The following is a 137,976-nucleotide window of genomic DNA, read 5'->3' as shown; positions in this document are numbered from 1 at the left end:
ACTCAGACGGGGTCGGGGCATATTTCAAAACCCACACCAAAATATTAGCTAGCTATAAGCTGATTCCTATGTAGACAAGGCAGTAGAATACTGAATTTATAAAGATGTTGAACAGCATTTGATTAACATTAACGTTAGACAGAGGTTTGCTAGAGATAGAGGTTTGGAACATAGTACACTACAAGAAGCACTGCTAAGGGTGGCATGTTCTTTCTTTCTTTCTTTCTTTCTTTTTTACACACTATTCAGTGCAGCAGTATTTAGTTTGGGACACAGCCAGAGACTAACGTTAACTTGCTGCATGTTTAGAGCGCCTTCTCACAACCTGAACACAGCTAATATTAACGTTCACCAACTCTCAGGTCCTTTGTGTTTCCCTAACAAGACGTTATATACAAGTTGCTTTTATAACTGGAATTAGCCGTTATTGTTATCTGTTGTACTCTCGTTACAGCTGGTAAACCCCAACTTTATAAACCAGACTCTGACGGTTAATCGGAGGCCAGTTAAAATGATAATTAGAGCAGCTCTATATTTGACCAGGCGCCTTAACGATGGTCAAAACACATTAATCTCGGTGGCACACTTTCAAAATAAAAGTTTGCGAAAATAAAGCATTTTGTTTGTCTGAAATGCAGCTGTATCCAATTTTGCGAGGGACACGTCCTACCCCCACCCTCGGTTCTTACGCCAATGCTCCCACCCCCCACCCTGCTGGAACTGACAGCAGCATCGCTTTCATAAAAGCCGAGACACTGCCTCAACAGCAGCTCCTTCGCGTCTCGCCGTTAAGTTAGGGACATTTGCGTTGTTTGATAGCCTTTTGTGCCTTGCTGTGGACCTCCACCATGGACATGCTGGCAAAGAAGGAGCGCAGAAGCAGGGATGTGAAAGGCTTCTTGAAGAAGAACTGGGTTCTCATAGCAACCATCGCCTCTGTTATACTGGGTGAGCCTCATACAACACTGCAGTGCTTTTATATCTCAAGCCAAAACAATACTGCTCCGTAGCCGAATATCGGCGGTATGTTTTATACGTCAATTTTGTATTGCAGACGTTTTGTCTGATTTTTTTTAAATTGTCTGCATGCATAGAGGGGATACATGCACCTGCACAGCTCTGAGTCTAGCTCTCTCTTTCAGTCTTTCTCTGCCTCTTTTTCCACCTACCCTCCCTCACTCTCTGTTTGTCTGTGATGTGGACATCACTAAACGGGTCACGTAGTAATGAGAAATGTTGGCAAGATGTAAGATTTATGCTGCTTTCCTCTCTGTTGTCTGCTATTAACCTTGCCCTGTGTCTGCTACTATCTATGCCTGTAACTGCCACATATTCTATTCAGCCCTTTCTTCTAACCAGTTTGTGTGTGCTGTAAAGTATTATCTAAATACTGGATGATTTGCCATTGTGCATATAGTATGTGGTCATGGATCAGCTCTCCCCATCCCTCTCATTCAGTGTGTGTTTGTTTGCAGCCACCTGACTGTTCAAACATATTTTGCAGTCACCACAGAGAAGCATGACAATGTGTGAGAGTGATACACATGATAAGTTGGAGCAGAGCAGAACCATTGAAATGCTGATCTTGCTTCTGAAACCACTGTCCATTTTATCAGGTCCACATGTAGGCGTATTCTGTAGTTCTACAATTGCATACTGTTATCCATCTGTTGCTCTGCAAACTGTGTTCCTCCGAACCAACCTTGAGGGTCCATGTTTTACATACAAAGTGAGAGACAGTTACTGCACGGTTTTGCTAGCCATTCCAAGGGTCTTCATTAGTGGTCACAGGACACTGCCCACAGGGTGCTGTTGGCTGTATAGTTGTGGCTGGTGGACTATTCTCAGTCCAGCAGTGATACTGACAGCACCTGTGTGTCTGACCCACTCATAACCGATAACACACACTAACACACCACCACTGCATCAGTGTCACTGCAGCTCTGATAATGATCCACCACCATCTCCTGTGAGGGTCCTAACCATTAAAGAACAGGGTGAAAGCGAGTAACAAAGTATGCAGAGCAATCAATGGACTATTGTCTGTAAATGTAGGACTACCAAATGTACCTCTACGAAGCAGAACTTAATAAATATTTTTAATTTGAAGAAATAAATCTTATGAGTTTTTCATTCCTAATAATTTCTGGAGCTGTATTTCAGAATTTATGAGCTCATTAAAAAACTATTTTCCACTAACTGAGCTGTGCGCAATGTGATGTGATGTTTTTTACACCATTACAACAAACATTTTCACATTGCTCACACTTTTATTTGGCCCAGCACTGAACTATTATGTTAATGGTGATTGACCGTTGAAATATTTCACAGCACAGCACTGTAAGCTTGTGTTTAAATAATAATAATAATAATCCTACTGTGTATCAATGCTTAGTATCTATATAAAACATTGGTGACCTCTCTAATACTCCGTACTGAATTTATGTGATACATAATTGCCATAATCAGGGTTGCTAGTGAGTTTTCAAGGTGAATATATTGCACTGTAATTTTGCATTTTATTGTGAAATTTTGTTTCCCATTTCTACTAAGCTAAATAGTAAAACATCTATGGAAATGTACCTTGTAGAACTGGAGGAAACCCATTATGTTCAGTGTAAATCCTTTATCTCTGTGAAATGTTTTTCAACAATGCTTTAGATCAGTTTCAGAGAACTACTTCATATTCCCAGGTGAACCTTCTGCTTCTGAATCCCTCTGTAATGAGTTAAGAGTTTGAAGAATATGTTTTAAGTTGATAATACTCTAAACCATATCATTTTCATGAAAATGGCAAGTTAAACCAACAACCATTTAGGTAAGAGTGTGGTTTAGACAGCCCTGGTGATATATGAATATGACAAAAGCAAATGGAGCCTCAATTATTATCAAAATGTGGGATATTCATGACAAACAATGGCCCTAAGCACAATTCAGATAAAACTAAGATAAGCATGACCTTTGCTCATCGATGATCCAAAATCATCTTGACTCATCCTCTGGCATTCATAAGACCTGATAAGATAAGATCAGAGTGATTTTACATTATTTATATAATCAGAGAGATTTTATATAATATATGAAGCGATATCTTTAAATGAGGGGCTATCAAACTGCTGCCCTGCCCTCTGACGCACGAGTCGCATCACACGGTTGTTATTCAAAGTGATTTGTTAGATCCTCTCAATTGTTGATTGCCCCGTAAAAGATTGCTATTGCACTATTCTGCATTTCTTAGATTACCCAGCAGCCATTAAGCTGTTCTTTTATGGAAGCTATTCAATTATAGGCCATTTTACATGGTGCAACAGTACAGTTGTAGGATAACTGTTGCATGCTGTTTCACTTTATGAAAAGTCAGTTTTTTTTGTTCTTTTGCTCAAAATACAAATACAACACAAAATTGTTTTGTCAATATTCATTAAATAATCTTAGGTGTATGTCAGTCATTATTACATATGCATGTGTAAGGGCTCCATGTTAGGGCAGATCAAGTGTAGTTTTGTGTGGTATAATTAGCTGTAGCAATGTAGTCCAGCTTAGATGCATAAAGTGAATTAAAAAACAGCCTATTTTTAAATACATCCATTTATGACATTATAAAAAGTTATGCCTTTTCATATTTGCCAATTCACAATGAAGTTAAAAGAAGATTTTGAATGAGGCAGCCAAACAGAATAGAGGCAATTTCCATATCATCTCTGCCCAGTGAAAAAATGTATCCCCAAAATAGTTTACTTTACAGGAGAGCTTAACTTTCAATAGAAGTCTAAGTAAAAAGATTTTATTCCAAGTAATTTTGCAGTATTTATTCATCCATTCATCCTGAAATGTTCACACTATGTGAAGGACAGCTGCGGTGTTCAGTTAAAATCTTTTTTACTGGACAGCGATGATACGTCAGTCTTAAAGAGACTAACAACAAAAGGCTGTTTAATCCGAAGGAATAAAATAAGGTTGATAAATTGTCATATAAAAATAAATATGCTAGGTAAAATAATAATTACTGTATCCTAGAAAGTTCTTGGTGTGTTGTTAATTTTCCCCAATACTTTAGCAGAACTGTTAGGATACAGCTAAAGCATATCAACTGAAACATTGTATGGTTTAAGTATTAACAACCCAATGGAAGTTAAAAGGACATTAATAGCAGAAAATGTTTTACCAGAGAGTTCTTCCCTGATAAGACTTTTTATCCTAAATTTTGCTAAGTCCAATTTTGCAAAAGGTACATGATCTTTTTAAGGATTGATAACAAATCTCTGCTTTATCATTTACCCTAGTCATCAAGGTTTAGCAACACGGTCACACTGCCATTTACACTTGAGTGAATTTACAGTAATGGGAGGTTCTTTCACTGCCCGAATGACCTTAATTCATTGTAGGATTGTCAATCACATGAATGTCTGTAAGCGAAGTCTTCTGAATTAGTCAGTGATTATCCAGTGCACGCAACATTTCCTGGTTTTGACTGTGGCAATGTCTGTGTGTGGATCCGTGCATATTTCAAATGGTTTTGCTATAAATAGGTCTAGGTCTTTGTTGCCCAATCACTCTTTTTTTTTTTTGCCTGCTTTATTTATAAATCTCACAAGAAAAGAGGAAACATTGCTGTTCTTTTGGTATCTTCAAACATGGTTACCCTGATACAACGCAAACTATTGTTTAACCGAATTCCTCAAGATCTGTAGCTAATGCCAATGTTGTTTCAGAGTATTAAAAGAAAGGAAAAACATTGTTCTAGGCAATATCTCCTGTTGCTTAGAGTCTAACTAGAGTCTTTGCTGAGATAGTAACACCTATGTTTATCAGTAACTGAACAAGACAGGAATTCAACAAATTTGTCATCCAGTACTAAGAACCTTGTTATTTTTTTATGCAGTTAATATCTACTATGGGCCAGTAGTTTCATTCTAGGTTGCAGTGGTTGGTTAGTGTAGTGGGTAACAGTGCTGCTTTCCCTATAACAGATTGGCTTTCAATGGAGTCATCCACACATTACTTTTGAGCAATAAAATTTTCCTCAGGGATCTCAATCTCAGGTGCTTTAACCATAATCCATGTCTCTCCTTCTGTTGACAGGAATTGGCCTGGGAGTGCTAGTGCGAGAGTATGCAACTCTCTCTCAGCTTGATAAGCAATATTTTGGTTTCCCTGGGGAAATCCTGATGAGGATGCTGAAGCTGGTTATCTTGCCTCTCATCATCTCCAGCATGATAACAGGTATCTGTGAACGCCTTCTCGAACAATAATGGTAGTAACAGGGATGGATGGAAGACAAAGTCTCAAATAGGTTCAAGCTAATGTTCTGTGCGAATAAATTAGTCACCACAGTCAACTGGGCTTATGTTTGACCATTTTACTAACAGTGATAAGGACCAATGAACAAACACAAAGAAACAGCACTGAATCTATTTTGCATTCACTTATAAACATCTGTAAAGCAACACTCAAAAATGAATAGCTGCACAGTGTGGTTAACAGAGTTAAGTGTCTAATGTTAAGGGTAGATTTATTTTTAGGGATCTTTACATGTAAAGCCTTCATTTTGTTTTTAGTGAAACCAATGGTGAAAGGTGATTTGGTCTTATTGGAAAACATAAATGTGTAGGAGAGAAGCATGTTCTCATAGTCACTATACAGGTGTTAATTATAATTATGTTATTTGGTTTCATGTCCTGTTCCGATGCTTTAGTAATACGTGGTCATGTTTTTGATAAGTTGTACACATTACTTAATTATCTTCTCCTTATGTATTAATCATAGCCACCATTTAATTGTCTCTTTCCCAGACCTCTGGTAAATTGTGACTATAATTGAATTATTTTGTTCCCATGCATTAGTTAGTTTTGACCATAACTTCAATGTGTTCCCAAGTTTTTGCAATACATTGCTGTGACCTCACATTTAGGAACTTGTTCCATGCCTTAGTAAATCATTTATTCTTATCCAGTTCAGGGTTGCTGTGGGTCCGGAGCCCACCCGGAATCACTGGGAAGAAGGCAGGAACACACCCTGGAGGGGGCGCCAGTCCCTCAGAGGGCGACACACACTCACACATTCACTAACACCTATGGACACTTTTGAGTCACCAATCCACCTACCAACATGTGTTTTTGGACCGCGGGAGGAAAATGGAGCACCCGGAGGACACACCAAACTCAGACAGTCACCCGGAGCAGGACTTGAACCCACAACCTCCAGGTCCCTGGAGCTATGTGACTGCGACACTACCTGCTGCACCACCGTAAATCATGGCCATGCATTTTTATTTCTATAAACACATTTGCAACTATTAGTAAACAACAATGTATGACAGTAATAGTTACTAATATGATTAGAGAACAAACATGTTGCACAGAAGTGTCAGTGGTAGCCTGTAGTATTATGTAATAATTCACAGGTACCGTTTCATTATGTATGCAAGTTCACACAGCTACATTCTTCTACCAAAGCAGAGTATGTCATACCTAGAGTAGTGTTTTTGTCCACAAAGTGAATATATAATAAATATATTATTCCTTACCTTAAATGTTCAGCAGTACACATTCTAAACATACTTATAAAACATTTAACACTTTAAATTATTCATCTTTAAAAATTAATTTCATACATTTGACACTGTTTTTATTTAACAGCTATAAGAGGCCTTTGTGTTTATTTTCTAATATGAATGTAGAAGGTCTTTGATGGACTGGTAGGATGACCAGGGTATGTTACTGCCTTGCACCAAGTGACTCCACCTAGACTCAAGACCAAACACAACCTTGATAAATGAATGTTGAATGTATCAGGCAGATCTTGTATGTTGTTTCATCAGGTTTTGATGACTAAGCTAAAGATTTTATTTCATTTAGTGTATCAACAGCCCTTTTCACATGTAAGTCCCAGAAAATTGCTGGGCAACTTTTACCACTAATAAACCACTTATGAATGATCCCTATCTCTTTAAAATCAATACAGATTTATGTATGAATATTAAGTACTAGAAAATAAATTATTTTTAGGAAAACATCTGAAAAGAAAGAGTAGTTCTACTGTTTAATGTTTACTCATTTTATGATGGTAGGTTATTTTATAGCGGTTGTTGCATCATGTGACATGATTGTCAAAAACAGCACAAATTCTTTGGAAAATATAACAAGCAATAGAATTTTTTTTTTTCACTTTATTATTTAAAACCATATTTGTTGCTGAAATGTACAACATACAAGCACTATATTATGGTTGTGTCTGAATCATGATTTTTTTTTCCTACAACTATCAGCATTCAAATTAGTTTTTTTTTTTCATTCATTCATTCATTATCTCTAACCGCTTATCCAATTCAGGGTCGCGGTGGGTCCAGAGCCTACCTGGAATCATTGGGCGCAAGGCGGGAATACACCTTGGAGGGGGCGCCAGTCCTTCACAGGGCAACACAGACACACACACACACACATTCACTCACACACTCAATCCATTTTTGAGACAATTTTGAGTCGCCAATCCACCTACAAACATGTGTTTTTGGACGGTGGGAGGAAACCGGAGCACCCGGAGGAAACCCACGCAGACACGGGGAGAACACACCAACTCCTCACAGACACCCGGAGCGGGAATCGAATCCACAACCTCCAGGTCCCTGGAGCTGTGTGACTGCAACACTACCTGCTGCGCCACTGTGCCGCCCATTAGTTTTTTTATTATTGTAAATTAATGAACATATCAAGGTCAAATTAAAATATGAAATGAATGGGATAAACAATGCTTTGTATTTTCAAAAAAGTCTAGAGCTGCAAAAGGCATCAAATATTAGGGATGACCCTATAAACAGAGTGTAAACCCCAGTCAGAAATACATCAGAACAAATGGGCAAAATGTAAACGCAATAATTGGTAATGTTCATTTTCCAGCATGAACAGAAACATCATGCTAAGTAGACTCTTAAACTCACACTTTGGATAAAAGCATCTGCAGACTCCAATAAATATACATGTAATGTAAATAGGCAGTTCTGTTTTATTTTCTGATTTTAAAGTATAGGTACATTATTGTAGTTTAGGTTGTTGAATTGATAATAGGTATTAGATGTTATATTAACTAATTAAATATGAATTATTTTTAATTTTGTTTTTGCAGGAGTGGCAGCCCTGGATTCTGAAGTGTCAGGAAAGATTGGTCTTTATGCTGTAATCTATTACTTCTCCACCACCATCATAGCTGTCATTCTGGGTAAGCTAATCAAACACATGCATTCAAAAGCTGTGATGTTTTTTTTTTTTTTTTCTTTCTATCTATCTATGGTGCTCACCAAATTCAAATACCATTTCCAATAAAATTGAAACAAAACAAGAATCTGTGACTTTATATTTCTTTTGAAGCTTTGTGTAACTGAAAATAGCACAAAGAATAGATTCCAAAGGATATCCGATGAATTCAGTGAATATCTTGGTGATTTACCATATAAGACATTTCTGGATGCAGGCTGGTCAGTCAAGCACACACACTCTATGTCAAAGCCATGCGGTTGCCGTGTGGGGTCATGTACCGAATGAGGCTTGGCATTGTTTTGCTGAAATAACCATAGACTTCCCAGCATACACTGTAATTCTGACACCAACAGCTCTCTCTCCAAATATCCAGTGTTTGCTTATACATCAATGGAAACTTCTCACATATGAAAGTTATCTGTCTTGGTTACTAATAAACCCTCTCAAACCATAAGAGATGTTGACATTTGCACCTATTGCTGCTGATTTTCTAGATGGCTCCTTTTGACATTAGCATGGAAAACACAACACCTATTTTTTATGAAAACAAACTGAAACATGGACTCCTTTAACCATAACAAATGTTTCTACAGTCTTTTGGACTATCTGAGATGTGCTTGGGCAAAGAGCCCAGAAAGAACTTTGTTAGCATTTTCACATAGAATTGATGTTTGTCTTTCTCCTTGTGTAACCGTTTTAGATTACATTTTTTGATGTAGCAGTGAACTGTGTTAGGTGACAAGGGCAATATATATTATAGTAATATGAACAATGAGCTATATAGTATGAGAGCTCATGTCATGCATTTATCATGGCTGCCCTACACACATACACACAAATTTCTCCAGATAACCTCAATCTTTTTAGAATAGTATGTGCAATGGACAGTTGAAGAGTTCAAATTAACTGTTTGACAATTCTCTCACAAAGTTTGGCACGAAGTGATAAGCCTTTGTTGGGAACTCCTTTTGTACCCAATCATGATACCCTCACCTGCTTATTATTAAATGTATATTGAATATTTTGTGAAAGTTTCACACGTATTTGTGTGAAAAAAATTGGTCCCACTTTGTTGTGTCTCTAATAACTGTGTAGTTACACATGAACAGCATATGCAACAACAGTATAACTACTGATGAATTAGTACATGTTACAGATGGATTACAGTAGTAAAGCTTATGTAATTACAAATGTGAATCAACTTCAGTTTTGCCTTTTGAAATAAAAAGGGGATCTTAATAGTTGTAACAGCATATTCTCTCATGTAATTAATTACACACATCATATGTGTAATTACATTAGTAATCAGACTGGAACAAGGTATTTTTGTTGCTGAAGCCTTTTCTGGCAGGTATGTACAATAATTTCAATGATGGACATCCGCTGTAGTATCACATTACTGAATGGTTTAAAGCTGAAACTAGTTACAATTTCTCAACACTAACAAATATTAGCTAAATGTTAGAAACAAATCCAGTTTACTGTCTTAATGTAAGTTTATAAATGCCATACACAAGATAAGATATAAGATGTTTCAGCTTTTTCAGATTACTCCTTCATAGCTGCCCTTAATTTCTGGCACTTGATGCTGAACTGCATGAACAGGGATGTGGCAGACTTGGTTACAAATCCCCTAACACAGATATCCACCAGTCTTAAGTGTGCCTGCCACCCGCGTTCCACCTCTGACGCCAAGTCCGTCTTCCTTTTGAATGCTTCAGCTACAGCATCCTCAAATGGAATGGTTAATTCTATGAAATAAACTATCCATTTACTTTCAGAGTAGAGCGCCATATCTGGCCTCAGTATAGTTAACACAATGCACTCTGGGACCCGTAGTTTTTTAATTAGCAATTTCCCATTTCATGCTTCACCCCATCTATGAATATTTGTAGCCTGCACACGTTCTTGAAAACATTCCCCCTCACGCACAAATCTAACCATTTTATTACAACAGCCACTTGTCAATGCATTAACCTCTAGGTATTTGCTGTCCAACAAACATATTAAATGTCCAACCCTTAGCACCTGATTATGTCTCAATGTATACTGACCCTGTGAAAAACTAACCTTACAAGCTGCTAGAATATGCTTTAGCGTCCCAACCCCTGTACATAATCCACAACTTCACGTATCTACTCTCTAAGATTTAGCCGTGTTGGAAGAACGTTGTAAGTTGCTCCCATTCAAAAGCTTTCCACTTAGGTTTATGTAGTATTGAGCCAAACACATTATCTAAATATAGGAAAACGAAATGTAAATCCCTACCCTCTTTCTTTGCTTTCTGAATTTGATGCTAGATCGTGCTGCTGTGTTCCATATATCCTGCAAAACCAGACACCCCTGACTTTTGTACTGATGTATCAATTAATTTGTTAATTTATTTTCTTAAATAAACACACAATAAAAAAAAATACATATTGTGTCTAAAATTGGATCATCAATTTTTTATGTGTTTCTTTTCTGTCTACTTAATTTTGTGACACCCTGTACAATTAAAAGCACTTTACTGTCAAACCTCTAATTTCCAATAGGTATAATCTTGGTGACAACTATTAAACCTGGAGTTTCTCAGACAGCAGATAACATTGATAGAGCAGGAACGACTCCAAACGTCACAACGGTCGACACACTCCTGGATCTTGTCAGGTGATCCGTTTTCACCTATTATGAGTTTTATACTCATTTTTATACTCATTTCATATATATATATTTCATACATTCTCACACCTGTGTACAGTACAGTAAAATTGCTACAAGTCAGGGAATATTTGTTGTTCTGCAGGAATATGTTTCCAGAGAATCTTGTGCAGGCATGTTTCCAGCAAGTAAGTGAAATAATTCACTCTTTTGTAAAACATGCTTATCATCACTGTCCATGGAGATAGAAAGTACATTATTTCAGTTCTTTACATTGTGGGAAATTTTTTTACAATGAATGAACCGATTAAAAATGCTCAAATATTATTAAATATGTTTGCATTTTTTTGACATTTTACAATAAATGTATCAATATATATGCTCATAAATTGTTTGCATTAATTGACATTAATAATTAAAGGAATTTTAAGTCAGTGAACCATATTTATGAAAACAATTATCTTCACATTGTATTATAAATTTAAACATGCTTGAGATGAAGAATCAAATTGCTTTGTACTCCTTAAATGAACCATTTTATGCTCAACAGAGCAGGTCCCCACATACGTACAGCCATGTTTAAAACAGATTTAGCACAATCTTTGATGAATCCAGTTCACTATTGCCACTAGTGTCAGTATAATGGCTGTTTCACAATGTGAATAAGAATGATCAGAGAAATGGCTGACTGCATATTCACAAATGATATTATCTTCTTCTGCACAATTACTGATTTGAGACTTATTTTTTATTTTTTGGCAACAATGATGCAATTGATCCCATCTTATTGTAGAAAGAAATACTAAAGTTTGTTATGAATAATCCTGTATTGTCCTTTAGTACAAGACTCAGCGCAAAGAGATTGAGCCATCAGCAACTAACACAAGTTCAAACGCCACGACTATCCCACCTTTAAGCAGCATAATAGCAAAAGTCGCACAGGTAAGAATGATTAGGCTAGAGGGGAATGTCTTAAAATCTGAAAAGATGTTTACAAACCATATGTAGCTGCAAGAAATTCAAAAATCTGAAAAAATATTTTTAAATTATCTATGGTTTACCAATCTCGAGTCCAAATTAAACTTTATTTGGACAGCAACAGGTGAGGCTGTCTTAATATTTTTATGAATGCTTTTTTTTTCTCCATTGCTGTTGTGTTTGTAATAGAACCTGACGAAGGACTACACCATAGTAGGATCATATTCAGATGGGATCAATGTTCTTGGCCTCATTGTGTTCTGTGTGGCCTTCGGCCTGGTCATTGGAAAGATGGGAGAAAGGGGACGTATCCTGCTTGAGTTTTTTGATGCTCTGAATGAAGCCACTATGAAATTGGTCCAAATCATCATGTGGTCAGTACTGTCACTTCAGTTCAGATTTTATTACTGATATTTACCTTAATTTCAGAGAGCTGTGTTTGTACTTGTATGAAAGATTAATGTTGTAGATCCTGTATTCCAGGTGCTAACCAGCAAAGGGATTAAAGAGCAATATGTGATGTTTACCACACCAAACTATATATGAGGAAGTGATTATTCATTGATTTTGTGTTGTTTTTATAAAGTGAACCTCACATGAGCTAAAGAACCAAATTGCTTTGTATTCCCTAAATAAAACATTTTATACTATATAAAGCAGGTTCCCCACACATGCCAGGTTTAATATATATATATATATATATATATATATATATATATATATATTATTGCAGCTCTAATATACCCAAAAAAGAAGAATCAAAAGTAAATTAATAATTTCTCTTTTAAAGGGACACTTCACCAGGGAGATTTTTAAGATGAGTGACCCTAGTCAAATGAACAAGGAGAATTGTATTGGTTTAGGATGGAATTTTGGGGTTGGGCAGTTTGAATTCTCTCTTTATCTCTGCCTGGCAAATGTAGAAGATAGGCAGGAAGATATCTTTGTTTATCTTTACAAGTATGTTTAGCAGTGAGATAAGTATTAAAGCTAGCATGATTGTACAGCTTAGCTCAGTGGCTAGGCTAGCAGTTAAAATTTGGTTGGCACCACAGGGATTGATTTATTAAGTAAACGTGAACTTGCAGGAATGATAATTTTATGAATTCTTTGAAACAGTCTTCTAAATTCTGCTGTCTGAACCACTTTAAAACATTATCTTTCTCTTATAATTTCTTAAGAGCTACTTTTGTTGAGGGTATTGTTTTTGAAAGTATATATATCATTTTTCAGCTACATGCCATTGGGCATCCTATTCCTAATTGCAGCTAAGATCATAGAAGTGGAAGACTGGGATATCTTCAGAAAGATGGGCATGTACATGGTGACAGTGCTTAGTGGGTAAGTCTTTACTAACATTCCAGCATTGTCCTGTTGATTTTCAGTGAAGCGGATTTACTACAGCTGTCATGGTGGCCTTTTCCCACCCGATAGTGTTTAATATCAGCTCTGTCCCTGAACTGATAAGAGGCAGGGACTTTTAAAACTGCTTAAGCTGCAGTTGTTGTAATAAAACCTTTTGTGGATGTACAATCTCTTAAATTTCCACTGGTATGAATGATGCTGCTGACTGAACGTCCATGAGGGGATTCTTAGCTGCAGCTGAGTGGGAGCTGTCTGCACTGATGTGGAAAGGAAAGGTGCTAAAAACCTATTGCTGAGTCATACTGAGAATGTTTGGATCTCACATGGCTGAACTGGACATAAATCTACACTTAACATGCCCTTGGTAAAACTGCAGGCTATGCTTTACAGTGAGGCCTACTGCCCTCTCCAGCATATTACAACTTCCTTTAAGCTCACCTCAAACAGATCTGACTCTTTTTGAGCACTGGAATGAAGTGCCCAGCTGCGTAACAGAACAGAAAATTAACCCCCAACCCTAGAACCCTGGAGCTGTGTGACTGCAACTTCAGTAAGACAAGGCCAATTCATATTCTACATGGATTGGTGCATTATGAAACTATAATTGAGACCATATATACACACACATATACATATATATATATTAGTTTCAATCATTGCATACACAACTGTAAAAATTCACATTTACCCAACATTACAATTATTCTAGTTATTTGTCAGAAATTTGATTGTGCAATATAATTAAATATCCAATTTCTTGCTCTACAGACTTGCTATCCATGCCACTGTGTTTCTGCCACTGATCTACTTCATCTTAGTGAGAAAGAACCCATACACCTTCGCACTGGGAATGGCTCAGGCCCTGGTGACAGCTCTCATGATCTCCTCAAGGTGAGCCTCAGTGTTTAATTTGTCTTAAAATTGGGAGCTGTGTTAAAGAGTAGATGAAGAAATGACCAATAAGTGATGTAATGCAACTGAAAGTTAAAATTTAATTTCAGCTTGAGAGAGTTTGAAAAAAGTTAAGTATCAATATTAAGTATAGAAGAGATACATATGGCACAATTGGCAGGAGTAAAATTTCCCCCTACTCCTGATTGGAAATCAATTTGTCCACATAATATAACACTATTATATCAGGCATATTTTTGCTTTTTCTCTTTCTCAGCTGGCTGCTGATTTTTAGTCAAAAAAGAATACTGTCTTTTAAACTAAGCTTTATTATATAAGCCTTTAATACATACTATTCTTTATTTTTACTGCATCAAGAATCTATATGGTAACGAATGCTCCAACATTAGAGCTCTCACATGGCACAGCAGGCTTTGAGAGTTTTATCCAGTTGCATGGACCAGAAATCATTGGCCAAGAGTTCAAAAGCACACAAGCCCAGTACAAGTCATTAAGTGAGAAGGAATGATGAATTTAGTGCAAAGCTGGTCAATCATTGTCTCCTGTTAAATCAGACCTACGTTTGTGAAAAGCTCAAAATGATGTGGAGACAGGCTTCAATGTTAAAGCTGTTATCTATTATACAATATAGAAGACTTTAGAAGCACATGGCAACAACTACCACTAGGGACAAATTCCAGCAAGAATTTAGGGAAAAAAATGTTTACAACATACTTGGCCTGTCATTGGTATAACAAAACCAAATTTTAGACAAGTTGATTGCAAATATTTTGGAAATAAAAGAATGTGTACTGGTATGTTTCATCAGTTTCCTTGAGGTAAATTATACAAATAAAAGAAAGCAAAAACCACATTTATAGAGACATGTCATGTGTCTCCAACTTTTGACTTGAGCTATAAAATCTGTAGCAGGCAACAGTGAGCCGGAGCTGTCTGTGTCCTGTTGGGTCTGTCCTATTTACAAAAGTCTATGTCATGAAACAATAAATCTATTTAATGAAATATGAAACATTATGCTCAGAAACGTAATAATGACATAAAATAAAACATGAATAATTTTGAAAAGCAGCATAATTATTGGAAAATGTAGTGACCACTTAATTTATATTCCTTTTAGTTCTGCAACCTTACCAGTCACCTTCCGATGTGCAGAGGAAAACAACAGGGTGGACAAAAGGATCACACGCTTTGTTCTTCCAGTGGGCGCCACTATCAACATGGATGGTACTGCACTTTATGAAGCAGTGGCAGCCATATTTATTGCCCAGCTCAATGGCCTCGACCTTGACGTGGGGAAAATAGTGACTATTAGGTAAGAATGGAAACTGCGGCGACTCAGTTTGAACGTCTGTGTGAAACATCTCTGTTAAAAGACTTTAAAATAATATTTTTAAAAGGTAACTTTTTATTGTAAGGTTAATGGTAATTTAAAACAATGGTAAATGTGTCCTTTATACCTCTGCAGTATCACAGCAACAGTAGCCAGCATCGGAGCTGCAGGAGTCCCAAATGCCGGACTGGTAACCATGGTGATAGTGCTGACTGCAGTTGGCCTTCCTGCCAGTGATGTCACCCTCATTGTGGCTGTGGATTGGCTGATGTAAGTGCTTACAATAATCAGTGAAAATATTAAAATGTCCTCCTTGTTTTTACACCCATTGTCCATTTTATCAGCTCAAATGTATCATCCAAACAATACCTGCTCTTTGGCGGTCCTGAGCATAAAAGGGTGAATCTGTAATTTGTAAAACAACAAAGCACACTCGTGGTAAACGGAGCAGAAAAAATGAACAATGATTGTTGAAACAAGGAGGTCATTTTAATGTTAAATGTCACTTTCTTTCTGTATTTCAGTGACCGTTTCCGCACTATGATCAATGTACTGGGGGATGCCTATGGGGCGGGCATTGTCCAGAAACTCTCAAAGAGAGAATTGGAGAGGATGGACCTCACTTCTGACGTGGACGTAGCCAATCCCTTTGCCTTGGAGACCACTTTGGATGACGATGAGTGTGAGAAGAAGTCCTACGTCAACGGTGGCTTTACTGTGGATAAGACAGACGCTATTTCCTTTACTGAGACCTCACAGTTTTAGTGCCAAGCCTTTGCGGCCCCAAAGCCAGTTTGGGTGGAACGAACGACCAGTAGATAGGTTTAAAGGCGTGAAAACCGTTCATGAAATCAGTGCCATTATGAGGGAGAACACTTCTTTTTTTTCCAGAGAGGGTGCATTTGAATGCAGACATTATATAGCTGCCATAACAGTTCTCCCTCTACATTTCCTCTAAAGCTGTGCCCTTGAGCTGAGCCTATCTCTATTTATTTGTGCCAAACAAAGTCGTTCACAAGGAGTGAGAAAATAATGTAGAGAAAAGATGTTCTTCCAAAATACATTGACCTGTTTCCACGAATTATGCAAAGGCACTTTGTACATGTTTTTCTTACTGGCATTGTTGTTTTTAAACAGTTTCATATTAAAAGTTGCTCGTGTAGATACTCCTGCTTCAGAGGTGTGTGTGTGTGTGTGTGATTTCGAATGTCTGTTGTTTTGAAAGGAGATGATGCAATCTCAGCAAAGCGGATCAGTGTATCCTCTGTGTACTGCAACAAAGCGCATGTCCTTAACCAAGCTATTATATTATCACCTGCAGTGTTCAAATACAAGCAGACATAAAAGCAATATGCTGCTGCTCAGCTTTGTAACTGATTTCTAGCAGGTTACTTTCAAGTCTCTCTCTCTCTCTCTCTCTCTGTTAATCCTGAATCTTGTCAGTTCTGTCTGTGCACTTGCTTCCGAGAGCCAAACTGTTTGTGAGCTTAGATTTGCAACTTGTGCCAAATTGAGCATTTTTTTGCTATGAGAGAAATAATGTCTAAGAGTTTTAAGGTTTAAAGAAGTATTGCATGAAGCAATATGATGAACAGCACAGATGTGGCCTTTAAAGTACGAATGAATCCAGGAAACACTTTTATTTATTATTTGTTTTCTCACACTAGCCAGTGCCGAAGGTTCCTTCACTGCTGTATAACATTATTGATTTTGGGGGCAAGGACACTGAATGTTTCTCCCATGAATAAAAAGCATTTTTTATGGAGCACTGCTGAGTTTCTTAGAATCTCAAACACAAGAACTGTGTCGGTTTCTTTCCCTCCTGTTTGGGTTGTAAAAACACATCATTAGGGCTACTGGAACACTGTGCACAGGTGCATAGCAACTACAATGTGAAACGTCATTAAGTGGCGCTCGATGTGACTACACTTGATGTAGCTGTGTATTAGTGCCATTCAATGCACTGTTTATTTTTGTTGTTTTATTAGTTTTTTTTTTTTTTTACATGTAGGGTTTTTGTTTGGGCTGAACCGGAAATGGAAGAGGCACTTATTATTGTGATACGGTTGACATCAAATATTGTGAACCACACACTGTATATGCTGTTTAAAGCACATTTTTGTCCAAATCTCTATTACATTTACAGATTTGCTTATCATACAATGTAACATTATGTAACTAAAAATCAATAAAATATGAGAAATCTGAATATATGTCATTTTATTTCAGAATCTTTTTGTCACAGTTGGATAAATGTTCATTTTATTTATGTGAACCCAGGAAATGGTCTAAAATAAATTAGATTCTTCTATATTAAGCCTTTGTTCTCTGAGAAAAGTATTGTTCTAAAAGTAATATTTATGAAAAAGTACGGTTAGGGAAACTAGGATTTGTCAGGTTTAACTATTATATAAGACTTTGCTGCATTTTCCGAAAGCAAAAACAGACCACAGCATGTCCAGAGCAATCAAAATAATATATAATATCTGTGAAACTATTTCTAGCTGACATCGCAGCATTACACAGAGTGGGTCAGCTGTGACCGACACAATTATCCCTCAGTGGTCTTGCAGCAACAGACCTGAGGACTGCTCAAAGTCACACAGTACACACACACACTGCTGTAGGACTGGAATTTGTATTAGGCTCATCAGTTAAACATATTATTATTATTATTATTTATTTTTTAAGTACTAACAACAATAGCTGGTCATAAAATGAGTCCATGACACCATAAACAAATTGAAAGTTTAAATGACTATATTAAGTAAGATGACTGAACAAAAATCAGTTATCAATAATAAACATTAAAGGCTTAAAAAAGTCATTTTCCCTAGGATTCTTCTTCACATCATAGCACAGACTTTATACTAGTGGCCTGAGTGTACTAGAGATCCGCAAAAAATGTTAATATGGCTGCCCCAGATGGGATACTTTGTGGAGCATAAACTGATTCACTCAGGGACTACAAAGTAATTTCATCTCAGATCATTAGACAGATTTGTTTAAGTGTATCATTTTTTAAACACCAACAGGAAATGCAGGACATATCATTCATTCATTATCTGTAACCGCTTATCCAGTTCAGGGTCGCGGTGGGTCCAGAGCCTACCTGGAATCATTGGGCGCAAGGCGGGAATACACCCTGGAGGGGGCGCCAGTCCTTCACAGGGCAACACAGATACACACACATACATTCACTCCTATGGACACTTTTGAGTCGCCAATCCACCTACCAACATGTGTTTTTGGACTGTGGGAGGAAACTGGAGCACCCGGAGGAAACCCACGCAGACACGGGGAGAACAGTCACCCGGAGCGGGAATCGAACCCACAACCTCCAGGTCCCGGGAGCTGTGTGACTGCGACACTACCTGCTGCGCCAAAGTGCTGCTGACATATCAGGTTAGGCATAAAAAAAAAGTTCATCCTCTTTGCAATTATTCTTTTAAATGGTATTATTTTTGATATTTTTAACATATACAACCCCAGGCAAAATTATGGAATCATAACTCTTGGAGAATGTTGTTTCAAATGTTTAATTTTGTAGGAAAAAAAAAAAAAAAAATATATATATATATATATATAATTATTGTAGAAAAATAATTATCACAGAGACGTGCCACAAAATATATATATTTTTAAATTCCAACATTCTGGCATTTAGAAACAATATAAAAAGAAAGAAATATAATTGTAGTCAGTCACAAGTGGTTTTTTCTTAGATTAAACAGAGGACAAAATATGGAATCTCTCAATTCTGAAGAAAATATGGAATCGCTCTGTAATTTGCAGTTCCAAACAAACACCTGCATCAGATTAAATCTGCTAATTAGAATTAACCACTTAACGCCAAATGTATTAAATATGATACATGATCTTTGGAGAAACAAACTTCCATCCTTTTGAGGCAAGTGTTCTGAGTTTTCTACTGAACTGTGAAAGAGAGTCTTCTCATTTACGAAACCATTACAAAATTGTTGCTATCTTCATAAAAACACAGGAGAAAATCTCAAGAGTACTTTTTTACCAAACTGGAGCAATTCCAGGTATGATTTGTGTGATGTTACTTGCAGTAAAACAAAAGTATTTTTGTTCCATTTCATAGATGCAGTGTATTCTCAAATTCTGTCAAATTCTCATTAGTTATGATAAATGTTGAGAAAATTCAATCTGTCCTTTACAGGAGCAAAACACATTTCTATCTATTGTTACACTTATATAGCGCCTTTCTAGACACCCAAGGACGCTTTACAATTCTCACCGCTCAATCCACACACACTAGCGAGAAGCAGCAGCCAAACGCACACAGTGTACTCTCAACCAGGAACGACTGTCCACCTGGAGGACTGCATCGGGCACTAGGGTTTCACCCGGGACAGAGTGCCAATCCATATCTGGGCATACACACATTCACTCACAAACAGACATTCATTCACATGCACACTCATTCACCAGGACAGTTATTAGAGAAGCCAATTCACCCACCCTCCATGTTTTTGGAATGTGGGAGGAAACTGGAGCCCCTGGAAGAAACCCATGCAGACACGGGGAGAACATGGAAACTCCACCCAGATGGGACTTGAACCCAAGATCCCAGCACTGAGAGGCGAACGTGCTAACGTGCTAAATTTTATGAAACAAAAATGTATTTTTAGTTTTACAAAAGCCAAAATGAGTGCAGGAGGTCTGTTGAATGACCTCATACCTCAAGCCAAGGTTCAGACAGTAACAGAAACAACCGTTGTTCCTCTAAATATGGAAACATGGTTGTGCAGATCATCAAAAAAGAGCCTTTGTCATTGTGGTGTTTTTATTACCACCATGAAATGCAAAAAAGGTCAGAATGAAGAACAGAATGTACTAATAGGTCAAGGACCTCTGGAGCAGTGGTTCTCATCGGCTCGATGTTATGTTTTTTCCAGAGAAGTTCTGAAGAACAGAGACAATCATTTGTTATTGATTGTTTAATTTAAATCAAATCAAAATTAAGATAAAATTCTAAATAACAGTTTTAACTGATGCAACAAACTTAAATGAAAGACCAATTAAAGAAAAAAATATATTGGTAAATGCCTAAAAATGATGCATTCAAAATGTATATGACCCAAACTTTAAAAATTAACTACATTAGGGTTTTAAGTCAAAGGGCCACATAATGTGTGATTTTTAAAAAATCAGTTTTATTGTATTATTTCATGTTACGGGCTTTAAAGGGTTAAAAATAGACTGTTGGAAGGCGGTTGCACAAAGCATATTGACACAAATCGAGGCTTCAACTTGAGAGTTGAAACAATGGAGAGGTCTATAAAACTTCTTCAAGAAGATAAATCATCATGGAATGTTGCAAAAGATATTGGTTGTTCCCAGTCAGCTGGACCAGGTAGAAACAAAATAGGAAGGTTGTAAAAGGGAAGCATACTAAAGACGACATCAATGCGTCAAGACAGAAAACATAAGGCAATATGTCTTGAAAACAGAAAAGTCATTACATCTTCAATAAATGCCAAAGTCTACATTGAAATTTTGGACACTTTTCTTATTCCTTCAGTTGAATGGATGTTTGGTGATTATTATGGTTATTATGATTATTATTATGGTAATGCATCTTGCCATCACACTAAGGACATGAAACTTATCCTTCAAGAAAATATCAATGGCATGTCCTGTAAATGTCCTGTAAATAGTTCAAATCTCAATCCAGCTGAAAATCTTTGGTGGATGGTCAGAATGGAAGGATGGTCAAGAAAATGGTCAATGACAAGGCTCCAACCTGCAAAGCTGATCTGGCAACAGCAATAAGAGACAGATGAAGCCGTATTGATAAATATTAATAATAATAATAATAATAATAGGTTTGATTCCCGCTCCGGGTGACTGTCTGTGAGGAGTGTGGTGTCTTCTCCCTGTGTCCGCGTGGGTTTCCTCTGTGTGCTCCGGTTTCCTCCCACAGCCCGGGTTCCACCCACAGTCCAAAAACACACGTTGGTAGGTGGATTGGCGACTCAAAAGTGTCCGTAGGTGTGAGTGAATGTGTGACTGTGTGTGTTGCCCTGTGAAGGACTGGCGCCCCCTCCAGGGTGTATTCCTGCCTTGCACCCAATGATTCCAGGTAGGCTCTGGACCCACCACGACCCTGAACTGGATAAGTGGTTACAGATAATGAATGAATGAATGAATGAATGATAATAATAATAAGTTAATCTTATGTAGCTCCTTTCACATACCCAAGGTCGCTTTGCAATTAGAAGATATTTAGAGAGGGAAAAAAAGATACTGTTTGTCATTAATTAAGTCCATGCCTCAGAGAATTAAAGTTGAACAATACAAGCCAGAGGTGGTGCAACAAAGTACTAATGGTGTAGTGTTTTTCTCATGATCCCATGTTTCCCTCAAAATTTAGTTGATTCCAATTTTTTATCTTTCAAATAATATAATTAAAAAAATGACAACAATTATATTTCTTTTTTTTGTATTGTTTTTTTTAATGCAGAAGGTTAGAATTTTGAAAAAAAAAGACAATTTTGTGGTAAGTCTCTGTGATTTATTTTTAATCAACAAATTTAAACAATTGAAAGAACACCCACCCCGTATGGTGATCCCATCATTTTTGCCTTGGGTTGTATAAAGGATGAGGTAAGACTTTAAGCAGGTGCAGATTAAACCCACAAACCACTTCCTTTTTGTTGCATATTTCTAAATTTCCATGTGAAACTGTTGGATTGAGGTGGCAAGTTAATCTACAATCACAGATAAGAACTGGAACACAATATGTTAATGTTTTATTCTCACTATTATCTAAGGAAACATCACTGAATCAGAAGGCCTTTCAAACCACTTCATTTCAATTCAACAAGATGTACGTCACTCATATTTACTATATGACTATAATATTTATATTCTACACATAAATATACACACACAGACACATTCAAATGGGTTGCTTTATGTGACGTTTGGCTGCAAGTGAAATGAACAATGAGATTCAAGTATACATGAATCTTTTACAATACTTAATAATATAGTGCAATGTTTATTTTTTCAACACTAATTACAGGATAAAAATCTTCAGGGAGTCTGAACTAAATTTCATTTGGGATCAATAAAGTATCTATCTATCCATCCATCAATTATTTTCCAAAATTTTAACAGATTTTTCACTCAATTCAGTAATGGGTTAATTCTACCCATTAGCCAATCATACCATGCTTTCAGGTTTGGAGGGGGAGAGAAGACCATGCTTCCTCTCAGACATGTGAAGCCAGCCAATGCATCTTTTTCAACTGCTGCTAACAATCAAAGTTAAACAAGTCAAGATGCCAGGAACAGTGACTGATGGGGGAGAAGTGGGGCCCATTCTGTCCATCCAGAGAGAGCAAAGCCAACTGGGTGCTCTTCCTAGGGTTTCCTAGGGTTTCCCTTTCACACATGGATGTTACAGCCTCAGAATTTCAGTGTCAGGTGCATTCTCACCACAGGAAATGTTTTTCCGCTTGGTTTAGGCATGGGACGGTGCTTGTGTAGCATGTGCAGGAGGCAGAACATTATCAGCTCTTACTGGGATACAACCCGGACTTTGTACTAGGGGCTGGCAAGTCTGGATAATGATCGATATGACTGTTATGGACACAAAAGCAGTGTTTACATATGAACTCCTAAGGAACTCTGCAGAATCAGGTGCAAAGATTTTCTAGTGTTGTCTTAATATACATGTAGTTCTCATTCATTCTCGCAGCTGGAAATGATACACATGCTGCACCTAATGATACACCTATAAACTATCATAAATGTAATGTCATAAAGATAATTTATATATACTCCTTTCATTTGGTTTAATTTTAAATGTCTTTAAATGTTTTAAATGTTTGGGTAACATTACTAGACAGAACAATTCTTTAATTTGATTTTCACTGTTTTCTACTGCATAGAATTCTGTGACAGAATCAGACTGGATTTGTTTGTTTTTTGACGCACCAACAACTGATTCATATCTTCTGCTGTAACTGGATACAGATACTGTGTATTAAATAACCTCTAGTTTTAACACAATTAAAAGAAAAAAGGTGTTCATTAATGTGGTGAAATAGACGTCCGTGCTAGCACCTCATCTATTTCCGACTCCGTGGCACCCTACCATTAGAGACAAAGGGATATGTAAGTTTTGGCACAATCCTTATGACACATCTAAGCAGCGAAATATGGGGCTTCTGTGTGTGAATGGCTGTGTTACTCACAAAAGTCAGTCTGTGCATGGCTCTGGGTGATGTGAGAAGACTGCGAACTCGCTCCTGAACTTCCTCCCACGTGTTTGAAGAACGTAAAAGAGAACTGAAAACAGAATCTTGATTAAACGTTTTTTATATGAGCTGTTGTTGCATTGTGTTGTTGTGTTACAAGGCAAGCTCTTCATCTTTTCAAACTGCCAAAAATGCAGTAATGAAACAACCCTTAAGATGACGCCAGGTAGTCCCCAAAAGGGAAAAGACTAGAGGAAGTTGGCAAGGGCACATAAAAAACAAAATTAAAAAGGCACGGAGGGTGAGAATGGTGCTGTATTGCTTGAGCCTTGTGGTGTTTTGACCAATGTATAGGATTTTGCAGTAAAACTATGAGTCTGAAGCATTGCTACACCTGATACTTGTTTCAGGGCTTTTTATACAGGTGTTATGGTTATGAGGATGAGGAGAAAGAGGCTAGAAGCCCAGAGCAACAGTGACTGTGGTAGTACAAAACAAACCAAAGTACCAAAAAGCAAGTAGAGTCTAGTAATGTAGGTAAAATGAAGTGGAAAAGCACAACTATACCATTCATCTTTACCCTAAAGGTAGTCAATGATGTCATAAGTTTGTTTAGCTTTGGACCTATAAGTGTAATGTAGCTACAAATGCAAATTTATTCTTAGTAATTAATTAATTAAATAATTAACACCTTGCAAATTAAATCCTGTAATTATTATGCACTGGCATCAAAATGCTTGGAGTTCTTTAGGGATCTATAATAGACTAGCTCACGTGGTTTCTGGCATTTTTTAGCTTTGAAATATACACCAATACATTGTGTCAACAACTAAATCATATGGAGTAGCAGTAGCATCCCGAATGCCTTAATGTTGTCCATATTTTTTATCCAGTCAATCACAAAATGTGTTCTGATTTTATTACTTTACATTTAAGGAAATATTTGAGTAACACACACACACACACACACACAAACCTGTTGTTTTGTTGATTTGTCATGCTGAGATGACTCAGTGTTGGGCTGGGGGATCCCTCATATCCCGTCAGGGGAAGACTCTGGCCCAGTTCCTCTGCGTCGTCAAGGAGATCATCCGTGTCTGAGGAGGAGCTATCATTAGGGAGCTGAAATAATAAACAGAGTGGTGGATTATTAATATGCCAAGGATTTCCAAATCTGCTAGACACTGTGAATATCGGCCAAATATAAATGAGAGCATGCCATATTAGCTGAATATCTAAACTATAAATATCAAGAAGGCAAAACATTGTAAATACTTACGTAATATTCAGATATTCTTTTCATATATTCAGCTCCTTAAATGCCAATATTCTGAATGATAATTGTGTTATATTTTGTCTGTTTAATCTTGATATTTGTGTTGATACTTGATATTTAAGTTTATTTATTTATATATATTTTGCTGTGACTTTAAGACTGAGGAAGCGTTCTTGACTTTTTAGTTGGCTGTGCTTTTTAAGTAACTAACGTCTATGAATTCGTACTAACCTCTATGAAACTACATGTTACTATTTTCATTTTACACTCAGAATATAAACAATAGGCCCCTACCCAGTGGCTGGAATTGCTTCGTCTAATGTTTCCTATGAGAAGATTAAAAATATCATAAATGTTTTAATGTTTTACTCTGAACATTAGGTACAGTGTATCCAAGTTGAGAATACAAGTGACTGAAGTGAAACGATATCTCTTTATACCTGAGGCTGTTGGAGATTTTGAATAAAAAGGTGATGTACTTCTTAACCTGATGCTTCTGTCAGACTCATGCCCACCCTCTGACCATGAGCTGTTTATCTGGGGGGGGGGAGAATTATACACTTATAAATTTGTGTAATATAATGTCATGTATTATCATGTATAGTGTATAGTTTGAGTTTTATTATGTACTGTACATTATTTCTAGTACAACCACTATGACCAACAGAGCTTTGTGCCCTCTGCTGGTGGATTCAGTTTACAAAATTCTAGAATTAGATTCAATCAAACGCTATTACACGGCAAAGACCAGAATATTTTTTAGGTCATGATTAAGATTATGGTTTAATTCTATCTGCTCAAATATCTCAAATAGAAAAAGATGTAGATCATGACTCCTTTTGATAGGGTACTTTGGGTATTCCAATTGTAAAACTGCTTTCAGCTGGTTTTGCATAAGGATTTTTATTGATATCTTTTATATGTCCACATCAAAAAAAATCCATGTCAAAAGCTCAGTTAGTCTGTTAGCAAGCTCTGTTCATGGTTAAGTTTAGAGCATGACGCTGCAAAGCACAGATTATAGATAAGTTTAGCCAAGCCTCTGTTCTTTATCTTTTTGCTGCTTTTTATAGTTTGCTACTTGTTCAATTACCCCTTGTTCTCACTGTATGGTGCTGAAGCCATTTAAAAGATGCATTTGAAACAGAGGGCTGTAATCTTAAACCCTCTCATAACACTATTTTCTTCATACATTCACTCTTCATTTTGGTTATGCTTGTATTGTCACCAGTTGATTATTATTTGTTCATTTAAAAAATATATAACATTCCTCTACCACACTTACAGGTCTGTGCAGAGTTTCAGAAGAGGAGCTAGTCCTGCTTGATCTTTTAAAAGGGGACAAAGAACGAGTTCTAGGTGCTTGTGTCTTCTGCCACACTGAAGTGGAGCAACCGCGCTGCATGGCCTTCCTGCCTCTTTTCCTTGTCATTACCCTCTGGAGTCAAATCAAACAACATATAAATGCCTTACCTCAACAAATGAAAAGGTTTAATACCAACTGTAAACTATTATTATTAATATTCCTGTTTAATTCAGAATACAATGACCACTTAAGCCAACAATGCTGAGTAACAATAGGTTTTATGTCATATGCTCACTGATCAATGTATTGCTTTATTAATGCTGATGTACATTTAGGGGTATTTGCAGTTTCACATAAATAGCCTTAAAAAGGTGCTTTTGGTTGGATAATTTTGGATTCTAGACCATTCTCAAGCATACGTATAAAGACCTTAACAATGTTGTGGGTTAGTATTCTGTTAAGATAGTTGCACCATATAAATAATATTTTGCCAAACCTAATTTCATTGGATTGGAAATTAAACTAATAAACAAATAAGCAAATGATGTAACCTGTGTAAACTGGTTGATCAAATGTGTATGACACTGCAATATATTGAAAAGGGGAAGTAAAAAAGCAATAATTTTATTAAAGTGAATTAAAAATAATTGTATGATGTGCTGTGTTAAATGAGAGATATTACTCTTAGAAATACTGAGGTATGATTCGTTGCTGTCAAAAGAAAAACAAATCTCTAAAACAGCAACTTTACAGGACAAGGAAAATCCTTCATCAATTTAAATGGAAGTCAATGTAAAAAGATTTTATACCAAGTAACTTTGGAGCATTTCTATTGGTCCATCAGGAAATTCACAAAAACTGAGATATATGTTTTGGGGTTTTTTTTCACTGAACAGCGACAATATGGTTTTATAGTTAAAAGCAGTATAAAATTTGATACTGAATGTGTAAAACTGTACCAAAGGGATTCTCTGGAAAACATCCCTCTCCAGGCTCTCACTGATTGTAGTGCGAGTAGAAAACTCTAACCTTGGAGAAATGCCCTGTGGACGAAGAGCAAGGAGCACACTAAGAACAAAATCAATAGACCTTATTATACACAGAAGCCTATGGGGCAAGTTGATTTAAGATGAACTGGCTTAAGCATCATAAACATTTTAAATCACGAAATATCTTTTCTTTACTAACAGGTATGCTGTTATCCTTAATAAAGTTTAAAGGACCCATAATCATATTAAAGTTAATTTACTTCTCATACAGTGCCTATAATGTCAGATCAAATCCTTTTTTTCCAAATAGAAAAAGGTAACTTTACAGTAGACACACATAAAATCATTTAATTTTTAACCTATAAAGACATATTTCAGCTTAGACAACAACTATGTATTAGCCTGATACAGTTCTAATTATTTCTGACATTTAATCGGTTATAATCTCATAATAATTATATTTCTCAGTATGTTTGTTGCCTATAGTTGCATTTATTTGATATGTAAAGTACATGATGTAAAGTACAATTCATAGATTCTTCATATATATTTAATATTAGCATAGAAAATACTGTAGAACACACAAAGCATGACTTCCTGGTTGCATAATTTAGCATAGTTTAATTGGTTAGTGTGCCATTGTCAAATTGTCAGGTAAGACACTTGGTTTAAAAGGCTTCAAAATACGTTGAAAAATTCTGTTTTTGATGTGAAAAACCTGTACTTGTAATCTTTATTTCATGAGACTTAAACTGAAGGAGGAAAAAATAAATAAAAATCCCATAACAAACTTATAGGATATGTGACAATAAACATTTGTTTAACATCATCTAGACCTGGCAGTTTTTAGAGGAAAACATAACTTATCTCACAGGGAAAAGGGGGTCTCTTGTCATTAGAACCTCTCGATCTCCACCAGAAAATGATGGAACCAATTTAGGTTCAGGGAAGAGAAAACTTCTGGTGTTTTCCTCATAGCTGGCCAATACTTTCCCAACTGTAAACCCGAAAGAAAATGATTGTGTTATACTACTAGTGTTTCTACAATAAGACTATCATTTTTCCAACAACAAAAGCAAAGTTTCTTATTCAACATCAGCTTCAAAACTTACCTGGGGGAATCAACTGTATGAGGTCAATTTTGACTGTTTCACCTTTAAAAGAAAAGCAGCATTGTACTGTGAATGAACTGTAATGACACTGGACAGTCTTAAAAAGACTAACTTACAATGCTGACAGGTTCAAGCATTCAAACATTTCAAAAATCTAACCCCAGTTTGCAGTGTGGAGGGCAGTAGTGTCTTCCACTACTCTACACCAACAACTGTCAACCACAGCACCAACATTACAAATTCCCTCTGGATTTATTACATTATTTTTATATATGACTATATATCAGTATAGTTCCTTTTATAGATATTTAGAAAATGTCAAAAAACTTAAACCACTCAGTTTTTACTTTGCAAGATCTCAGCAATAGCTGCAGGATCAGTGGCATACTTGAATGTCTGAAAGAAAATAGAAAACCAAATTGAACTGCTTAAAGTCAACACATAATTAACTATTGCTGCCATACTTTGGCAGTAAAACTAATGGAAAAGCACACCACCTTTTCAAACCACATTTTCATTCGAAACAGCAGAGGGAAAACTGCAGGTAAACAGTCAGACTTTCTGAACTGGTTCAAGACGCACACACTGAGGTAAATATCATCTTTGGCTGCAAGGTGAACTCCAGGACAGGTGACCTGAAAACATATACAGCCCTGTACAACAACTGAAATAACATACATTTATTCATTTATATTTTATTATTTTTAAACCTGACCAGTTAATAGGGCTATCATTAGTTTGATAGCTGTATAGATAATGAGAGTTATCTACCACTATCATTAGTCTGTGGGATCTGTGATTATCTACAGATTAACCAAGTAACCAAATAAGCTCGGTTATTTCTTCTTATCTCGCCTAACAGACAGAATGAATTCTCCTTACCGCTCTAATGTGTAGTTCAGCGACTACTTTGAGGGCTTTCTGAGACATCGCTTAACCAGCGTTTTTAATGTCAGCGTTACAGTTAGCTTCAGAAACTTCTCTTGATCTTACTGTGATATAACTGCACTCGGCGTCACGTTTCCATGGTTTTACACTACCCAGAAGCCGTCAACCTTAGGACTTTAATTTTGATACGTCCGTAAACCGGAAGTGTGATGTTAGCATTGGGATTTGTATTCCCTGTTGTGTCCTGACATTAGACATATCGCGTTAGTGCATCAAAACATTTAACATATGTTTTCTCTGTAGGGCGGCACGGTGGCGCAGCAGGTAGGTGTCGCAATTACACAGCTCCAGGAACCTGGAGTTTGTGGGTTCGATTCCCGCTCCGGGTGACTGTCTGTGAGGAGTTGGTGTGTTGTCCGCGTGGGTTTTGTCCGGGTGCCCCGGTTTCCTCCCACAGTCCAAAAAACACACATTGATAGGTGGATTGGCGACTCAAAATTGTCCGTGTGAAGGACCAGGGTGTATTCCCGCCTTGCGCCCAATGATTCCACGGTGACCCTGAATTGGACAAGTATTTACAGATAATGAATGAATGTGTTCAATGTAATATATATATATAACAAAAGTGCACTTTTAGTTGGGGATACTTATTAGCGGGTAAACATTCGGGCGGGAATCGGGCCTAGACTTAAACCATGCCTGGCGGATGAGACAAAAAACGGCCCGATGGTTACCACCATCAAAATAAAAGTGATTATTTAATTTAACTGACTTGGTCTGTTTCACAAAAACTGAATATTCATATCTAATAATGTGTGTCATATATATGTGATGTGGTTTATTTGCTAAAAAGTGAAAAGGTGAGTAGATATCCTCCAATTATTATGCTTCCAAAATTTTGGCTGGTTTCTTTTTAAATCATGAAACTGCTCATTAATATCTGGTAGTTATAAAGACTCAAAAACTATCAGAAGGCAAAAAGGCATGATGGAAAGTCAGGCAATATTTAAATAGTATTGCCATTTACTGCAGGCAATAGCTGACACTAAACTCTTTAGGACTTGTGAGAATACTGTGCAGGTCAAAAACAAAACAAAACAAAAAAAACCTACTAACAAAGAATTAATTGATTTCATTAAACGAGTCCATTGTTTGCACTGAAGGATGAGGACTTTGAATTCTAATTTATTTAAACATATTAAAATAATGACAATCTTTTATGGACCACTTAAAGTCCACATATTTAACTACATGCCTCAAGTAGTTAAAAATCCAAACCAGTAGACACACTGCCCAGTAGTTTCAAGTATTATTTACTCTTGCAATAGTCAGCATCAACAAGACAAGTTGATGAGCTGAAATAATTGTACTAGTGTTGGGGCCATTTGAAACAGCTGTGTTCAGTGAAAATATGATCCATTTTGTTGATGCACCTTGAAATGACATTACATTGATAAAAAGAAGAAAAACTGGTCCAATCCAAGTATTTTCATGCAGGGTACTATCAATGTGATTGTATTTTCAAAAGTACAACAGGGCCCTCAAAGTCGAGTTTTTCAAAGTACTTTACTTCCATCAAATGTACTATTTTCACCAAACAATCACCCTGGAATATTATTATTCTACTAAAGGTGTGGATGGATTAAGTACCATGAATGGTTCAGTTTTATTCTTTTACATAACCTATCCATCATGAACATGGAAAAAAGAAATTGTAAAGTTGTGCTAAACTCCAATTGTTGTTTCTGTTTCTGATCCAAGACCGAATCATCATTACAATGGTTTGCAATGCAATACAACTTCTTTCATGAATTCAGTTCCTGTACTCCCTTTATCCTAATAAGTGCTGCAATAGATCTGGGGACTACCCAGAAGACAGGAACTCACAATCCATCACAGGAACGAAGTAAGCCAGGACCCCAAAGCTCTTGTGGTAAGTGGCAACAACTCTATAGGTAGTGCCTCCCTGCCACCCAACTCTAACTCATGTTTGGCCTAATTTACATTTAAGTTATAAAGTGTGGGCTTGTCTAAGTCCAAGCTTAAAGGGGTGTCATCACTCTCCAATTTAGCATTCGAGTCTTTTAAATTTATTTGCCATTTTCCAGTTCATTAAACACTATCTTTAGATGTGATTTACTTCAAGGAATGGAGGGTCTTTTTCCCTACAATTTAGGAATAATTCCAGAAGTTACTCAGTGATACCCATGAATGACCCTGTGTCCAGGTTCTACTTAATTTTACCATCTTTCCAATTCTGGAATGTGTTCTCTTCTATATAATTGTTGTGAGATTGTACTGTGAAACATTGTCAAACAAGAAAGACAGGAGATAGTTTGTTTGTTGTTTATATGGTCACCACAATTCAAGGGTACCAGAAATGCAGCTGAATACCGAGTTCAAAAACAAACAAAAACAAAATCAGAAGAAATATAAAACTGTGCTAATAAAACAAATTTTAAAGCTTAAATCTCAAATCAAGCTACCTAAAATCAACCAAGCACAATAACATTAAACCTAAATAACATTGCACATTTAATCCACAAATTGGAGCGCAGAAAGAGGTTTACTTTAGCCTGGTTTTTATAACTGATTTATCAGCAGATACTAGCAGCAGTCAAATGTGCAATGGCCCCAAAAATTCATTTTCTAAAGGTGAGGGACATAATAGATTCACTTAATTCAATGGGGAAAATGAAATAAGATATCCATCAGGTACTACTTCTTCATCATCAAGTACCTGTCTGAACCATGTGTGTAAGAAATAATAATCCCTTGCCAAAAACTTCATGTAATAAAAACCAAAAATAAAGCAAACTCCAGAAAGGAGGATTAAAAAAGAAAATTTTAAAAAGAGACAGCAAAAGTGCATCTGATGTCTTAGCTCTGGAACTCTAGGCTGCCGATATGGATTTATTTATATATATATATTTTTTTTAAAGAGGAAGGTAAAGGGGGAGTGAAGTTAATTTTCTCCTTTGGTTCTATTCTCCATACACACTTTCATCACTGTAGGCAATGTAGAGGAAGAAATCCTCTTCATGATGTTCCTGAAAAGGACAAAGGAGACTGAAATGTATCAATCATGGATAACACAAACAGAAAAGAGTGTGTGTGTGCGTGTGTGTGTATACCTGGTATAACAGGCCCATGGTTGCAGAGGTAGGAGGAATGACATTGTTTACGAAGAAGAATAGAGCATCCTCTGCTCTCAGGTGGATTCGTTTTCGGATAAGAAAATAGAACTGGCCCACTGCAGTGAAACACAAAAATGATAGATATCATGACTACTTATCTGATTGTTACAAAACACCAATACATACAATCATGCAAAGAAGGTGGTGTTGAATAATCAATTATATCTGGCCTATGAGGAATCATTATATTCCTGTAGTGACAGCTAAATAATGGCCGCACCTAATTACAGGACTCTGCATGCAGTACAGTCAAAGACTACTCAGAACTGCCACACTAGCAGCAAACGTTTACTAACCACTACTGAATAACAATTTAGTTTATATTTTAGAATATTTCTATGTTTCTAATACCATCTGATTAAATTTTAAAACATCTCCAAGTACAGCTATGTAGGGTATCCTTGTATGAGTATTGGTTACCTGTGAGATCGGAGGGGACAAGGTATTTCTTCTTGTCCAAATCTCCTATTCTGGCTTTGGGGGCTTTTTCAACGATTACCTATAACAAAAACAAACATCTGTTAGGTCTGACTACTATATAGGACAAAGCCCATCACTGAGCAGTAATTGCTAAATGCATAAAAAAAATAAACATAAATACAAGAACAAAGAGAAATAAGGCAAGTCTAGTTTAGCCGGATGGCCATTAGCCATATAGCCATTGTCACAGAGGTTTTTCTGGTGTTTCAAAAACAGTAAAAACAAAAACATACCCTTGTCAGTGGAAGGTCTGGAGAAGCTTTGGTGCTTCATATCAATGTCTTTGTTTACAATAATAACAAGTAATAAACTATAAAATTAATGTATTTGAACATTTCTAAAATCAAGCACATTAACATTTAACCACCAAGCAATCTATACTTGATAAAGGAACAGGGCATCGCTGGAACTAGATATTTATATACTGACTTACATTTCAATAAGGGTCTGACTGAAAAAAAACGGTGCTGTGACAAATTCACAGTTTCGTTTAACACCTCATTCTGGGGTTCTGGCTTTAATAATCCAAAGATTATTACTCGTCAGAAAGTCAGTAACGGTGAGATGTGTCGTTATTCTTGTCGTTATAGGGACAGACAAGATGTTTGTTAAATATATATTAGAAAGCAAAAAGCTGGGTCATAGAAACATTGTCCAAACATAAAGAAGAGACTATGATAAATATTACCTCGACAACGTTCAACACATTTCTGTTCGAGGCTCCAGTAAAACACTGAGCTGCACCACGGTGGATGGAGGACCTACAGCGCTGAAGCAGTGCGACCGTGTTCCAATTCAGTTCTCAACTCTGACCCTTTGAGCACGCATTTTTTAGAGCCCAAAATGAGTACTTGCCAGTTCCAAATTTAGTTCTCGGACTGGAATGTGAAATATGGCTGAACTTACAACAAATGATGTAGTGGCACCACCTTAAGTTCTCTCTGTGAAGTACAGCTGAATTAACAGTTCCTACTCACGCATGCACTTTTCAACATTAGGTCAGTCAGTAAGTGCATATGCTTCTAGGCAAGCCCTAAATTTATTTTTTTTGCAACAGGTCTGGACTGCAGGCAGGCCAGTCTAGAACTCTCACTCTTTTACTACGAATCCATGCTGCTGTAACACGTGCTGAATGAGACTTGGCATTGTCTTGCTTAAATAAGCAGGGACGTCCTTGGAAAAGACATTGCTTGGATGGCAGCATACGTTGCTCCAAAGCCTGTATGTACCCTTCAGCATTAATGGTGCTGTCACAGATGTGCAAGTTACCCATGCCATGGGCACTAACACAGCCCCATATCATCAGAGATGCTCGCTTTCGAACTTTGCACTGATGACAATCCGAACAGTCATTTTCCTCTTTGGCCTGGAGGACACGACATCCATGATTTCCAAAAACAATTTGAAATGTGGACTTATCAGACCACAGGACACTTTTCCACTTTGTGTCAGCCCATCTCAGATGTGCTCGGGCCCAGAGAAGCTGATGGCATTTCTGGGTGTTGTTGATATATGGCTTTCGCTTTGCATAACAAGAGTTTTTTAACTTGCACTTGTAGATGGAGTGACGAACTGTTCACTTACAATGGTTTTCTGAAGTGTTCCTGAACTTGTGTTAATATCCGTTACAGAATGATGTTGGTTTTTAATGCAGTGCCACCTGAGGGATCAAAGGTGACAGGCATTCAACGTTGATTTTTGGCCTTGCCGCTTACCTGCAGAGATTTCTTTAGATTCTCTGAATCTTATGGATTGTAGATGATGAAATCCCTAAATTCAGTTAAAAAAACGTTCTTAAACTGTTGGACGATTTGCTCATTCAGTTGTTCACAAAGCTGTGAACCTTGCCTCATCCTTGCTTGTAAACAACTGAGCCCTTCAGGGATGCTCCCTTTATACCCAATCATGACACCTACCTGTTTCCAATTAACCTGTTCATCTGTGGAATATTCCAAAAAAAATTCCCCTATCCCAACTCTACTGGAACATGTCGCAAGCCTCAAATTAAAAATGAGTGAATAAAGTTTTAAAAGTTTATCCATTTGAACATTAAATATCTTGTCTTTGTAGTGTATTCAGTTGAATATAGGTTGAAAAGGATGCACTTGTGGAGTTTAATAAATAAATAAAATTTAAGAAAAATCAAAAGATTGACATGAGACTCAAACAGAGGCGCCTCAAAAGGAACACTGAATAGATGGGTGCATTCGCCCCTCTGCTGTCCAAATATCAATAACGGTTCTCCAGAATATTATAGTGGGCCTTTAATTAGATTACTGCAACACACACATTCTCAGAGAAGAGAATTTAAAAAAAATGTGCAAATTAGTACTTTAAGACTAAAATATGTAGTGCAAAGTAACTTTCAGAATCAAAGTTTTTTTTACTAGTACATAACTATTAGTTTTGTAACTTGAGGTATTCAAGGTTTTTAATTTGCCTTTTTCGTAAATAATACTCACAAGTATGTAAAAGACACCTTGGCCTGGGGGAGATAGAAATGGGGGAAAGAGAAAAAATAAATAAAAAAAGAAAATAAAACCTTATGTAACATATGCTGCTGTTCATTAACAGGGTGATGGTCTAGGGGACACAGCTAAAAAGGTCTCACCAAGGGGTTTGACAGGGCAGGATTGCTCAGCCACCCAAATAAATTAAGACCAAAATTAAGAATTTTCCAACAGTAATGTCCTTCAGCTTCTTTCCTATTGTACAGGCTTAATTTGGGGCTAAAGTTATCTGTCTACGTTGAGAAATCCGTTGTGGAGGGAACATCTACAGAGCACAATAATATTCTTGTATTGTTTGTGCCTTAATTTCATTATTCACCTGATGAGGGTGGATATTAAAGCTTTGTTGTGTGAGTTTGATTAATGTACAAGGATTTGTCATCTAAATAAACACAAAGATGGGAAAACTTTGAACAGTATCTTAGGCAGGCCCAAAATGTGTCATGTAGGCCAAAGTTGGGCCTTGGGAAAGTTTTACTTGGACCACAGGAAAGTTACCCTAATTCAATGAGAACATTTTGGTACCACTCGTTACCACTCATTGTGGTAAAGTCGCATTTCTGAAGTGTTTAACAACACGTTTTGTCATTACTGGCTTAACCATATTATATCTACTCGAATACACAAATTACAGCCCTGAGGTAACTAAGCAAACAGGCTCTTGTTTACACTAAACAAGCCATTAGCCAGTGTCCTGCTGTTTTATCAAGATATGGCAGCACTTCTGGGTGAAAAAGCGAGCTATAGAAAACATTTATTTAATCTACGACACACGGGTTACCACAGAGAGTTCACATAAATATTATACTATTAAAAAAAATATGTTACGGGACTGGTTATTATCGTTAAGATGCTAGCACAGCGTTAGTGCCCGATAGGTGAGAATCTATCTGCCGATAATTCAGTTACCAACCGTTTTTACACTCGTTATGGTGAAATATAACGACAGGCTATCAGTTTATCATTTAAAAAGAGATGAATAATTTGATAAACCACCGTTAAGCGTCGCGGTGTTCGACGCCACGTCTTTAGGTTTCGGTTCCGTCTGTTATTGACGCATTAGCATGTGTTGTTTATTATTGTCTACCATTTACAATGACACCCACTCCCTGACAAAATTAGCTGTATTTAAAAGCTTAACATTACATCATAGGATCGACAAAATCTATACGCTGTTTAATATAAAAGGCTAACAAACACCCAGGCTTAATCTCAAATAGTTCCCTGCTCCCTCTGAAGTGCACTAGGCCGTTTATTAAAATAACTCACTACACCTAGACAGCGCATCATGCGTCTAGCTAATAGTATTTTTTTAATATATAAATAACATTTGCGTGGCAGAAAATCTAACTTTAACGTTACAATGAGTACAAAAAAAATCTAGCTTTTCACGGCCTATTAAGTGCACTTTGTAGGGACTATGGAGAGATTTAAGCCACGGTTGTTTATAGCGAAGCAGGTTACTCACAGGAACCCTGTCCGGATATTTCTTCCTTATTTTCTCCCCCTCTGATCGCCTCTTCTCAAACGGGTGCTCCTCTTTGTACTGAAACTTCATCGCAGCTGGATGCTAGGGTCGTCAATAAAACAAAACGTACCTGTTTTCTCACTGATGACACAAACAAACACTTCAAACCTCTAAAGCTCCGCTCATCTGCTCTTGTGGCTTTTTTTTTTTTTTTTTTTGCCTTGTAACCCCGCGGATGAATACAATAACAACAGCAGCTGCGTCGATTAATGTTTCCGCAAAATAACCACAAGCACTTGCTTTAACCGCATCTAGGTTGCTCAAATCTTCACATGCATGAAACATAATTGAATACAAAATGTTTAAGTCGTGACAGTTTAAAAACAGCTTTCACTACACAACTGAACCTGGGACTACGTTTTCATGATTACGCACAGACGTCAGTGAGCGCATGTAGACTACAGTGGTACATCGGCCAGTGTTTCTGCTGCTGTCTCGTTTTGACCGAGAGAATAAGAACGAGGAAACATGTTGGATCTACATATAATGTAAAACAAGCGCTTGTAATTAATTCTTAACCTCCTTATAGCCTCTTATTCATCTTATTTATAGCCTAAAATATCAGCCTGTGAAATTCAGATTGTTGCATCATTTCCTTCACATCATGTGATCTAAAGCACCTGATGTGATGTATGATTTCATACCATTGTGCAATAATCAACTTAAAAATCTGTATGTACACATGGAATGCAATGAGACGTGAAGCTACAAACGTTTACTTTGAGTCAAGGTATCCGGATACGTTGGGAGTACTCCACAATGCAGGATTTCTTAGTTAGCCTGCTAACTTGAGCCCAAGGTTGGGGACTGTCCAATAAGAAGAGAGCTGGAATTCACACTAACAAGCAGTTCATAGCGGTGTTCACGGAAAAGTAAACTTGCACCATTCGCAGAAGCTTAAGACATACAAGCCACCAGATACACTCTAGAGCACTTACTGCTCAATAACTAGGCAGCAAGCGAAAATACGTTTCCCGAATCAATAAAAATGGGACCCATACTTGACACTGACACGTGTTTTATTGGATACGTGCAGATCTGAGGACTGGAGTCCATGGGAGCTGCCTCAAGATTCATCAAGAATAGCTTTTATCTGACAGGTGAACAGAAACCAATAAGATATGTATTGATTTTAAACATTGCAGGTGGTTGTTCAGTCTGCTGTACAATATTTATATAGGCTTGCAGAACACTGTTCATTGCACAGCAAGTCCATAAATTCAAGTTACATTTCTTTTTCAACTTTTAAAGAACTTAAGCTCTGAAACCAGAAATAACCTGTACCAGTCAGCGAGCTCTTTTAATGCTCTCCATTAGTTATATACCATAGAGTGTGGAAATAACTGACTTGATACGAAAAATTATGAATTTGCTTTAGGGGGAGAAAAAAAAAAAAAAAAAAATCTACACATGTTCTGTATGCATATTCCATCAGTCTGCTCGTACATGAATCTTCAAATAATATTGTCTTTTAAGACTGTACCTCAACTAGAACCCAATAGCAATGCATTTACCCTGAATTCAGTTGCGTTGTAGAGGTCACTTTCAAAAAAAATATACATACCTTTAACTTTTAATTAAAAAAATGTCCAGAGTGCCTGTAGGAAATGGAAACCCCATTTACTCCAGCTGGAGGTAGAGGGTCACACTAGACATTCTGAGTAAAAATCTTTGTTGCCTCGGGATTCGATCATTCAGTACTGTCAAAAGTTTTAAAACTAAATATTCAGCATCTGTCTCTATCTCTCTTTCTCTCTCACACACTCTCTGTCTCACACACACACAATAGACAGCAGTCACCCACACAAACATCACCCTTCCAAGAGAACTATAAGGCAGAGACAACCATTTTGAGGAAGAGAAAAAGACACTTAAGAAAAACAAATATTCCCAGTCCTCTTCAAGTTTGCCATCTCCACTTCCAAACATGTTCAGGCCAAGTCTGGACCTTCATCAAATCACCCTTGCACAGAGTGTTTTGGGAAGGTGCTTTCAGCACTGTGGGATAGAGGATGGGGAGTTGCTCAAGCAGCTGAAAACAAAGTCTCTCGGCTGCACATTCACCAAAGTCGATGCTGGTGGAGGTTCCGGCTAAGGACGGATCGGACATCAGCAGTGAACCTGGAAGCCGTAGGCAGATTTAGTTATGTCAAAACAGAAAATGAGGTTAAATTTTAATCAGGTAAGAATCACCCCCACCAGAGGTTCTGTTTAGTTCATCACCTTAGTGCATCCAACATTGGCAGCAGGTTAAGAAGTGCTGTGTCACTGGGATCACTGAACCATGATTTTATAGGTATTGCATTATCTGGTGGAATAAACGGAAGAAAAACTGATGATAAAATTGTCTATGCTACACAATAATGTGACTCTTCAATGCATAATGGGTACGAGATTTATAACATCCAAGATTTTCACATCAGAATATTAGAATTTTAGTCATTAAAAAGATTACTAAGTGCCCAGTTGTGTCCAACATTTCACTAGTGGCTAACACCCAGTGAGCTTGTTACATGAAAATTAGTTTTTCCTATATGAAATGAAAGAGAAATATAGATAGTCTGCATAAAAGAGTAATCATCTCATAATTTCCTACCTGGATGACTGCGATATGCCCCAGGTGAATTGTCAAGAATGACTATACTGGAAAGGTCATTATGTACAACAGAGAGGTCTTTTACATAACTACCTAAATCCAATGTGCAATGCTGTGTATAAAAAAAAGAAACAATTAACAATGGCATTTTCTCTGGTCAATCCTTTCTGCCAATAATAATTTATATAAAATAAGTAAATATAAATAACACTGTTGGCTATATGTTGTAGCTCCAATTACCTGTCTGTAGTATCTGCGCTTCAGAATGCCTTTGTTATTGTCTAGCTTGTCAGCTACTGCAGATCCATAGATTTCCATGCTCGCAGTGAACACCACGAGTTCATACCATTGACTCACCACCTCTAAGAAGAAGTCCACATGAGGCCTTTTATGCACAAAAAATCGGACTGGATGTTTGTCTATAACAACCTAAAAACAATCAGTGGAAGAGAAGGAAAGAAAGAGGGAAGTTAAGCAACTGAAACTCATAGGACAAATGAGAGAGATCCTATTAAGTGTACTTTTAAATAACGAAACTGACAACTGAGAGAAATGCATTAAACATTTTTCCATCTCTTTATTTTTTTGGATTACTGTAACATTTTATTTGAACAGTTCATACAACCTTATGCCAAACTTCAACAGTCTTTATGCCAAAATTCACATTAACTGCCTACTTCTGTCAGCTACATTGTACTAATTCCAAATGCAAGATTAGATTTAAAAAAAAAAAAAACCTAACTTGTCTCAAACTTGAATTGTGTGATGTGTTGTTAGCTATACATAATACAGATTGAGAATTTAAATACAATTAAATCAATTAATCAAAAACAGAAAAGAAACAATGCATGACATCATGCCATGCCTATAAGTAATGTTCTTCCTGTTGGAAAGCCTTACTTTGAGTATAAAATCTGGTGGCGTGCCAGGCCGCACAGTTGGTCTCAGAACACCATCATGATGAGAATGAATAAGTGTCTCATCAAGGTCTAATACAAGAATCTTCCTCTTCACTGCATCTGCAAAAACACACATAAAACTCATTAACCAATACACACATTCAAACTCTTCCCTTCAGTGGTCACCCTCTATGAAATGCATAACCCAAAACAAACAGAGCTCCATTTCGCTCTGTCTGCCTGCAGTTCTTTTCAGTCAACAACTGTCCATTCAGGCCTACTCAGCCTGATACTCAGACTCACTGTTGTGAAATATTTGTCTGCAGGTTTTGCATTTTGCTGACATCAATGTCCATTTTTTAAAAGCTCTTAACAAATGATGTTCTGTTGCTCTTTGTAAAGGCATTAAGGTGCAGGTTAATCTGGGTTAAATACTAAATACTAGAAATAAGCTCTTACACTTATGGAACAACTACAGCAAATAGAACTGCAAAGAAAAAACTGCCACAGCATAATATCAGAAGGTTTACCCCCACAGAAAAGCCAGAAAAGATGGCTAGTAAATGAGAAGATAAAGGCTGTAAAATTGTGTGGCAGAGGAGTAGTTGAGTGGCTACAAGGAAGGATTAGAAAGGGGAAAGGTCCAAACCTAAACATGTGCCTCCCAATGTTGTACTTTGTTTTGTAGAAGAAACAATTGCTATATTGTGTGTATTGAAACAAAATGCTATAGCAACTGCTGAGGGCATTATAATGTAAAATGTTTTTTGATTTAAATGAAAAAACCTGACTGAGCACACACACCACACTGGATAAAGAAATATAATGAAATTAAAAATGGCTGTAATAGAGATCAAGCAATGAATAATCAAAGGAACTAACCAGTTACTGCTTATGTCTGTGAGGTTGTGGTCATCAGCTGTAAAAGAACCAAGTACTAAACTATGGGATTGAAATGGACCAAAATCATTGCTTATATGTAACAGGTTTACTTCAAATGCAGTAAAATTTAACTATAATTCCAAGGCTGTCCTGTTGTTTGGGGATGGTAAACATAGTATTTCCTGATGTAAAATATGTTTTGTATCTTGGAAGCAAAACAACTTCCTCCAATGCTATGGTTGGTGAATTGCTATGTCAGTCAGCTGTGAAAATTCAGATGTCTCTTCTGATTCCTATGGCAATGGGAACCTGAGTGGGAAACCTGTGCTGTGCCGCCGTTATTGGCAATGCTGCAATTTTTAAAAAGGGGCTGTCAACGTACCAGCAGCTGAGAAGAGAAACGATAAAGTAAGAAATATGAACTAATGTTAAAAATACCATTAATATTAAACATTATACAATGAAAATGAAATACAAAATCTTAAAAAAGGTTAAGATGTCCTGTGCGTGAATGACAACAATGCAGTGTCTTATGAAATTATGCTGCCACAAGCCACTGGGCACATGCAGTCTGAGTTGTGCTTGCCCTGAAGCAAAGCCATTTTCAGGTGCCAGCTACAATGAAAACAACTTGTATGCTCTGCCAAAACACTTTATTTAAGTCAGTTAACTTTTAATTATTCAAAAATTAAAAGTTAACTGACAGTGCTATGGTAATATGAGAGTTAATAGAAATAATTTTATGGTAAAAAAAAATAAAAACAAACATTTTAGAATTAGATATTTTATAGAAATGTATTATATGTGTATGTTAATCTTCAGTTCAGGAAAGCTGGCACAATTTTGGGGTAGTAAATAAAATAGTTCGTTTTGAATCTTGATAACTGTCCATCAGCAAGACAAGCAGCCAACAAAGACAATAAGACAGAGGATATATACTCACTAAGTCTGTTTCTGGACAGCGGTGACAAGGGTAAAGTGTCATATCGTACTGTCTGATACTGGATTATCTATGCCAGGGAAGAGAAAAACAGGAAATTGACATTTCATTTCACAATCTATGATATACCATCATTGCATATGTTATTTTCTGTGAAAGAAGATACTTCTACCAGCAGTTATTTCCCTAAAGTCCTCTTGTTTTAAACAACTTTTTAGCATATACATTTTTCCAAAGCCTTTTACAGTTTAATCTTGTTATATTTATAGGTGAATAGTGCTTTGGGAGACTTACCCATGGATTTTTTTATTTATTTTTTTATTATTATTATTTTTTTAATGGTACAAATCTAACATTAATCTGCTGTACCGAAGGGAGTGTGGCTGGTAAAGTGTTCTTTACAACGCTGTACAGAGGAACAGTGTACCACCACCCTGTTTAGGCTAAACATTCCTCGGTTCCTTTTCTACCCCTAGCAAAAATGATAAAGAGAAAACCCTTATAATACAGAGTATTAAAAAAAAAAAAAAAACACCAACAAACAGACAAAAAAAAAAAAACAAAAACAAAAAAAAAAACAATCACAAATAAGACACAAAATCAAACTTCAACCACGTACCAACATTTGTTTTTTTTCCCCCTCAAACATTCCAAAATGTGGCACTTCTGAACCTAAACAAACCAGGGAACAGCTTTTCCCCCCAAAATCTTAGATTTCCTCTTTATTAGCTAAATATTATGGATTTGTGAAATGTATGTCAAACAAATCAAAATATTTGAAATAACTTAGTTTTGTTTCTAAAATGTTTCCACTTATTTTCCTAAATAAGTATGCATTTTATTTCAAAATCAAACATAACACGTCTTATTCCTGGTTAGCTGTGACAAAATAATAAAACCAAAATGAGTAAATACACAAACTGGGAAGGTTATAAAAGGAAAACATACATTTAGGACAAGGAAGACAATTCAAAGAACTATGCCTCTTGTGTGGATGTCCACTGACACTGATATTCATTTATCAATCTTGAACCTGTAGAAAATCATGCCATTTAGTCAAACAACTAAACGTGTATTTTTCAGCTGTTTTATGTTTATTTGCTATGGAATAAAACTGGGAGACATTCTCCAAGTACGGTGATTGCATAATGTTTTGCCAGTACTGCATTGTAATAAAATAAAACAACACAAGTCATGGAGGTGAAACGGGGTGCTTGAAATCAACACAAATTAAAATCTACAACGAATATAAAATAAGGTATAATTATGTTCCCTAACTAAAGGTAAATAAATGTACCCTTGAGGGTTCCACCAATATGACATTTTTTCTTATAGCACATACAGAGATAGAAGTGTTTTAATTTGTATTTTTAACATTCCCCTGCTTTGCTAGGATCAATCATTTTCAGATAGTCTGGCAGGTGTTGAGTGGAGACCAGGTTCTCAGTACAAGGTTTGAATCACTCCCCTCACAAGCCAATTACAATTCTGCTACTTAATCAGTATTAATGACTGTATTAAAACCTAATCAGATAATTTGCCACTTGGTCTTTACCACTAGAAGAATGTATGAAAGATGCACTGACATAACGATAAACATTTTTTAAAAAGCAATTTGATGCATGTGGCTTAAAGTCAGATGGATATTTTAAATTCATCCATCAAATGACAAAATTAATGTATTTATACTTTACCAAATCTTAGTCATAAAAAACACGGTTGTTCAATTTTACTTTATACTTTTCAGTTGCCGGACACCTGTAACTTTGGCCACTGACCACAAAATAAGCACAATACTCCCTTCCGCTAAGCCTCACTCTTCCAGGCTATTTTTAGACGTCTGCAAGTGTCAGTGGGAATTTGGGGGCAAATGAAAAGGGAAACCGCCAGGGTGACTTTGGAAGGGAGAGTGGCGTTTTGTTCCAGCATTTACAGGCCAGCTTTTATTCAGATACTGTACTATATGTGCTCACAGACACATGCTATGTTCACTATCTCAAGGCAGCTGCTTGTCACAGCCTTTAACTGGAATGCATGGGGAGTCTGAAGGCCCAGCTGAACAGATATTGACGTAGTAGACCACAGAACAAGGAAAGTTGAAGCAATTTATACACTAAATTACAACAATTTAATTTTAATTTATTCTAAATAAATCACTCTTTTCTCTTGAGTTAAATTTCATTTTAGTTCCCCAGACACTCTGCAAAACAGTCTCTTAAGCAGAATAACAGCACTGTGCCATCTTTACAGCAATATAGGTTGATACCTTAAGGCACACTGATGCCTGGAACTAATTTTTAAAAATACCTACGGATCATGGTTGACCTGATCGTTCCTGTCAATCAGGCAATGCCCAATACTGATGGATGTTTGTGCATAATATAGTTATATTAAGAGTACTACACACTGGCTTATGTATTGCAGGTACGGGATTATCCCATAGCCTGTTTACAACTGTTGGTCTGTAGTGGCTCATGAGTCATATAGGCTACGCAAGTTCAAAAGTTCCATGTAATATTCAAGTAACTCTACAGTGAGACTAGTAATCTACTGTTATGGTGCATATTGACAATGCAAAAGTACACCCAAATTAATAAAGTTTTAATGCTTTTTACTGAAACTTTGCTTTACATTGGGCAGCAGTGCTGCGATTCATAAAATATATCTTTTAAAAATAGATGGAAAAGACTTGGGTTCTCCTGCAAGTAAAAAGTTAGGCCTCAATAGAATTTTTACATCCTTCAGCAAAAGAACCTGACACTTGCAAGGTAACATTCTCATTCCTGGGATCCTTTTCACTTTAATATAATTACTAGAATTAAAGTTTAACAACGTGAGCATTGTGAAAAATTTCAAGTTCAAGTATTTTTATTTGAAGATACTCAAGCAGTGCCCATCCATCAGTATTTGTCTATCTGCCTGCTGTAAAGAACAGGTGAGACTGTGAGGACGAACTCATTAAAAAAATAAATAAATAAAAAATAAATAAATTAAAGAAAGCTGTAGATAATATTATTCAGGCTACAGCCACGTTTTATGGTTCTCCTGTGTAGCAGTAAGAGAAGAAACCACAAAGCTTTCTTCTAAAAATACAATCAACAATTAACTACACACAGCCATGGAGTGGTATAACACATGGTCCTGGAGGGAAGGGTAAAACATTTCAAAATATACCTCAATTCATCAGGCCATATATGGACAGTAAACTGTGACTTCATTTTTGTGATGTCTCCACATACAACATATACACATATCCAGCTAATTAGCTTAAACTTCCACTAAAGTTATAAGGAGTGTTTCAGCTCAGATTGCGTTTTTTCTCTGGTCTAAAAATGGCAGCCTATCAGAACAGAGCTAATTTACATACATAGGTCTTGAGAGCAAACTAAGAAAATCTATGCAGTTCTTAAGGACGAAAAATGGAAGATTTAATGAAAAGGAAAAAAAAGTCAATTGAGAAGTACAAAAAAGTTTAAATATATAACTTAAAATTGATTTGAGATTCAAAGAGGGCAATGTTCATGCGTAAAGTACGGGCAGTGTAAGAGGCGATGAGAAGTACTCACCGTCCTTAGGTGTTTCCTGAGTATATATAAGAAGAAGCTCCATATTTTTGAGGTGACGCCAAAGAAAGTGCGGACACACAGCACACACTGGCGAGTCTTTAACATGTCCACCATAACAGCGCCGTGTGTGTAGAGCAAAATGGAAAGTGTAGAAGGCGCTTTAGAGACGAGGCTAGATCCGCCCGAACATTTAACTGTAACTTCACACTGACACGTTTCCTCTGCTCCAGCTGAGCTCAGACCAGACGGGTGTCTAACGTTGTTGGACGCCGAGCTTCTCCTCAGTCCATAGCTAAAAGCTACTAAAACTTAGGCAGCTGCAGTGAGAAAGAGTGCAGCGTTAATGAAAAGTGCAGATGCGAAGTTTCACTTTGGTGGCAACGAGGTAGTTTCCTTGTGGTTGGAGCACAGCTCAGTTAAACGGAGGGAAAAAGTGACTGGAGTGAACTCTCCACTTTCTCCAAGGCAGGACGGTGAATTAAGGTAACAGTCCGCTTTGTACTCGACAGTTAAAAAACAGTTATCCGCGGTCCGGGGTGGCTGAGTGTTCAGTCTCTCTCTCTCTCTCTCTCTCTCTGTGTCTTGTCTGTCTGTCACTCTCTCTCTCTGTGTGTGTGTTAAAGCTAAAGCTAAACTCCGTGACCGCTGAAAAACAGTTCAAAGCCGATCCGGAACAGGGCCGCCGTCACTTCCTTCAAGAGTCACAGTCCAGACCTTAAGAGTTACCCCGGATTAGTAGCTCCATGGCCATACAGGTCGATTCTGTAGCCACAATTAGCCTTTAATGCTAAAATATTCGCCTGCCATATATTTCGTCATCCGCGTAGACGCTATGAAGAAAAAAAAAAGAAAAAAAAAAACCGACATTATTTGCCAATGTTAGCTCAGTCTAACCCCTGCTTTCCTACTTCTCCAAACGCTGACTGAATAGAACTCGTGTTCTAGACTTATTTTAACCTTCCACTAATAAATACTGTGATATTTTTACAAAATCTTTCTCCAACTGCTCTTTATTCCTTTAAATTCAAGAGCGTTGTTACTCTGCCTTTAAAATGACACGTAGACAATCTCTGTTCTGATTGGTTGCCCTGTGTGCAGCCTGGTTTAACAATATATAAATAAATACATAAATTAATTACTGAATTGGCTAGGCCGTTAAATCCCTTAACGCTGTAGCAACACCGTACAGCCTGTGTTTTTTGCAGCTTAGTTTCTATAAACTGAACAATCACTGGATTACACCTACCATTGTTCATTTTATCAGCTCACTGACCATACAGGAGCACTTTGTTGTTCTACAATTACAGAGTGTTGTCCACCTGTTTCCCTGCATACAAAAGCAGGGCTGCTGGAGTTTATAAAGCCCCCAATATCAGTCCTGGACCAAAAAATATCTAGCCAACCTGTGAGCAGTGTCCTGTGTCCACTGATTAAGGACTAGGGGACAAATACACACCACCACCATGTCAGTGCCACGGCAGCACTGAGAATGATCCACTATCCAAATCATACCTGCTCTCAGGTGGTCCTGACCATCGCAGAGCAGGGTGAAATCGAGATAAACTATGCATAGAAACAGAAGGCCTAGTCTGTAATGGTAGAACTGCTAAGAGGTCCTTTTGGTCAGTGGAGTTAAAAAAATGCACAATGAGTCTAGATACAAAGTAGGTGTTTTTAATCTGATTAGTGTATATGTACTCTGTGTACACTGATTAGTGAAATATTCAGTTTGAAAGAACATAAACACATTACACAAATTGCCATTTTTACCTTTTAAATATCAACTTATACATATTTAATTTTGTTACTAGAATGACAATTTACTTGGCTCTAAATGACTTTCTAATATCAAGAAACCTGAGATATGAGATCATTTGGCTTGCTAGTTTCATCAGAGAATTGTTGAATTGTGTAACAATTCACTAATTTAAGTATTTCTCCACCCAGGTCCTAGGGACTTTCTGCCCTGCAATTTTGAGTGGTTCCCTGCTTAACACACCCACAGCAACTCTGAAAGGACATATTAATAACTGATTCAAGTAATCAGGTGTGTTGGGAAAAAGAAAGCATTAAATATGCAGTGCAGGTTGCCTTCAGGACCAGGGCTGAGAAATACTCATCTAAAGCAAAAACGATTCTAAGACTCCCAGAAATCTTGTCAAAATATCTATCAGTGTGTTATTCTGAGAAAGTACATGTACATTAACTTTATGGGGTCAAACACTAGACTACATAGAAGTGCTTGGGGAGGGAAGCTTTTGCTTTGCTACTTACATGCATAAAATAAAATAAAAAAATTCTATAGCATAGCAATCTGTAAACATTGTGACCTCTAGAAAAAAAATATCAGATGAAGCCAAATGCAGAATGTGTCACTGATTATGAAAATTAAGCATATTTTACTGTTTAATTTTCTTTACTTCCAGTGGAAAATGCCTTTTTATATGTTCCTCTGGTAAAAGTCCTGATATCGACTCCTTTTAGACATTAAGGTCATCATCTGGATCTTCTTCATCAAAGTCGTCAGCTGCATCAGGTTCATATATAATCCGTCCACATCCCTGCCTTTGGTTCAGTAAAGCAGACTTCCTATTGACAAAAATATATTAAGACAATTTTATAAAATTTTATGAAATAAAAAGAAAAAACAAGAAAAACCTTAAGGCTTCAGAGGTTTTGGATGATGCTTAATTACTCCAAACAATGTATTTCCATTGCTTCCCAACCTAAAAATCTGGGGTTTATATACCCATCTAGCAGATGTATGGCATTGGGCATGGTGAGCTTAGGCTCATGTGTGGCTTCACCAGTCTATTTGCTATGATTTCCTGTAGTAATTATACAATAATTTACTAATCATATAGAGAATTTAGATATTTTCAACATGCAATTTGAGGTACTGTCATTAGCAGAAATTCATCTTACTTCTCTTGGCTGAAGACAAAAGGCAGGGCAACTTTTTCCTTTGCCTCTCTTTCCACTTCAGACAAACAAAGATTAAAGGTCAGGTTTGACGTAGGATCCGCCTGCAGGATGGAGACGGACATGAGAAAACACATTTTTCACCTGAACTAGGTAGATTTAAGCTTCAGAAACAAAACTTTCTCTCATTCTCTCACACACACACCTTTGTGTCTGGCATTTGTACATGTGCTGGCTGGCTGGGTCTTCTCTCTTTGGACAGTGTGAAGTCCTCTGTCACACTGAAAAACTCATCCTAGTAAGACACACCAATATAGCCATTCTTATCAGCTTTTAAATAAAACAGACACTAGCTGACAATAGAAAATAATAAATGCTAACATTTAAATCATTAGAAGTGCATGATTGAAGAAAATATTTTTCACCTCTTTCACAATTTTTCCAGATTTTTTACGGTGTATCATCTTGGCTGCAGCATAGTGTGCATTATTCACAGATGTTACTGTAATTATAGTGCTAGCTAAGTGGCATATGCTTCCTACAACTCCCTGCTGATGAAGATCTGTATGTAGGAGACAAAAAATCATCCTCACCGAACCCCCTATTTGAACAAGAGAAAAAATATTTTTACAAAAATCATCCAGCCAGTGTGTTATTCAAGATCCAACAAGCCTATCCTTCATTTGCATCGACCAATTTGTTAATGTAAAGGTTGTAAGTACACAGTAGGGTGCGAGTATACAATACCCCATTCTGGAATACCAGATCATAGAATTGTTGTAGATGTCTTGCTACACAAGGCTGCACTAGTTTTGCTGGGAATCTCCCTGGATGATATAAACATGCTGTAATCGACTAAACTAACAGGCTTTGAACTATTTAAAAGTAACTTGATTATGGAAACTGAGTTTCACAGACAACAACTACAACAAATCTTCCTTCTGGTATTCCAGGAGCTCTGAATAGAATTACTGCCACTTCAGTGAGAGGAGTCAGTTGGGCTGTTTGAGGCATTTTATAAGAATGCTTCCTGGACTCCTCCTGCTGGTGGTATACACCGTAAAGTAAGAGGAGGACTCAGTAGACCCAGGACCTGGTGGAAGGATTATATTTCCTGGCTGCCCTGGGAACTCCTGAGGATCCCCTGGAGGAGTTGGCAAACGCAGCAGGGGACAGAGATGCCTTGGTATACTTACAAGACAATATTACACTCTATAATCACTACGTAACAAATTTGGCTGAAAATGTATAAAAGCTTTGTTTTACTTATGGAGACACTTCAGCCAGAACACCCTTAACCTGTTCTATGTCTGTTTAAACACACCTACTCATCTACTAAACAAATGCTGCAACAGAGTGCATTTATTTCCTAATTTACTTGGCAAATATAGAAGGAACTCATATCTAAAATTACTGCTGTGAATTTAAATGTCACATCTGTATTTATAAGCAAAACAAATGGCTACACTAAGAGTCTGGATTTCTTTGTTGTCTTCAGAATTCTTTCCCAATGGTTGTTTGATGTATCTGCATATATTATAGGGCACGAACATAACATTCTTGAAGCTGAGGAATGCTGTACCACACAGGATTGCATAACAGCACAAACTACAAAGAACAGTTCTGCCAGAATCCCCCTGGATAATAATGCATACATTAATATTGCACTAAATTAACACTTACTGAGCTATTACACTGCGTTTACAATAGAAATTGTATTTCACTGACAGCAATTACATTCAACACATGATAAATTTAGATTTAAACAATATATACCAAATATATCTTAAAATACATTCTGTAGTACTGAAGAACCTTGAGTATTATAAAAACATATAATAACCACGTTTGCCTTGCTCAGATGCCAAACCTCTTTTGAGCTCCTGAAGTTGTTGACAAACAGCAACTGGATTATGATGCCTTATGACCCAGGTCAGTGAGTCAATAACCAGTACTGAAGCTTTTGCATGTTGTCTCCTACAGACCAGCCGTGTAATGTCTGCTGCATTGAACTCCTTCACTGTAAATGAGGACTGACTGGTCCAGCCCAAAGGGTCTTCATATGCATTGTGAAAGTGAAACCTAAAAGTGAAACAAAGAGAGAACCGGCATCACGTAATGTTTTAAAGGCTTACAACAGAAAACAAGAAAGTGAACTGAATTAGCAAATGTTTGTAGACATCTCAAGGATGTAATATTAACTTCAGCGAGCATAGGATCCTACCGCCCTGACTCACAAATGCATGCAATTGCTGTCCAATCCAGCACGCATTTCTTGATCAGGAACTTCAAATCCCAACACATGGACATCCTCCTCCCTTTTAAAAGCAACAATGGACAAACTAGAGTTATTCAACACAGAGGAGAATTTTCTATACACGTACAAACAGTACATACAGTACATACAGTAAAATGATCTAATGGCCATTATAGTTTATGAGTTCTGAACAAAAGCTTCTATTTTGTATTGTCTATATGAATACTGCTAATTCACACAGCACAGAATTAGTTTGAGACATAAAACTAGACAACATAAGCAGGATTTCTCAGGTTTCCCAGCTAGCTTAAGTCCAAAGTCATATATATATATATATATATATATTATTTATTGCACTTACAACACATTTTTAAAGCACCATGCATGAGCCATCTTACCTTTTTAAGGTACAATTTATATAATATTTAAGCAGATGCCGCCCAGAATAAGAGGATGTATCTGTTGAAAAATAAACCATAACATTTTTTGTTTATGGACATAGGACTTTAGGAAAACACATTTAATCTGAAAATAATCAGTTACTTCAAAGTTAAAGTCCAGGCCGACAGCCTTAATTACAGCCCTTTCATGTACCACTTATCACTGCATAACTAGATGGGATAAAAAAAATAACATTGTGTTAGCTGATAGATGTGCATATACTTCATGTTGGATAGTCGTGTGTTTGAGATGTCCTACTTTTAGACAGTAATCTTACGTGATGTGACAAAATGAAAAATAGCTTATTTTAAAGCTTAAATTTATTAAGTGCTGTCAAGCTGATTCTGAGTCCTAGAGCCCATAAGTGGGTATGTATGTATGTATGTATGGATAGATAGATAGATACTTTATTGATCCCCAGGGGTGTTTACCCAGAACGTAGCTAGTTGTGTTTCTGGACACATATTTTGGCCCCTACTGCTCGGTGCATAATTGCTTACACCAGTTCTTTTCATATAATCTGAATTTTTTATGTCCACCTTCAAAATGCATCAAGAAGCATATAAAGGGCCATAGACTCAACACTTCTAAGATTGGTTTTCCCTACGTTATATGTAATAAACCATTACTTTATTTTCCCCCCTTGTCTGGTTTTCTTTCTCCTGTCTTTCTCATGGGTGGCCTGTTCCTGTTGCTCTCCTGGTGTTGCCCTGATCCTGCCCCCACCCCTATGCATCCTGTACAAGATCTTGGCTTTGTCTCACCTACTGCATCATGATTGAGGAACTCTGCATCCGCTTTGACCCTCCCACAGAATCACTGACCACCCCTCGTACCTCATACTCATAGATAAGGATGCAAAATTCCAGGAGAAAAGTTGGGAAATTTACCATGAGAATTAACAGGTAATTATGGGTATTAACTGGAATTAATAGGAATATTCAAAGCTGAAGATGAGAAATTTGCACACAGTTGGTAACTATCTACTGTAGCATAATCTTGGCTAAAATAATTAGATATGAAACCTGACACTCAACACTACTGAAAGCACACATTTGGACCAAAGGACTACCAAAAGTCAGGTAGGTATTAATGAGGTTCATATTTCTATTGACAATAATAGCACTGAAACATTTAAGCAACTATTCAAGCGAGGTGTAATCTCACAGTTGCTTGCTATCTGGTAAACCATATAAGCTCAGCAGGCTAGCAAGATGTTAGTTTAACAAGCATAGGCTATTTACCTATATTGTCATAGGTGTCATAGTTATTATTTGTATTGTTATGCCTTCATGTCTGCTGTTGACAAAAAAATGGTACATTGAAGATGTGCATGATATATTTCCTTTATCCAATTTTACATATTAATTCCAATAAATTCCCAAAGTTCTCAAACTTTCAATGGAAAGTTTACATTTTGGAATATTTCCAAAGTTCCCATGGAAAGTTACCAGTAATTTACTGGAAATTTATCGAATATTTTCCACTCTTCTCAACCCTACTCATACAACTATTTTACCTTCACATTACTATAAATCTTCTCTGTTAGTACACTTTTACTTCTGTTTTGTTATATGTTGTGCTCTCCAGTGTCGACCCGAGGAGGATGGGTTCCCCCTAATAGGTCTTGGTTTCTTTCTGGTGCACTGAGGGAGGTTTTCCTTGCAACTGTTGCCCTTGGCTTGCTCATAGGAGGTTTGGACCCAGATCTCTGTAAACCTGCTTTGTGAGGACTTTCTGTTGAGAGTGCCAATCTGTGTCATGATGATTTGTTTATTTATTTTTTTAATTCTGAATGCTGTTTAATAAGCTTGAGAGCATGAGACTGTCCAAAATCTCTTGGTATGCTGAAGCATTAAGAGTTCCTTTACACTTGGTACAATGCAGTCAGACAAGTAATAGGGATGCACTGATTTATTGAGCAGAAAAGCAAAGCTCTCGATTTACCATTCAATCTACATCCCAACCCTCACCTATGGTCATGAGCTTTGGGTATTGACTGAAAGAATGAGATTGCAGGTACAAACGGCTGAAATTAGTTTTCTCCGCAGGGTGTCTGGACTCTCCCTTAGAGACAGGATTAGGAGCTCGGACATCTGGGAGAGACTCGGAGTGGAGCCACTAGATTAAATGATCTTTCTGTCATTTAATGTGCTGTGTGTGTTTACACCACTATATGTATGTGCGTGTACTGAGCATCACTGATATTTTAAATTAGTTTTCATCACAAAGAAATTTAATCCCAGAAACTGTTCTCTGCAGAAACTGTGAAAAACATCCACACAACAGACATAGTTTGTATTTACAAGTGTCAGTGCATATGCACAAGCACAAAATAGGCGCTAAGTTATTGGCTGATAAAAATAACATCCTGACAACAATAACTAAAAAAATCCAACATATCGGCCGCCAATAAATTGTACATCACTAACAAGTACCATTCTGCTGGCAACCAACATTTTGAAGGTCTGCAAGATTAATTCTGCAAAAAAGTTGGCGCATCAGAAGCTGCTGACCCCGAAGCAGTCTGCATGTCTAGGTGCTTGGTTTTATACACCTGTGGCCATTGAAGTGACTGGAACACCTGAATAACATGATTTGAATGAGTGAGTGAATACTACTGGAAATATACTATACTTATACTGGCATGTAATATAATGTATATTTCATAGGTTTTCTAGTCTCCTTTATTTGGTATTTACTGGCAGAAGAAGTTTTAATGAATATTGTTAACTACCAGTACTCGCGTCAGTCTTCAGTAATGCTACCACTTAATATAACGTGGTAAAAACAATACAAACAAAAACAATAACTGACCAAGTCAAAATCACTGATAAAAAAGACGTTACCTCGGATAATAACAATTCCTCCTGGTTCTGTTCCCTGTAACACTTCTAACAGCATTGCACTCAAGAACGGTTGAGCAGTCCAAATATGAAGCACGCCTGTCCTACTCCAAACAACAATTTGGAATATATACCTGAAGATAAATAAAGAGTGAATGAAGGAAATGAGCTACACTTTAATCTACAGAGGACATACTATCCAACCATGTGTATCAGTTCAACAACGCAAGAGTCAGGTTTTCTCCTTCAGCGACAATATGGTGCATTGCAGAAAATTGATATGGATATCGCCACCTGCTGTCCTTCGGTAGTAATCACAACAATTATATAACACCCCGCGTACACGACTCTTCATAGGGTTCATTGTATTTGGCTCAGTAAAATACACAAACAACAACAAAAAAAATATTTAAATTTTAATGGCTTTAATCAAACCGAATTATTTAACTTTAATATGCCTTTAAGAATAGCACGTGTAAATGACCTATTCTTAGTGGATTTCCCTATCGCGCCTCATTCAAACAGTAATGATAAAGCCAATTTTGCCCAAGTTATTGCCCGGCTTAGCACTAATCTAACAGTATGTGCCTTTCACGCATAAAATTAACCACAACTCTTTAATACGACTGAGGAATCCCCGGGAATTCAACTTGTAATCTTTCGATGAAAGAGCCAAATATTTGACCTCTGCGCCACTCAAGACAATCAAGTACGATTTAAATAAATAAATACATCACCATAATTCAACAAATACACACCACTTGATATCAGCATTTGCTATAACGAAATAACCATTTACGCGTTTGACGTACAGTGATGTGTCTTTGGACTCCATTTCCCATATTCCCCTATATGAGAGAGAGCGAGCGAGAGAGAGAGAGAGAGCGAGAGCGAGCGAGCTGACCGAGGCGCGGCGAGGAGGGAGCAAGCGACACGCAGACGTATTTAGAAGAACTTCTTTCACAGTTTACCACTACATTTGTTGGAAACAAAATTGGATCGGTAATCAGATGTTCTCGGTGAAGGATGGCTACTGGGAGCAGGGTTAATTGGCGGTCTCCAGAAGGCGCGCTGACTCGAGTCTCTGGGCAGTAAGTTTATCAAAGTGTGGGCACTGCCAGGATTATATACGCATCCCCGTGGCGAAGAAAATATCTACAGAGCTGCTATCGGAGAACAAAACCTTAAACCATAGATCTGGGTACAGAGAGCGTATAGACATTGTCTGTTAAACTTTAATAAGCGGAGGACGAGACGGGATTGCCCTGTTTTTTTTCCCCGTGCGGTTTGTCGGCTGCGTGGACGGAGAAATTGTGCGGGTCTTTTAGCCTTAGCGGCTCCGGCTGAGTGCCGAGGATTTGCACGTAAAGCCGGGGAAGAGACGCCAACGAAGCGGAGAGAACGTCGTAGCTTGGGTGACAATGCTCGAGATAATGTCCGAACACCAAGGTAAGAAAGTAGATGGGGTAAAACACCGCGAAATTGCTTAGTAGTGTAGTTAGCAGTCGTCGGTGTGTTAGCACCGGCTATTAATGGCCACTTTGAGATTTCAAACGGACTCGATTCGCTACACATCTAGAGTTAACCAAGTGTCTCGGTAACGTAACTTAGATATCAGTGGCTGTTTTATACACCAATCGTTTGAACGCGATTTTAACTAATGCTTATGTTGTAGTCGGGCTTCAGAAAGATGAGCGAAACTCTTTCATTTGCCTCTAACTTGTTAGCGGGCTGGTTAACTGACTCCACTAACACTGATTAATTTAGCGTGTGTTTTGCTGCTTACCATTGACCGTAAACAACAGAAAAAGTATATTAACAAACAAGAGTTAAGAGAGCTTTATGTTCTGTCAACTCGAATAAACGACACAGAGACAGTGGACAACGTTCACGATGCCTGCCCTGTGTAGGAAGTGTTAAGTTACGAATCAGCATCGTTAATTTCATGCTAGCTAACGTTACTTCGAGCGTCTTACAACTACACAATATTTAGACAAACAAGAAATAACAAGCACAGGACCCAGCATAACTTGTGGCTCTATTTCTGGTTAATTCTCCAATTGGGAACCAATAAACCCCCATAAAACCCGTTCTTAAGCGTGATATTTGGCTCGCTATTTAGCCTAACTTAGCTCAACCTACGGGCTATATAAAAGTCACAGATTACACGGTCACAGAACTGTCATCACATATACGTTATCGTGTGTACAGTCAAACAAGCCTAGAATGTATCTCTATATATTGAGAAAATGTGTAGAAACTGTCTTTCTGTAAAGGCTAACTTAGCAAAATGCTAAGTGTTAGCTAGCATCCTAAGTAGATTACAATTGGGGAATACTTTACAAAGTAATGTTAATAATGCTGAAAACAGAAACCACAGCATCAACGTTTACCCGCTAGGCTACTCTCTTTTTGCTTATTTATGCTTTAGTATTGCTGGGAGTGTTTGCTATCGTTAAATGTTCGTTGACTTCAGCCACAAGTGTTAACGCTATCACAGGCTGGAGTGTAGCGCTGGTATCAGGTCCAGCTCGTGCAGACTATGAGCAGGTCCCAAAACCCGAAAATTGAAATCCACACTGAACTGAGGGCCAGTGGGAAAACGGTTGAAGTTATCGTTTTGGTACCAAAAGTTCTGGTACTTCGTGCGATATAAAAACGCCCTCCGTGAATCAAACGGTCTGCTAACAGCTTAAGATGAGTTTCACTGGTGTGATTCGGTATGTCAGTTGACGTTCGACATGACACAATTATATTTTATGTGTTTTTTTTTTTTTTTAAGAAATACTATGATTGGTCTACAAAATTGATAAAAATGTTTTATTTGCTGCTGGTAAACTGTTAGCTGGCAGGTTAGTAACCAGCCTTTATTAACATGGTTGTGATGCGCCTCCATTTTTGTTCATATTCCTTTTCCATTTCAAAATCGGCGAGAACCCGTAGAACTAGAGGGAAAATTGATGTTTCGACTTATACGACAAAAACTGCTTGGGGGGTGCCCTGAAGAAAGCCCAGTTAGAACTGGCAAACTCTAACCACGATAGCTTTGGGCTGCATCTCACACGGCTCGCTAACGTTACTCCCTTTACAGTGGTCATTGTGACTTTAAAATTTCGTAATTTTGCGCTCAAACGGTACACTGTTTTATGTTGAATGGCGTATCTTCACATGACTAAACCTCAAAATGCACATACGCTGGACATATTAACATGGTTTGGGGGCAGAAGCTTTTTATTTTAAGACCTATGTAGTCAGTAAGAAACCAGTCGGGATTCAGTTTTAGATTGATTTTTTTCAGTTATGGAACTGGGTTTGAACATGCTGTGTTTTGGAGTAATAATTCATGTCGAATGTGTTCACTAAAACACACGCTGTCCTTCATTGCTCTGAGCAGTACATTTTAATTGTTATTAATGGTTGGTGTTCATGTGGCGAGGCATAGCTGACTTAGCGCGCTAATATTAACATTCATCGTCACGTTAACGTTATTTAGCCGCCTCGCATCTACAACTAAGGTATTTGTAGCTAGTGTTTCACGTAAGAATGTACAAATAAACACCACCAATGATTAGCTACGAAAGTAGTATTTGATGTCGATATATCTACGAAGTACTTGTAAAAGCGCTGTTGCCGTTTCATAGTAGCTTGTTTGCTAATTAAAGCTAATGTTCGCTTGTACGTCAGACACCAAGCGTCGCAAAGAATTTTTCATTTCCACCTTAAACGGCGCCACATTTACAGTTCAGAGCTTGCTCAGTTTAAGGTGGAACTGGGAATTAGCCAAACCCGTATCTGCTATGTGACGAGCGAGGTCTTTTGAAGAACTCAGTTGTCCCCGAGAGCACCGCGAATGGTATTTCCCCTTGGAAAAAAGTGAATGAACGAATATTCAAGTTTGTGGATGGCAAAGATGGTCTCCCCACCGTTAACGTTAATTTATAAACTCGTCTAAAGCTACATAACATCGCAGTGCCCTCACCCGGACAGAAACCGCGTCCAAAAAACACACTACACTACACAGTGTGCCAAAAATAGGACACCGCCATTAGGAGTAACACCTTAATGTGTGGTGTATGAACGTGTGAGGTTCTTAGCCAAGAGTTTTTGCAGAAATCTTAGGCAATGTTGTGTCAAAGTTTAACCAGTGCTGTCTGTCTATTTTTTTCACAGATTCATTGCTGAAATGCAAAACAGAGCCCCTGGTAAGTAAACACTTTGTTCAAACTGGCGTCACCGTTGAGGTTTATATTCCAGACTTTGAGATATGCGCAAATTGGTCATCCAGTGCCCACCCTGTTTTCTTAAGATGAATTTTGTGCTAATAAGTGTAAATAATACATTTAACTGGTTATAATTTGGATAGACTAGTTTTTCCTCTACATTAAGTTAATGGCAGTATGCTTTCACAATTAAAGCAAAAACATTTTTACAAGTGGTTCACAGGGTGAAATAATAATAATAGCAACAGTGAAAAATAGTAACTGAAATGTTGCTGTAATTTTCAGCCACCAGAAAGAAGAAAGAGAACTGTGGAAGACTTCAACAAGTTCTGTAGTTTTGTCTTGGCTTATGCTGGATATATACCATCTCAGGAGGTAAATTTCTGTTATAGTGCATGGCTTGCCTTGGTTCCCCTTTAAGGATTTTTCCTCATGTTCAGATGAGTTTTTTTAAATGTTGATTTGTGACAAGGGAATTGTCCATTTACGGTCATGCCTTTTATTTCTTCCATAGGAAAGACCATGGTCTCCAGCCTCCTCCAGTTCTCCACACAGCTCTGGGGCCTCAGGTGAAAGTGGCATGGGAGGTAGTGCCAGCTCGAATATCACAGCAGGATGGGGAGATGGCCCTTCAGACCTCCACACCATTCACACTTTTGTGCGGAAAGCTCGCGCCAACAAAAGTGTTAAGGGCATGCGTCGCCTAACTTCGGACAGCGCTTTGCTGGACAAAATGAGACTAAAGGACCCGTTTTACAAGGGTCAAATAGGCAGCAAAGCAGAGCGCAAGAAGGACAAGAAGCTAAAGCGCCTTTCTCTTGGCTCGGGTGCAGGAGACAGCAGTAGTAGTGGTGGTGAGAAACGCGCCAGGATCAAACGCAGTAAAAACCCCAAGCAGCCTAAAGCCCTTAAGAAGCTTAAGAACTCAGCACCCAGTGAGACAGACTCTGAAACTGGCCTTGGCCAGGGAGATGAGCAGTCAGGCCAGGGAACAGTGCCGGTGCATGGGCTCCAAGCCCAGGGATCCAGTCTAATAAAGGCTGAAAGGGAGGAGGCTGCAAGAGAGGCAGAAATGAGCTCCAGTGAAGAAGGGGAGACATGGATAGCAGATGAGGATATCATGGTGGAGTCAGGTGAGAGTTTTATTTAGGCTAATCATATTCATTGAATTGCAAAAGTGCGTAGGGAATCTTGTATTTTTTTTTCTGAGAATGAAGTCCTGCACATATAAGAATTACAAACTACATTTTAGAGAACAAGCATATTAATGTCAAATAAATAAAATGCCCCTTTGAAATGGAACACGTCAGCCCAGGACTTCAAGGGAAAGATTTATCTAGTAAAGCTCTACCTGCCAATTTAATTTCTACTTGTTTCATGGGCTTTTGGCCTTTAGCTTTGTGTTTAATAAGTGAAAAGCTTTTATAATAGTGTTCGAGTTGGGAGAATAACTCTGTTTTTAACTCTTTATATAAATAATATATATATATATATATATTATTAAATAATATTTTTTGTAGTTCTCACTGCAGTGATGTACATATGTTCCGTGTAAAAGTACACTATAGTTCAGAAATCTGTCTTTCATCAGCACAAAATCACTTTCACTTAGGGTGTCATAGGGTGTGTAGATATGCTTCAGGTTCCACATCCTTTTATGGTGTCTGTTACTCAAGGATGAAAAAAGTATCGCAAGCATTTTTTGAGTGGTACTGGGGAGCATAAACATAGTAGCAGGATGATCCAAAATTAGAAATGTAGCTCTAAATTCATACTGATTTTGTTCAATCCTTTGCCAACTTGACACACAGCTGTTACCAATTAGTTGGTAATTATTATTTGGCTTATATGCAGAGGAGAATGAATAAAAAAATCTATGCCAATACACAGGACAAAATGTATGGTATTGTGTTATGCATTACCTTGATACTGTTTATGAATTTTGGAGGACCTTTGTCACTAGAGGGCGCTAAAACATACATTTTCAAAACTTACTTGTAAACACCGAAGCTGGTTTTTACCCAAATTGCAATGCTGTTCTCTTGAACATTTTGTTCTTTGATAGCATTTAGGTTTCATTTATGCTGAGTTATCTATCAAATCAACCACAACAGCTGTATAAAATATATGGGAACTGAAGAATGTCAATGTTAGGATTAGAAGCAAATGACCAAAATGCCTCAGGTTGCCTCTGGAGCCCTAAAATTGGAAGACTCTTAAAAAAAAAATAAATATATAAATTCCAGTACATGTTAAAATTGACAGTTTTCACTTGAATGTATTATTATTACTGTGTTGTTGACATTTGCTCTCTCCACCTATAGGTGACGACTCATGGGACTTAATAACCTGTTACTGTGGGAAACCCTTCGCTGGACGTCCCATGATTGAGTGTAACCAGTGCAGCATATGGGTGCACCTCTCCTGTGCGAAAATCAAGAAGTCTAACGTCCCAGATATTTTCTACTGCCACAAATGCAGGGATGCTCGACGGTTGAGCCATAAAAAAGACTCTTAAAGAACACGACTGCTCTCAAAGCCCTGAATGTCCCCGTCCTCCACCTTTTCTACCCAAGAAAATACTGTTTGATGAAGGTTTTCTGCAGTCAGTGTTGCTGGTTGCTTTTCCTCCTGCACATGTCACAGAATTATTTACACACTCGACAATCAGAAATATCATTGAAATTTCTCTCATGTAAATAGGCAAACTGTTTTTTTCATTCAAACCAGTCTCTAATGCATTGGTATAACTGTCAAACCACTTTGGTTTTTGGAACCATAAACCCTTATTAATAGAAGCCTTTTACAGCAGAAGGTAACAGATTTTGCATTTAGGTGAGAGTTATCTAGAAAATGGTTCTTTTGAGGCTTAGGTTTGCCCATCCACGTGAAGAAATTATCTATGTACAGGTTAATCATTACTTATCATTCTTAGACATATCTGATTTTGGTATCAACATAACTTTAAACCAAACTCAAGCAGTTTTTTTTTTTTCTTTTGCAAATTATTAACAGCTAGGCATTGTACGAATTTGTCTCTAGGTTACTAGCGCTTTATCTGAGTACAGATCTTTTCAGCAGCACCATGGCAATCCTGTCATAAACTAGCACTTAACTGTCAAGTCCACTTCAAGAGAGAATAATTATTTCTTAGTTTTTTTTTTTTTTTTGTCAAACAAATTTCAAGAGACAAATCTTGTTTTTCATGGGCTTCATTCGACCAACCTAACTTTACAATTGTAATATTTATCTCTCCCTTATCCCTTTCCCTCTGCATAGATTAAGCAATTTCACTGTTGTGCGTTTACTATTTTCATTTGATTGACTTTTTGAAGGAAGGTTTATGTTTCGTGAGGCTTGGGAGTGAATGGCGTTTAAGAGCTTTGCAACAGCCGTATGGTTGTGGAAGTTCATGTATCACAAAGTTAATAGTTGTAATTATTTTTTGTTCATTTTTTGTTTAAAAGAAGACTAAAATGGGCTTTTAATCTCTTGTCTGAGAACTGGTTGATGCAGCACCCAGAATATTAGACATTGTGTAACTCTTCCATGACAAACTGTCACTTGAAAGTAGTTTGGAGACAAGCTCTCTTTTTGTTGTGTACAGAAAAGAGTTTATGCTGCAAGTGTTGTGGCTTTTCTTGTTGTTTTTGTTTTTTTTTTTTTTTCACACACACACACACCCTTCAGACATTTGCTTTTTTTTTTTTTGTTGGTTGGTGAGGTGTGGGTTTTCTTGAAATCCCCAAAAGTTAGTCTGATTCTCACCTCTCCTATTTTACTCTGTAAATATCATATACTTTGAGAACTGTACATATACTAAAGATAAGAAAAACAGCCAAGCAAATGTTATATTTTTGGCATCTGATGTTTTCTTTAACTGTACCTGAAGAAATAAAACGTTTTCTTTATTGGGGATCCTATCAGAAATTCTGTCTTGAATGTTTTGATCAGTTGTCGTGCAGAAATGATGTGACTGCTTCTATTTGTTACACTTTTTAATCAGCAAAGGCACACAAGTACAGTGTTTGTCAGTTTGCATACCACTAGAGGGCAATATTAAATAGCAATAAATAAGGCAATGAGGCATCAAATCACTTTAAACATGTCAGGAAAAAAAAAAAAAAACTGCTACATCTTGCATATTAAGCCTAATCCTAGACTGAAATGCGTTTAAGTTGAGTTCCCACTGGTGATGTAGATTCGTTCAAGACCAGGCTTTATCTGTTCATGTAAATCCAGATGGTATTGTACATTGGCCACACTGTCTAGATGCTTGAAAGCTGGTCATTTGACTTAGACATCTCTGGTTCATCCTGAAAGAAAGAAACAGATTTTATATATATATATTTGCAGAACCAGTGGCCGTGAATAGGTCACAGATATTCATGTAAATATTGTGATATAGACAGTGTATTGACTAAGACAGAAATGCTTACCTTTTTGTTTCTGCTGGACAGATAGGAGTTACCAATGCGGTCCAAAGGGACAGTTACTCTCACCCTACAATGTGGAAAAAAAAAACATTTAAATTGTGTGTGTCCTGACCAGTACAAAACATACTAGGAAATTTAATCCAGCATCTAATATTCCCTGTTTCAGCTTCCTTTACCCACCTTTTGTCTTTGTTCTTGTTGCGGCTGGGCTTGGTCAGTACAGGTGTTTGCTCCAGAGGCAGAGAGAGGGCAGTGGTGGATTTGGCCGGGTTGGGCTCCCAGTCCTGGGTCATTTCCCCACCGTTATCTGGCATAAACTGACCCTGGTCTGAGATATCAGAGAGATCCCGACTTAGCCTGTGAGTGGACTAGAGAAGAGAAAACAAAACTTGTTAAAGGCGACAGTAATACAAGCAAACCAGTACAAACACTTATGATTTTTTTTGTATGGCTTATATTTTTTCATTATTATTTGTTTGTTTATTAGGCACACATAAAAAGTTAACCAGTAATAGACTTTTCAGTGACACTCACTTTGGCTAGAAACAGCCTGTCAGGAAGCAGAAAGGCACAGAGCTCATCTATTAAAAAGCAGAGAGCCAAGACACTCAACAAATATCTGTAGAAAATCATCTGGAGGAAAACAAAAAGAAACACAATATAATATCATTAAAATATTCTCACCACTCCATTAATGTCACACTGTAAAATTGTTCATCAGTTCAATCTTACGAAATGGCTTCATGCTCTAACATGCCAACAGGCTGGTTCTATTAATCACAGATTAAGACTAAGAATGAAACATTGAAAAAAGATTCTACATCTCACAGTTGTACAAGTGATATACAAACACACAGATTTGTTTACTTAGAATCTTATAATCTCCATTTAAATAATCTTCATATGCCTTCATCAGCAAATTGCCCATTTGCAAGCAACTAAAAGCAGTTTTTATGAAAGCAAAAGATAGAATTTTATCTCAGAAACATTTGAGAATGTTATAGTTATAAAGTTTTCCTTTACCTTCTTCTTAAGGTTGACCCTGCCGCTCAGTCTCTTTGGTCAGTTTGTGTTGCCGTCGTCTGTGTCTTTGGGTATTTGTAGACACAAAGCTGGGGTGGGTTTATATGTGCAAAGGATGGCAGGGTGATAATGGATTGGGTGTGTGGTGATTGTGTGTGTTTGTGTGTGTGTGTGTGTGTGTGTGTGAGAAAGACTTCATCCACCCTCCATTTAAAAACACAAAGATGTAAAATGCTGTTTACAGTTTTAATTTTAATCTGGATGGAACTTGATGGAGAAAATTTAGAAAATAAATAAATATGAATTAAATGTAACAGAGAGGTGACATATTAAGCCAAATATTAGCCTAGATGCTTTTTATCGATAACAGTTGTCAGTGGACATTGGCACTCAGACATTAGCTGGTCATTCGACATAATTTTTCTAAAGACCCATCATGCTCTAAAATCAAAGTGATCTTTGGATGATATATAAGCAAACAATCATTAAAAAGAAAGTGCAATTTCTCCAGAAACTGCAATAGCAGCAAAATGTACAGTGCATTATTCCAAATCAGAACGGACATGTCAGAGCTTTGAAAGTGTTGATGTAAGCTGTTGAAGCAGTAGCAGTTCCAAATATCAAATGGAACTATAAAATAAGGAGAACCAAAGAGAGCAGTTCCTCCAGAAATGAGTGTGTTGCAGCAGCTGCAAAATTTTTAATGTGATTGTTTTATAGACAAACACAAGACAAAGATTTTGAAAAACTACAATCATGATTTAAAGCTGCAAGAGAAGAAACGGTTGTATCCAAGGTACTTACGAAGCTATCTATATTAACATTGGCCATAAGTCGGTCTCTGTGTACTGTGTGTAAGAATCTGTGTGACAGGGCTACCACATCTTCGGTCAGTTAAATCTAAACTATGTGGTATATGCAGACAGTCATTTCCTATCAGAAACCATATAATTCTTGATATGTATAAAATGTGTATAAAAATATGTATAAAAATGAATGCAAACTCAATTAATTAAACGCGTTGGACAAACGTTTATGAGAGAGTGCAAAGATAGGGTTAAACAGAACAACACATACATAACATGTACAGAGAAACAACTCATTCATTCATTCATTCATTATCTGTAACTGATTATCCAGTTCAGGGTCGTGGTGGGTCCAGAGCCTACCTGGAATCATTGGGCGCAAGGCAGGAATACACCCTGGAGGGGGCGCCAGTCCTTCACAGGGCAACAAAGACACACACTCACACATTCACTCACACACTGACACCTACGGACACTTTTGAGTCGCCAATCCATCTACCAACAGTTTTTTTTTGACTGTGGGAGGAAACCGGAGCACCCGGAGGAAACCAACGCGGACACGGGGAGAACACACCAACTCCTCACAGACAGTCACCCGGAGCAGGAACAGAGAAACAACTGCACTGATTCAACAGAGAATATTGTAGAGAACGGAGAAGAAGAGAACCCAGAAAAAATGACTAAAATTCTGATTTTCTTAAAGTTAACTTAAGATTTCGTAAAGCAGTGGTTTTGTAAATCAGTCTTCAGGCCACAGAACAGTCACAATTTTTGCTTTATCTCTTTGTGAGAATGGGGTGAATGAAGTAAAGGAACAGTGGATTCTCATCCATGAACATTCACAGCCCAAGGCATTCAACCCTCAAGTTGTATTGCTGTGTGTGTGTGCGTGCAAAATTACAGTTCTTATATTTTGTACATTTAGATAATGGACCATCCTTAGTCTTCAGTGCGACTCGTTCTATTATGCATTTATTCACTGGAAATTAAAAATAACATAAAATATATTTAATGTATGTTCAGATTTATTCATGATATATTCTCTGTCCTCCTCTGACAAACCTAAATGCTCTCAAACCTACTTTGCCTTAGAACCAAGCCTGAAATCCATATAAAAATAAATTTCTCCTAGAACTATACATAGAACCCAGTTTGGAAGAATCTCAGTTGAGAATTTTGTCTGATAAAAAACAGCTGATGAACTTCTCACAAACGTCTTTCCATGTAGTTTTAATGCATTTTTAAAAATATTTATTTTAATTTTATTTAGTTTAATTTATTTTATATATATCATATATATTCACATATTTGTTATATTTTATTACTTTAGTAACTCTGTGTTTTAAAAGGGCTGAGGGATGTGCAGCAAACTATCTGTGTGTGGTCAGCGGGAGCATCTGATAAAAATGTTTTGCTAATTTCATCGCTGGATTCTCATCTAACCCTGTTCTTCCACTAGGGACATTAGTATTGGTGGGCATCAAGTACACACACCAAAGAGAAAAGAGTGGACGAGGCCTCAGTGGATGGCCTACCAGCCGTTCGACACGTTTTCTCTCTTCCTTTTTTCCCGCCCTATCCTAATTAATGCTATTTTAGGCCTCCGGGGCCACCAAACACTGAGAGGCCGCTGACAGATAAAGAATGGTGTAAATAAACTCTCTGTACTACACAAGCCCCTCGAGCCCGCCCAGCAGTCTGTCAACACAGTCTGAGCCCAGTTAGCTTGGCGCCGTTTACTCTAATTAGTACCCCCCAAAAAAAGGAGGGGAAAGAAAGAAAAGACAGAGAAGTGTATGTGTGCGTGGGCATGATCATCTCTGCCATCCCCCCCCCCACCCCACCACCATCACATCTCTGCCCTATAAGTACCCTGAGTGATCAGCAGAGCCAAATATAGAACAGCTGTAAAGCATATCCAAGACTTCACTGAAGCTCATCTACATAGATTTTCCAGTTTACTTTAGTCCCTGACTTCCAAAAGTTTTGACTCATCAGTCTATAGAACATTATTTCAACAGTTTATGTGTTTTGTTGCAAAACCTATACGACCTCTATATGAGTGCTCTTTGCATATTTAATCTCTGTTTTCAGCTTAACATGCTTATGGGGAAAACTGGTTTTCACGCCGGGATAGGGGGGAAATTGGGCAGGGGGCCAAAGTGTAATTATATGTAATGGTACGCCCAATTTTATATTTCTTCTCTTATATCTCTTATAAGTCTCCCCCTCCTATCTCCCCTGTTCTAACCTCTTGCAGAGGTTGATTGAGCTGATGAGCCACTTCATGTGTGTTAGAGCACGTCAAGTACTAACATGTGTGAGGCTGATGTATTCCAGCTCCTGAATTTGGTTGAGTCACATTTCCACTATCTACTCCACACATTATAGTCAGCATTGCCATTATAATCAACATTGTCACACAGTGAGATTTTCAGTTTTGTAAATATGAAAAGAAATAAAACCCCATTAAGTTTGGACATTTTATAATATTCAATAAGAACAAAATCTGTGGTTTATGTAATGATATTTCCCTGAACCTTTGTTTAATTGAAGAAAAGATGTACAATGTTTTCACTGACCAACTTGAATCTGCTTATAAACATAAAATATTTATGAATAAATAAATACAAATTAATGCCTGCAACACCCCAAAAATGTAGGGAGAGGGGCAGAAAAAGAGTGAATTTTTAGAAAATATCTCACATATGTTTGAAGCATTGTACTGTACACAGGTGACATGAGTGACGGAATGAGTATTCATCAAAGGTGTAGTCTTTTCAAGCAAAAGGGTCATTGCTCATCATTTTATGCCTAACTTCATGACAGGTCAAGTGGTTCAAACTGAATATTTTCTACAATATTGCACTGGAAATGTTAGGTTTGAACTACTTGATCTATCATGAAGTTAGTCATAAAATGATAAGCAATTATCTATTTGATTTTTGCATTTATGATCTTTCATACATGATATTGTACACTATTCAGGAAATCTGCAGAAATGCCACTCTGCTGACTGAGCTTCAAACACTCCACACTGACAAAAAAAAAGCCAACGTCTGTCTCATGGTGTTCAGGGAGCATCAGTGACCACAAGGTGGATGACTGTATAATGACAAATACAGGCATAATATTAACAGTAAATATCCTCAATTTCCAAATGATTTAAAAGTGAAATTAAACTGAAATGCAATGTAAAAGTGAAAATACTTCCTCTTTATGGATTGTGTTTTAAAGATAAAAAATCTAAATTAATTTAAAATTGCAAAATACAGTCAAGTTGTTGAGTGAAGGCATTGGGAATATATTCTTTGACAATATAATAATTAAATAAAAAATAACAAAACAGAAACAGTGTCGCAATAGTGAAGTGTCTGAGTATGTGTGTGTGTGTGTGTATATGTATAAATTAGGTTAATTAGCAACATGTCAAATAAAAAAAATGTTTTAAATTTTGTCATCAGCAACACTGATTGCCTTTTAATCCTAAGAAGAAACATGATATTGCCATGACCTGGTGGCTAGGGAACTGTTCACTAGTGTTTGTGTAAATGTGTGTTTCACTGCACGGATTGGGTTAAATGAAAAGAACTATCTCCTGTGTGTGCAAGCACTTTGGCCACTAAAGTGATTCTAATTCCAAAGAGGAGGGGGTCATCAGGCTTGCATAGTTCAAAAGCCAACATCCTTAAATCATCCTTAAATCAAAACTATTGGATTTAAATCAACAGTATATGTGTTAAATTAACACTGAGAGTGTAAAAGTGTGTTGATTTAACACAGATGATTTTACTGTATGAGGTGCATTAAAGTATAATTAATACATCCAAGGTGTGGGCGGCACAGTGGTTCAGCAGGTAGTGTCACAGTCACACAACTCCAGGGGCCTGGAGGCTGTGTGTTCAAGTCCCACTTCGGGTGACTGTCTGTGTGGAGTTTGGTGTGTTTTCCCCATGTCCGTACGTGTGTTTCCTCTGAAACACAAGTTCCTTCAAAAACATACGTTGGTAGGTGGATTGGCGACTCAAAAGTGTCCATAGGTGTGAGTGAATGTGTGAGTGTGTCGCCCTGTGAAGGACTGGCGCGCCCCTCCAGGGTGTGATCCCACCTCGTGCCCAGTGTTTCCAGGTAGGCTCTGGACACACCATGACCCTGAACTGGATAAGCGGTTGCAGACAACGAATGAATGAATGAATGAACCAAGGTGGACACATAAACCGAACACAAATGCTAGAATACACATGGACACTGGACCATAAAACCAAACTTCACAGACAGAGCTCAAATGAGACTAGAGATACAGCACCTGTGGACTGCCGTTTAAGATGATAGATAGAGCACATTGTCAGGAGTCACCCGTTTTGTTTTTGTTTTTCTGTTTTGTTCATGTTTTTGGACTGTGGGAGGAAACCGGAGCACCCAAAGGAAACCCACACAGACACATGGAGAACACACCAAACTCCTCACAGAGAGTCACCTGGAGCGGGAAACGAACCCACAACCTCCAGGTCCCTGGAGCAGTGTGACTGCGACACTAACCTGCTGCACCACCGTGCCATCCAACATTAATATAGCTGCAAAGTAATTTCTGTATGACAATATTTGAGATTTGTCCTCCTCATAACAATATAGTGATGTTGGTTCAAGTGAAAGCAACTGTCAAAATATTCATTCATTCATTATCTGTAACCGCTTATCCAGTCCAGGGTCGCGGTGGGTCCAGAGCCCACCCGGAATTACTGGGTGCAAGGCAGGAACACACCGCATAGGGGGCGCCAGTCCTTCACAGGGCAACACAGACACACACATTCACTCACACCCACTTCCAAGTCACCAATCCACCTCCCAACATGTGTTTTTGGACTGTGGGAGGAAACCGGAGCACATAGAGGAAACCCATGCGGACACATGGAGAACACACCAACTCCTTACAGACAGTCACCCGGAGTGGGAATCAAACCCACAACCTCCAGGTCCCTGGAGCTGTGCGACTGCGACACTACCTGCTGCACCACCGTGCCGCCCTGTCAAAATATTCCTCCACTTTAAAACAATTGTTCAGTTAAAATAATGCCTATGACAAAGAATTATAAGTGCACTATTGTGTCTGTCTGAGTTTAGTAGGCGCCTTTACTTGGGATTGTGCCGAGAACATGTACCGGAGCGGGGAGTGTGGCTGAAGGGAAGGTCATAGTGAATATAAAATATTTGTTTGGTTGGAGATGCTAGTGCTCTATTATGACATCAGATGGTTTAATATCTGGTAGGTAACCTTTTATTAAATAAGGTTATTAAATGTGATTATTCATTTGTCAGGCATAAAACCAGTGGAACCTGTATTTAAATAAATATTACACAGAGTCAGAGTCAGTTCAGGGTTACCCTCGGAGCACTTATCGATCACAGGGCATCACACACACACACACACACACACATGCTTAAATGCATTTCACTATAGAATTGGCATATGGCTATATGGCCTTGGCACGACAAAATTTCAGGCTGCATATCTTGATGCAGTAGTGGACTGTGTAAAGTGACAACAGTTTTCCAAACTGCTCTTGAGCTCATTCAGCATTAATCACAGTAGTATGACGGTGTCTCATGCAGTGCCATCTGAGGATGCAATAGTCATAAATACATTTACAAACGTCCACTGCCTGTCCAAACAGTGGACTCTCTTTAGGTCTTCAAACACAGACTGAAGACCCAGCTCTCCTTAAGTGAGCACTGTAACAGACTGTACTGCACTTATACTGCACTTAACTACTTGTTTCTAGGTATGAGTACTGACTAGATGCTGTTTATTGCACTTACTACGTTTTGTTTTTCTAGGTATCAGCAATGGCCCACGTATATATAAATGCTCCAGAATTACTTGGAATTAAATCTTTTTATATTGATGTACATTAAAAATTAAGAAGATTTTTTTCCTTCTCCTGTAAAATTACTATTTTATGATATATATATTTTTATTTGGACAGCGACAAAAATTTACATTAACCTGCTTAGGGTGGAGTTTTCTACAATGCTGTAACTTGAAAATACTATAACTATATAACATTTCACTTTTATTGTGCCTCTGACCCAACGATTTGATTGTGTTTCCGGCATCAAATTTTAATTTAGTTAATATTTACAAAATCTTCTTTATAAGAAAATTCTTAAAGTTGGTCAGTGAAAACATTGGATATCTTTTCTTTTTTCGTTTGGTGGTTAAATAAATGTTCCAGAGAATGAACAAATCACAGATCAAATTTTCTGGAAAACAATTTGAGCATCCATCCATCCATCCATTATCTGTAACCGCTTATCCAATTTAGGGTCGCGGGGGGTCCAGAGCCTACCTGGAATCATTGGGCGCAAGGCGGGAAAACACCCTGGAGGGGACGCCAGTCCTTCACAGGGCAACACAGACACACACACATTCACTCACACACGCACACCTATGGACACTTTCGAGTCGCCAATCCACCTGCAACGTGTGTTTTTGGACTGTGGGAGGAAACCGGAGCACCCGGAGGAAACCCACACGGACACGGGGAGAACACACCAACTCCTCACAGACAGTCACCCGGAGCGGGAAACGAACCCACAACCTCCAGGCCCCTGGAGCTGTGTGACTGCGACACTACCTGCTGCGCCACCGTGCCGCCCAATTTGAACATAATAAACCATTTCATCAACTTTCTAGTACTGAGCTCTTAGAGAGATTGAACACTCATGACATTTAGTTCCTATGGCTAGCATTATAAACTGTTCTTCAGAATTACAATTTACATAGCTCTGAATGTCTTAGTTTAACTTTTAATAATTATATTCAGATATTTGGAAAACAACCTGCATAAATCCCATTTCCTTTAAGAAAAAATTAAGCAAACAAATAACTGTTACTCTGGAAGTCCCTGTTTTAGAAATAGAATTCAACATGAATATTTATTTATGAAAAATAAGATGATCATATTTTTTTGGTACTTCAGGATGCATTACTCTTGGACTGTGCCTCCATATAAAACATTTCTGTTCCATTTCATCTCTCTTCAGCATGGTTACAAGCTACTGACATTCTAGCTACCACTGAAGCAGCACAACATTGTCTTCAGTTGAATGCCTCAAACTTATATTAGATATGATATGCTTAGCAATAGCCTTCTCCATAACCCAAGCTTGGATGTTTTGAGAAAAATAATTACCACGTTTCTCACCAGTGTTGCAACTGTGACTGAAAGTTAATTTTTTACATTAATTAAGCTCTGGAGCACAAAAGATGACAAGCACATTTGAAAATCTGGGATGGCAACACATAATTTGTTAAAGATGTCATTACATAATGTAGGTTAAATAACATCCATTTTTTTGTAAAACTGATAAAAGTGATAAATAGTGACAGGAGATGCCCTCCTCTGAACATCTTTAAGTAAAAGTAAGACACAACTTATCATTGTAAATCTTTGCCACTCTAATCAGGAGTGGGTCTTTTTCTCCACTAATTAATCACAATTTTAAAAACATTGTTTTGACAGCAGTATTGGTGGTTTTAAGGCAGCGTTTATTTTTGTACTCATTGTTTTACCGGCCTCATTTCTGCTTTTAGTCTGTGACCCTCCTCTCGCTGATGGATGTGAGCTTCTCCTCGAGGAAACAGGAAGTCTCTAAAGTACACAGATTAGGAACTTAAGACAAACTGAACTAAATCAAATGTAAATATATTATGATGTTTTCTAATTATTTAATTGCTTGTGATGAGATTTTGATGAGTGCCAGTAAAACATTAAGTCCATGAAATGTTTGAGTTCATGAGTTCAGTGTTTGAGTTCATGACTTCATCACCGCTTCATATTTACCAGTAATTTATAGATTTTTGGTATAACCAGCTGAAGGGTTTTGTGACAGGGATGCAATAAGTAAACAACTAAAACCACTAAAAACCAAACAAATATTAATATGCCTAATTGTATGTCCTGTGCAAAAACACTGAAACACTGGTTCAGGCTTTCATCCAGAAAAGAATATTGCTGTTATCTAAATGAACAGATTCTGTGTGGTTTAATGTATACTGAGGGAAATCATGCATTTTTAAAATGGTTCAAATACTATACTATATTCTGTTTGAATACTTCTTGTGAGAGCATATGTCCATGTGCTTTTGTTATAAAGTTGTGTATGAGACTCTGTGTTGTAGACACAGTACCATGTATTTCAGTCTAAGAAACAAGAGAAAGCATTTAACCAAAAATTACACACAAACCTCTAAAATAAAAGCATCATATCTATCCATATTTAGCTTCTTTATTTAGTACCTTTAACTACTCCATTTTTCAAATCTGGAACCCAGTGCATTTTAGCTGTGTCTTTCAACAAAAGCTGCTCCCAGATGCCTCACTGACTTGATTCACGACTAATTTTACCAAAAGCAAGTTAGTTGCCGGTGCAGTAAGTAGTGTTGCAGTCACACAGCTCCAGGGCCCTGGAGGTTGTGGGTTCAAGTCCTGCTCTGGGTGGTCTCCCTGTGTCTATGTGCTCTTTGGTAGGTGGATAAAAATGCTTATCATCCTCTCTTACTGCTCTTATTACTATAAAATTGCTCTTTTGCCCATCACAGTATACATATATGGTCACAATTGAGACAAATTTTTTTCTTTCAAACTTTTCAGTTTTAAACCCATATGTGATAGCCACCTTTTGCCAGCAGCTTAACTGGATCACACCTTCACAATATGAAGGGAATTAGGTATTGTGAAATTTAGTATCTTTTCATTGATGACATTGATTTCATTTGGCAGCTTCAAAGCTCTTGCAGAAAATTTCAATTTACCACAATCACAAATTAATTTAGTTGATTTGAATTTGAATACTGAACCCTAGGGTTGAATTTGAATTGATACTCTCTATCAATCCTCAGAGAGTATACTGCAAACCCCAATAAAACTCAAAAGCCAGATATATTGAATACAACAGTATCCCTTAAAAATGTATCAATGGATAATATAAGAATGGCCTGAGTAGAAGAGCTAAATATAAAGAAATAGCTGATGATACTTGGTGCAGTGCTTTAAAGAGAGTGAATGGAACAACTTCCTGTGCTCGTCTCAGTCTAAAACAATTTAAACATTTTCATCAAACTTATTATAGTAAAGCAAAACTGTGCAGAATATTCCCCAGTTTAGATGAAAACTGTGACAAACATCATGTCGCTAAAGCAGATGTTACCCACATGCTCTGGTCTTGGTCAGAAACCTAAGGGGTTTCGGGTTAAATATATATAAAATCTTATTGTTTTAGTTGTACAACTCAATGCTGAAATACCCATATTTGGGGTGTCTGAGGATTCCAATTTAGTCTCCAAAAGCAAAACAAACAAAAAAAACTATGCTTTTGCCTCTCTATTAGAATAATGCTTTGAATAGAAATTGCTGGAAAATCCTGCTAGATCTATATGTGTCTTTATGTAGATTTGTTTATAAAAAATTTTTTTCTGTTTTTCCTCTCGTCTTGTTTTTATTCATCTGTTTAATATGTGTGTTGCTATTATTTGTTTATGCACAATTTTATTAATATTGTCATCTATTTATTTACTGCAGTAATTTATTTTTAATTACATTCCATTACATGTACCTGAAAGGCACTAAGGATTGAAATGTTTTGGGTGGGGTGAAATAAAATTAAAAATCCAAAGGAAAAAATGTAATATGTGTAAATGTAATAACTTAATGTTTGCTGTATCAGAACTTTAAAAATAAATATATATATATATAATTAATAATTTTAATTTTAAACTTTTGTTGGATATACAGTACTGTGCAAAAGTTTTAGGCACCAGAGATTATGAGATTTAAAAAACTATTTATCTGAGTAGTAAGTGTTTTTTAAAACAAACAAACTAACAAACAAACAAACAACAAATAACACCCAAAATTAGAATAAAACCAAATAACATTATTCCAGTGAGTGTAATATTCTGTGTGTGAATGTGTCAGTTTAACATTTTCCAAATCTCTCCTTGTGGCACTCAGTATTATTTTAGGTTATCATCCAATATCTAATTTTACCCATTAATAAATAATGATTTTAAATAATGTGTGATGTTGATTTAGCAATCGAGGAGAATCTGAACAAAACATTGTTCTTCAAATTCTCTCATACCTACTACTTTATAGGGAAAAAATGATCTTATATTTCTTATTTGTTTTATATTATTATTATTTTTGTATTTACTGTGGTTATATATAAATATATACAATTATACCACACTAAACAAAGTAGATATAAACTTGCAAAAGAACTTTCATCATATGGGAAAAGTTAAAGGAAATTGATTAAAGAAATTGGAGCACCGGAAAATGAAAGATATAAACAAAATGGGACTCCCAACATCCATAGAACTGATAAAACAGCATCAGTTAAACAGATCTCTCCTCTCTTTGACTTTGCACCGGCTTTTACTCTCCCACAAAACAACTGACCACTTTCTGCATCCTCATACATCTTCATAACTATATTTTACCTTAACATTTCATATTACTCATTATCTCTATTGTTTCACTTTTACTTCAGTTTTCTTATTTATTGAGCTCACCAGTGTAATCAGAGGAGGATGTGTTCTCCCTTATGAGTCCTGGTTCTTTTCATGTTTTTTTCCTCATCGGCTGAAGGAGATTTTCCTTGCCACTTTCCCTTATGGTTTGCTCATAGGAGTCTTCGTCCCAGACCTCTGTAAGGCTGATTTGTGATAACATTCTGTCGTGAAAAGCACTGTATAAATAAAATTGGACAGAATTACTCCACTCAGCTGCAGATCTGAAAATTCCACAGGTGTTTCTATCCATACATTCACTGTAAGAAGGCCTCATAGTATGTGTAGCAGTCAAGACATCATTACTGAGAAAAGAAAAATAAAATCCTCACCTAGGGTCACTGTGTTTGAGGAATTTAATATGTTCTCCTGGTGTATGCATGGGTTTCTGCTCTGAGTTTGTTCTGCAGTCCAAGAACACATGTTGGTAGGTGGACTGGCTTTACCACAGGTGTGATATTCTGTGATGGACTAGGTGTGTGCCTGTTTTGCACCCAAGGATTTCCTGTAAGCTCCACATCCACTGTGACACTGTTCAGCATCAAACGGACACAGAATATTGCTTCCATCTTCATACTGACTTATGAATACAGTTTGAGATTATTTAGGTAGGAGCCCTCTCTAAATTCAGGAGACACCAACTGTATAAAAATAAACACAAGCTAAAGTGGTGCAAAACACAACAACTCCAGTTATAAATGAGTTCCTGTGGTAATTCAAACAGCGAATAAAAATGTACAGGAGTGTTCAGCTTCAGCCATGCACTAACATTTTTCTCCTCAAAAATAATGTTCCACCTTAAAAGGCAACATCAGCTGCTGTGGGGAATTGCAATTCTAATGTTTACGCTCAGGAGCTCCATGTATTTTAAGGTGGAACTGTATGTTTGAGGTCTGTGTTAATTTCATGCAGTTCCACATTAAGTAATATGAAACCGCTAAAATAAATAAACATAAACCATGTATGGAGCATGATTAAAGCAATATCCTCATTTCTTTTTAAGATTTTCAAATTCTGGAGGTCTCTGCTGGGTATTTTTTTTCTAATTTGCTGAGAACAAGGAGAGAAAATCTATTTCTGGGCAAGCTACTTGGTTTTGTTACTTGTTTACAGGCAGTGGGGCTTGTTTCCAGCAAGCAGATAGTCTGGAGAACTGGCAGTCTTTTACATTTTCAAAATTTCTTCTGAAGTATATTAAAATATTTATTTAATTATTTATATAATCGCATTTGTGGATGTCACCTTTAAGTTAATTGAACTAAATATTAATCTGAAGGCCTTGTTGGTCAAATTTAGATAAATTATAATCATTAATTTGAGATAATTATTTATTCTATTGGACTGCATCCTCAAAAGTATCCATATGAGTGTGTTCCTGCCTTACACGCAGTGATAAGCAGTTTCAGACAAGGAATGAATGTAATAATTTATTAAATTATGGGAAATTTATTAAAAAGTCAATTTTTTTCTAACTGATGGGTCAGGGCCTCCGTATTACTCTATAATGGATATTTTCTCTACCCTTCTATCCTGGGGCTCTTTGTACCAGGTGTGATCATACAGAACTGAGCGGTGGAGTTCATGTGCTTTATTTGTGCGTGTGGCGCCCCCTGCTGGACACTGTGTGTAAAATTAAGGAAATCCTCATCTCTGTCCGAAGATGGCGATGTTTCTTCGTGTTTTCTTGCTGCTCAGTCGAGATGTGAAGTTTCAAACATAAAACACATCGCATAACACGTCCATTTTTTATATAACCAATATCACAAAATAACACCGATTAATGAGTGAGTATACAACCCATATAAGACGGATAAACAGGAGGTTGATGAAGCACCCCTTGGGAATTTTCATAGCTTTAACAGCAACCTGTGTGTTAAACCCACACATTTAGTGGTTGTATATTAGAGGACTCCAGCCCCGGGCTCAAGTTTGCAGCTCATTTCCCTCTCAGTATAATTGAAGCCTGCTGACTTTCTCATGTAAAACGAGTCAGGAAGAGGGAGGTCGTTCGCGTGCTTCTGAGTGACACAAATATGTTGGGGCGGAGTATTCACAGCAAGAAACACAGGACAAATCTGGTATCGTAGCTCTACAAACCGAAAGTCCAGCGGAGGATTCTGGGTTTTGTGTCTTCTGTTGCTGTTTCTTTTGGCTTGGAATTAAAGTTTTCAATCTGCCTTGAGAGGTGAGGATTCTCAATCTTTTCTTTCTCAGTTCTTTGTTTGCCAGTCGTTTAAAAGGCCTGCGTTAATATTGATGATATAATATAGTATTTTCCTTGTCTTCGAGCAGTTGGTTTTATCGTCGTTGGGGAGTAGAGTGGCGGATTTGTGGCGGTTATTTTTTTCTTTTGGAATGCACGGTTTAAAAATTCGCGTTTTGCCTTGAAACCCTTTAACAGTTTTTGAGACACATACTGGAATTTAAACTTTAAGAACAGTATCATGTATTATATATACTACTTTTATTGCCTTTTTTGTTTGTTTGTTTGTTTGTTGCTGTGTATAATAAGTCTGCAGTTTGTGTAAGTCCTTATGTATCTCCACTGTGAGGGTCTGGTGTTGTCTCTAATGGAGCACTAGATGGGATAAGTTACCACGCCCATCGCAGTGACATCATATATGTACAGCTTCATACATGTAACGAGTGAAAAGTGTTTTTATATATAGACTCGAGACTGAAGGATTGAATGCTGTACTGATATCTGGAATATCTATTTTTGCTAATTATTTTATAATATTGACCTTCTATTTTTTAAATATGTGAATTGATACACAGTCCTTTGGTCTTGTTTTGTTTCAAGCCACATACTTTTGAATATTTTAAGATTGTATGTCAGAACTAACTTGTACAGAAATACGCTTTCTTGTCGCTGTTGTTTTCTTTCTTTGTCCAGTAGTATGTTTTTGTGCATTTCACCCCCAGCCCCCTGAGTAGGAGAAGACAGCTCTTCAGCCACTCTACAAGATGTCCGCTCCAGGTATGGCAGTTTTCCTGCTCACAAGCCCTACACATCATTCATGTTTTCTAAGTGATATAATCTCTTAGGCTGAATGTCAAATGATTCCTACTCCCTATTAGTGCACTTCAGTCCAGCAGTTATATTTGGGGTTTATCCATAGCTTTACTCCCTATCAAACATTGCATGTTATTTGACCTTCCCTTTGATATATAAGTAGTGCTACATATAGGGAGTAGACCATCTGTGATTCAGCCTTAGCCTTTGTCTTTCAGTTGGGTGTGGAGGGAGCTTTTAATCTAAGCTGACCAGTTTTGCGAGGTTACTGTTGCAGGACTTTCAAACCTAATCAATTATTAATAGAATACTCTATTCAGTGTTTGCCCATATGTAATTATTTAATGATGAAACAACTAGATTAGAGCAATCCTTTGACACATTAAGTCATTAATCTCTTTGTATCGTGGTGTGTTGTGGTATAAATCAATAATTCAATTATTTAATAACCTGAGAGTAATTTAACTGCGCTTAAGTCATTCCAAACCACAGAAACATTTTGATGATGGAGACGGTAATGTCACTGTAAGAATGTATCAGATGGTAAAAACTAATTTTTGACTAATTTCACATTTAATATATAATCTTTTATATATTTCCAGCTGAAAATAGGATTAGAGAAGTGTTGACAGGAGATGAAACATGTATTACTGGCTAATATTAATTTTCTTCACCCACTCATGTGTTGTGATTGCCTTTAACATTAGTAGCAATGATGGATTGCACATAACATGATTTGAACAGGGCGGCACAGTGGTGCAGCAGGTAGTGTCGCAGTCATATCCCACTCCGGGTGACTGTTTGTTAGGAGTTTAATGTGTTCTCCCTGTGTCTGCATGGGTTTCCTCTGGGAGCTCCTCTTTACTCCCACGGTCCAAAAACACTCGTTGGTAGGTTGACTGACAACTCAAAAGTGTCTGTAAGTGTGAGTGTGTGTCACCTTGTGAAGGACTGGTGCCCCCTCCAGAGTGTATTTCTGCCGTGCTCTGGACCCATCGCGACCCTAAACTGGATAAGCGCTTACAGACAATGAATGATTTGAACAAATTAAAAATATATATATTTTATATATTAAAACATAAAGGAGTGCGGCACAGTGGCGCAGCAGGTAGTGTCGCAGTCACACAGCTCCAGGGACCTGGAGGTTGTGAGTTCGATGTGTGATTGCCTGTGAGGAGTTGGTGTGTTCTCCCCATGTCTGCGTGGGTTTCCTCCAGGTGCTCTGGTTTCTTCCCACAGTCCAAAAACAAATGTTGGTAGGGGGATTGGCAACTCAAAAGTGTCCATAGGTGTGAGTGAATGTGTGTTGCCCTGTGAAGGACTGGTGCCCCCTCTGGGGTGTATTCCTGCCTTGCACCCAATGATTCCAGGTAGGCTCTGGACCCACCGCAACCCTGATCTTTCTATAAAATTTAGAATATGTTTCCTCACTATTTTCTAGCTCTCCAGTCTGTTTGTGTGCTGGAAACTCGTCTCTCTCTCTTCTCGTGGCAGAGATATCTGGAGAGTTTTTAGACAACGTTGAAAAGCATGAGCAGAAATGAGGATATTGCTCTGTTCCTGCTTTATTAGTGGGTGATTTTGACTAATATTTGCTGTTTCCGATCACTTAAGGTGGAAATGTCTACAAACTCAGGATACGGCTAACTGCATTACTGAAAGTGCTACAAAACTAAAACACTCCAGTTACTAATGTGTTTCTGAGGTAATCCAAACAGTGAATAAAAACTTACAGACAAGTTAATCTTCAGCCATATACAAACAGCAGTCATTTTTTCCCCTCAAACACACTGTTGTGTTTGATGCTTAGCTTCTGAATGTAAACAACCAGAAAGAACTGTGTTTACCCACAACTGTAGGTGTTCCCTTTTAACTCTGAAAGGATATTGAATTTTGACAAAAGAACTCTGATCAAGTATCCTTCCCAAGCCCTTAGGCCCAGCCAGGAAGACAATAATAAAAAAACATTTTATAACATTAATTTAGTTGTACTTGATACATGCACATCAACACAAACATCATTAAAAAATACATTTCATCAAGATCACAGCACTAGCACCCAAAACCTCTGATCACTGTCAGAAAACACAGCTTGACCCTGGACTGACTTCTGCTGTTGCCTGGATTGTCAAGTGACTTCCTAAACCCCATTAGTGCTCATGTTAGAAGCCATTGTGTGTTTCTCAGGGGAGCTCAGTAAGATGATGTGGCTGGAGAATTCTTGGCTTTGCTTGGCTTAGCAGACCAACACAATTTTTTGGCATGGGTGCTTGTAATTTGAAAAAGATATGCATGATATTTCAGTCGTCTCTTCCAGTTTTTTTTATAAGAATTTTTGAAAACTGGTTTTTGCAGCAGCTTACCCATTCGTAGATTTGTTGAAAATACACTTTAAGTTGGTGTAGACATGTTTAGTTCTCTAATTTAGAACCAGTTCTTGATTGTTCTGTTATACATAAAACATTTTGTTTTTTAGCACCAGTTCTAGTTCTGTTTTGCAGATTGTCACTGTCTAGTTGAAAAAACAAAAGAATTTTATTCCAAGTTGTTTTGGAGCATTTATATTGGTCCGTTCATCATTAAATTTTCACATAGTGTGAGGGACAGCTGCTGTGTTCAAATGATGTAGTAAACTGAAACTGCACAGAATTTAAGATATGTCGGTATCTAACAAAGGTAGTGTCACAGTCACACAGCTCCAGGGACCTGAGTTCAAGTCCCGGTGACTGTCTATGAGGAGTTGGTGTCTCCCCGTGTGCATGTGGGTTTTCTCCAGGTGCTCCAATATCCTCCCACGGTCCAAAAACAGGTTGGTAGGTGGATTGGCGACTCTAAAAAGTGTCTGTAGGTGTGAGTGTGTGTTTCCCTGTGAAGGACTGGCGCCCCCTCCAGGATGTATTCCTGCCTTGTGCCCAATGATTCCAGGTAGGCTCTGGACCCACTGTGACCCTGAACTGGATAAGCGGTTACAGATAATGAATGAATGAATCTTACTAAACTAATAATTAACCAGTATTCAGTGTTTCATGAATCTATGTCAGTAACGTAATCATTCATTCATTCATTGTCTTTAAGCACTGATTCAGTTTAGGGTTGCACCCCCCTGGAGGGGGTGCTGGTCTCTCACAATCACTCTACTAACGCATGTTTTTGGATTGTGGGAGGAAACCCACATGGACACATGGAGAATATACTCAAAAACTCAGAGTGGGGCTCAAACCCACAAACCCAGCACCCTGGAGCTGTGCCAACTTTAAAAATCAATAACTGCACAAACATGACAAAACATAGTTGGTGAAATGAAATATTTCTGCAGAGTTCTGCTTTGTTAAGTGCACATGTAAAATGTCAAATAAGCTTCATGCATCCATTGGATACTAGTATAAAAGGCTAGACTTAATAGCAGTGCAGTTACTGTGACTGTGGTATAATGTTTTACATTGTACATTGTTTCAGTGTATATGAATTGTTTAAGCTTCTTTTAAACTTACATTAAAGCTCTAGGAGCAAGACTGTTTGAGTTTAACTGGTTTTGGGCTTGTATAGAGGAAAAAAATCACAAAACAGTGTCGTACCAGTATTTATACCAGTCTCTATACCAGTGTTCATATGCAGCCTTATTACAGCCCAGAAGTCTTGCATTGTTAAGTGAAGTAGCTGATTCATTGTGCAGCAGTTTAACTGTGCAAGTCATTTCATTTGAATAATCTAATATGTGCCAAACTATAGAGGACGTCTGATATGAGAGTTGAAACTTGAACAGAAGGAGGTGAAAACAAGTATTAACCAGTTCTTCTTTGTCTGAAGTCTTTCCCTTTGATGTGATGAAACTTCCTTTAGGCCCTTTTTAACATTTCTTTTATTTTACCCATTACAGAAAGTCTGATCTTTTTTTCAGGAGGTGAACTCTAAAGAGAAATTATTTTGAGGGATAAAACATTTTAGGGAAACTTTTAGGAAAATGTACTTGAGTGTATATAGGGTGGCGCAGCAGGTAGTGTCGCAGTCACACAGCTCCAGGGACCTGGAGGTTGTGGGTTCAAGTCCCGTTCCTGGTGACTGTCTGTGAGAAGTTTGGCGAGTTCTCCTCGTGTCCGTGTGCCGGTTTCCTCCCACGGTCCACTAACACATGTAAGGTAGATTGGCTACTCAAGGGTGTGTGTATGTGTCATGGCGGCCCCTTCACACTGTGTTCCCACCTTGTGCCCAGTGATTCCGGGTAGGCTCTGGACCCACCGCAACCCTGAACTGGATAAGTGGTTTCAGATAATGAATGAATGAATGAATGAGTGTAAATATAAATGAGTTTTAATCTATTTATTATTCAAAGCACTGAATACAGCACTGAATATAAAGTTAACAAAATTACAATCCAATTTTTAAAAATAAATTAATAATTTCTTCTTTTGATTTTTTTTTTGTTAGTTGACATAATCCATCTCCGATCTAAAAGTAGTCTCCGGGTTGTTTTAGGTGATGTCAGTGTCCTTTTGGGAACAGCTAAAAAAAGCCAAACCTACCTGTCTTGCAGGCATATGTTGAATAATACTTGAGTAAAGTACAGTAACAAATTCTAATCACCCATATTTTCTAACCTCGTATGTTTGTTTGTTTATTTCCATTAGGTTACCCATCTCCAAACCAGCCTCCATATCCCATGCCTCAGCCAGGAGGTTACTCCATGGCCCCATACCCAGTGGAAGGTTATGGAGAACCAGGGTATGCGCCCCCACCTGCAGGATTCCATATGGGTTATGGACAAGGCCTGGATACACCAGTCATGTACCAACCTGCCCCTGTTAGTCCACCTCAGCACCCAGGCCATGCGCCCATGCCTCCCTACGGTGGTAAATCTTTTTTACTTTTGAATTACACATGACAAAAATGAATAAGCTAAGGCTGTTTATCATATTTTAATATATTGATCTCCTGGTCTAGCTGGTTAATATTTATTTGAATTCACATATTATTGCAGTCGTTTAATGAGTATTGCTGTACATAAATGGATATGGTAGCAGCTTTTTAAGCTCAGTACTAGGGCTTCAGTCCACCCACTACATACCTCCATTCTTTTACAGCCCAACCCAAGACTGTGTTGTAACAGTCAGTTAAGGATATTGCAGCAAGATTACTTACTCTATCAAATAGACAGTCACATATAATTCCTTAGCCAGCTTAGCACTAGATTCCTAAAGTTTAGGTTGTACTTTAATATTCTTACCCTCACTTATAGAGCATTACATGATCAGACTTCTATGGATATGGTGGATCTAATTGAACCTTACTCATCAGTGAGTACACTCAGATCAAATAAATAATCTGGGCTTATTGACTGTTCCGTGGCTTGTTTAGTGACAGCATTTGAAGTCCCCAAAATTGTGGAACACTCTAATCAATGTTTTAGAAGTTCTGATTCTGTAATTTCTTTTAAAATGCAGTTAAATACTTATATTTTTAACTGGCTAATACTAATTAATACTAATTAATAATTAATACTAATATTTTTAAAATATATATTTTTAACTGGCTTTGCATAATTTATATTTATCATTTTACCTATTATGTTTGGTGTTGTGTGTAATATTATGCATCTGTGAATGTATATATATTATATTGTGCACTTTGGAAATTTTGCAAAAGGTGCTGTGTCAATACATTTTACTTACTTAAATATCATTCAATGATTATCAGTAACCACTTATAATATTGGTGACCCCTGGTCTAAATAGAGTGAATTAATGGAGATCCAAAAGGAATAAGAATGTTCTTTGATTAACATACAATAAAAATAAGAAGAATTGTAATCTTCATTACGTCTATGAAATTACTACTCTATTAAATATTTTCTTTGCACCTTCAGCAGATCAAAAATGTGTCCCTACAGCAGTTGTATGTAGAATATGTAACTAATGATGTGTTCATTAAAACCAATGCTGATAATGTCTTTACAAAGCTGCACAAAATATGTTTAGCACACCTGTCTATGCTTGACTTCTGCTCTTAAGGTCTTCAAAAACTCTCCTTCACTGTTTTTGTTTGTATTTTCTGTAGGTTCACCTGCCTCCGCACCTGTAGCTGCTGCACCTGTAGCTGCACCTGCAGCAGCACCTGTAGTTGTACCTGTGGGAGTACCCCCAGGTTTGGAGTATTTAACACAGGTTATACCTCTTCTCCATTGTGTCCTCATGCTCTTTTCACATAGCTTCAAAGTAATCTGACTTACCCGATTTGTTTTATTTCAGATTGACCAGATCCTGATTCACCAGAAAGTGGAGCTGCTGGAAGGTGAGTGTATTTTCATTTTAGATTCAGCATGAGGAACTACTTTAAAAAAAAAAAAATGGTATGAAGATTTAGTAAGTTACAAGCCAGTTCCATGATTATTGTCTAAAAATAAAAGCATAATGAGCATTTGGCTTCTAAGTTCTTGAAGGAGAGCCTTGACATAATGTTGTGTGTTCTGAGCACTGTGGCAGTGTAGTTTTGAAATGGTTTAAATTATGCTCATTTTTTTTCTGTTTTAGCATTTATTGGCTTTGAGACCAACAATCAATATGAGATTAAAAACAGCATGGGCCAGAAGATTTACAAGGCCAAGGAGAAAAACGACTGTTGTACACGGAATTGCTGTGGCTCGCTGAGGAGCTTTGACATGAAGATCAAAGACAACATGGACCGGGAGGTCATACGGCTCATTCGACCTTTTCGCTGTGCCACTTGCTGGTGCCCCTGCTGCCTGCAAGAGGTATGAATATTTACAAAATGTTTAAAGGAATGTCTGAGTCTATCTTAGCAATGTCCCTTTGGTGGTTATTTCTAGTCATACACGACCAGGATCCAATTTGAGGAAGTATAGAAGTCTCTATATATAACGTCATACACATGGTTCACTGCAGTTTTGATTAATTATTTTTAGCTGCTTGTTATGTTCAACGTCTCCTCTACTTGCCTCACACATATTATTGGTCATTGCTTCCTCATTAAGGTAGCACCTGCACAAGCCAAAGAAGGCATTACATGTGAGTGGCTATCTAGCTTTTTAAAAAACACTTTATTGCCTTCAGTAAATCACTCACATGAAGTTGTTAGATTGTTCAAGTTTACCATTCCGTTTTAAATGCTGCAATGGCGACACACAGGTTTCAGGCTGAAGATTGTATGTAAATTTCAGTTACATTATTCCCATTTATTCAGATTTAATTAACACATGGTTCCCATGGAAGAGATTCTATATAATATATGAATTTCATTTACAGGGCAAGAAAACTGATGCCAGATTTTGATTATTGGGTGGTCTATACCTTTTAATATTAGCCAGTACATGCCTAAATTTAATATGGTAGTAACCAATAGCATTGTGTGATTTTGCACTATAATATATTGTGGGTGACCCCTGACTACAAAGGTTGTTGTGTGGTATGTAACACATTAGCTGGTGTAATTGGTTTATCATTAGTGTACTGCAGACATTACAGTAAATAAGTAAGCAAGACTCTGTAAGGATTGTCAGACTTCAGTTTACTGAAGTGACACAACTGCACTGTACTGGTTTCCCATTATGACCTGAAAAAAAATTGACCCCCCCCGCCTGAGTTGTCATTGTATAATTCGAACCCTGATTAGAGTAAAATCAAATCTGCACTCAACATGTAAATGAAATGAAGAAAACTCTGTGGAAATAGAAAAGACATACTTCTGAAACAAATTATTTATAGCAGCCTCCAGTCACTGTAATTTAGGCCTGATGTGATTTATATTCAGAGTTGCCTTGTATAGTGTAAGGATTGAGAGAAAAATTATGTGGTCACTTTGTCATCTATATTCATTTGAGAAAGACAATTAGGAATAGGGTGTGTTCACACTTGTGTAGAGGATGTGGGAGGGGGAGGGTCATGGAAATCTGTGTTTGGCTATGTTTTGAGGGTCAGAGATTTTGAAGGAGCACTGATGAGAGGGATGTGTTTGTTTTGCTGTTCAGTTATATACCGTTCTTATCCAGAATCATATCTTTAAGATAAGAGTTAATGGATAGTAGGACTGACACTCAAAGTGCGTTATTAATTTATCAACCCTTTACTTAGTAAAAGCCTCAGTAAGTAATTTATCTTATAACCAGCAACTAGTTGAGGAGCTGTTTATACCCATGACTTAACTGTAAATATAGTTATCATATGTGTAAGTTATGTTGACATGTTTTGTTATAAAAAACCACATTTTCCAGTAGTTTAAGCTATTTTTATCAATGAGGGTTTTTGAGATTGCCTATCCATCTGCTGCCTCATTGAGTTAATATTTCAAAAATTATTGGACACTTATTGTCTTGGTCTTAAAAACATATCACACAAAACACTTAAGGACAGCCATCCTAAACCGGGAACCTCAGCCAATTCTATTCCTGTGAAATGCTTTTACTTTTCTTACTATATGCAATTACTCATCCCACCTCACTGCCAAACAGGAAAGTCAGTCAGGATGCCTGACTGTTTCTAAGCAGCTGTACAGCAACTCCTGCATGTGCTATTTTTGATTATACAGCACACAAGGTTTTTTACCCAGTGTAGTGGCTGAAGGTCAGTTTATTTTTACATGTGCAAATTCACATGACAAAACATTGTTTACTATTACACCCCCACAGCCTGATTTTTGTTTCTTTTCATGCCATTTTCTTTTAATCTCTTCAAAATTTGAGCCAAAATTTAAATTTTACAATAAAGAGGTTGAAATGAATTACACCAAAATGTCGTTTTGCGTTCACTGTATGACCACAGAAAACAAGAGCTCACTTCCCAAAATGTGTTGCTCTTTCACTTTAGATATTTCTCAATATATTTGTTTCATGGGAACCACTCAGACAAAGCACAGTCTACATCTCAAGTAAAACCTGTACATGCACATATGGGATGATAATTTTGAAGAAATTTCTGGTTGATAAAAGTGGAAAACAAATACTTGATCAGGTGTCAGAGGTAACAGTGGTGGTTCCAGTCCAATTCTTTAAAGAATTTATTGTGAGATAAAACTGCTCATTGTTTGAGGCCATGTCAGTTGAGTATTTCTTCTTGTGGTATAGTAGTGTTTGTGTACATCAAGCATGACAGTGAAATGTTTGTTAGATTCTGTAGTTAAAGCTGAATTTTAAAAATGCATTGGATGAGAATTTATATTTGTTGATAATTGAATTTAATCAAAATAGAATTGAGTTTTTTGCAATCTTTAAATTTGAAACATCTGCTGACAATGTGTTTTGGTTTGAGTACTAACCCTTTCTATTATTATGTTTACAACCATTTTAATTCTAAAATTCATACATTTGCTCTGCTGGAAATAACATATCTTTTATTTCTTATGCCTTAGCTTGAAGTTCAAGCTCCACCTGGCACCACCATAGGTTATGTGTCCCAGGATTGGCACCCCTGTTACCCAAAATTCTCCATCCAGAACTCCAACAAAGAGACTGTGATGAAACTGGAGGGGCCATGCCTAGCCTGCAACTGCTGTGGAGACGTCAACTTTGAGGTAAGAAAAGGTTGTGCAGATGATATGACTGCAAATAAATGGCACTGTTATTTGAACCTGTTTTTCAATCTCTTTATATTAGTTTTTTTGTACCATGCCCTGACATTATTTAATGATGTTGGTCACTGAAATATTTTTTCATCTGTTCTTCATGTTCCCATTTGTCTTCACTAAACTCATAACATGTTCAAAGTATTGATACAACATTTTGTTTCTTTTCTTCTACAAGATGCTTGAGTTGATTGGTTGGCCTCTGTGTTTAGGTTCTTCTCCATGTTGCTACAGTGTGGCAGAGTGGAAGGAGCACAATCTGTATATGAACACACAGTGGGGACATATTAACAGAATGAACAAAAAATGAACAAAATACAAAAAAAAATAAATGTAATTGACATCCGCAAGGTTACGTTGATTGGAATTTTGATTAATTTTCGATTAATTGCCCAGCGCTAGGGGAAGGGTTCAGCAAAGATTTTTTGTCTTGTTTTTCCAGCATCATTGTTAATTCAGAGCTACAGTATGTGATATTTAGGAACTTTTGGAACGTTTCTATTAAAACACTGTGAAATGAAGTGCCCGTGTCCGCGTGGGTTTCCTCCGGGTGCTCCGGTTTCCTCCCACAGTCCAAAAACACACATTGGTAGGTTGATTGGCGACTCAAAATTTGCGGTAGGTGTGAGTGTGTGTGTGTGTTGCCCTGTGAAGGACTGGCCCCCCCTCCAGGGTGTATTCCCTCCTTGCGCCCAATGATTCCAGGTAGACTCTTGACCCACCGTGACCCTGAACTGGATAAGCAGTTACAGATAATGAATGAAATGAAGTTCTGTGGAAAAAAAGTTCGAGTTTCTGGTGGCATGACTGTGTTACACGCAGTTGCACTGAGGCACTTGGTTAGAATTATAGTAGCAGCATTCAAATACAATTTTACAGAATATGCTTCTTCCATTTCATGGTACCTACTTGTCTTGACAAGGCACGGTTCAAAACATTGGTCCCTGGTCACTTTTCCACTAGCATAGCTCCCCCCACAAAATACAGTCTGTGACATCAGGGCATGTGGGCTTTGGAAACCACAACAATAGCAGCGATGATGTTTAACACTGTTTACTCATCATGAATCCGCATGATGTTGTTGCTGTTGTTGTTTGGGACTGCATGGGTAACTGCATTTTTTCTGCATTCAACACAGATTCACTGATACAGTTTCAGTACTGCAAAGCCTTTTGAAAGTAAGGTACTGAATTACGCCTGTGCTCTTTTACTTATGGCGCATTGCCTTGATTTCCCCCAGCTGAAAGGCAAAGATGGAGGAAAGTCTATTGGTCGAATCAGTAAGCAGTGGAGTGGGCTTTTAAAGGAGGTTTTCACAGATGCAGACAACTTCGGCATTCAGTTCCCGTTGGATATGGACGTTAAAATGAAGGCTGTGCTAATGGGAGCATGCTTCTTGATTGTGAGTATCAAATTCATTATAGATTTCTATTATAAATGAGGCTGTTGTGGGCTTTTTTTTGCAGACTGTAGTCATTCATGTCCCCAAAGAGATTTGTTTGAATTAAACTGAGTAGGAAGAAAGGCTTTCAATGAATTGTTGGTTTTGATCTTTAACATTCACACAGGGTAAATAATGTGGTTATGTAAAAAGAAATTGATAAAGGATATACATGGCTTATTATTCCAACAGCCAACAATTCAATAGCATTCAATACTGACACTGTGCACTGTTCAGCTGCCTAACTCCCCCAGTTTTCTCCTGTTCATCACTCTTCCGTTTTTTTATCCTTGCAGGATTTCATATTTTTTGAAAAAGTCGGAGACTCCAACCAACGCAACACTGTCTTCTCTTAGAGGAAATTTCATTTTAGCATTTTCTTGCCAATCCTTTGAGTTCTTTGCCTTTAAGGGACTAGATTCTCTCACATATTCATATTGGGATACTTCTTACACCTCACAAGCTCTTACAAGATGAAGCCTTTTTATGGGGCATATACAGACTACTTAACTAAAACCAGTTTCTCCACTTTCTGTTCAAACACTAGACACACCCGAAGCCTTTTTTGACCATAAACTACATAATTGTATTTACTCACTAGTGGTTGAGCTGTTTTGCATTTATTCCACAAATTATGATGTTACAAAGCAACATATAATATTTTGATTTATCCATTATACAAAAGTGATTAATTTACAAGCCACGTATTAGTCACACAGAGGTGATTACTGTCATTTTATACTTTTTGTGTCACAGACATTTTAAACCTTGTTGTAGATTTTGTAGGATTTATATGTTTGATAAGCCTAACAGTGCTACCTCTCCTTTATCAAGAATTTCAGAGGCGAAGTCTTGTATTGTAGTTTCCACGGATTTACATACCTATAACTGCACTCTTTTGTTGGCTGTTCTATGAAACGCCGAATAGAGAATAATGAATGCCTTAATGTTAGCTGCATGACAGTGTGAAAAAGTAGCTTGAAAATGCTCCTGTTGTTAGCCTTGCGTTTTGTTCACCAAACTCTTGATTATGTGAAAGTGGAGAATAACAGAAACATGGGGCAGTATCTGGAAAACCCGTGTCGGAAATCTGTCCTCTTTCCTGTGGTGGATGACAACATAACTAAAGAACTCTCACAGTTTCCAGCGGGTGGAGGAGTAACAGCAGCCCACAGACCTCCACATCATGTGGATGTTTTTAATGTAATGAAGAACACAAGTTATGCGTTTCTCCACAGGTTCTGGTAATGTGGCTTTGTAATTGAGACCTGCAGGTTTTTTTTTTTTCAGTCTGCTCCTATGGTTTAGCAGTATATGTTTAAACACAACTAGATTTTGCTTGCTAGATAATATATTCAACATTGTAGAATGATTAGGTTGGTGTTTTCCAGACATTATTACTAACCAGTTGATTCATTCATAACAAGAATTCTCATTTTAACCCCAAGCCAAGTTTAAGCCATGTTGAAAATTCAACAACCAATTATTGCCTACATTTGTACTTTCTAATACTGCCTTTTATATTCAAGTGCTTTATGAGAAGAATAGCCTTATATTGCCCTCTTCTGTTTAATACATATAACCGTCAGGACCACACTTTCAATTTTGATCATTTCCTATCAGTATGTGTCAAATTGTAAACTAAATGTTGCCTTTTGAAGCATCCGTATAAATCTTAAAGCATTACATAGTAGGGACTGTATTTTAAGACATTCTTTAGAAGATTAAACCAAAGCTTGCATATTGTTATTTTACAGCTGAGCTTGCCTGTGTATTGTCTTTCATATATCAATGTGTCTTTGTACATGTAGCTTCATGTGTCCAAGTAAAAGACCATGTTAACATTAAAGTCTTTGTGAAGACTTGTTTTGTCACCTTGAGACTGTTTATTATACAACAAAAACAGGTTTTGGTGATTCAGCAGGTCACCCCTCCAGGAATTTTCCAGGAATGTTCCATTGCTCACTTTGGGTTTAAGGCTTTTGTGTTGAATGTGTTTCTCTTTGTAAAAAGTCAAAGAATATATTTTGGTGATGTTATGTTGATGTGTTTCGAGGCTTTTGATATCGGTTTGTTTCTTTCTTACGTTCAAGTTTGTCCCTGAAAGTGAAAACTGATCCTTCAGAGCACCAAGCTAAACATCTGGTAATCATTTACATTCCTAACATGGGAAGTTGGTTGTTGGATTATTTATATGTTTTGAAATGATTTAGTCAAATGTTAAAGGAATAATTTAATGGGGGGAAAAGCCATGTAATTAGCCAAAGTTTAAGTTTGAATTCAACCCAGGAAGCAATATTTTCAAATTTATTATTTTTTAAATATAGCTCAAATCTATAAGAAAAATTACAGTAAACCTTCAGTCACCAGGAAATATTTTTGTCACATTCCTATTGCCACCACTGTACAAATTAGTTTTGGATCATTTCACATGAAATCACAATGAAATACATTGCTCCATTAAATTGGAGGTATTACAAAAAAAGCTTAATATTACAGATTAGAAATGAATACTTGTAATTTACCATGCTGATTTTGTTTACCAAACTCATTATGAATTTGGAACACACTGCCAGTTTAGACGCCTTGTTGTTGATGAGATTTCCTCTTAAAGTAATCCATATATAAACAAGGTATATGTAATTAACAGTAGACTGTAGTCTGTTATGTAGTGTGTATTATATTCTGCCAATTCAAGGTCTGGGTAATATCCTTGGGCACCTCAGGTAATATTCTTTTTTTCACCTCACGCTGAAAGAAACCTGCACATGTTACGCTACCTGCACTGGCTCCAGGGCTCATTCCAGAGTCATTCCACAGCTCTCACAGTTTATTATCTTTGAGTTCCTCATCAGTAGGTTTGTACATGTACGGCAGTAAAATTCCAATTCTCCCTGCATGCATTATTATGTTGGGCATCTATTAATGAGATGGTAACTTTTTTACAGAGAATAAACCTTAAAAAAAGCATTTTGGAGATTGTTGAAGAGTGTTTATTCATTTATCTGCGTGGGGTTTTCTAATTAAATTAGAAGCAATGTTTCACATTACATCCAAAATTAAATATATCAAAACAAGTGCATTAGTCAAGATTTTTGTGGTAGTTTTGTGAATATGCAAAACTGCCACTAAAAACATAAAAATAGGCTTTGTATTATGCTGAATATATAAAAGAATGAAAATTAGAACTATAAAGGAGATTCAGCCAATACAAAAGCCGTACATGTTCCACCATCATCCATTCATCCAAGAACTAATTTTAATTTATCAAAATTTTTCTATAACTAATACAATTAAAACTTATTGCCATTCATCTCTTTAATAGATATTTCATAAAACACTACATATTGTAACTATTTTTTTTCCACATGTAAAACTGTAAACAATACAAGAGACTGTTCACTGTGGCAACAGAAACTTTCTGAACTGTTCCACCCACATGTCCCTTATTTTCTACTATAACTCTTGAGAATTAGAGTGCTTCATACAGCCAATGTACTGCAATGCACTGATCATGAATTGCTGGTTTCAATGTCTCAACATATGTTTAAGTTACAACCATAGGCTGTGTCTCTCACTAGTGAATATTTAGCCAAGCTTTTGTAACTTCTGTGCAATAGGGAGTAGGGTCATTTGTGATTGAACCCCATCTTGATTTAAATAAAAAGAGTCCTTCATTGAGCATTTGTCTTGGGGCTGAATATTTCACTCCAGTGAGGGGGGTGTCCAAACTGTCCTTTTTAATTCTATCCTTTTGGCACATTCTGGTAAGTCTGAAAGGTAGTGGTGTATAGTTGCTTCCTGTTCTGTTTAGGAAGTAAATCAAATGCTTGGAGATTGACAGGAGTTCCAGATGGGAGGATACAGCTTTCATATGATTATTTCTGGAAAAATCCTCATTGCTTTGCCTTGTATATCTACAGTGAACTTCACTGGCAGTGGCAAATATCTTGTTTCTCAGACAACAAAACATACAATAATTTTATTGTTCTTCTCTGGCACACAGTAGTTTTAATTCCCAACATGAAACTTAATGCCAATTCCTAAAAATGCCCTTCAGTGGCTTAAGGCAGTAATTGAAGTTGGCGCAGTGGTGAGAATGTGTTCCTCTTCTTTAGCTTTCCTGTTGTATAGGTCCCTCAGAGCTTGAAGTATAGCACTTTTAGTATTTCATAGCAAAAAAAATGGTAGCAAAATCCATCCTGGGATAGTCTGTCCATCCAGTCATCAGGCAGAAGTTCTTCTAAATTCTGTCTGTTCGTCTCTCAGAGACATTGTCTCTTATCATTCTTATGAGAAAGCGGCTAGCCTGCTGCAGGTCCCAGTTGTAGCGTGCTAGTATCTTGTAGCAGTCCTCTCTAGAGCACTGGTTCATTTGGTACAGCTGTTCTGTCTAAGAGGTGAATAGTTATAAAGACAAAAGACATAACATTTAAAAGTGCAAAAAGTATTAAAAATACTGCAAACATTTCTGACACAATCACTATCTTCTATTTTTTTCCTTCATACTACAGACAGTTATTTAAAAATTATTCCTTGTAACTATAGAATACAACAAATATCAAAAATATTATTACTGAAGTTAAAGTACTGAGAACGACATTCAGGCAAATCTAATATTCTTATAGAACACACAAGTATTTAGTCTAATAAAATTTTACTTAAAACTGATAACAGTGTTTTAGGTTGACTTTTCTCATCAGAAAATCATCCTCCATTGTATTGACCCTGGGCTGGATTTCCCAAAAGAAGATTCTAAAGTGGTAGAATAAGAATCACACTGAATTCTCTCTCTCTGTGTTAAGATGATGTTAACATTATATATATTTTTTGGAATCTGGGCCCTGTACTGTAAGACTGCAGAGAACACACTAAACTCGTCACAGACACAGTCAGAGTGAAGCTCAAACTATTGTGACACTAACTGTTGCACCACAGTGCTGCCCTGGGAAGATACTGCTTCCAAATAATTGGGTCTGGAACAGTCGTGTCCTCTTTGCTTTGGCTTGAATACTACAGTGAACTTCATTGGCAGTTGTTTTCTCAAGCAACAACAAGACATACAGCAAAATAAAAACAAACTAAATCAGCTAACATTTTGAATTTTCAGAATTTGGAATGTAAATTTTTTAGATTAATTTAATTAGTAAATTAAAGTTATACAGAGGATAATTGCATAAGGTAAAATATTTCATATTTAGAAGCAGAAGATCACAGGGGCCTTTCTGCATCTTCTATAACTGATGCTGGGTAGTTCCAAAATTATATGTTTGCTTAAAGAAACAGGGAGCAAGTGACAGTCTTTAAAACCGGGGAGAATAAGTGAGCCCTGTCATAAGAATTCTTGGTTCTGTGTGCAGAAAAATGGAATTGTCTATTTGCTCATCATCAGCATAGCTATGAAAATTCATCTCATGTTTCCTTGTGTTTCTGTTCATAGGGAGAAAAGCAGCAATCCTAAAATAGAACTGTAGGAATTCCATTTTTTTTTTAGATTAATGACTTTTCAATGAAACAAAAGTCTCTCTGATACAGATAGGTTGTTTTAAAACTTCTGTCCCTACAATAAAATGAACACATCCTCAATATTTCACGTTTCAAAGTTTTGTTAAATTTTCCATTGGTATAAACATAGCTTGTTGGTATATTCAGTGCTTTTCTAAAACCATTAAAGTTCTCAGTAACCCATGTACTATGGACACTTTACTCCTCACCTTTAGCTGTTGTTCTGCTCGCACAGGATTCCAGTCATTGCGTTGTAGAGCTTTGTGAGCCTCTTGGATGGTTACTCCATGGACTGCTGCCTGCAGCTGTACAATAAGAATGGACCAGAAAAATTGTTTGTAAATTTGTAATATTTGTAACGGTAACATGCACAACTGCATGCTGTGTCAGCACTATTTATATTAATCTGTGAAATGAAAAGCGAATACACATTAGTTGATTTAAGAAAAAAGTAAATGTGCATACCTGTGCTACCTTATCAGACTGTACTTGTGGTGGGTATCTTTCCCGGACCCTCTCTTTGTCTCGCTCCTTCTCTCTTTCCCTCTCTTTCTCCAAGTCACCGTCTACCTGGGGTGTAGACTTGGCTAGCTGGGCCATCCTAACTAAGTTGCTGACCTCCATAACCTGCTGCTGCTGTTGCTGATGAGCTTGGGGAGGCACATTTGGATGAGGAGGAGGAGGCCAAGACCCCACAGCTATGTTTACTGGTAGTCTCCGATCACGCATCACCATTTGCTGGGCTTTTATGCGTTTAAAGTTAGGGGGTGGGGGTCGTGCAGGAGGCACTATGCCACTAGAGTCACTGAATCTGCGATGATCCTGGATGAGGTGAGCTGGAATGGGTTTGCGTGCATGTGTCCTCTGAGCCAGGCTACCACCACCACCACCTTGACTCTTGTCATTTGAGGTCCCAAGAACTGATTCAAGACTACGGGACATGCCTAAAAAGGAACAATTTAAACATGAATTGAATTTAGATACGAATGGGGTAAATGATATCTATTCAATAGCATCCTATTTAAGAAAAATCATATTGTGGATTATAGTTATTTTACTAAGGTTATCATGGTTAAAATGGTCAATAAATAATTTTACTAAATTACTAATAGTATTTTTTATGTAACAATCCTAGGAATCTTATTCTTCTGAATGTAGTTTGCCTGCAGTAGACTATTCGTTGCTAGAAACCAAAACTGTTAATGATTATTCTATAAACAGCACACTTCTGCTACTGAAGTGTAAAACTGTTCATTTTATAAAGTCCTGTACAGCCTGTTTAAGGCCTAACAACACATTTTTATGTCAGGGGACCAACATAAAAGGTCCCCCTAAGGGTACTCTTCCACGAAAATTATGTTTCCACAAGCAACATTGCAAACTAATGGTATTGCACCACTCTGATTCAGCTAAACAATCCTGTGTGTTCTTGGCAGTCATGTAGTTCTGATTTGCCTTTTATATAAGCGTATCATCAGTTCTCTCAGAGTTTACTTGGTCCTCCAGAGCTCACGTTAACCTCCACAGCTCAAATTAACAGCCATTTCTACATGTGAACAGAAATGACGTGGTTTGTGGGTGGAGCTTTATTGGTGGCAGAAAGTCACAGTGAGCATAGCGGTGTCAAGTGTAGGAAAATGGGGATATGGCTAATCTGGATGCTTTCTCCAGTTATTTTATTAGCATACGAGTAAGAGTGGTTGTCCTACACCAACAAGCTAACTCTTAGTAAGGGGGTGAGGTTTTCTGACCTGTACTCACTGTCAGGTAAGTGGTCAAGAAACCAACTAAACGGCCAAAGTTACAGTGGCCGGACATCTTCACATAGCTTGTTGGAAAGCAGTGTGTATACAAAAGAAATAATCAAGGCATAAAATCTCTTGATGATATGTCCAGCATATTGAATACCAAGACTTTTTGCGCTTTACGGACCGATATACTGCATATGGTGTTTACCATTATGAAATAGCTGTGAATGCCAGCTTTGTGGTAGCTGCTTTCACTAATTTGTTGTTATTAAGTACATCACTGATTTTGCTGTGTGATACACAGTGGCGAAAAACCTTGCCTGATATAAAATGTGCGCGGCATAGGCAAGAATTGTGGATGCTTTCATCAGTCCAGTCTGTCCGTTTAATAGCTTGTAACCACAAACGTCTGTGTTTTGCCTCAAAAGGCATCTTTGACAATTGTATTCTATAAACATGGAGATAATTTGCTTTTCCATTGTAATTCTGATATCCAACAGCACAGCATGGCATATTTTATCCCTATTTTGTGTATCAGAATCAGAATCTCTTTATTTCGCCAGGTATGTTAAACATACTAGGGATTTGTCTTGGTGACAGCAACACATGTATGACATGTAACACGTACACAGACTATTAACAAACATAACTCTAAAAGAGGTACAATAAACAATAAATAGACTAAAGAATACAGTTAAAGTACTAGAAAAAAAAGAGCGTTAAGACATAAATTAGACAACATAAAATATAACATCTATACTGTACAGATATGAGTATGAATATAAATGTTTCCAAACATTCCTAAGGTAGGTTATATTATATGTTGTTGTAGAAGTTACAGAAATAGAACTTCTGTAAAGCTGTGCAAAATAGCATAGTGCAAGTGAGTAAAGTGTCCTGTTCAGTGCAGTTAAGTCCAGTCGTTTGGAGACTCAGAGGTGTTCACTGTGGTTGAGGAGAGCTACAGCTCTGGGAAAGAAGCTGTTAGCATGTCGCGTTGTGCTGGTTTTGATGGTCCTTAGTCTTCTACCAGAAGGGAGAGTCTGGAAGAGGTGATGTCCAGGATGTGAGGGGTCAAGCGTAATTTTGCGAGTGCGTTTCCTCACCCTGCTGGTGTGGATCTCCTGAAGCGTTGGCAGGTTACATCCAATGATCTTCTCTGCTGATCTGATGATGCGCTGGAGCCTGGCTCTTTCTTGTGAGGTAGAGGAACCAAACCAGGTGGTTATGGATGAGGTGATGATGGACTCGATGATCGCTGTGTAGAACTGGATCATCAGGGTCTGTGGCAGGTCAAATTTCTTGAGCTGTCTCAAGAAGAACATTCTCTGCTGAGCTTTCTTGGTGATGGAGACGGTGTTCCTCTCCCACTTCAGGTCCCTGGATATGGTGGTGCCCAGGAACTTGAGTGACTCTACAGTGGAAACTGCGGTGCCATTGATGTAGAGGGGGAATACAGGTGGTGGGTTGCGTCGGAAATCCACCACCATCTCTACAGTCTTGTCTGTGTTCAGCAGCAAGTGGTTGTCACTGCACCAGGACACCAGCTGACCAACCTCCTGTCTGTAAGCAGACTCATCACCATTGGCTATGAGGCCCACCAGAGTGGAATCATCTGCAAACTTCAGGAGCTTTACAGCTGGTTCCTTGGAGACACAGTCGTTGGTGTAAAGGCTGAAGAGAAGGGGTGAAAGAACACACCCTTGTGGAACTCCAGTGCTGAGTGTTCGAAGGTCTGAGGTGTGTTTCCCAAGCCGCACATACTGTCTTCTGTCTGTGAGGAAGTTTGCAATCCACTGACACATGGAGTCCGGCACTGACAGCTGGGACAGTTTGCTTTGAAGTAGCTGCGGCACAACGGTGTTGAAAGCCGAGCTAAAGTCAACAAACAGGACCCGAGCGTAGGTTCCAGGGCTGTCCAGATGCTGAAGGATGAAGTGGAGAGTTAGGTTGACCACATCATCAGCAGATCTGTTTGCTCTGTATGCAAACTGCAGGGGGTCCAGCAGGGGGTCTGTAATGGTCTTTAGGTGGGCTAAGACCAGGCGTTCAAAGACCTTCATGACCACAGATGTCAGGGCGACAGGTCTGTAATCATTAAATCCAGTGATGGTGGATTTCTTGGGGACTGGAATGATGGTGGAGGTCTTGAAGCAGGCTGGAACACAACGGAGCTCCAGTGATTTGTTGAAGGTGCTGGTGAAGACTGGTGCTAGTTGGTCACAGCAGTGTTTTAGGATGGATGGAGAGACTGAATCAGGTCCCGGGGCTTTCTTCACCTTCTGTCTGCTGAAGAGTCTGTAGACGTCCTGCAGGCTGATGGTGAGACAAGCTGGGGGTGGAGGTGTGAGAGCCAGTGTGGGGGAGGAGGGGGGTTGATGATGGGGTGAGAGAGTCTGCTGATTGTCTATTGTTTGAAATGTAAAGATTTCCACACACTCTGAAGGTTCTTGAATAAATTCCGGCATAAAATCAGGAGAAATGTTGTCCCTGGCGGTTAGTAACTGTTCTCTGTTCCAGCTGACCAAGTTTGAGGTACAATAGACAACATTAATTAACAAAAACAAACATAACACGGAGGAGCTCGTCACCGTGGCTGCCATCCTCGGCGCCATCTTTTTTACGCCTCTTGTCTGTTTCACTCCATTTGTATATGCTGTTTTACTGCCACCACAATGTGCGTGAAAAATGCCAGTGACGTAAGCATGACTTCCATTCCAAATTGGTCTATAACATTCTGCACTCTAAAGACCATCTGTAGAAATCTTGTTTCAGCCTTCCAAGGCCATGTCGGCTTTGATTTCTTTCATTTATGAAGGTGTAAATAGTTGCTTAGAAGAGTTCATTGTTACAGAGCCTTAGAAAAATATTTCAAGAGTCAAAGAATGTGTAAATCTGGGAAACTGGCTTTAGCTGACAGATCCTAATTATTGGTCTGATTTGCTAATCAAGGTCTGGGAGAAAGAAAAAGTAAAAATCTGCACCATTGCAATGCTGAGCGTGTCCAAAGTTTTGCCCAGACCACAGTGATGACTTTCTCTTTCATAAAATAAGAGTATCGCTGTGATTATTTCATTAGCTACAGAGGCTGTATTTATTTTCTCAGTAAAATAAATAACAAAACTGGTCATTTGTCAAAAGACGCATAAAGTCTCACATATGACTGTATATACAGCATTAAAGAGCTTTTGTTCTAACCTGCCATTTTTTTTAGATTGGAGGACTCCTTCTCTTTCGCCAAAGGTGTCCTCCAGTTTCCAGGGCTGAAAACAATACAAAATGCAGAACACACAAATTAATTATTCATCAATTTTTGTATTTACTTACTGATTCACAAACTATTCACTGCGGTACTGCTGTGGATCCACATACTGTGTAAAATTAGGTTAAATAATGAAATTATTAGCATAATTAGTATCACTCACTCATCCAATCGTGCTGGGGTTCCCCAGCTGCGTTCTATGTTGAGATCCCCATGTCCAGTGTGCTGCAAGCTTCCTTTGAGTGGAGAAGAGATGACAGTAGGTCCAGTACTAGAACTCACACTGCCAAGTGAAGACCCTGAAGGAATAGTCAGTGTTGGGGGGAACCAACCAACACTCAATGTTCTCTGGTTCTGACCCTTCCACTCACACAACTCCAATCTACAGAAAGTGGAGAAAATAACACCAGTCAAGATACTGTCATTACTTCAGTCTTTGGAGATTAACATTTTTAAATGTATACACATTTGAATTACAAAATCATTTTACACGCTAATGACGGATTCAATCTGGCTTCATTAACCAGGCTTAAATAAATGAATTAATGAATTTTATATGAAATTAATACTTAACAGGCAACTTACAAGCAAAGACATAAAAAATAAATGGAATACATCTTGTGGGGTTTGAGGTAAGTTAATCTCAATTTCTCTCCCACTTTTATGTTTTTAAACCCCTTTCTTACCCATGGTCTATAACTGTCACAAGGTCACTGGCCTGTAGAGCAAGTTTTCTGGGCTCACTGAAGTCCTGCAATGCACGCACCTCCATAGGCTGAGCCTAGACAGATACAAGAGAAAAATATTTAGATATGTACAGAAAAATAGCATAAAAAACCTTGATCCAGTAAATTGCATCTAATATACACCTTAGTCCAGTGTGCTGGTACATCTAATACAAATCCCAATCCAGTACATGTATACAGATGCTGTGTTGATATTAATTGCTTTTATTATATTTATATTATATTGGTATACCTGTTTCATGCTAGACACTACTAATGCACTTATTTATTAGTTATATCCAACAGAGTAATTTTTCAAATACACAATCCTTCTATTGAGCTGTGTGTAAAACTGACACAAAAGGTTTCAAAACATGATTCTTAACATTTTTATAATATTGTTTCTTGGCAAAAGGCAGTTATTGGCAAAACACCAGCCATTAGGGACCTAGGGGGATTGCCACTGTGCTAAATAACACTTGTGGCTAGTGTATGAAATTCAGTCTACCTACAGAATTCTCTTTGTTTGTACATTTTCTAAAAGGTGAGTTCTTGCAACCCAATAAAGATTAAAAAGTTTGTAAATGGCTGTGTCCATAGACATTTAATAGGAGATATTTCAGATGCTGCTCCATCTTTCTTAACTGACCTCAGCTACCATAATGGTCAGTTGGGCAAATGTGGGTCGTTCTGATGGTGTATAAGCCCAACATTTCCGCATCACAATGTATAACTCCTGAGGACAGTCTGTAGGCCTCTGCAAACGATCACCATCGCGCTCCACATGACTCAGTATCTGAAAAGGCAAGCTCAGATTAGCACTGCAGAAACTGAATAATGTAACTTTTGGAGGAGCGTCGGAAACCACCTCTCCCTCCCCCTTCAGGACAGTGCCTTTAAAGCGAATTACACTCTGCAACTCTAGGGAGATAGATCCCAGGAGCAAAAATACAAGATCTTACCTACACTGCGTTTCAATTCTGATTTTCAATTGCTCACTGACCACTCGGACGTGAGTAGCACCTACGTCACCAAAGTCGCCACTTACAGTACAAGGGCAAGAAGGGCAATGAGGAGCAGGTTTTTCAGTCAAAACAAATTCGCCCTCAGCAACAAATGCCAAATGAGTCCGTGGAGCTTATTTCTTTAGTGACTTGTACTAAAGTGTTTGCTAGGGGTGTCTACACTATCATATCAACAAAAAGCAAATATTTCAATGAGTGAACAAAAGAGCTGAATTGAAAGTGAGTTTTTTTTTCAACGTTTATAACCATAATGTAAATCTATGTATATTTTAAGCATTGTGAACTTTTTTTTTCAGTTTACACTTCTATTCTTCTAAATAATTTTGTCCAACATTGTTTTCATTGTTCTCTGGAAATTGTGTGGACATTCGGCTTGTTCCCTCAACCTTCACCTCATTTAACACCTTTTGCTACCCAGAGGGGAAGTGGCAAAGTGAAGTGGGCAAAGGCAAGTTAAAACCAGGGTCTGAAGCCTCATTTTATTTAAAAATTCCCACAAATACAGTATGCAGTCATATATATATATATATATATATATATATATATATATATATATATATATATATATATATATACACATAAACACAAACACACACACACCTGTCTTCCAGATAACCCAAGCCAGGGCTCTTCGCAGTAGGTGAACATTTCCCAGAGGGTGACCCCGTACATCCACACATCTGAGGCATGTGAGAAACATCCCACACGTAAACTCTCAGGAGCACACCTAGAGATTGGGGAGGGGTTGGATGTGAGAGAAGACTTTACTAAACTTGCTTTTGTACACTTTTAATATTGAGCAACTAATTGCTTTTTTTATCACTATGTTAACAATGTTGAATGTTATGTTGAAAAAAATAAAAATAAATAAACAATAAAAAAGCATATGTCTCCACTCTTTGGGTACAATTAATAAAAATGCCCTGTCTTAACAGAATCATTAATGTCAACTTGAAACTGACATACTGTTCATGTACTGGTCATATTAAACACAACTGATTATCAATGCCATTTTAAAGGCATTTCTTTGTGAGCGTGTGTTTTTTTTTTTTAAAACAAGATCCTACATACAGCACATTCATGCTGCAAATCATGAGTGTTTCTGCATTTGAATAAAAGCAGATTCTTTAATAAGAAATGATGAATGATGGTATAATTAGAACAGCTAATTACATCTAATAATAATAATAATATAATAATACTCATTCTTTAATAATATAGTAATTTGGCTTCTGGGAGAAATAAACTAAAAGAAAATACAGAATATTCTAAACCATCCATCCATCCATTATCTGTAACCGCTTATCCAATTTAGGGTCGCGGGGGGTCCAGAGCCTACCTGGAATCATCGGGCGCAAGGCGGGAATACACCCTGGAGGGGACGCCAGTCCTTCACAGGGCAACACAGACACACACACATTCACTCACACACTCACACCTACGGACACTTTCGAGTCGCCAATCCACCTGCAACGTGTGTTTTTGGACTGTGGGAGGAAACCGGAGCACCCGGAGGAAACCCACGCGGACACGGGGAGAACACACCAACTCCTCACAGACAGTCACCCGGAGCGGGAATCGAACCCACAACCTACAGGCCCCTGGAGCTGTGTGACTGCGACACTACCTGCTGCGCCACCGTGCCGCCCTAGCAGTGGGCGCCAACCACCTCCACGTCTGGGGAGCAGTTTGAGGGTTAGGTATTGTAAACCAAACATACATAAAGTTTTAACACATACCAGGAGAATGGAATGCGTCTATGGGCTCCCATGACATAGTGGTCTTTGTCCTGGCCCAGACCTCTCATCAAACCAAAGTCTCCGATCTTTACCAGCTCTCTGGATGCCAGGAGCACGTTGCGGGCTGCCAGGTCTCTATGGATGAAGCGCCGCGACTCTAGATACTCCATCCCTGCAGCAATTTGAGTGCTAAAGAGCCAGAGACGAAGGAGCGGATATTCACCCTGCCGCGAGCGCAGGGTGTCATACAGAGAGCCGAGTGGAGCCAGCTCCGTCACCTGAGAACATCAGAAATGAGTGAAAGCAAAATTATAGTACAGAGATTTTAATCAGTGGAGTTTACACCACATCATGGAAATGTTTAGAGTACTTACTGTTACAGATCTTTTTTAGGGGTTAACGTTATAATTAACGTGACAAAAAGGCAGTTATATAGTATATATATATATATATATATATATATATATATATATAACCCATTTACAGATTTAAAAAATTATAAACAGTGATATAAAATATATTCAAAAAGAGAAACAAAGACCCATGGTACATACACTGTCTTACGCGACATACACGTCTCAAAATATATGAAACCAAAAGGAGAAACTATGCCAAAAGTTCAAAAGTATGCCAAGTTCAAAATGTGTGTACACTGATGTAAGTATGTAGATCTTTTGTAAATGCAATTAATTATATAACTAATAGAACAATTATTCATACAATTATGCACACGCATATACATAATAATGTAATTAGACTCAAAGTCATAGATTAAGAACAATAAATATACCCCAGTAAACAAGGAACGTCCCTGGACGTTCAAAATAAGTCTAAAAGTAGTCTGTCCATCCAGGACATATTTTAAATGTCAAAGGACGTCCAAAACCCATCTGAATAAGTTAGTTAAGTGGTGACCAATCGATAACGTCAGTGAACGTCCAAAACGCGTTTTATACAAGTAATTTATTTCGGGACCAATTAATAATGTCAATGGATGTCCAAAATATGTCTAATAGTCGTCTTTTCAATGTCTGTGTTGGGACGTCTTTTCAACTTTCATTTTCAACCTTAAGAGAACATTGATAAGACGGCAGTCATTACGTTATTTCAACGTTGAATTAACGGCTAATTGTTTACTGGGACAGGTCCACTGAACAAGATAATGCTCCTAAAATGCACTGGTTTGTGTAATATGTAATGTAATGGACCTCCACATTACAGAATTTGGCTTGATTATCAGCTTGGACAGGAACACCATGTTACATCAAAGGGGAGGCTATAGGACAATACTCCTAACACCTCTACCATCCATCCATCCATTATCTGTAACCGCTTATCCAATTTAGGGTCGCGGGGGGTCCAGAGCCTACCTGGAATCATCGGGCGCAAGGCGGGAATACACCCTGCAGGGGACGCCAGTCCTTCACAGGGCAACACAGACACATTCACTCACACCTACGGACACTTTCGAGTCGCCAATCCACCTGCAACGTGTGTTTTTGGACTGTGGGAGGAAACCGGAGCACCCGGAGGAAACCCACGCGGACACGGGGAGAACACACCAACTCCTCACAGACAGTCACCCGGAGCGGGAATCGAACCCACAACCTCCAGGCCCCTGGAGCTGTGTGACTGCGACACTACCTGCTGCGCCACCGTGCCACACCTCTACCATTGTGATATAATTAAAATAAAATCTATACTTGCAAATGTGAAAGTGTCTATCAACATTTTCAATAAAACACTAGGTAACAACTAACCATTTTGAGAGGCTGTGTGAGGACCACACCGTAGAGGCGGATGATGTTGACATGATCCAGTGACTGCATGGTGGTGACCTCTTGCAAGAAGTCTGTTACTGTCTCTGCCTCCTTGGACATACTGCTCCTGAGAGACTTCACAGCTACAGGCAACTGCAGAGAGTATGGTGAAGACTCAGTGAGAAGACAGAGGTGTGCTCTGTGTTTGGGATGTCCAGACTGCTTACATTCTACGCTTCCTTTAATGCTTCTAGAAATATGCTGACATATTTGTCTATGTGTTTTGAGGTTCATATGGATCAGTTTTGTGGTTATTTTCGGTGATATCACTAAATTTAATATGAATACAGAGGCTGTATGGACACTTTTTGTGTAACACTTTTACACTTTGCTGAACATATACCTATATACCATTAAAAATGCAGGGACCTGTTTTTTTTACAAGAACTCATCTGAAAGTAATTGAACAGGGTTATGGGATCAAGCTGAAGATATATGTATTAAATATTATTTACACAGATAAAGACTCATGAATCTTCCAACACACATTAGGAGATTTCATAGGCTCAGGTCTGTTGTTACTGCACGTTACAAACACTTCAAATATAATTCCTCAACATGCAGAAGTCCAGCAAAGTTTCAGAAGCACTTCTCTGAAGTTCACAGTGTGAACTCACCACTCGTCCAGTTGGAGTGTGCCACTCTGCCCTCCTCACCACCCCGAATGAGCCTGAGCCAAGCCTCTCCCCAGACACCAGCTCACTATCCTGGATGAGGCAGGTGAGGGCTCTTCCTATTTCTGGCCCCTGGGTAGTCCCACCACCACTCCACTGATAACCTTCTTCTGGACCACGACCACTGAAGACCTGTTAAAGTAATTGGATGGGTGTCTTTGCTTGTTGTTTGGTTAAGCAATGAGAAATGTTTGATGGGAAAGCATCCTGAAGTAATACCTTGGCCATCCATGACCGTGGCCGCATGTTGTTTTTGTATCGTTTGACTGCATCCCATAATCGTCTTTGTCCTGTTGAGACCAAAGCAAAGACTATAAAACAGCTGTTAACATGCAGCAGTAATAACTGTCTAATGAGAATGCTGTAGACAGAAGCCTGATACACAGCAGACATTTATTCAGAAACATAAAATGAAACGACAGAAAACACAGGCTTTCTTTACATTTAGTCTGTCTGGCTGTCTTTCTTCCCTCCCCCTTTTCCTCAATTCTCTTTTAAACCTTATTTGCATGCATTTGCCAGGTGTCTCTCATAGACTATGTACCAATGGGTAGTCAGGGCGGAAAGAGTCATGTTGCCATGATCATACTTCAGTTCATTCTGCTACAGACTTGGCTCTGACTCCTATTTCAAGGCTATTGCTTTTTTTTGGGCCTTGTCCAACTGTGAGATTGCAACAAGCAAGTTCAGTTAAGCCTCCTTGGGCTTGAACAAAATATTTTCCATATCACACATCACTAATTGTTCAAAATTCTACTTATATTATATATAATGTTTTTCCTACTCCTGTAAACTTTCTGGATATTCAAAGTTTTGTTCTGACAGTGAGATTAGACTTCATACAGGCCATGTTTCATAGTAATTAAGGCTTTAAATCTTTATATAAACACAGTATCAACTGAAATGTTTAAAACCTGGTTTGCTAATGCCAATCTGTTCCAAGTCAGCCTCCTTCACATAGTCCAAGTGCTCAATGCGTGTAACGTTCAGTCCATCACGAACCCTTAGGTAGAAACGCTCTAGCTGCACCTCTGCCAAGAGCTGGTACAGCCACTGTGTGTCTGGATCCATCATAATCACATGGTCCCTTGGCACAAAAGTCAACCTGAAATGGTGAAAACTGTTTATAGAAGATGCCTTTTGAAAAGGATGGATAAATATAAAGAGAGAATTCAGGTTTCATGTTTGATACAACTGCTTTAAATATTCTAACATACCTTTATCAATTGTTATATATGTATGTCCATTTAGTATCAGAAAGCAATAAGCATGTCAATTTGAGATTAATTAACAAATCAATTCAGCATGAGGCATGTTTGAGGCTAACCACTGGTGTATGAGGTTAGTTTTGGGACAAAGGGAATACAGTGCAAAATTAAAGATGTTTCAGCAATTTCCCATCTGGGATCAATAAAGTATTTCTGAATCTGAAGATATGTCCAATAGGGTAGGTGGTATAGTATAAAATACTAAAACTCTTCAATATCATTTTTTTCCCACAGTAGTTTATCAAAGGCGTGTTGTTTGGATAGATCAAATACACCGCATTTAAAAGTGTATTTATGGTAAGGTGTATTTTAAAAAGGTATCAAAATATATAAATGCAATAATTTTTATACAGTCTTTCATATACTGTGCTGAAATAGAGTTATTCATGACTCATTAGGATACTTCTAAGAGCAAAGAACCAAAACACACAAACGCTAATGAACAAAAAACAGCTTACCTTTAGCACAAATCTGTGCGCCTTAAATTCCATGTGTGATTCAAGGTAAACAATATATATATATATTTGTATACAAATACTTTTAAGAATGCTTTAACATAGCTACGTTAAAGCAATAAGAGCTGTGTTTTGCTCTGGACCACTATACTTCACAGTTACTATGTTGTGGGAGCTTCCTGGGTTGCTATGGACACAAGACAGGCATCCAGCACTGTTGTGTTCTGGCACATGAACCATTAAGCAAACAAAAGGAGTTCAGGGCTGACATTCCAGCACCAAAACCACACACTCCTTCTACCTGTCACTTTACCCAATAAAACTTCCCATTCTCTACACAGACAATCAGATTGTAAACACTATTAGACAATTTACAAGATAAAGTTATCTATGTAAATAGGTACAAACTAAATTCATAGTTTTGGAAAATGGCTACTACCTACTATCATTTTAACATTTGCAAGATATTTTTTGTCCATTTTTATAGAAGTAACTGTAAGCCATAGAGTGTTTGTGATGATTTATAAAACAAAGCAGGGAGTTTACCCAAAGGCTAAATATGGGACATAAGCTTATATTTATACATGTGTGACATTAGCTTTAAAACTACAGAAACAAACCCTATCTTGTGTAACTGAGTTGATTTGACATAATGGAAATATATAATCTGTGTTTTTAATTATTCCATTTAATAAATGTTGTATATATTCATAGTATATATACAATATACAGTATGTGTATTCACATACATGCACAATGTATTTGACAAAATGATCAATAGGAACACGGTAGGAAGAAACAAAGAAGCCACTTGTTTAGTTACAAGTGAACAGATGGCAGGCAGGTGAATGGGAGAAACAGAAATGGAGAGATAAATGCTCCGCACCTCACCCCCTGAATGCTTACAACACACAGCTGTAGTTTAGACTTTACAAACTCTGAACAGTAGCAGCATTTATCACCCAAACTAACCACCCATGCTTCATTAAGAGGAAGAGGGAAATGCTGTATGATTTTAATGAAAAACTGATAAAAGCCAGGCAAACCATACCAAATGACTAAGATAATTATACCGATGTTACAAGAGTTGTAAAAAGACAAAAATAAATAAATAAATACAATTAATGTAAAACTTTTCACAATAGGATGGTAAATGTAAAAAGGGCTCAGACTTTACAAGTAAAAATGGTTCATGGCTCACCATTTTGTACAATTTTGTGAGACAACTTTAATCAATGTGCTGTTTTTGGAATGTGATGCAGCAGATAAATTATACATTTGTATATAATTACAAAATACAAACAAGACATTGCAAGCACTGGAAATATTTCTTTACATGTGTCAGTTAAATAAAAGTTCAAGAGAAATAACAAATCACACAATTTGTTTTTCCCCTTTTTTTTCTTTTTACAAAATTAGGCTTGCATATGGGGCTTTACTATTATTATTTAATGTACAAATAAAGATTACATTTTAGTCATAATTTGTCATTTTTCTGTTAGATGTTTTCTGTAAGACATGGTATTTGTTTCCCTGGGTGTGTGTGTTTTCTATGTATCTACATGTCTGGCTGCTAATCAGGGTAAAAGATGTCATACTTGTTTAGCAACATGTCACCAAACCATAAAAAGACATTATGTAATGAATGCCAATCAGAATGTTGATAAACACACCATTAGAACAAATAAACGTAACTAAAAATCACATATTTTAACTACAGCGCTGGTCAAGCTGTGTCATTACAATAATGTAATTAATACCCAGCTTCACTTTGCACATGCCTATGGGCTGATATCATTGCTGAAATAAAACACTCAGTAACTATTTTATCAGTAAAAGGGAGGAGTCCTTCCTGATCTACACAGTAAAAGATAAAAGGCTCCTGAAAACGTTTACATTTTGTGGAAGCTCTTTAAATATAGAAAATTCAAATTTTACATTCTAATTTTGCAAAATATAGTCTTTAACTATATTTGTAGTCACTGTAGTCATCCATCCATCCATTATCTGTAACCGCTTATCCAATTTTAGGGTCGCGGGGGGTCCAGAGCCTACCTGGAATCATTGGGCGCAAGGCAGGAATACACCCTGGAGGGGACGCCAGTCCTTCACAGGGCAACACAGACACACATTCACTCACACACTCACACCTACGGACACTTTCGAGTCGCCAATCCACCTGCAACGTGTGTTTTTGGACTGTGGGAGGAAACCGGAGCACCCGGAGGAAACCCACGCGGACACGGGAAGAACACACCAACTCCTCACAGACAGTCACCCGGAGCGAGAATCGAACCCACAACCTCCAGGCCCCTGGAGCTGTGTGACTGCGACACTACCTGCTGCGCCACCGTGCCGACTCACTGTAGTCACTTCATATATAATTCGTGTATTTGAGAGGAGCATTTTTGCATGATTTATGCACCAAAAAATAGGCAGAATACAATTAAACCATTGTTTTCGTGATGTCACAAAACAAAGTTTCAATATGGGATATATACATAAATAATGGAGGGAATTCTGACACATTCCATACACATACAATTCTTCATTCCACAAAAGTGAGGAGAATTCAGCCTTCAACTTTCCTTTAATGGAAAACCAAAACGGTTCATCCATGGCAAGATGGAAGTCCAAATCTGCACCCGTAGACCCATGATCCTCAGGTTTAACACACCCAACCCTGAAGTTCACCTTCTTGAACTCTGATTCAACTGGTCAGGTGTATTTGGGATTTGGGATGGAACTAAACCCAGCAAGTCTACACTGCAAAAAGCAGTGCTGGAAAGCTCAGTCGTATGAAGATCTGTTGAAGAACCATTTTTATAACATCCTAGGGCTATACAGTTGTCTCAAAAACTTTTGAGGATTCACTAAGGGTGCTACAAAGATCAGAGGAGGAAACCAGTTTGGGACGGATTTTATTCAAATGTATTACCATGCAAGGAATTCTTAATTTTGATAAAATCAAAAATGATTATTCTACTCATCAAAATATACAGGTGTGTTTGCTTCTACCTACAAACATCAGAACTTCACTCTGTATGTTCAGTCTCTTGCTCCACATTGCTGATCTGCACACTCAATTCACACCTGCAGACTTCACAAATGACAGAGGATAGAGAAGTCTATCACACAATGCATGCTTTTAAATTTTTAATTAAATATAGCACATTCTGTCTACCTCTATTACTGTCCATTTACAATATACTAGATAAATGTATTATAAAATGTCACATATAATTTTCAGTGTTTTAGTTTTATCTAATTACTATAACTTTCGATATACTGCTAATTAGTTATGGAGTTTATCATGGATTTAATGAGAATAGTTTTGTGATTAAAGGCCACTTATGTATGACTGCAAAGAGCTGCTTTTCTGTAGTTGATCAGAGCTTCATTTTGTGATTTGTAGGTCAAGATAGGCAAATCAGATATCAACTCTGTCATTTGTGGTTTATTACTGACTGAAACGGAGGCTCATTGTGAAAGCTGTAGATGTGAAGTGATTGTGCCAATCAAAGATGTGTGGCAAGGAACAGTGAGACCGAAGCCTAGGCTGCGGCAGATGTACGGCCGAAGTAGGCCAAGCTTACTGATTAAAAATGGTATAGAGATAAATATTTTATTTATATCCAAGATATAAATATTATATTATATTATATTATATTATATTATATTATATTATATATAATATAATAAGAAAGAATTCCAGTACCAGAAACACTTACAATTTAAAACGAACTCTGCTCCTGAAATTTCTGAATCTCAGTTTTTAACCATGTTTTGTTTTTTCATTCATGCCGCATGTGCACAAAGAATTGTGGGTAACAAAGGGCCATGAAATATGTCAGTTCTCGAAATCACTCCGAAAATAGGCTGCATTTCTCAACTGTACATGAACAGACCTCGACACTTTTTTATGAAGTAGCCGAGAAATGCATGGGTATACAGGAGAATGAGACTGAGCCTATAGAGGGGAATTCTGCATGTATTTAGAAAGTAGCAAACACACCTCTAATTTTAATCTGAGTACAATATTCAATGTTACTTTAAACAATATTAAGAATCCCTCGCAGAATATAATATTTAAATATTCATGTGCATGCATGCATGCATGCAAAAAAAAAAAAAAACACCTCTTGTTTACTCAAAATATCTGCACATATGCAGTGCCATAAGAAACTGGCCAAAATATAGTAAACACTCCAGCTGTCACTTATCTTTTCAAATAATAAACTTTAAAATGTACTTTAAAACATGGCACAAACGTCCACAGAATTTTTGAGGCCACTTTAACTAAAAGACCATTTTAGCAGTTCCTACAAGCTGCATTATGTTACATTGCACAGGAATGGGAGGGAAAAAGAGTGCCAAGGTCTCCAACATAAACCTGAAGTGAATGATTAAGCCAAATGTAACTAAATGAAGCACCAGTTACTTAATACAGAGTCTGAGTCAAAACTAGGGGACCAGTTCAGACAAGTATAGAATAAGAGCATCACCGCAAGATTCTCCGGTACACCCTTCAACACAAACACACACACATACACACACAAACACACACACACATAGAAAACCCAACACAGAGACTCAAGTAAAACCGTGGAAGGTTTGGAGGCCACTTAAGATTTGAAATGATCTTTTAAAAGAAACAGGGCATGATAACAGTAGGTGTGTTTCAATAAATTATTCTAATTATCTACAGTCTATAAGGAAGCTGAAATAGATGTACGGTAAAGTCATGAACAGGAAATTAGTCACTGAGGTCTAATAAGGTGAATTCTGGGTAATCAAATCCTCAAGATTATAACAGCACATGACAGACATTTTAGCAATAAGATGACCACAAATGCACTATTGTAAGAGAATGTTTTGTTTCATTCAAATTTTGTAACAGCTGTGCACACATTATAGTGCTGAAAACTAAAAACCTAAACAAATGTATTGATTATTAACATGGCTTTCCTTATTACTAAACTGGGACATCATTTAAAAATATTCATCATACCATCTTTGGAGGCAAATAAAGTTGTTTGTTATAGCCTTAATTTAATTGATCTTACTTATACATCTAGGGTGGTGATACACTGAATATGATTCATGATTCATAGCATATTTGTCATCATGGAAAAGTGAAGAATAACGGACATAGTTTTACACACAGTACTTAAGTATAAAAAAGTACTTTTTTCTGACTAATGTTATAATTTTAAAAGGCAAATGTACTATACAGATTACTACTTATTTCCATTTTAACCATTAGAATGTTTTGCTGTTGCATGCTATGATTAAATTTATATCTTTTAAACTTTAAATTTACTTATTCTGATATTGCTGGATTTACTATGATGTCTCTCTCTAGTTGCTTTTTTATACATAACAACAAATGTTTAAACAATCAATGAAGGCACTGAAATTATCAACGTATATATTTTAATCATATGACAAACATATCATATTTATATGATACATATATGTAGAGGGTAAATTATATAATGTAGTTTTCTACTTCTAAGATTAATATGAAAGTGTTGAGAGTGAGAGTTTTGATTTTTATTCAATGCCCTGTTGATACTGTTAGGGGTACAAATAATATTTAAAACATTTGTTGTATAACATATAATTGTAATACAAATACAAAATTCAAGCATTCACCTGCTTCTTTGTCATTTTGAAGAAAAGGCACTGCAAAGTATGTGCATCAATATGTTTTGTGCTTAGGGATAATATTGTATTCAAAAGTTTTTTGATATTGTATTCAATTTTTTTTTTTTACGTTACTGATAGCTTTTTAATAACATTAAAATTGTCATTTTAATACTATATCATCAAAAAACAGAAGGGGGAGAGAATGTTTACATTTTTAATTATTATTATTATGATATGTTACACAAAAATTCTTTTCAACACATCTTATATATTTTTATTTTTTATCTAATACATGTCTTGCCGCTACTACAAAACAATCTAGATCTTTGTTCATCAAGTATGTTGTAAATAAAATTATTGCTAACATTTAAAAGAGAATAATAAATATTAAGAAACCATAAATATAAAATGCATTTTTCTAATTATTTGAAAATATATAGAAAATGTAATTGGAAATACTTTATAAATTTGGAAATTTTTTGAAAAATTGTAAACGGTAGTTTATCTCTCATGACAAACAACTTTCGTTTTCTAGGCTATTAGATATGATACGAATTTAAAAAGCACTCAGAGTGAAGACCTTTGGTCAGTTGTACGGTACGCTAGTGCACTAATCTGCTGAATCTGTTGATAATGTAAGGTTTAGAAAACAATCCCCTGATGCTGACGTGAAGGCAGAATTCATCTGAGAATAAAAGCTCCCAGGCCCCCGACATTATGACGTAAAGAAAACTCAAGGTGAGCTGCTCAAACATACTTACGGTTTTTACACTTTATTTCCTGCTTTACTTGTTCCTTAACTAGAATCGTTGTTTGTTTTTCTGTATTCTTGATATTGTCCTTTTCTTGGATGAATCTTGTTTTTTTTTCAGAAACTCGGGAGCAGGTGTGAACGGTTCATTACTTGCGCTCGCGCCCTCTCTCTCTCTCTCTCTCTCGGCTCCCGAGTTTCACTCGCTCTTTTTCTTTCACACCAGTCTCCTCCGGGGTAGAACTGTCTGCTCTTAATCCTCGTGTTTTTTTTTTTTTGTTTGTTTTTTTTTTTGTCAGAGTTTCTGTTAGTATAGATTTCACTTCAGCTCCTGAACACCTTCACTCTGCTACTGCATTTCCTCAAACTGGAGTTGCAACTCCACCTCTTCCGCCTCTCCGCCCATAGCACCTGTATAACAACAACAGCGTTATTACAGACACCGTTTACTACTGACAGTAGTAAAAACCCAGTTAAATATATAATAATAACCACAGTGACTAGACAACATTCATTATAGACCTAGTTTAATATTTGTTTCTGCCCACATTCACTACAGGCATCGTTTACTACGGACAACGTTCATCAAAGACATAAATTGTCATTTATAACTGGCCATAAAAACACTGTTTACTATAGAACCAGTTCACTATTTATTACAGAACACATTCTCCACAGACACTGTTTACTAGAGTAGTTTTTAACATCCACTTAAAAACTCTATTTAAAAACAACTCCACTTAAAAACAGTTAAAAACTCAATTTAAGGCTGCTACATTTAAAAGCCAGTTTCTGAAAAAAAATGACAGTGATTGACGACACTTGAGGACAATACACACATGCACATGTATACACACTGCATCATCAATTTTCTCTGAATATTCCTATGAGCAAAAAAAAAAAAAAAAAAAAAAAAAGAGAGAGAGAGAGAGAGAGAGAGAGAGAGAGAGAGAGAAAAGATTGCTGTGGTGTGGTCACAGTAAGCGTTTCCATTCACACTGCACTGCCTGATCTGGTCAGGCCTGTCTGATGAGATTTTAGCAGTTTCACACCCGCGTAATACACTTTTCACATTGTGCTGAATGTACTTTCACATTGTACACACCATTTGCTTCAAGTGTACTTAAGTACTAATAATAAAAGTACCATGATTTATTAAGGCTCTGAAATCCTATTGTTATTTTTGTAACCAAACTTGTGGTTAATCCAATCATTGTAGGTGAAAAGGCTAGTAAACCAATCCTTTAAAAAAATGTCACTAATTATTATAATTATTATGATTCTGATGTCTATAAACTGAAGGCAAACAATTTTCACAAGATAAGAACCACAGCTTTTTGTGTGCAAGCAAAAGTTTGATATTAGATTTATTTATATCTTAGTTTCAAATTTAAGTTGAATAAAAACTTGAATTAAACTGATGTTCACAAGTAAGTGTGCACTGTAGCCTGATTGGTGTGCTTGCTTCGACATTGCTAGAGATTTTGTGTTGTGAGAAGCTCTGGCCTAATGCTTCTGCCAGAAATAATGCAGCAACACATCGGTTTGCATGTTCTTTAAATTATAATTTATTCCGGAAGAGAACAGAGACAGTAGACACATAAGCAAAAATGAATGACAGATCTTGCATAATGTATTGGAATAAAAAGAAGTTTGATATTGACATGTAGTAGTGGGGTTAAAGTAAAAAAGTCCATCCAAATAGGAATACTTAAGTAAATATGCATGAAAAAAAAGCAGCAACATATTACATTGATTATTAGGTAATGTATACTTCTGTTTCATTATCTTTGCGTTACATGCTATAATACAGTTTTTTTCACTTTTCCCTCTTTACTTATTCATTCATTCATTCATTATCTGTAACTGCTTATTCAGTTCAGTGTCGCGGTGGGTCCAGAGCCTACCTGGAATCATTGGGCTCAAGGCGGGAATACACAGTCCTTCACAGGGCAACACACACACATTCACACCTACGGACACTTTTGAGTCACCAATCCACCTACCAATGTGTGTTTTTGGACTGTGGGAGAAACCTGGAGGAAGCCCATGCAGACACAGGGAGAACACACACCCGGAGCAGGAATCGAACCCACAACTTTCCAAGCCCCTGGAGCTGTGACACTACCTGCTGCACCACCGTGCCGCCCTCTTTACTTATGTAGTTAAGTAAATTATAAGCAGACACTCCACAGTTAGATAGAATCTTGACTGATTCTGAACCAAGAGAATTAAATATTACAAAACTTTTACCACATTATGTCCAGGAGAGAAATATACATTTTCATTCCCAGAACATCTCTTAGGCAGCCGAGTTATCTACCTACATTTAAGTAAAATAATAAATAAAATCACTCTGCAAATACAGACCAGACATCACTCAAAAAGACACAGACGAAACATGGCTAAAACGAGAGAGAGAGAGAGAGAGAGAGAGAGAGAGAGAGAGAGAGAGAGAGACAGAGAGTGAGAATCAGTATAAATATATACTGATAATTTATAAATGATTAGTTTCACCAGTTTAAGGGTTAATACCATAAGATTCAGATCTTCCTAAACATTGGTGAATACAATTGCTGGACAAGTAATCAATTAGTAATGTGTTGTAAAGAATTTGGAAAGAATTTAATTTTTGAAGTTAATTGATTTTGTCCTTTAGATTATTCAAAGCAAAATTATTAGGTCCTCCTGTGATCTAGGACTCACTATGAAATGAGAAACTGGGAGGTGGGTCCCTGGTAGACTACCTGGTAATGCCCAGTAGTAGTATTCAAGAATAAGCAGTAAAGTGCATCCATATTTTTATATATATTTTTTTACTTTTACCAAATATAACAGCAGTTTTGTTTAATGTCTGCCTCCTGTCACTTAAAAACTCATCTTCATGTAATCAGAATTACCTAATCTATGTGGTATAAAAGTAACTCTCCACATTCTCAGAGTGACCAGAGCCAGAAATGGTGTGTGGGGGGGCGCGACTACTGACGTGACCAATTAAATATTTACAAAGAAGGTTATCGACCAATAATGGCAGCTCTATAGTCAGATCGTCCAATCAGAAGATTTTAGGCTACTTCACCATGCCCCCTTCTCACTCAAGCGAACTAAGGGGGGGCGGGACTAGTTTGTGAATGAAACGCTTCTCGAAGTTCTATGTAAACTCTAGAAAAACAAAATGCCGGACGTTTGTGAAATTTCGGCCGGACATTTTTTTAGTCTAAAAAAAGAGGGTAAAAAAGGACGTCTGCTCACCCTACACATTCTCATTTATTCATCATGTTTCCACTATGAACTGCCTCCATCATTATTCACCATTTTGCTGCTTGCCCATCAATAGAAATTTTAATAGATTTATGAATCCTTAGCTGTCTGAAATGACATGTTTGTAACGCTACGGTTTCAAAGTGGAAATGTTCAGCCATTGTGTTGAATGCTTAGGTAAAACCCCACCACGCTGACATGTTAAGAAGGCATAAAACCTGATGTCACTAGACGATTCTTTAATATTACAAGAAAACGTATTGACCGACCATTGAATTCTTTATTAATTTAAATCTTTCAGTAACTGAACAGTGTTCATCCAGCTGTGGCCTTTGTCGCTACGACTCCGCATCACATTCCTGGGGAAGTGCAGCCCTAGTGTTCGCCGCTACGCGATAGATTAGACGGATAATCGGCCGTAAGTGGCCTAGTTGTAGGCGTAGTGCACTAGGGCGCGGATTGGAGCGCACTCGCTGTTGTGCGCACGCCGCGGGAGAGGTTCGCTGACGCAGAGAACCGAGTCGTCATGCCTTCGCCGAAAGAAAGCGACGGGACTCATTGATTGAGGCTGAAATTTCCGCGCTGCCAAATGTTTAAAACCCCGTAAACACACCGTAAACCGTGCAGCGACCTTGTGTCCCTTGATACTGATATAAACCTGCAGACGGACGGTGAGTGTTTCATCGAAGATAAAGTAAAACCCGGCGGAGGAGCGGTGTGTTAAAACCGAGTGTTCCGTTAGCGACACGGCTGGCTAATTTACACACTTCATCATCGTTAACACACAGAAGCTGAGAGCGGTCCGGGAGCTCGTATCAGAAATTAGTGGAATAACGAGACGCACATGACAACGGGACAGGAACAGAAGGTTACACACGAACACACCTTCAGAAGGCAGCTCACTGTGTTTATAAACACTGCTCCACCGAAGCTAAACGCTAACACGGACCTGTGGAGATTTTCGAGTGCTAATGCGAGAAAGAGCAGTGGGACGCAGTTTTGCAGATGCCATAATAATTTACCCAAAACTAGATGTTACAGCCTTAAAATGGTCGAAGTGTTTATTGTAAAATCCTCATTCAACTGATATGTCTTAGCATAGCATACGCTACGTTATTCATGTTAGCCATTACACATCCCACAGAGCTCGTTTAGTGATAGTTAGGACATTTTTAACATTTCTGAAACCTTCCCTCTTCAGATTTCATCGGAAACACAAACACTGAGGGGTACATTTTGTTTTGCAATATCATAGGAACGGGTAATTAATGTGGAACTAATGTAAACATGAATTTGCTCCAATTAGAAAAATCCCTTTAAAACAGCTGGCTTACTACTCTGCCATTCCTTTAGGGAAAGAGCCGAGGGAAAACTTTATTGGATCATATTTACCTTGTTTTTAATTAATTGTTAACACAGAAATGTTTTTTTTAAAGCTACCCGTTGCCTTTAATACCGGAGAGCCAGTATCCAGCAGTTATTTGATTACAGTTTTTGACAGTGAAATCAGTAAACTGGGTTGTGTAAAATATCTCCAGCATAATTATTGGCTTCTAGTATTATGCACCTGTATTTCATTAAACTGTATGATGCTTTTCCAGACGGCAAGCTGGCGCAAGTAGCAGGGTGCCCGTGGACCATGAGAGACAGCGGGGCAAGCCTGGCTCATAATCGCTGGCAGGGCGAACTCTCATTGACTGTGAGCCACGAGGACACTCCTGAGGGAATGGCAGGAGGACATCTGCTGGGACCTGATTCTCCTCAAAACACCCAAAGTGCCATGCAATTAAAACTGAGCCAGAAGGAAAGGGTCTGGACCGGAGAATACATAGAACCGGATGAAATAGATGAAGAGGACATGGAGGAAGAGGAGGAGGAGGAGGAATTGGATGAAGACCAGATGGACGAGAGTGAAGAGATTAATTCTGAATGTGCGCCGGTAGAAGAGGAGGATACTGTAGAGGACTGGGGTGTCCCATATGAATCCTTGTCACAAGTACAGCAATGTCAGAACCTGTTGCCTGTGGATGAGGAGCAGCCCAAAAATGAAGCCAAGGACTTTACTGAGAGCCCTCTGCGGGCTCGTCTGCAAGGGCTTAGGCAGCAGAGGCTGAAGCGGTGGAAGAGGCTTCGTGCCTGCATGGGGCTGCGGTTCCGGCTCGCTCACACATGGAAGACTTGGAGGCAGCGTGCTCAGTGGGTGGGCTCACTGGGGAACAGGAGGGTGAGACGGTGGCGTCAATACAGTCTGTATACAGGCAGACAGAGACAGGACTCTGCCCTCAGAAGCTCAAGATTGGCAGTGCAGAATGCAAATAATAATGACACAGGTAAGAATCAGCAGTGTTGGCTGTCTGGTTCCTGATATAGTTATTGTTGATATACTGATTGGGTTAAATATGCAATTCTAAGAAAAAACCCTTAAATGACTTAATATAGACTAAATAATTTTCTTTTTAAAAATTGCAATTGAAAAGACCAAACATTACAACCATATTTAGAAGACACAGTATTTTTAAGAATGTAATTTTTTTGGGAAGCACTGGGATGTTTTCTAGTGTGACAGTTGGCAGATGATTTTTCATTTCATATCGAGCTGCAAGTAATATCTGATGATTTTTTTTCCTGTCCCATCTGTCCTCAGAGGCTCCATTTGGTGACTTGAATGGTTATGGCATTTCACAGTCCAGCTTAGTAACTGGTGTTGGGAAAACTGAAGGGTGGAATTTCCCCTCAATGCTTGAGAAACCAATCAAGCAGAAGGTGGATGTGGCTCTCACTGAAGAGCATGTGGCTTGTGTCCAAGGTAAAAAAAAAAATAGTAATAATAAATAAAAATTTTTTTTTTTTTTTTTACAAAGTCAGTTATTTTTAAGAATAGTAAAATGTCAGCAAACAAATGTCACTCTATCATCCCCCCAACTACACTTAACTGAGCAATTTATACAATAGCACTATATAATCAAAGTAAACACTTTATAGACATTCTCTCTCTTCTGTAGTTTATGACAAAGTGATAACTCAGACATTGCAGGTGGAAAACATGGCGATAATTATCATTTGTCATTTTGGATATCATCAGTGTACAATGACTAGTTGAAGAGAGCATTATTAGTCCTAGTTTGGGAATCCAGAAATTAAACTCTGTACATTTATATCCATACCAGTTCCACATTTTAGTTCCAAAAAGACTCCCATGTTGTAATTTATTTTGATAAGGTAGTACATTGATGTTTGTCAGCAGCAAAAAAAAAAAAAGACATTAATGTGTATTGCCTATACACTTTGTTTATCTTAGGTATTTTGGATGAGTCTCTCCATAAATATGGCAGTCTTATTCCTATACATGCTGATGATATTATAGAGCAATTGCAGGAGATTTTCAATGAGAATTTCTCCCAGCCTCACAGGTACAGTCTTATGACTTCTTGTTGTTAAATAGTTATGAGCATTTTTCTGGTCTGTTGGTGCATTCACAAGGACAAATCGCTAATATTTGATTAAACAAAACCAATATTGTTTTTGTTCTGAAGAAAACACATTCATATGGTGTGAATGTAACACAGAGACATTGTAACATAGACGTGTCCTGTGAATTTGAATCCATGTTACAGTTTTATTTGTTGTATTAAGCAGAAAATCCACTCTAACACCCAAAAAACTTTAATAAAATTATTTGTGATTGCGTTGTTCAGGAAGTTAGAAGTGCAACAGATAATTCAATCCTACCAACGTTCGCCGGGTACAAGCATGGTTCGTGGGTTCAGTGTAAACTACAAGCGTCATGTCCTCACAATGGATGATCTTAGCACCTTATATGGACAGAACTGGCTTAATGACCAGGTACAGTTTGATTAAATATAATCATAATGATTTAATAATGTGAATTTATGATCTACTTATTTATGTTAATTCTTGTAATTTCCTTATCAACCCCATCTTATATCTGATGTGCTCAACTCTCTCATCAGATCATGAACATGTATGGAGACCTTGTAATGGATTCAGTGCCTGACAAGGTGATGATAAGTTTAATTCTGCCACTGGTGTTAGTTTTTAGTATACATACTGATGTAAATGTAATGATCTCTATGTATTTCTTCTCCATGTGTTTTAGGTTCACTTCTTCAACAGCTTCTTTTATGACAAGCTGAGAACTAAGGGTTATGATGGAGTTAAACGGTGGACAAAAAATGTAAGACATTACCTTTATTCTTACTTACGACTGTAGCATATCACAACTGTCGGAATTAAAAACTAGTATCTCCCAAAATAATTTGTTCATTCATCATGAAGTTTTACCACAAAAGGAAGGGCAGCTCATTCATTGTCTGTAAACACTTATCCAGTTTAGGATCGCAGTGCGTCTAGGACACACTCTGAATCATTTGGCGAAAGGCAGGAACACACCCTGGACAGGGCCTCAGTCCATCACAGGGCAACACACACTCGCACTCATGCTAATGGACAATTTTTCCAAGTTCCCAGTCCATCTACCAGCGTGTGTTTTTGGGCTGTGGAAGGAAACCGGAGCACCCAGAGGAAACCAACACAGATACAGGGAGAACACACCTCACAGACAGCCCGGTGCTTAGGGCTGTCACTGTGAAAGAATTTCCTGTGCTGTGTTTTATTGTGGCTCAGCAATGCGATATGCGATATTACCGTCCCAAATTACATAATTCATCCTGATTCTAGTTCTACACTCCCCACCGTCACCTGGAACAGGCCTGAACTGTGCCTTTTGAGGCTGCTCTATGACTCTGTGCTGGAGGAGGCAGTTGGCCTTCGATAGTTGGATTATAGGTAGCTAGTTGAGAGCTCAGATTTGGATTTCTCAGATTTGCATATTGCCTGGTCGGAATTGCCTGGCTCTCCCTTTTCATTTGGTCGAAAGTCAAACTGTTCCTAAACTGGCAAAGCTGCATTTGGGTTTGCAACTAGGATTGCTACCATTGTGTCCATTTTGTAAAACAAAGACCTTTTCGATGCCAATAGTTGTGACAAATTACACTCTTAACCCTTTACACTTTTTTAAATCTAATTTATTTAACATTTATTACACACACACACACACACACACCAAAACCAAAGTGTAAAACAAGAAAGACATTGTGGTGGAGATGGTTTTTGCCATTCCTTGCAGTTAGCTGGTCAAATGCGTGGTTTACCATATTGCGGTTATTGCGATTGCAATCACTGTGTTATACTTGGGTATGCTTACATTAAACTTTTTTTTTTTTTTTTTTTTTTTTGGTACATTCTAATTCAGGTTGACATCTTCAGCAAGGATCTACTCTTGATTCCAATTCATTTGGAAGTTCATTGGTCTCTAGTATCCGTGGACATTAAGCAGCGTACCATCACCTACTTTGACTCCCAGCGAACTCTTAATCGTCGCTGTCCCAAGGTCAGGAATTTTCTTATGTCAGAAAACGGTTCATTTATCCTCATGGATTTAGCACAAAATGGAATTAAAGTTTAGTGTGCTCTTTCAAACTAGATATTGTCTCCTTTTCCCATATTTCCCATATAGCATATTTTTAAGTACCTCCAGGCAGAAGCGATCATAAAACACCAGAGAGATTTCCTCACAGGGTGGAGAGGCTTTTTCAAAATGGTGAGTTGCATTTGTTTAAAACTTGACCAGTGACCACAAATGTCTACTTAAGTAAATTTCAGATGACTGTACATTATCTGCTTTGTTTACAATAGTTTGTGTATTTTATATGTTACTAGCTAATAGAAATGTAATACCGATTCTAGGGACATTAATTACACTGAACAGTGGTGTCTTGTGTATGAAAAGCCTGCTGGGGAACAGTAAAAAGTGTATGAGCAGCATCTGAATGAAACTACACACAATAGATATAGGACACATTTCACACTACAATGACATGTATTAAAGCACTGGAAAAAAGAATCGTAAATGTAAGGCTTGTGTGTGTAGTACACAGAGCACGCCAGTGAAAGCATTAACTTATCAGAGTTTAGTGCTGTGTGTGGAGGACTGGTACGCCCTAAGGAGGAAATGAGAGAGGATGTGAATGAAACAAATATTACCTAGTTTAATAATGTTGAATGATCTAGTGACCTGTGTAGAGCCTCAGTGTTGTGTGTGTGACTGTGTTCATTGTGTGATTAGGTTTTATAAACATTTTTTATGTGTAAGTCTTTCATTTCTGATTGGCTGCTCTCAGTGTAGTGCCAGCATGATAGAGAAAGCTCTATGGGGCCAAACCCACACTCATTAAATGAAGAAAGCTAGAATTACAGGTCTTTACAAAACAGGTACAGGAATACATTGTGATATCTAATGGCCAGTTCTGACGTTTTTTAGATTTCAAACAAAGTCAAAGTCTTCTTTATTGTCAATACATATTACATGTACGAAGTCTCTGATCTCTTGATTATGTTGTGCACTTCTTCACAGTGAAATGGCCCTGATTCTGAACACAGTTTTTGTAAACGCATTAATGTTATAATGCAGGAAATATCATAGTTTCTAAAGATGTTTTTATTCTGGGCATTTGCATATCATCATAATGTAAGTCGATAAATTCTGGGCTACTCGAGCTCAACCCAGAATATTGGATGAGAGTCCATCATTTTAAATAGCTCAATCCAATGCTGGGAGCTTTTTGTTCTTCTAGGCATACACTTGTCTTGTGTGACTGCTATAGAGCATCCCATTCTACTGGTAATGCTTTTTTGTTGAGAATGTATAGGTGATGCAGAATGGAAGACATGTCACAAAGACTGCACATTAATGTAGTTAAGTTCTGGATGTTTGCTTAGGATTGGGGGTAGGTTTAGTCTAGTAACCTGCAGCCTTTAAAGGCTAAGCACCACTTAATGGATCTCCATGAATATTTCACATTATTTTAGTTACTGACATATATAAGTATGAATTAAAATGAAAATAGCAGCTTAATTTGCTTTAAAACTGACAATTTTATTAAATTGACGGAAAAACCAGAGCTCGCTGCGGACATTCTTGAACGCAACCGTGACGTCACTGGTGTACAACAGCTGAACAACGCTGCGGTAAAACACCGTTATAATTGACTGTTATGACAGTGTCTAGCTAAATAACCAACATTATTCATGACAATAGCCTAGCAATAAGCTAAACTCAAATTTAGAGGTACCGTTATTCTTGTAAATGTGATCAAAGTCGAACTCAAATTCATCCGACACTATAAACCTCAGTAATGCAGCTACGTAGCCGAGTATAATCTGAGCCACCAAGTTTAGCAAGTCAAGCTAACGTTAACTAACACCAACTAAAACAGGCGAAGTAAGTGTACTTACCCTGTTTACATTCATGTTACAGAGGCTCTTGAACACCTTTCGTTGGTGTCCTTACGGAGTGAGCGGATGGTCCTTTCCAAAGTGCCCGTTTAAAATTGACAAATTTAGTCCATTTTCTGGATATTTTGGGATCTTTGGGCCATTTGTTCACAGATGTCCCACTGTACATTGAATTTTTGCAGCCAAAAACCACAATTTTTCGTCATTTTGCATTAAATTAAGTGTAACTTCTAGAGTTGTTGGTAACGGTCTTTTAAACCTTATTCCTTGAATTACTAAGAAATAACATGTTTTCTGACCATCAATAAACACAGGTTAGGAACTCAAATTCCAATGTATTTATTTGTTTGAAACTTTCATAGAGCTGGTACTTAGCCTTTAAAATAATGGGAAGTACCTTTACGAAGTAAACTGAAGGTGATTTTGTTTGTGTTTCAGAATGTAGGGAGGCAAAACAATGACAGCGACTGTGGGGCATTTGTGCTTCAGGTGAGTTAAAAAAACATGTCATTTGTGAAGATTTCTGTTATTGGGACATGTTGGGCAGCCGTGACCTAATAGTTAGAGGACAGGGCTTGGTACCGGAGGGTTGCTGGTTTGATCCCTGTGACTATCAGAGACATTCATCGCTGAGGGGCCATTGAGTAAAAGGCACCCAACACCCAAAACACTGCCCGCTGTGCTAAAATCTATAGTTTTGATTTGAAAAGGAAAGGATGCATATCATAGCTGTCCCAAAAAAATATATCTGTAAAATAGTAACTTTATTGAAAAAGGAAAAAAAAATCATTTTTAACTTTTTAATGGAAGTCAATCTGAAAATGATTTTATTACAACTATTTTTGGAGCATTTCTATTGTTCCATTCATCATGAGATTTTTACACAATGTGAAGGGCAGCTGATAAGTCCAAGTCATGTAGTAAACTAAAAATGCACAAAAATGAAGATGCATGTTTTCTTTGAACAATATAGATATTTAAAAAATTTATTTATTTACAGGTGTAATAACTTTGAGTTTGAGTTTAATTACAGTCACTTACACAGCAGTATTGACTGACTGAATGAATCTGTCTTTTGTGTTCTAGTACTGCAAGTGTCTGGCATTGGGACAGCCCTTTAGCTTCAGTCAGCAAGACATGCCTAAACTGAGGAGAATCATGTACAAAGAGCTTTGTCACTGCAAGCTTTCACTGTGATATTGGTCTAGAGGCAGTACAACCAGAGGAGTGTTTTTAAAAAAAAAAAATAAAAAAATCTGGAACTTCCGTCTGTGCTAATGAAAGGACATTGCTGGACTTGCATTTTTAAACTCACATTTTATTTTTGTTTTGTATCAGTGTTATTTTGTTGTGTTGTCCTTGGCCAATGTCTTTTCTAATGGCTGCTTTGATTAAAGTTGGAATTTTGGGAGCCATTTTGGACTCTGGAAGGAGGCTTCCACAGTGTTTTTGATTATTTTCTCTCCATCTGTAAAGGTGGCAAAGCTTTTATTAAGTGTGGGGAAGTGTCATGTTATTCAAATGTGCAAGTGTAATCATATTTCACTTTTGTTTTTCAATAAACCATGCTTTAAGGAAACTAATGAGTGGGTTTGGTCCTATTAGTTGTCAGTCAAAAACCATGAGTGGCTTATAAATATTAGTGTGGGAAAAGTATGAAGTTTTGTTGATTTCTCCTGTCTTTGACTGTAATAGTTATGACAAGATCTGGAATACAATGTCTTTACAACATGTATCAGTTTATAAAGTAATCTATGTTTGTTTCCTTTCAATATTTATTTCCATGCAAACTGACCAGTGATTAACAGTTAGTTGAATTGTGTGTATCTTGCTAGCTTAAATGTCTTTTATACACTTGGCTACAAATGTGTAGTCTGCAATTTCAAAGATGGCTTGTGAAATAATGTTGCAAAGTTGCATATTTCCATTCATATCTCTTATTTATGACCTAAGAACTAGTTAAAAGCTGATCTAGAAATGTTAACTCGTTGCTGTTTATTGTTAGATACAAATGATCTCAGTGGGTTTTATTAAGGTACTACATTGGAAAGCTTTTCTTCCTACAAATTCAAATTAAGCCATTACAGTATATACTGTACTGTGAACTGAATAATCCCTGGATTAGTAACACTTAATGGTGGTGGACATCCTCCATACGCAACTCGACCCATGCCCGTTGCAGCAGTTCTGTTAGTTGGTGGACATTTTGCAGATGAATGGGAGTGGGTTGTACATCCCGTTCCAGCATATCCCAAACGTTGAATCTGGGTTGCCGTCAGGCAGGTTTTGGGGTTAAGGCAGCCTGGAGAATTCATTGTTGTGTTTCTCAAACCATCAAGCCTGATGACATGGGGCATATTCCTGATGAAAAACTGCAGTGTTGTCAGGAAAGACCTCCTGATGATTTTGGTGCAAATGGTCTGCTAACAGGTCCCTGTAGTGTTCACCATTCGAGGACGGTTGTAGGATGATTGTCTTGGGGTGAACACTATATAGGGTGACCAGATCTGAGATGGTGAAAAAGAGGACACGTCTCCGGGTGGGGGGTGGATGGACGACTACTGACGTGCAGACTGACCAATTAAATGTTTACAGAGAATGTTACCGACCAATAACGGTAGCTCTACAGTAAGAATCTGCAATCAGAAGATTTTAGGCTACTTCACCACGCCCCCTTCTCACTCAGGCGAAGCAAACGGAGTAGGGGAGGGCGGGAGTAGTTTGTGAACAAAACGCTTCTCTAGAAAAACAATATCCCAGATATTCCGCCCGGACATTTTATTTTAAAGTCTAAAAAAGAGGACATGTCCGCTTAAAAGAGGACGTCTGGTCATCCTATATATATACAGGAGGTCCTCGGGTTACGTCAGTCCCGAGTTACGATGTTTCGTGGTTACGACACATCTCCCATTTACTGTATAAAGCCTTGTTTCGACTTAAGTGGTTTTGCGTCGTAAACGTCGTAGCGCGAACTTCGTGTTTGGTGTGCGCGGCGGAAGAATACACGGTTATGCGGCTCGGGACCGAAGTGTTTTTTGATAATTACTGTGTTAGGATAGGATAAGTGCTTACAGTACGTTATTTACGTACAGTGTGTACTTAAGTTCCGACTTACACCGAAAAACGGTTTACGACGCGACGTAGGAACGGATCAACGTCGTAAGTCGAGGACCCCGTGTATATATAAAAACATTATTAAGTAAAATTTGCATACTGATTGCCACATCGCTGCAACCAGAAGATTCTTAACAGGAAACGGGACTCAATGTCCAAGCCACCGTTTTCCGTGGGTCCAGAGTCAGTGTACTCATTTCTTTGGTCCATGTGTGGCGTTGGTTGCGATGATGAATGGTAAACAGTGACACACGTGTTGGTCTATGGCTGTTGTACCCTGGTCAATATGTGGTCATGGCCGGAATTGGCTGTGCTTGTGGATATTGTAATGGTGTGTGAGGCGGTTGTACCATTCGCGACACTCGCCTTTCGAATCAACCACGTGTAGCTGGTCACTGTGTGACCTTAGGGTGCATATATTTTTAAGGTTCCTCCACCCTTTGTACACATGATACCGTGGCCTGGGGACTGCCATGAAGTGCATTTGTTGCTGGCACCAAAACATCAGGACTCCAACTGTCTGTCCGAGGTCAAACTCGCCCAAGTCGCTCCATTTACCCGTTGCTGGAAAATGCTGAATTTGTGCTGTGTGCAGAGGAAGGCATCAACTTGAGAGCCGGCGGTGACGTAACCACACATTGTGGGCAGTTCATCGTGATCAAATGTCACCTGCCAGTTGTTCCTAATCCAGTGATCTTTCACTGTACAAGTATACTTTATACATTATATTTTTTCTTAAGTCTTACAGTTACGAAACAGCGATGATGTAGTCAGAATGTGACTCACGCTCTGCTCTGACGTCAAACGTAGGGTGGAGGTGTGGGCGTTGCCCTGGCGTTGTCACGTGATTTTCTTTAACCTATGAAATTTCACTGTAGGGAATCTAAATATGAATTGACAGTGCCCTTGTCCAATCAGGATCAGTGCGGCCTGCGTTGCTCCCACGTATTTAACACATTTCCGCCGTTGAGCAGTTCTTTGTGATAATGTCGGCTGAACATGAGGATAGGTAAGTGAGGGGAAACTGTGGCATCTGGGGTTGAATAAGATTTGTGGTTGAAATGTAAAAGGTATATTTTTGTGTATGTTGTAGTTAGTCGACATGTGGGTTCGGGCTAAACATTACGGCGTTTTAAGTTTAAAAAAATGGGCTAACGGTTAAACCTCGTGGCGCGTTGAATTGTATTTCTAACACGAAACGCGAGTTTTTAAAAGTAAATCTTTTTGGATTTAGCATATTGTATCATGTATAAATCGATCAAACATTTGAAGTTTATGTTTTCCAAGTTTTCTGCCGCTATTTGTAGAAATGCCGGCTCCTGCGGAACAACGTGATTGGGCTTCGTTACCGGCTACAGGCCGCACATGGCGCTGCGTCCTCTGTTAAACGCTATTAGAAATCTTAGATTTTGTAGTTTGTTTTTTCTTTTTCTTCTTTTTAATCGGGAGTATTTTATGTTTCTGTTCTAACTGGTTCAGTAAATCAAACTGCTTGGGTGTTTTCGTCATTTCTCGTCGTGATTGCAGTAACGTCGAGAAGGAGCGAGACACATGGCCTAATGTCGGACAATGGAGGAGCCGGTTTCGGGAAGAACAGGCCGTAGCCCTGCTCTGTTACTGGAGCTTAAACGTCTAAAAACGCTCTTTACTACACGTTCATCTGCGTAATCTTCGGTTCTGTCTTTTTAAAAACCCAATTTACGGGCGTCTCTTAGAAATCTTTCTATTATCTCGAAATAAACGGCTAATAACCGTTTATACATCATACAGGACTAAAATAAACACTACGTTGTTGTCACAGTAGGACTTTCTTAAGATTTTCATGTATATTTGCGCTGAATTACTCGATGTCCTCGCCCAGATCAGCTCGGGGAGGGTCTCGAATGGCTCCCTGTTCCCTGCGTAGTGTAGTCGAGGGGGTGATGAGTCTACATCCTACTGCCATAAAATGCGCAAAATGTTTAAGAATTGAGCCTTTACTCTTTTACAAATAAGTGGAAGAGATGATTAATCAAGGCGGATAAAAAGGTAGTTAGTCGCAGAGACCGCTTTAATGACCTCTTTAGTGCACTAGGTAGTGAGCGGGAAGCCATTTGAGATGAAGCCTCTGAAGCGCGAGGGCAAAGATGGCGCCCTCCAAAGCCTTTCTCTCAGAAGACTGCGACGTGTCTGGCGGCGTCCGCTCCCCTCCATCTTAAATCTCCCCACAGCTCTCTGATGGAATCATGGCTTCTTGGAGAAGATCTGACTTTAAATTCTAGTACACAAAACAAGAGTCTCCATAGACTGCTGCTTGCAACGTATAAAAATTAAATAAGGGAACGTAGTTAAATGGTAAAAAGAATAGATAATTTCCCCTAATTTTTATTTAGTGGAAATGTTTAGATGACATTGCTTATGCTTTTAATTAGTCCTGATTTTTCATTACAAGGCACTGTGTTAAAGATGGCTTGATGTGTTTTCAGACCTAGAGACAATGGCCCCGAGGGCATGGAGCCAGATGGAGTCATTGAGGTGAGTTCTGTTGCAGTACATGCTGTCTAGGCCCTTCTGCCTGTTTAACTGGATTTTCTTTTTTAATAGCAATTTGTCTCCGGCCAAGTCATTAAAAAATTGGTTAATAAGCATCTAGCATTACTGACTAATGTGCTTTCACTCTGCAGGGCAACTGGAAGGAAATTGTCGATAGTTTCGATGACATGAACCTCCGCGAGAATCTTCTCAGGGGAATCTATGCCTATGGTTTTGAGAAACCTTCTGCTATTCAGCAGAGGGCCATTCTCCCTTGTATCAAGGGTGAGTAAATAGCACTATATTGGTTTGCTTTGGTCAGCTGGGTTCAGAATTCTTAACCCATTCTATGGTTATCTGACAAATAATGACTAATAATAATAATGACTAAGACAAATAATCTATTCTTTATTTAATGTTACAGACAGTCCTGCTCAAACTTAGCTTGGTGAATTTTTTTGATGCTTAATTAAAAAAAGATAATTGAATGTAAAATATTGCTTCAAAAATAACACTTTTTGTTCTAAAATGTAAAGCCTCTTAAGGCAGTGTCATGTTTTTCATTTCGCCACCCTTATCAACTGGGCAGGGCAATGCCTGCTAGTGGCAGATTCCTATATCTGTTAAGGGAAGAGCAAATGCAACCCATGTTCATCACAGTCTGTTCAAGTCCATGAGCGAATGACTGTTTCATGCTATGGGAACAGATTACTGAATTTTATTTTTTATTTTTCATCTTTTTCACAAAAGCTTTTGGTGATTTTTAAAATTGTCTTAATTTGATTCTTTCTTCATAGGGTATGATGTCATTGCACAGGCTCAGTCTGGCACCGGGAAGACAGCCACTTTTGCCATCTCCATTCTGCAGCAGATTGACATTGAGATGAAAGCAACCCAGGCTATGGTCCTGGCTCCCACCAGAGAACTTGCTCAACAAGTAAGAGCCAGTAATTAGCTTATTTTCAGGTACAGGAGTAGACTTGTCTGTCTTTGCAAGCAATGTGTAGACAGATTAATATAGATTTTCTAAAAGCTGTATTAATTTCCTTATCAACTGGACAAGGCAATGTCTTCTGTGGCGCATAGTTCTATATCTGATAAGGGTAAAGGGAATTAATCTTGTGTTCATCCCAGTCTACTCAGGACAATGAACTAAAGCCTGTTCCATGCTATGGGTACATAAAGGTTTAGATTCAGAAAATATTACTTAAAATTCAACTGGATCTGTTAAGTAAATTATTGTGGATTTTTTTTTAATGTCTGTCTTGCTACTTTGCCCTACCTTAGATCCAGAAAGTGGTGCTTGCCCTTGGAGATTACATGGGCGGTACATGCCACGCCTGTATTGGTGGGACCAACGTCCGTAATGAAGTGCAGAAACTGCAGGCAGATGTGCCACACATCGTGGTGGGGACCCCTGGACGGGTTTTTGACATGCTCAATAGACGGTATCTCTGTAAGCATCAATAACATCCATTAGCATTGCTGTCAGTAGAGAAAGGGTCTTCTATGTTGTAATGATGATCCCCATGCGTGTCAACTGACTCCGGAGCCCCCTGTGGCCTTTGGGCACTCCCTGGTGTTCTTCTGGGGATGTGCACTTGGCCACAGGTCTCTGGAGGCATGATCTGACTTTACAAACCTGAACACAGCACTGACCCTCTATTTTCATTCTGCACTGTATATGTCTGTATAGGCCCATCTAACTAGAGCTGCTTGAATAACACGTCTCATTATACCTTTAAATGTTTGTAGTACATCTCCCAGCTATATAGAATGAAGCGTTAAACATGAGTTTTTGTTTGTTTTTTTTTGTTTTTTTCTGCTGTCAGCTCCCAGACACATTAAGATGTTTGCGCTGGATGAAGCTGATGAGATGTTGAGCCGAGGATTCAAAGACCAAATTTATGAAATTTTCCAGAAGCTGTCATCTGACATTCAGGTAAAGGGGCTGAAGCAACTGAGTACTTGTAGATTAACAAATACAGAAGTATTTTGTCCGTAGCAGTGTTCGCCAAAGTTCCCTCTCCTCCCAGCTCTCTCTGCTGTGGATGGAATTAAGTTCTTTGGTATACAACATTTTTGCTGCTCTCCACCGTGACTGGGTTTCTTTGTCCCTTAAGCACGACTATAAAGCAGTAGACATGTGCTATATTTTTTTGTGGTGTGAAAACGTACTTTTCAGTAAATCTACATAAGGTGTTTGTTTGGACTTTGTTTTAATGTGAAGGATGTTATCGCTGTTGGATGGAATAAAGGACCTGAACATCTTCCTACAGGTTATTCTCCTGTCAGCTACCATGCCCCAGGAGGTGCTCGATGTCACTTCAAAGTTTATGCGGGACCCTGTGAGGATCCTGGTCAAGAAAGAGGAGCTGACCCTTGAGGGTATTCGTCAATTCTACATTAATGTGGAGAAGGAGGTGAAGATTTTTGTGATTGTCTTGTCATGTTTAGTTGTGTATAGCTTAAATTTAGTAAACTACTTATTAATGGATGTCATGTTCCTGGCTGACTGGAACATTATGGAGATACAAATGCGTAAACGTTAATCCACAAATCAAACAAGTCACACATATTTCACTATTCACAAATGAACACATCCCAATCTGTCTCACGGTCTGCAATTGGTACAATGCAGTTAAATTCATGAATTTTTTTTCACAGATATATCAGTTTTATGCAGAAGTACATTGGTTTACATTGCATCTATTTGTAAAGTTGATGTCTAGAATTTAAAATGAGTTTATACATTTTTAAACCTGCGTTTGAGGATCAAGTCACCTGTTTTCAGTCACGTGTATTGTTAATTTCCTCTTATGAGTTTTTGCATTTCACCTGATCCAAATACAAATGCAGCCTGATCCACAAATATGGCCAGCAGGCGAACAACCAACCGCTAGGTGGCACTGTTTTAGGACGTGTGGGGCCAACTTTAAATGGAGACGCTTTTGTGCTGCTTTTCATGTGGAAGTTCAAACAGCAGAACTTCCCTAATTTCACTGCAGACTAGGGTCTTTAAAATCATCATTTATTTGGACACAAAGCCGTGTTATTTATTGGGCTGATTTGATAAGAGATGGGATTAAGACGGGTGATTTTGTTAAAAACATGCTCTCCCGCCCCTCAGTGGGACGGAGGGGCAGATGCCCACAGCTCCTAAACAGAAAACGCACTTCTCATTGGTCATTATTTTAATTTTGGTCAATCAGTAGCCAGAGTTGGCTGTCTATCATTTACTGCAGCAATCAATGGAATCACAGTTCCGCCTACAGGGGGTTGTTTTGCTGCAGTCCTGAGTGCAACAGGTCAGTCCTGAAACACTGGGGAAAACAACAGTGCCACCTAGCGGTGGCTTGTTCGCCTGCTTGCCACATTTGTGGATCAGGCTGCATTTGTATTTGGATCGGGTGAAATGCGAAAGGAAAGTCTCAAATTCCAAAAACCTGAGAGGGAATGAACAAATGCACGACTTGATCTACATATGCAGATTCAATTCAACTTACAAATATGTTTTCAATTTGAGACTTTACAAATAAATGCGATGTAAATTTAAACAAATGTATTTTAACAAAATGATATCTATGAAAACCAAATTCATGAATTTTACTCATTGTACAAATTGCAGGCTGTGAAACACAGACTGGGATGTATTCGTTTGTGAACAGTGAAACGCTTGTGACTCGTTTCATTGTGGATTAACATTTTATGCATTGAGATTAATCTCTCCATACAATATGGTCTGTAGCGCTGTCATGATCAATGCCTGTTCAATGGTTCATCAGTGCTGAGTTTCTGAGCAGTGTCTTCTGGCATAATCGAGATCTAAGATTGGAAATGGCGCCATCTAGTGGAGCTTATCAATACATACCTTATACTAAAGACTGAATCAATTTTTCCAGTTTCTGTATTTAATCAGTGTTAGTCATACCAGTGATTTATGATTTATGAAGTTCAGGATCCGAATGATTTTTGTTTATATTACAGTTTAACTAGGAATCCTTAGTATCGTAGCTAAGTCCACTTAGCACTGCTAGACCAGTGTTTAGATGACACAAACCGATAATCTCAATTTGTCCTTGTTTCAGGAGTGGAAGTTGGACACACTCTGTGACTTGTATGAGACTTTAACCATTACACAGGCTGTCATTTTCATCAATACTCGCAGGAAGGTCGATTGGCTGACTGAGAAGATGCATGCTAGAGACTTCACTGTCTCTGCCTTGGTGAGTGCACTATCTGAACCTTGAAACTTTCTACCCTTTCCAACTGGGCAAGGCTGTGTCAGTCAGTGGCACAGAGTCCTATATCTGGTAGGGGGAGAGAAAACGTACAGCCCGTATTCATCCCAGTCTTCTCAGTACAGTGAGCTAAAGACTGTTTCATGCTATGGGCACAGGATTCTTAATTGTGAAAATGAACTTTAATCATTTATAGTCAGCTGAACTAGTATTAACACTCTCAACTTTTTACAGCATGGAGACATGGACCAGAAGGAGAGAGACTTAATCATGAAGGAATTTCGCTCTGGATCCAGTCGTGTCCTCATCACCACTGATCTGCTGGTGAGTTGCTGCTGATATCCGTAGAAGATACTTCATACACTTGAAGCTTTAGCTTAAGCTGGACCTTCATGTACACTTGATTAATTTTTTTTTTCTGCCCATTAGGCTCGAGGCATTGATGTGCAACAGGTTTCCCTGGTTATCAACTATGACCTTCCTACAAACAGGGAGAATTACATCCACAGGTATGTATCTTTTTCTCTGAATTAGTGAAGTTGCTATGGCATAATAGCAGTAGTTTGAGAGTTGCTCAACATTTGAGGCCAAATCTCTGGCTGAACAGTCTTATTGCTGTGTCTATTTTTTGGAGTGACTACATTTGAATTCCAAGATGTACCATAATTCTAACACACTTTAATCTCTTTAGGATTGGGCGCGGTGGCCGTTTTGGCAGGAAAGGCGTTGCAATCAATATGGTGACAGAAGATGACAAGCGCACACTTCGGGACATTGAGACCTTCTACAACACCACTGTGGAGGAGATGCCCATGAATGTGGCTGACTTGATCTAAAACTTCCCACTCCTATCCACATTCCCAGAGTTCCTGTTTTTTGGACTTGTACTTTATCCCCTTTCTGTAATTTCAGTCTAACACCCAGAGATCACTTACTCTATACCTGTTCAAAGCAAAACATGATAATTTGCAATGTTTTTCAAAACGTAATGTTTTTAGGATTGGAGATGATGGGAATAAGCCTTGCACGTTGAAGCTGTTCCATAAACGAGGTGTGCCATCTACAATTTTAAAGTGAGCCATGCAGGGCAACATTCTTTTTGACAAAAAATTCTTGGCACTAAATGGCTGAAGTGGACCTTATTGACTTTTCGTTTTGCTATAAATTGTGGTTGCTCTTAGTTTATTAAAGTTATCATGTTTACAGCACAGTACTAGATCTGAGCCCCTCTTACTTAGCTGGGTGTTCTGATATGAATCCATTATGTATTCCCAGTATTAACTGTGTTTTTGGGCAAGGAAATGTTGGGCCTTTAATTTTTTTTTAATTTATTTTCTTTATTTTTTGTTACTCCACTTCCTGCGCTCCATTATGTAAACCAGAACACGGCTGCAATGATAAATCAATAACTGTTATTACCAAACTTTTTTTTGTTTTGTTTTTTTGTTAAACCACTTGTATAGTGCTGTTTTTGTAGTAGCATTTTCCTCTAAATATACATTTCTTATTTCACTGGTAGGGCAGGTGGCTAAGTGTGATAAAGATGGCAGGTTACCACCACATGGCGTATTGTATAGATTCACTGTATTAAGTCCTTATGTATTGGAGTGTCACTCCAGTAACCTACCTCACCAAAATATATTGGAGGGGTCTTTAAAGGACCAAACTACAAAATGATTGAGTATATAGAGATTATAATGTTACTTTTTTTTTCTGCTTGTTAAATATGCCTGTCTTGTGGGGGTGTGGGGATTTACATTGGTCAGTGCTATTTTTAAATGAATTTATTAAGAATGTGATTGTTAACCTTTTTCGAACAGAAGCCGTGTATTAAATCTTTTCTACATTGGATTCTGTATAGTATTTATTTTAATTCTCTTAAATAAAGGTATTTCTTTTTAACAAGTCAAACGTTTTCTTGGATTTACTAGAGCTGCAGTTGAATTCCTCCAATAATATCCCATTTATTTGCATAAATAAGATTATGCTTATAAGGTAGGAATCCCAGGGATTTTCTGACAGTGTATTTTCAATTTAACCAAAGTTTATAAATAAATAAAATGCAATAAACCAAGTTATAACAATCATTAAAGTCAAAACATTTACATATTTGTTTAGCTGTCTATTTTGTCCCACTCATTCATGTAGTGAGTAAAGCATAGTACAAGGCAGACATAACTATTAGACTAATTTAGGACAGTGGATCCCAAAGTGCGGGACGCGCCAAGGCAAATGGTTTACGCACGTTTGAGCAGTGCTAGCAAAAGATGGAGTTTGGAAAGTTTGTGAGAGCTGAACGTGCAGCAGATGAGTTTTCTTAAGCCACTTCCAAAGGGAAATCAAAACAATTTGATGAGCAAGCCAAGCTCGTACCAGTAACTGAGGTGAGGGGATTAAATATGTCATTTTTACAGAACAAATGTGCAGGGAAACAATTAGGAACAATCATTTTATGTTAGTTTTTTTCTATAAGTAGTTACATTTTGAATGAATTTATAAATAAATTAATTCAGTGGAGCTTGGAAGTAAAAGATGTGTAAATGAGTTTGGTAATCATAGATTTAGGGTGAATAGACGTCCTCTTTTCGCCGGGTATGTCCTCTTTTTAGGACAAAAAAAGCGTCCGGTAGGAATATCTATATCGCCAAAAATGTACGGGATTTTGCTGTCTGCAGGCTTTCTTCTGTTCCATTTCTTGACATACGTCATAATCCCTCCCTTGAAGTGCTCACTTTAATTAAAGATGTTTGATGACGTTGGTGTAGGTGTGCAAGTGGGCTGAGAGCTGAGGGCAGAACTCGGTCGTGTGTACAGTGTGTCGACAGTTTAAACACTGGTTTCAGCAGAGGTTCTCTCAACACTACAGATTTGTACTAGAGACTCGAGCGGAATTGTATTGAAAGTTAATGTAATTTTCACAATCCCTCCTTCATATCTGGAAGCGATTCTCTGACCCAGGAGCTTCAGTTTCAGCTCTATATTATACAAAACAGAAAGTCCTCTGACCCAATAACGTTATAAAGTACGACACGAACACACGGACACATCTGAGTGTCACTAACTTTCTTATATCTTCTTCTGCACAAATTTTTTTGTTTTTTTTTACCGCCCAGACTTCTATATGACTTCTAAATGTTTCTACACAAATGTCTGGATCCTGGCGATGCCCTGTTCATTTATCAAGTAGCCTATAACTTCTGGTTGCTTGTGGTGCTTACTTTTAGCAATGTTAAAAAAACAAAAAATCATCATTAAAATGTGGTTCGTTCACATTTGTTGCTTGGAGTACACGTTAAAGAGTATCTGTTTATGTTTTAATTATTAAAACATGGTTGTGTGGATGTATTTGTCAACTTTTTATACAGCTCCCACTCACCCCAAAGTGTCATGTTTTTTCAAAACTAATATATAGTGACCCTTAAATGACATATATCCCTCGTGAAGGCACAGTAACGTTCTGTTTATTCCTGAGGGTTAAAG

At 37.8% G+C, this 137,976-nt stretch overlaps 10 protein-coding genes and 1 non-coding gene across 15 annotated transcripts; 6 read left to right on the top strand and 5 right to left on the bottom strand.

Annotated features, from left to right (window-relative positions):
* The first annotated feature begins 759 nt into the window (after positions 1 to 759).
* Positions 760 to 17,650, top strand: slc1a1 (solute carrier family 1 member 1). The gene is made up of 12 exons (XM_066681519.1): positions 760 to 948; positions 5,083 to 5,223; positions 8,122 to 8,214; positions 10,787 to 10,901; positions 11,038 to 11,080; positions 11,733 to 11,834; positions 12,060 to 12,244; positions 13,104 to 13,211; positions 14,004 to 14,126; positions 15,265 to 15,459; positions 15,613 to 15,747; positions 16,002 to 17,650. Exons 1-12 carry the CDS (start codon positions 849 to 851, stop codon positions 16,240 to 16,242), a joined length of 1,581 nt encoding a protein of 526 aa, XP_066537616.1. The 5' UTR covers positions 760 to 848; the 3' UTR covers positions 16,243 to 17,650.
* A 4,434-nt stretch (positions 17,651 to 22,084) lies between these two features.
* On the bottom strand, positions 22,085 to 29,416 carry spata6l (spermatogenesis associated 6-like). The gene is made up of 12 exons (XM_066681936.1): positions 29,280 to 29,416; positions 28,895 to 29,032; positions 28,745 to 28,793; positions 28,398 to 28,439; positions 28,158 to 28,282; positions 27,256 to 27,339; positions 26,276 to 26,428; positions 25,431 to 25,527; positions 25,285 to 25,316; positions 24,691 to 24,836; positions 23,712 to 23,805; positions 22,085 to 23,607 (listed from the first exon to the last, which is right to left on the bottom strand). Exons 1-12 carry the CDS (start codon positions 29,325 to 29,327, stop codon positions 23,548 to 23,550), a joined length of 1,068 nt encoding a protein of 355 aa, XP_066538033.1. The 5' UTR covers positions 29,328 to 29,416; the 3' UTR covers positions 22,085 to 23,547.
* A 2,629-nt stretch (positions 29,417 to 32,045) lies between these two features.
* On the bottom strand, positions 32,046 to 37,181 carry gabarapb (GABA(A) receptor-associated protein b). Its single transcript, XM_066681111.1, has 4 exons — positions 36,941 to 37,181; positions 32,903 to 32,981; positions 32,420 to 32,538; positions 32,046 to 32,335 (listed from the first exon to the last, which is right to left on the bottom strand). The coding sequence occupies exons 1-4, from the start codon at positions 37,028 to 37,030 to the stop codon at positions 32,270 to 32,272; spliced, it is 354 nt and encodes a 117-aa protein (XP_066537208.1). The 5' UTR covers positions 37,031 to 37,181; the 3' UTR covers positions 32,046 to 32,269.
* Positions 37,182 to 37,402: 221 nt separating this feature from the next.
* On the bottom strand, positions 37,403 to 47,273 carry ctdnep1b (CTD nuclear envelope phosphatase 1b). Of its 2 annotated transcripts, none has more exons than XM_066681109.1 (7): positions 47,130 to 47,273; positions 42,321 to 42,387; positions 40,497 to 40,615; positions 39,837 to 40,025; positions 39,597 to 39,708; positions 39,224 to 39,308; positions 37,403 to 39,121 (listed from the first exon to the last, which is right to left on the bottom strand). In XM_066681109.1, the coding sequence occupies exons 1-7, from the start codon at positions 47,130 to 47,132 to the stop codon at positions 39,061 to 39,063; spliced, it is 636 nt and encodes a 211-aa protein (XP_066537206.1). In that variant the 5' UTR covers positions 47,133 to 47,273; the 3' UTR covers positions 37,403 to 39,060. The 2 variants fall into 2 exon arrangements, with proteins under 2 accessions (XP_066537206.1, XP_066537205.1); XM_066681108.1 differs by lacking the exon at positions 47,130 to 47,273 and adding an exon at positions 45,884 to 46,867.
* A 384-nt stretch (positions 47,274 to 47,657) lies between these two features.
* On the bottom strand, positions 47,658 to 56,901 carry elp5 (elongator acetyltransferase complex subunit 5). 2 transcript variants are annotated; one of them, XM_066681107.1, is made up of 9 exons: positions 56,743 to 56,901; positions 54,353 to 54,483; positions 51,461 to 51,521; positions 51,043 to 51,123; positions 50,676 to 50,887; positions 49,231 to 49,406; positions 49,011 to 49,100; positions 48,809 to 48,909; positions 47,658 to 48,472 (listed from the first exon to the last, which is right to left on the bottom strand). In XM_066681107.1, the coding sequence occupies exons 2-9, from the start codon at positions 54,405 to 54,407 to the stop codon at positions 48,364 to 48,366; spliced, it is 885 nt and encodes a 294-aa protein (XP_066537204.1). In that variant the 5' UTR covers positions 54,408 to 54,483; positions 56,743 to 56,901; the 3' UTR covers positions 47,658 to 48,363. The 2 variants fall into 2 exon arrangements, with proteins under 2 accessions (XP_066537204.1, XP_066537203.1); XM_066681106.1 differs by lacking the exon at positions 56,743 to 56,901 and having other exon boundaries at positions 47,660 to 48,472; positions 54,353 to 54,605.
* Positions 55,230 to 62,485, top strand: phf23b (PHD finger protein 23b). The gene is made up of 5 exons (XM_066681105.1): positions 55,230 to 55,798; positions 58,520 to 58,551; positions 58,855 to 58,944; positions 59,084 to 59,702; positions 60,894 to 62,485. The coding sequence occupies exons 1-5, from the start codon at positions 55,771 to 55,773 to the stop codon at positions 61,085 to 61,087; spliced, it is 963 nt and encodes a 320-aa protein (XP_066537202.1). The 5' UTR covers positions 55,230 to 55,770; the 3' UTR covers positions 61,088 to 62,485.
* Positions 62,486 to 77,069: 14,584 nt separating this feature from the next.
* plscr3b (phospholipid scramblase 3b) lies at positions 77,070 to 91,285 on the top strand. Its single transcript, XM_066680543.1, has 9 exons — positions 77,070 to 77,592; positions 78,333 to 78,387; positions 83,049 to 83,270; positions 84,475 to 84,581; positions 84,666 to 84,708; positions 84,948 to 85,168; positions 87,778 to 87,939; positions 89,231 to 89,392; positions 89,728 to 91,285. The coding sequence occupies exons 2-9, from the start codon at positions 78,375 to 78,377 to the stop codon at positions 89,785 to 89,787; spliced, it is 990 nt and encodes a 329-aa protein (XP_066536640.1). The 5' UTR covers positions 77,070 to 77,592; positions 78,333 to 78,374; the 3' UTR covers positions 89,788 to 91,285.
* A 145-nt stretch (positions 91,286 to 91,430) lies between these two features.
* Positions 91,431 to 114,406, bottom strand: tnk1 (tyrosine kinase, non-receptor, 1). The gene is made up of 14 exons (XM_066680542.1): positions 114,066 to 114,406; positions 106,844 to 107,034; positions 106,149 to 106,219; positions 105,873 to 106,061; positions 105,196 to 105,348; positions 103,436 to 103,713; positions 102,297 to 102,423; positions 101,321 to 101,467; positions 100,633 to 100,727; positions 100,110 to 100,328; positions 99,883 to 99,947; positions 95,402 to 95,880; positions 95,146 to 95,241; positions 91,431 to 93,824 (listed from the first exon to the last, which is right to left on the bottom strand). Exons 2-14 carry the CDS (start codon positions 107,001 to 107,003, stop codon positions 93,675 to 93,677), a joined length of 2,229 nt encoding a protein of 742 aa, XP_066536639.1. The 5' UTR covers positions 107,004 to 107,034; positions 114,066 to 114,406; the 3' UTR covers positions 91,431 to 93,674.
* Positions 114,407 to 117,755: 3,349 nt separating this feature from the next.
* On the top strand, positions 117,756 to 126,206 carry senp3b (SUMO specific peptidase 3b). Of its 3 annotated transcripts, none has more exons than XM_066681418.1 (11): positions 117,756 to 117,987; positions 118,918 to 119,646; positions 119,961 to 120,122; positions 120,615 to 120,726; positions 121,012 to 121,159; positions 121,288 to 121,335; positions 121,434 to 121,511; positions 122,589 to 122,726; positions 122,853 to 122,936; positions 125,069 to 125,119; positions 125,717 to 126,206. In XM_066681418.1, exons 2-11 carry the CDS (start codon positions 118,956 to 118,958, stop codon positions 125,825 to 125,827), a joined length of 1,623 nt encoding a protein of 540 aa, XP_066537515.1. In that variant the 5' UTR covers positions 117,756 to 117,987; positions 118,918 to 118,955; the 3' UTR covers positions 125,828 to 126,206. The 3 variants fall into 3 exon arrangements, with proteins under 3 accessions (XP_066537515.1, XP_066537517.1, XP_066537516.1); XM_066681420.1 differs by lacking the exon at positions 117,756 to 117,987 and adding an exon at positions 118,059 to 118,184; XM_066681419.1 differs by lacking the exon at positions 117,756 to 117,987 and adding an exon at positions 118,229 to 118,545.
* A 2,474-nt stretch (positions 126,207 to 128,680) lies between these two features.
* Positions 128,681 to 135,921, top strand: eif4a1a (eukaryotic translation initiation factor 4A1A). Its single transcript, XM_066681567.1, has 11 exons — positions 128,681 to 128,753; positions 130,210 to 130,258; positions 130,408 to 130,540; positions 131,053 to 131,192; positions 131,543 to 131,711; positions 132,088 to 132,197; positions 132,535 to 132,678; positions 134,344 to 134,481; positions 134,731 to 134,820; positions 134,926 to 135,005; positions 135,188 to 135,921. Exons 1-11 carry the CDS (start codon positions 128,731 to 128,733, stop codon positions 135,330 to 135,332), a joined length of 1,221 nt encoding a protein of 406 aa, XP_066537664.1. The 5' UTR covers positions 128,681 to 128,730; the 3' UTR covers positions 135,333 to 135,921.
* Positions 131,768 to 131,905, top strand: LOC136707939 (small nucleolar RNA SNORD10). Its single transcript, XR_010804298.1, has one exon. It is a non-coding gene; the product is annotated as a small nucleolar RNA SNORD10 (small nucleolar RNA).
* Positions 135,922 to 137,976: the final 2,055 nt, after the last annotated feature.

Source organism: Hoplias malabaricus, chromosome 9, assembly GCF_029633855.1.
Source record: "Hoplias malabaricus isolate fHopMal1 chromosome 9, fHopMal1.hap1, whole genome shotgun sequence".
NCBI lineage: Eukaryota > Metazoa > Chordata > Actinopteri > Characiformes > Erythrinidae > Hoplias > Hoplias malabaricus.
Note: the sequence above shows the minus strand (reverse complement) of the source record. Positions and strands in the feature narration are given on the sequence as shown.

Excerpts from the sequence above, each read along its gene's own strand:
- slc1a1 (XM_066681519.1), top strand. The coding sequence starts at position 849 with ATGGACATGCTGGCAAAGAAGGAGCGCAGAAGCAGGGATGTGAAAGGC. Across the intron at positions 11,081-11,732 it reads TGCAGGCATGTTTCCAGCAA|TACAAGACTCAGCGCAAAGA; the intron begins GTAAGTGAAATA and ends ATTGTCCTTTAG. Across the intron at positions 13,212-14,003 it reads ATGGTGACAGTGCTTAGTGG|ACTTGCTATCCATGCCACTG; the intron begins GTAAGTCTTTAC and ends CTTGCTCTACAG.
- spata6l (XM_066681936.1), bottom strand. The coding sequence starts at position 29,327 with ATGTCTCAGAAAGCCCTCAAAGTAGTCGCTGAACTACACATTAGAGCG. Across the intron at positions 28,794-28,894 it reads TGAAAATGTGGTTTGAAAAG|ACATTCAAGTATGCCACTGA; the intron begins GTGGTGTGCTTT and ends ATTTTCTTTCAG. Across the intron at positions 28,283-28,397 it reads CATACAGTTGATTCCCCCAG|TTGGGAAAGTATTGGCCAGC; the intron begins GTAAGTTTTGAA and ends TCGGGTTTACAG.
- gabarapb (XM_066681111.1), bottom strand. The coding sequence starts at position 37,030 with ATGAAGTTTCAGTACAAAGAGGAGCACCCGTTTGAGAAGAGGCGATCA. Across the intron at positions 32,982-36,940 it reads AATATCCGGACAGGGTTCCT|GTAATCGTTGAAAAAGCCCC; the intron begins GTGAGTAACCTG and ends TTTTTGTTATAG. Across the intron at positions 32,539-32,902 it reads TGTCCCCTCCGATCTCACAG|TGGGCCAGTTCTATTTTCTT; the intron begins GTAACCAATACT and ends GTTTCACTGCAG.
- ctdnep1b (XM_066681108.1), bottom strand. The coding sequence starts at position 45,997 with ATGGTGGACATGTTAAAGACTCGCCAGTGTGTGCTGTGTGTCCGCACT. Across the intron at positions 42,388-45,883 it reads TCAGGAAACACCTAAGGACG|ATAATCCAGTATCAGACAGT; the intron begins GTGAGTACTTCT and ends TCCCTGGCATAG. Across the intron at positions 40,026-40,496 it reads CACCAGATTTTATACTCAAA|GTTGTTATAGACAAACATCC; the intron begins GTAAGGCTTTCC and ends GATTGTTTTTAG.
- elp5 (XM_066681107.1), bottom strand. The coding sequence starts at position 54,407 with ATGCTGTTAGAAGTGTTACAGGGAACAGAACCAGGAGGAATTGTTATT. Across the intron at positions 49,407-50,675 it reads ACTTCAGGAGCTCAAAAGAG|GGGGTTCGGTGAGGATGATT; the intron begins GTTTGGCATCTG and ends TTGTTCAAATAG. Across the intron at positions 48,910-49,010 it reads TACAAATGCCAGACACAAAG|GCGGATCCTACGTCAAACCT; the intron begins GTGTGTGTGTGA and ends TCCATCCTGCAG.
- phf23b (XM_066681105.1), top strand. The coding sequence starts at position 55,771 with ATGCTCGAGATAATGTCCGAACACCAAG. Across the intron at positions 55,799-58,519 it reads GATAATGTCCGAACACCAAG|ATTCATTGCTGAAATGCAAA; the intron begins GTAAGAAAGTAG and ends TTTTTTTCACAG. Across the intron at positions 59,703-60,893 it reads GGATATCATGGTGGAGTCAG|GTGACGACTCATGGGACTTA; the intron begins GTGAGAGTTTTA and ends CTCCACCTATAG.
- plscr3b (XM_066680543.1), top strand. Across the intron at positions 85,169-87,777 it reads GCCCCTGCTGCCTGCAAGAG|CTTGAAGTTCAAGCTCCACC; the intron begins GTATGAATATTT and ends CTTATGCCTTAG. Across the intron at positions 89,393-89,727 it reads TGGGAGCATGCTTCTTGATT|GATTTCATATTTTTTGAAAA; the intron begins GTGAGTATCAAA and ends TTATCCTTGCAG.
- tnk1 (XM_066680542.1), bottom strand. The coding sequence starts at position 107,003 with ATGATGGATCCAGACACACAGTGGCTGTACCAGCTCTTGGCAGAGGTG. Across the intron at positions 100,728-101,320 it reads TGACCATTATGGTAGCTGAG|GCTCAGCCTATGGAGGTGCG; the intron begins GTCAGTTAAGAA and ends GTATCTGTCTAG. Across the intron at positions 95,881-99,882 it reads CAATCTAAAAAAAATGGCAG|GCATGTCCCGTAGTCTTGAA; the intron begins GTTAGAACAAAA and ends GTTCCTTTTTAG.
- senp3b (XM_066681418.1), top strand. The coding sequence starts at position 118,956 with ATGAGAGACAGCGGGGCAAGCCTGGCTCATAATCGCTGGCAGGGCGAA. Across the intron at positions 120,123-120,614 it reads GCATGTGGCTTGTGTCCAAG|GTATTTTGGATGAGTCTCTC; the intron begins GTAAAAAAAAAA and ends TGTTTATCTTAG. Across the intron at positions 125,120-125,716 it reads GTGGGGCATTTGTGCTTCAG|TACTGCAAGTGTCTGGCATT; the intron begins GTGAGTTAAAAA and ends TTTGTGTTCTAG.
- eif4a1a (XM_066681567.1), top strand. The coding sequence starts at position 128,731 with ATGTCGGCTGAACATGAGGATAG. Across the intron at positions 128,754-130,209 it reads TCGGCTGAACATGAGGATAG|ACCTAGAGACAATGGCCCCG; the intron begins GTAAGTGAGGGG and ends ATGTGTTTTCAG. Across the intron at positions 131,193-131,542 it reads CCAGAGAACTTGCTCAACAA|ATCCAGAAAGTGGTGCTTGC; the intron begins GTAAGAGCCAGT and ends GCCCTACCTTAG.